The following is a 144,179-nucleotide window of genomic DNA, read 5'->3' on the forward strand; positions in this document are numbered from 1 at the left end:
CCCTCTTTTCCACTTACAGAGCTAGTTTACTGTTTTTCTTTGAAATAAATATTCAAAAACATTTAATCTACTGATGCCTCAATTAATGTAATTTTATTGGTATCTATTTTTATTTTTGAAATTTACCAGTAGCTGCTGCATTTCCCACCCTTGACTTATATGCGAGTCAATAAGTTTTCCCAATTTTTTAGGTGCCTAAAATTAGGTGCCTCGACTTATATGCGGGTCGATTTATACACGACTATATATGGTATATAGAGATTCCACATCTGAAGTGACCAATTTAGAGCCTCTAGGACAGTGGATGCCTTCAAGTTTATCAGCTGTCCTTAACAAAGTGTTGGAGAAAAGAATCCACATATATGGCCAGGGGTTCTAATACTGATGCGGATGCTGAAACTATTAGTCTCCCTGGTGGGGGATGGCCAAGTTTGTGTATTTTTGGTAAAGTGTAAAACACTGGAACACTTGGATATTGGTTAATAAGAAATGATGATATTTTATCAGATATTCAGCCCATAACAAGAGCTTCTTGTACTGTTAATTTTAATAATATGATGTGCTGACAATCATCATTATTATATGAAAAACTCTTATGCCATACAGCCATTCTAACAAGAAGAGAATCAGGTGCAAAGTAACAAAATCGGAACAGGAAAAAAATGTGCTGCACACCTGCTGCCACCAAAATTTAATGCGTGAATACATATTGTGTTCATGTTTCTTGTGTTTTATATTCTTTTGATTATGCTTAGCAGATGGTATGAGGTGTATGTGATATTTAGTTTAAACGTTCTCATGCATTAAATTTTGGTGGCAGTAGGCTTGCTGTGTGTTTTTTCCCTGTTCCGATTTTGTTACGTTTCACCTGATTCTTTTCTTACAGTTACCACAGCAGTTACAGCCACAAGAGGATAAGAATGACTGGTAGGTACCCTGGTTTCCCTTCTTTTTATTTCTCCTTCTCTCTCTGTCTGCCTCCATTCTTTCAGGTATCCTTCATTCCTTCTTATTAAATTCTACATTTGCAAAGCAAGGTGGAAGGTGTTTTGTTCCATCTGTTAAGACAGCAATTTTGGGGTGGCTCTCACCATCTCCTGTCAAAATTTTAAAGGTGGCTGCATATTCAAAAAGGTTAGTGTATAAACCATCCTTTTGATGAGATGGTGGTGTCTGATCCAAGTCATTTTACTTTTACATTTGCCTCTCCTTCAGGATTCTGGTATGATGATTGTGATAGAAATCCCAAAACCTTACTAGGACAAGAATGCCACCTCAAGTATCTAGGACTTTGGCCCCTGAGCATTTACATTAAAATGACCCATTCAGTTACATTTCATACTGGATCATCCTGACAAAATTAATCCCTTTTGGACAAAGGACAATCTGGCTGGACCAGACCACTTATTTGTCATGGAAGTTCAGAGCCATTACCAGTGTTCGATGGAGTTGGGATTGTATTTGATGCATCTCTGACTAGTAACAATAGACTCTGACAGCAGATACAAGGCTTTGCATGCCATTAATTAAAGCAGCTCATCTCTTTTAGAAAAGCAGCTGGCTTAGGTCCATTTCCATTATCCATAAATATTTGCACCTTTGGGACTTCCCCTTGACATCAGTTTTCAGCCTTCAGTGGAAACTGAATCCACAAAAGACTGAGTCTGAATTAATGACCCCTGCAACTTCTTGTTACTGCAAGAAACCCAACACATGGTTTGAGGAAATTGCTAAAGCTTAGGCAATGTGTGTATAGCTCAGTTAGTTTAACTGTATTGTTTTTCATTTGAACATCTGTTTTGTTGTTGCAGGGCTTCCCTGTATTTTGTTTTGCCCTTTTTCTGCCACTTTTTTCTTACCGTAACCCCTTTTCCTTAATTTTATTCTGTTTTGTAATAAAACTTTCTAGAAAGACTTTTTGTTTATTTTGCTTCTCTTATTACAATTTACTTTTCTGGGATATTTCTCTGAATCTCTTCCCAACATGCTAGACATTACAGGTACTACATAGCTGATTTTTAGGTATTTTCAGGGGTTTTTACCCTGTTACTTTATTATTACTCTAATATTGTGCAGTCTAGATTTCTTAGGAGGTTCTGAGTGGTGACTGCTGTTTACCAAGGTATTTTCTAAGGAACTCTTGGTCTAAGGAAGTTTCCCAGCAAGGGAGGACACCATTCTACCACCACCACTCTTCCTACTGTAATACTAAATTGGGTTGGAATCTTAAGAATAATAATTTATAACCAAAGTCATGTGTCACACTCAGGCAGGCTCCAGTGCCGCAACACATGGTCTCTGGCACAAACCACAGCAATGCTAGTTGCTCTTCCTGGCAGCACCTGGGCATGCAAAAGTAAATGCAGATTAGCAAGCAAAACAAAGGATCAGGGCTACAAACCAATGCAAGTTCCACATGTCCAAGGTTTTGGCTGGGAGCTATGGGTATCTACCAGGTTTGAATGACAAGGACTGGTCTCTAGCTTCTAAATAAGAAATCACTAAAAGAGAGAAAGGTTATAAGAACAAAGCACAGGTAGCAAAGACATTTCTGACATGATCAGCAAAAATAGAGACATACAACAGGTTTCTCCCACACCAAACCTGAACGAAAGGCCTGTTTTTATTTCCCTAATTAGCTGAGTCATTCTTCTCAGCCAGCTGTCCTGTCTCAACTGGTTGTACTGATCCTTGTAAACACTTAGCCCAGCACTGAGCCAATAAGCAAGCACTTTTTCAGTGTTCCTGTGCTGTGAAGCATACCTTTGATCTTAGTCACTCCACCAATCCAGGAGGCCGTAGAGGGGTTGAACTCTCTAGCTTTTGTGTCTGCTCATTTGACCCTTGCCAGAAAGAACAACCTTCATCCCCAGATGTCTCTTTTGCTGGCTCAGAGTCCCACTCCAGTTGCTCAGGTGGGTGATCTAATGGTGCAGAGCTCAGTTCTGCCAAGCTTTCATCCTTAGAGGAGGACCCATAAGGCTGACTTACATCACCAAGCAAGAAGCAAAAGTGGCTTGCCATTGCCTTCCTCTGCAGAGCCTTCCTTGGTGGTCTCCTATCCAATTACTCACCCTTCTTAGCTTCCAAGATCTGGGGAGATCAGACTATACCATACCATTCCATACACCCAACAGAACATTATTCTGATAAAACATAAGTTCAAAACTAATGTCCATTGATTCAGTCTTCAGAAGCCATATTGAACTCATGCACAACAATACTAATCTCCTAGCAGCCTATAGTAAACCAATAAATTATAGGGCAACTGCAGGATCAGTACAGGTCGTATGATACATGCTAAGATCCAAATTCCCAAACAAGAAGCTATCCTTTTTTCAAGTTTATTTCCTTTAGATTTTTATTAGAACAATGAATCAGGAATATGGGATGCTTCCAAAAAGACACACATCATATTGTTAGATTTGTGTCCAATAGCACCTTAAAGACCAGCAAGATTTTTGGAATATAAGTCTTTGAGGAGTCACAGCTTCCTTTGTCAGATAAGCTTTCATTCTCTAAATCTTATATCCAGAGGCTATTGGGGGAAAATGGCACCTAGGGACAACCCCTGCCCTGGGCACTCCCCTGGTCCCATGCCCCCATCCCCGCACCTCCCAGTGCTCAAGGGTGGGGCTTGGGGCAGGGTGGCTCAGGCAGGCACTGCAATGACAGGCCAGCTCTTGAGCTGGCCTGCTGCCACAGCGCCTGTCTGAGCCGCCTCGCCCCACTGAGCCGCAGCCCCCCCTGCCTCCCTGCAGGCTGCCTCCTGCAGAAGCTGGCCTGCAGGGAGGTGGGGCAGGGTGCCACAGTGGGTGGCCCATGAGGCAACCTGCTGCCACGGTGCCATCTAGGCTGCTTCCACCTCTGAGTCCCACCCCGAGGGCCTGGGAAGGAAATGAGGTGACTCAGATGGGCACCGCATACCGCCCACGGAGACAGGGGGGTCAAATGACCCCTGGGTCGGCACGGGGGATGAGGGGTGGGGGTGATTTTTCATGTCCCCATCAGTGCGTCCAATATAATTTGACCCGCCCCCGGTGCCCCTGCTTATATCCCAAATATCTTGTTGGTCTCTAAGGTGCTACTGCACTCAAAATCAAGCTCTTCTACTGCAAACCAACATGGCTACCCTCCTGAAACTAACTTCATAGCTTTGGAATCCAAACTGGTTTTTTTACAATTACAGTAGTTATCTAAAATAAGGTGAGAACCTATAGTCCCATTTAATTTAATTTTCTGGAACTCAACAACTGAGCCTCTACACATAACCCTACAGACATTAAAATCAGAATACAGGGGCAGGAGGTGGGGATGAGTGCATTGGCCCTACCTCCACTAACTTGCAGGTGCTGACCAGGAGCATGAAGGATATATTTATATGGAGTGAATTTGCCTAGATACTGTCATCCACATGTGGAAGAAATGTATTCATGCAGGTTGCCTTGTCATGATCAGCAAAGTTTGGAAAATCAGCATTCTCAGTCACAGGACAGAGAATGCTGCTTTTCCATACTTTGCTGATCATGACAAGGCAACCTGCATGAATACATTTCTTGGTTTAATTTTCATGAAGGAGAAGTAAAATCAAACTGGAGATTTTGGGGGCAAAATGGTAAGATGAAAAGTTCAACTATGTTAAATAATTAGCTGGTACTAACATTTAACTCCACACCATTAACCATTGAGGACCAACGTGGTATAGTGGTTAAGAAAGGTAGACCCTAACATGGAGAGCTGGGTTGGTTATCCACTTCTTCACATGACCTTGGGTCAGTCACAGTTCTCTCAGAACTCTCTCAGCTGCACCTACTTGACAAGATGTCTGTTGTCGAGGAGAGGAAGGGAATTTTATTATAAGCTGCTTTGAAACTCCTTAAGGTGGAGAAAATTGGGGTATAAAAACTACTCTTCATTATTAATAGCTTCACTTATTGCTTACTATATATCAGACCTCCATAAAATAATAGGAGCAAGCCATCTGACTCTTCTCTGAACAGATGGAAACCATAGTGAATATTATAAAATTTCCCTTGTTTAAACCGGCCTCTGTCACACCTGTCCTTTGTCTATTGGGAAGCAGGTCCCTCAGCTACCCAGAGAGTAAGGTTGCCATATCCAGGCTGGAAAACTCCTGGTGATTTGGGGATGGAGCCTAGGGAGTATAGAGATTGCAGTGGGGTCCAATACCATACTGTCCATCCTCTAAAGCAGGGGTCTTCAAACTATGGCCCTCCAGATGTTCATGGACTACAATTCCCATCAGCCCCTGCCAGCATGGCCAAGTGGTAGGGCTCATGGGAATTGTAGTCTATGAACATCTGGAGGGCCATAGTTTGAAGACCCCTGCTCTAAAGCATCCAGGGGAACTCATCTCTGCAGTCTGGAGATGAGCTGTAATCCTGGGGGATTCCCAGGTCCCACCTGGAGGCTGGCATCGCTATTTGTCCACGTAGGCCTCTTGATGTAATTTTTTTCAGTGGTCAGAGGAGACTCCTTCCTCCCTTTTTCACCAATGGAAAAGCTGGATGGTTCTCATGTTTTGGTTAGAACTGCAATGTACATTGCTGAACAATTTGAAAGGAATGTATAATCCATAATAAGCGGTGAACATTTACAATCTTACACCTGCTTATATGAAAGCTTCCTGAATACAATCAGTGTTTTAAAATATAAGCATGAGTATATTTTTCATAATTAATACACACTCGAATTTTGTCCACATCTCCACAGAGTGAGAGAGAATGACTACAATTTTGCGAAGTGCTTTTGATGTGCTCTCCTCTGAATAGCCATGAGAAGATATTAGGCTGAGAGATGGGCAAGCGCAGCTGTGAATTCCTTTGTGATCCTGCAGCCAGGGCTGTTCAGCAGATAATCCATTTAAAAATGTACTCTGGCCTAGGTTTGCCAAGTGCCACATTACAGCCTCATCCCTTATGGCATTCTGGCTTGCCTGAATGGAGGCCAGTCAATGACTAATGCGATTACATGTTCAGGATCCCTTTAAGAAGAAAATGGTTTAGAAACCTGCAATTGGATTGAAACCATAATCCCCTGAAAGCAAGGTGGCTTTTCAAATCCTGAGGCTCAGCTAATGTGACTAGGAACCTTTCGTAGGGAAGGCAGCTGCCAGCCCAGTACAAAGCTATTATTCCTTTATTTTCCATTTACAGAATCAGAATATATTTAAGTGCTTATCAGTTTGCCATAAACTAGTCTCGAATACATCTCAGGCATCTTTCAGAGGAAAAAAAGAGAAGAAACTATTTTCATACATCCCTCAAACATACCTGAAAGGGTTGCGCTCCTCAGAATCTCTGTTTCTATAGCATGTTGCATCTGAATTAGAAAGCAGCCAAAGATAGAGGAAACTGATAGTCACAGAAACCTCCTGTCCAACCTTGTGTTTGTGATGCAGCCCCATCTGGATATCTTTTTATTGCAAAACTGTTTGTGGTCTGCAAATGAAGACCAAATACTGCTGAATCTGTTAGCAAAACCTACCCAGTTTAGTCACTAGACAACTTTGCTTAAAAGGGCAGCATGGATATGGCAGCATTGTGAAACTGTTGCCACCAGCAGCAGACTTTTAGGGCATCAACTTTCCATTCCACCTTCTGGCAACATCCCATCACTTGTCCTCCATCCAGATTTCTTTTCACATGAGTCTGGCCACCATTTCTGATTGATGGTTGCCAAAGCAACCCAAATGTTATCTGAACTGTCACAAGAGCACACAGTGTTACAAGAACTGAGAAACTGATATGGGTATGCTTGAATTGCTTTATTTATTTATTTTTAACAAAGGGTTGAAGGAGCAAAGAGGTAAGGATCAAGTGAGCAGTCAGTAGCAGCTTCTGGGCAGCTGCAAGAGCAGGGGGGTAGGTGGACAGGCAGAAGAGAGAGTGATAACGGCTGTTACCACAGTGACTTGGGCTACTGCAATCCCAGATTAAGGGATCTCACCAAGGCTGACCCACATAAGTGGCCAGATTACTCTGGGAAGCATTACTGCTTACCCTTCTTTTTTTCACTGAACTTGCTGGTGACTAAAGAAAAAAACCTGCTGGTGACTAGAAACAAAACATAATGGCATACTCTCATTTTCCCTGACTTCACTTGTATCATGTGTATGAGGAGTTAAAGAAAAAGAGAGAAAAGAAGAGAGAAAAGGAGAGTAAAAGAGTGTCAAGCCACTGGCTGAGTGAGGATTCTGTACCAGGGAACAGTGTTCTGTACCAGGGAACAGTGATGAAGAGTAGGAGAGTGAATGACTTAAAGGAGAAACTGGTGTTTTAAGAGAAAAGGAGGAACAAGTCCATGTCTCAAGAAAGAAAACAGATTTATCTATAATTAGTGTACTAAGATGGGAATAGTACGTTGTCCATTTTGATGATCCAGAAATTGCCAGTAGAAAATTTAGCCAGAGCTTTGAAAAGTCCCAAGAAAATAATAAAAGATAAATGAGCAGAGAAACACAAGGAAATGTCCAGGAGTCAGGAGTCCAAAAGAATGAAAAGCAGGGTTGTCGCCTTTGTACAAATAGAGGGGAAGAGACCATCCCCACCTTTTGACTGCCAGAGCAGTGATACTTTTATTTTATTTTATTCAGCTATTATCCCACACCTTTCCCTGCCAAGCAGAACTCAGAGTTGCTTCCATTGGTTAAAACATACAATATAAAGTCAGCATATCACAGTTCAAAACATGGACTCTTGGTCTAACATTATAAGGTGGTGCCTGCACTATGTTGTCTCATAACATAAATAAATAACTTGTCATAAGTGAAGTAAATGGAAAGATAACCAACAATAGTGAACTTGCAAGGCCAAAAGATAGATGGGAAACCAAGAAAAGGAGAAAATTGGCAAGAAAAAAGGAAAAGGGGGAAGGAAAAAACAACAGTATAATCAAGAAAGGAAAAGAAAAAAGGGGGAGGGGGAAAGGATAAGGAGGCCAACTGATCTATCTAGCCATTGCTGTCCTCAACCAGAGAGATCCAACAGCAACAGCCACACAGACACTCCCCTATCTAGTTGACTGTAGAGATTGAGATGTGATTTGGCAAGTGTCAGTCACACAATACAGTAATGAAGGAGTTAATGTTGTGCATGCTAATTAGTTAGTTAGTCAGAAGTCAGTGATTAGGTAATTGACCCCTATTGGTCCATCAGACCCAACGATTGTTACCACGACTTGCCAGGTAACAATAAGTGATTTCAGCTCAGCAACTTAATGAGGCGCAGAAAGCAGGCATTTCTTCAAAGCAAAAGGATTTTATTGCAGATGGTGGTCACAGCTCTGTCAGAAGGGAATCGTGCCTTGCAACGCAGTGCAAGAACTTTTATTCCCAAACTTCAAAGGGGGCAAAGGGGTGGCAAAGGGGCAAGTCCCTCGCCCCAAAACACCAATCGTAAAACAAACAGTTTACAAAACAGATACAGTTACACTTTTCTGAATGGGAAAACCAACTCTCACTGTCAGGCATCTTCCCGCGGGATTTTGCAATGGTCCTGAAAGGATAGCAAAGAGTGTCTATTGTCCGCGATGGGCTTATCGCCACACCCAGCCATCTCCTATCAGGTGGCTGTGGTTGTCAGGGATGCCCTAAGGCTCCCGCTTCCCATGCTGTAACAAAGAGAAGTTCAAACTGTCCAATGGTCGTTTCTGCACGTCTCCCAACGGCTGGGAGAGCTCTGGGTGCTGGCCCCGCAGGTTTGATTTGTAATTCCAAAGAGGGTCGTTGTCCTTATCAAAGAGTCGGCTGGGCATTGGTCTGGGCCACATTCCAGAGTCACTTCCTTGTTCCTTAATATCAAACCTTAACTGGCTATTGCTTTTACTAACAGGCACCAATTTCAAAAATAACATTTCTAACTTAAACATTAGGAAAACCTTAAAGGATAACACACGTACTTATGCTTATAGACTGCACAAATACTTATTGGCATGGCTTTCCTAAATCTAACAAAAACCTTAAGCTAACTGAAGAACCTAACTAAACTAACATCCTAAGCTGCAGGCACATCCTAGATTTAACTTAAAAGAGGCATTTATTACATCCTGAAAGGACACAAACACAAGGGAAATCATATAGTATTGGTACAAACATGCGTGCCCATTCTTTGGGAACCTTATGAAGGCTTCTGACCCACACAGGTCTCCACATCTGGGCATGGAGCCAGTGTAGCCAGGTAGCCTGACTTCAAGAAAATATTTTCTCAAAATTCGAATCGGTAACAGCGTGAGATACATACGGGTCTGCATGTAGATAATAGGTATATAATCTTTGTTACTCTCTGCACATACTGTCTTGTAGCTTTTTAGCCATGTGATAGCCAAAGCAGAAGCTAGCTGATGAGCTAGCCAGATAGAAAGATACTTACTTTTTTACTCCCAAGTTTACCTTTCCTTTATTTTATAGATAGTAAACTCTATTTTTCGGTAAGCAACTGTCTCTGCCTCTTTATTGCGCAAATTCTGCATATATAAGAAGTGTGATATAATTATCACAACTAAGTTACATCAGATTGTCTGTGAGGGTGACCAACACAGTTTCTATCCCATGGCAAGGTTGAAAGTCAAACTGGAATGAATCTAGGACCAATGTGTCCTCCAGGAAGGCCTGCCACTGTCTGCCCCTACTTTGCCCAGGAACAATAAATTCTAAACTGGACAGTAGTTGGCTAGATCAAAAGGACCTACCTATGCTTTTAACAGTGGCTTCTCTAATACTTATTTTAACATAATATTTGCCAGCCTAAATAAATACCAAAGAAATGATAGTAAAATACATTACTGTGGAATTCCTGGCTCTAGTTGAATTGAAGTGGAGTCTCCCCAGGAGGGCAACAAAAGGTGATTGCATAAAATGCAGGAGAGTATCCTAAATGAACAGAAGTTCTGACAGAGTGGAGCCTTCACCCATACCTGAGGCAGGAAAATTTCAGGAAGGTTAGTAAGTGTTACCAAGCCCATATAACAGCTTGATAGTAATTAGCTTTTGTATTTGGAGGACTTGCATTTGCAGGTGAAATCACATTGAAAGAAGGAGGTGGGCATCCTCTTTCTCTTTTCCTAGCATCCCCTAAATCCTCGCCTTTCCCTATTTTTTTCCTTCCCATAAACCAAACGAATTTTTATCTGCCTTCTTAGCTTGAGATATACAAGTGACACAGGCAAACAACCTTAGCTTCATTAGTAGGTCAGTATCCTGTCAAAGATGTTGGTCCATCATTAGCATAGCCTAAGGAGAGCTCTAGCCTCATTTTCTTCAAAGAGAGTCATTGCTCGCTCCTAAAATGGCTGCCAAAATGTGAGTTTAGTTAAGATGGGTCTAACAACCCTTGGTAACTACAGTGTCATGGTAGGGGGGATGGTGTCTACTGCTAATACAGCTTCAATCAGTGAAAGATCTTGAGCTGCCACTGAATGGCAGCCAAATGGCACCCTTCTTGCTGGACATGCTCCTTTTTCCTTAACAGAAAGTCAGATAAAGCTTTTCCTGGCTTGGAGACTACTGCATGGGAAACTATCATCTGCAGGAATATTCCTGCCATGAAGAGATATACCAAGATGACATCCCACCCAATCTATAAAGAACCTGTATGTTCCAACTTCCCTTTATTGGGAACCTTATTTTGTATTAATTAAAGGGGAAACTACAGGGCTTCTGTTGGTGGGGTAGCCACAACTAGTGGAAAAAGCTAAGCCCTACCTTCAAAATGGCAGTACAAAACTCAGCCTTCCCCCTTTTCAGACTTTTAAAGGTATTTTACCCTTTCCCTGCCAAGGCATTCTGTAGCATTGAAGTGTAGCTCAGTAAATAAAGGGAAAGGGGAAAGGGAAAGGGAGCTTCCGAGGCACAGGGGATTCAGTAATGAAAACCTTTTTAGAGCAAGGATGTTTAAATGCTTTTCAGGTGCTATTTCTATACAGCTTACTGGTGCTGCCATGGCAGGGGAACACTTTCAAATTTGTGTGTGGATGCAGTCTATAAGCCCTCAAGACTATTTCTCTTGGCAACGAGTGGTGGCTTGATGAAGCACATTGGAAGTTGCTACATCTTTGTGAATAAGCTGCTACATACTCACGAGCCACACGGAGCTGCCTCCTAGACAATGCAGTTTCAAGAGACCTCAGTGGTCAACCAGTTTGTAGAGACTTCACTCAGGTCAGGTTAAATATTATGAATTTACAAGAGGGGATACCTCATTTTCCTCTGTAAACCCTTCCGTTGCTATTTTCCAGGCCCAAACAGCCTGGAAAAGATCATGCTCTCTACCCTGCCTTTTACTAACAGAACATAGGGCTTGAAAATTGTTAATACTGTTGCCTAGGAACTGCAGGTAACTTTTAAAGAAACTGCAGGCAATAGTCCCTCTAATCTTGCCCCAGTGCTGCATAGAATGTTGCAGACACTGAGCTAAATTGAGGCCGATTCTGCATGGGCCAAAAACAGCAGTGTGAAAGCGGTGTGAAAACAGTATAAACCCTTTTATACCGTTTTAAACCCTTTTACACCATTTTCACACCGTTTTCACACTGCTGTTTTTGGCCCATGCGGAATCAGCCTCAGAGTCACCTGGGAGAGCTCCCTAAGCTAGGAGGCCCCTTTTCTGCATGGCACCAATATGGTGGCTGCTTGGCCGCACACTTGCGTGACTTACAGGGAACATGGGCTACAGGTGTTCCTTTTATTATTTTGTGGGTTAATCCCACCCACCCACCCCCATGTATGTTTGTTTGGTTTCAGATTTTTCTGCAATCATGGGGATTTTCTCAGGCCTATAGAAAGATCTGTCTTATCTGCCCATGACCCCAGTCTCCGGATTTAAGTATCTATAAATATATTGAGGTTGACAGGTGATTCCTAAGATGTTATCATTTTATAAAGTTGGTGGCTTGAAAACACAGAATTTTTAACTCCAAAGATTACTCATTCATTCAGCTTGACCCTTGAACTACTAGCCTTCAGGAATGAGGTGAAGTCCTTAAACTACTTGGTCATGCTCCTTAAGAAAGATCATCTTCAGAGGCACTTGAGTATTCTTTGAAATGTAATCACAACTGGAATTTTCTGCAGTTCATGGTCATTCAAAGCAAAAACAAGCAAACAAGCAATATCAGATCATTATATAAACAGGAAAGTTTATTAGTCATTACAAATTCCATAGTATTTAACTCAAGAGTATGGTTGTTAGCCAAACTGGAATGTGACCAAAACACTGGAGCTATTTTTATACTCTGCCCACATTACATTCCTCTTGCATGTCATTTGGTTATGGGACTTGTCACTTCTTGTTCAGGATGTCTTGTAGGGTGCTATTCTTTGCTCTAACACCCACGTACTTCCTGCAGCAAAAAAAAATCCTAGATTTTGGCATGGAAAAAAACCACCTTTATCCAATGGTATCCAATTGGTAGGCCTCCCTTTCCTGTTCCCTTTCCCCTCTATTTTCTTCTTATTTCTGATGCTCTATATGTTGGTTTTATATTTGGTATTATTAGTTCATTCCCTCTTTGGTTTAATTATTATTAGTTACTACTGCCCTGCGATATTGTATTGTAATTTTTTTTTATTTTACTGTTGCTGTTTTTTGTTGTAAGCCACACTGAGTCTGCTATGTGGGGAAGAGTGGCCTATAAGCCCAATTAAAAAATGGAATAATTGATAGACATGGCTGTCAGACTGGCACACACGTTTTGCCTTCAACCTGATGAGAGACTGTGTACTAGGAGCACTACACTGGATACTATGGTCATTAATAAATCAAAGATGATTACGCACAGTGAGGTTCCCAGTGACTTCAAAGAGAATTGGGTCGGAGTCTTTGTTTCAGGGCATGTTCAACAATATTACCACCGCCCTGTTTGCAGTGGGGCAGCCTTACCCATCGGTTGTATCCTAGCATCCATGGGGGGATGTTTCGTGGGTTCTCTATTGCACATGCATGCCTCAATTTTTAATATAATTTTTAATATTTAAGTTATCTTATTGATATCTAAATATTTTGAAATTAAAAGGCAAACTATTAAAGAAAAGTTTTGAATAAGGCATTTGTACATTTTGCCTGAAAACTGAATGTCTTTTATGGTGGGGAGTGAGGGGAGGAGTAATGGCGGCATGCAAATCACAAAGCTACAAAAGGGACCGGCATGAGCCATAATTACAACTAAGCTGCCGAGATTCGCTGATCATGTTCCCATTATTGCTGCAATAGCCCAAGTGTCAAGACTGACTGGCTTTTCCTGACTGCTTGTGTATAAAACTATAAGGACACAGACATCCCATATTGTTGATCAAATGCGCAGGCAAATCGGGTGTCTGGATTTATTATTATTATTAATGTTGTTGTTGTTATTAATTTGATTTAATATACTGCCCTATCCCCGAAGGGATAAGAGGCAACATTAAGAAACATCATCTATATAAAAATCACCGAAAGCACTAATATCATATCCACCAGTTAAAAGCAGCAGTGGCGCAACGGCATCCCACGAAACCCTTGCTTGAACCCTCCCAAGAAAAGATAGTGGAGCTCCCCCATATGGAGCAGAGGGGAGGGGCACCCTCAGTGGCTGGTCTCCCCAAAGGCCTGGGTTGTGTTTTCAGTCTTACAGGCCCAGCGGAATTCCCCAAGGTCCCGCAGGGCCCGGACAGCTGGAGGGAGAGTGTTCCACCAGGCCAGCGCCAGAGCCGTAAAGGCCCTGGCCAGAGTGGAGGCCAGCCGCGTCATTGAGGGGCCAGGGACCTCCAGTAGATTGGCCTCTGCCAAATGCAGAGGTCGAGCCGGGACATATGGGGTAATGCGGTCCCGAAGGTACGAGTGTCCCAGGCCGCGTAAGGCCTTAAAGGTCAACACCCACACCTTGAAGATGATTCGGAATTCAACTGGAAGCCAATGCAGGTGGAGCAAAACAGGTTGAATATGTTCTCGAAAGGCACCCCCTGTGAGCAAGCAAGCCGCCGTATACAGGACCGGTACTGGGTTTCAGGTTCAAACGCAAGCGAAGACCCGTGCAGAGCGAGTTACAATAGTCTAGCCTGGAGGTGACCGTTAGCGTGGATCACAGTATTCGTCGGTGTTGGAGCGGAGGGGTAACCGTGGGGCCTGGCGAAGATGGAAAAAACACAACCGAATTAATATAGGTTTTCTGATTGTCCATTGAAAGAGACGAATCCAGGTTGACCCCCAGGCTGTGGACGGAGGAGGTCAGCGCCAAGTTGACCCCCTCCCACACCGACGGCTGGAAATCCCCAACCTCCCCCTCATGGCCAAGCGAAAGGATCTCCGTCTTCGATGGATTGCGTTTTAACCTGCTCTGTTGCAACCAACCAGCGACCGCCTCCAAACAATACTGTAGAGCTGCAGGGGCAACGGCAGCTCCCCCCTCCATCAACAGAATGAGCTGAGAGTCATCAGCATACTGATGACAGATCAGCCCAAAGCTCCGTACCAACTGAGCAAGGGGTCGCATATAGATGTTAAATAACATGAATGCAAAGACTGACTAATCTTATTATTTTTACACTTTTTTAGTGTTATTAACAATTTATTGATCTATCAGTATGGTTATTTTTTTAAAAAAAAATCTAAAAATATGCAGGAGCAGGAATGCTGCAGGCAATACAAATTATACAGCAGGACAAGAAATGGGAATGAGTCAGCAACAGGAAGGAGAGTGAAGGGGAAGCGTGCAAAGCAGCACGAGGGAGTGGAGAGGTGAGACTGGGCAAGCTGGCCATGGGAAGAGGTCCAGGGCAAAGCTGTGCCCACTGGAAAATCTGCCCCACTCTGGCAAATTAAATTCATACTACAAATGGTTTCACTCACCATGGAGACAGTAAAAAGCAAAAGTAAAGCTAGAGGAAATGCATCTGTATAAGATACCTTATTGCAGTGGACATTAACTTCCACCATGCAGCAAACATCTTATGCATGATCTGCCACATACTTTAATGGAAATGAAGAAGCCACATTCTGGTGCTGCTGCCTCCATGCCTCTTCCTGGTAGGAACCCCTGTCCCCACCCATTGGCTGAAGTGTAACAATAGTGTATGGCTAATGCTTTCTACACCAGATGTGAAAGCAAAACTGTTCTCTGGGTTCGTAATACTTTGGAAATACATGTCAGAGAAGAAACTGACATGATATGGAACTGGCCAGATGCAGACTTTTCCCTCCATAATATAAGTTAAACTAGTATAAGGCTACAACACAGCCATTTTTCTACTGTTTTGTCACCTTAATGTCCAACACAGGGGTGTAACGAGGCAGCCCTGGGCAAACTGTAGCCCTGGGCAAAACCTGAGTTGGATGCCCCCCCCCCCCCATGGGCGGCTACTCCACCACGACTAAATTTCTTTTTGCACCAGGACATTGGTGCCTGCAGGGGATGCATTTTTAGACATATCAGCACCAAAATTTCAGCATATCATCAGGAGACTGTACTTATGCTACTCCCCAAGTTTGGCGAGGTTTGGTTCAAGGAGTCCAAAGTTATGGACTCCCAAAGGGGGTGCCCCATCCCCCATTGTTTTAATAGGAGCTAATAGGAAGATGCGGGCTACAGTTTTGAGGGTCCGCTTTAGCCCCCCTGAACCAAACTGCACCAAACTTGGGGGGGGGTGCCATCATCTCCAGATGATACCCTGAAATTTTGGTGCCGATACATCCAAAAATGCACGCCTTACTGAAGCTATCCTAGAAATTTGCCCGCTTAAGAATCTTTGTTCTGCATTGAGTTTTCTGCATTGCTGTCAATGGGGGCTGCAGGCTGTGAGGGGCACATTTCTGAAGGCACAGTCTCAAAGCTTTCAGAGTCTCATCAGGAGACTGCCCTAATGATACCCCCCAAGTTTGGTGCGGATTTGGTTCAGGGGGGCCAAAGTTATGGACCCTCAAAACTGGCCAGCCCCATCTCTAATGTCCAGCTCCCATTGGAAGTAATGGGGGATAAGAGCACCGCCTTTGGGAGTCCATAACTTTGGACTCCCTGGACGGCAAACCTCACCAAACGGTGAGGTTATCATGGGACGATCTCCTGATGATACACTGTAACTTTGGTGCCGCTGGCCTATAAACTGCTTCACCTGCAGGCCAAAATATGGAAAACCACTAAAATACCCAAAAACGAACCCAGCATTTTGATGCCCCCCACAAGGTGATGCCCTGGGCAGCTGCCCACCTTGCCCAATGGGCATTACACCAGTGGTCCAACAGGCATTCTGAGAAGAGTTGAGACCTGAGAGTGTCGAGCATTTAACTCTTTAGCTGCTCTTGTTTGCCTCTATACCACAGTAGCCTTTTATTTCTTCATTCCTGGACTGTACGTAATCCTGAGAGTGATAATACAAGAGGATTCCTTTAAACATGTACCATAAATACATGAAGCTGCCCTACTTTTATGTATTAATTTACAACATTTATCATCTGCCTTTCTTGCTATGTAAGGCAACTGGTCTATTAAGGTCAGTAATGACTACTGAGGCTGGCAGCCCCTCTCTGAAATCTCAGGGAGAGGTAAGAACATAAGAACTAGCCTGCTGGATCAGACCAGAGTCCATCTAGTCCAGCATTCTGCTACTCGCAGTGGCCCACCAGGTGCCTTTGGGAGACTCACATGCGGGATGTTGAAAGCAATGACCTTTTGCTGCTGCTGCTCCTGAGCACCTGATGCCCTAAGGCATTAACGATCTGAGATCAAGGAGGATCAAGATTGGTAGCCATGAATTGACTTCTCCTCCATAAATCTGTCCAAGCCCGCTTTTTTAAAGCTATCCGGGTTGAGTGGCCATCACCACCTCCTGTTGGCGGCATATTCCAAACACCAATCACACGTTAGTGAAGAAGTGTTTCGCGGTGATTAGTCCTAATTCTTCCCCCCAGCATTTTCAATGAATGCTTTAAGTTTCTAGTATTTGTGAGAAAGAGAGAAAAATACTCTGTCAACATTTTCTACCCCATGCATAATTTTGCAGACTTCAATCATATCCCCCCTCAGGCGTCTCCTCTCCAAACTAGGGAGTCCCAGCAGCTGCAGCCTCTCCTCGCAAGGAAGGTGCTCCAATCCTTCAATCATCCTCGTTGCCCTTCTCTGCACTTTTTCTATCTCGCCGATAATATCCTTTTTTTGGGGCGACCAGAATTGAGCACAGTACGCCAAGTGCGCGTCGCGCTGCGGCTTTATATAAGGGGCATGACAATCTTTGCAGTTTTATTCTCAATTCCTTTCCTAATTATCCCCAGCATAGCAGAGTTTGCGCACTTCACCATTGCCATGCATTGAGTTGACATTCCCATGGAACTATCAACTAAGGCGGCCAAATCCCCTTTCCTGGTCTGTGACTGATGGCGCTGACTTGTGGCGTGTTAATATTGAAGTTTGGATTTTTTGCCCCTAAGTGCATCGCTTTACATTTCGCCACATTGAACTACATTTTGCGAGCAGCTTAGCCCACTCACCTAATTTATCAAGGTCAGCTTGAATGTAGCGTCGCAATCCTTTGTGGTTCTTACCACCCTACATAATTTGGTATTATCTGCAAAATTGGCCACCACCCTACCCACCCCTACTTCCGGGTCACTTATGAATAAGTTAAGAAGCACTGGTCCCAAAGCGGATCCTTGGGGGACACCACTCCCTACATCTCTCCATTGTGAGAACTTCCCATTTATACCCACCCTTTGTTTCCAGTTCCTCAACCAGTTTTTAATCCATAGGAGGACTTCCCCTCTTATTCCTTCATTGCTGAGTTTTTTTCTCAACAGTCTCTGGTGAGGAACTTTTGTCAAAAGCCTTTTGGAAATCCAAGTAGACAGTAATCACTGGTTCCCCACTTATCCACATGTCTGTTTACACCCTCAAAGAACTCTGGTAAGTTTGTGGAGCAGGACTTGCCTCTACAAAAGCCATGCTGACTCTTCCTCAGCAGATGTACGCTTTTCTACATGTTTAATAATTTTTATCTTTAATGATAGATTCTACTAATTTACCAGGAACGAATGTCAAAGCTGACTGACCTGTAATTTCGGGGTCCCCCCTAGACCCTTTCTTAAGGATTGGTGTGACATTGGCCATCTTCCAGTCTTCAGGGATGGAGCCTGATTTCAGGGATAAGTTGCATATTAATATGAGAACATCAGCAATTTCATGCTTGAGCTCTTTAAGAACTCTTGGATGAATGCAATCTGGGCCAGGAAATTTGGTAGCATTTAGTTTATCAATGGCTGCCAGAACTTCTTCCTTGTCTACCACTAACTAGCTAGTTCCTCGGATTCACCTCCTAAGAAGCTTGGTTCAGGTGCAGGAATTTTCCTCACCTCCTCTTGGGTGAAAGAACAGATGCAAAGAATTCATTCAGCTTCTCACCGCGATATACCTGTCACCTTTTAGCACACCTTTTGTTCCTTCATCGTCCTAATGGACCTACGGCTTCCCTAGCTGGCTTCCTGCTTTTGATATTGCTTGAAGAACTTGTTTGTTGCTAGTCTTGATGTTCGCAACCATGCGTTCCTCATAATCGCTTTTTTGCCTCCCTTGCCACAGCTAACTTGCTTCTCTTTTGCCACCATTTGTGTTCTCTACCGGTATTCTTCATCCAGTTAAGTTGGACTTCCATTTTCTAAAAGGAGCATCTTTTTTTTCCTAATAATTACCTCAACCTCCCTTGTTGTTAACCATGGTGACTTTCTCTTTTTTTGGACTGAGCGCTGCCTTTCCTAACCTCGCGGAACACATTCCAGCTGAGCTTTTAAGACTGTGTTTTTAAATAACCTCCAAGCACCTTGGACATTTTTTTTGACTCTCTTGATTTTCCCTTTCAGCTTCCTGCGCACTATCCCCCTCATCTTTGAGAAATTTCCCTTTCTGAAGGCAAATGTAACTACATTGGTAGTTGTCGCGATTCGCATGCAGAGATACTGAATCTGTTTCCAGCATTATTGATGCGGCTGTTCCCTATCGACTCAACAACACTGACTTCCCGCGCCAGGATTACCGGGTTACATAGAATTGAATCTAGGATCACATCTCCCCTGGTTGGTTCTACAACCATCTGCTCCTAAACCACAGTCATTTAGCATATCCAGGAATGTTCTCTCCCTTACTATGACCTGAACATGCATTTTTCCAGTTTATGTTGGGGATAGTTAAATAAGCCCATTACCCGCGACATTTTTGCTTTTGTTGGCCTCTCTAATTTCTTTTTCCATCTCAGAATCCTCTTGTTACTTTGGTCGGGGGGGGGCGATAATATATATTCCCCTAATGTTAAACTTTGCTTCACCCCTGGTATTGATATCCACAATTGCTTCTGTAGTGGAATCAACTCCCCCTACATTGTCTATTTTTATGTGACACTATGCTCTCTTTGATGTAGAGGGCCACCCCACCTGCAATGCGCCCTGTCCTATCCTTCCTGTAGGGCCTGGCTTTGGGGATAACAACATCCCACTGGTTCTCCTCATTCCACCATGAAATGCTCTGTGATGCCCACTATATCAATGTCCTCCTTCAAAACTCTGTACTCCAGCTCCCCCATTTTAGGTCGAATATGCTTCTACTATTAGCATAGAAGACACTTATTTATGCTGTCTCTGTCGCCTTAACCTGGGATTTATGTGGAACGCCCTCTGGCACTTTGTAGGCACTATCACTTATCACATTGCTATGCTCCTGCGCTTGGCGTATGTGGTTGATTTAGAAAAACCGCTCTCTGTATTAGCATCCCCATGGACTCTGTATTTCCCGAACCGAAGTCACCTCAGCTCCTGTGGGCTTTCCACCGGGGATCAGTTTAAAAGCTTTGTTCTGCCACCTGCTGCGTTGAGCGCCAGCTGCCTGGTTCCTGCTTTGGTTAAGATGAAACCCGTCCCTTTTGTACAGGCCTGCCTTATCCCAAAAGGTTCCCCAGTTCCTGACGGCTGAAACCTTCTGCCTTACACCACCTTCTCATCAACGTATTGAGACCCTGTATCTCCGCTTGCACAAAAACTCTCCCTGCGCGTGGAACAGGTAACATTTCGGAGATAACCACCGCCAGGGGATAAGGATTTTAACCTTTTTCCTAGCAGCCTAAATTCAGCTTCCAGAACCTCCGTGCTACATTTCCCAGTATCATTACGTGCCGTCGTGGACCACAACCTGCTGACTCCACCCCAGCGCTGTCTAACAGCCTATCTAGGCGAAGCGGTAGACATCCGCGAAAACAGCACCAGGCGAACCAGAAGTCACCATGCGGTCATCATACCTGTCACAAACCCAGCTCTCTATATTCCTAATGATCGAATCACCCACTACTGCGGGAGCCCCCCACCTCTCCCGAGGGGAATCACCGAATCTTGAAGAGGATATCTGACCACCAGCTAAGGAAGGGGTCCCATCTAAAGGAACATCTTCCACCACCTCAGACTGGCACCCTCCGTCACTGAGACTCTCATTCTCCATGACATCTGAAGAGATGTCACCTTGGGAGTGGGACCTGGCTGCTAAGGTCCCCGAAAGCCTGGTTTGTTGCCCTCTCTGCCGCCTCTCTCAGCTTCTCCAGGTCTACCACATTGGCTGAAAGAGAACGCCTATGTTCCTTGATTAACCAGGAACTTCAATGCAGCGAGGGAACACACACGATTTTATTGCTGCTGGTGGCGAATATACCATACAGGCGACTTCGTTGCAAAACGCTGGAAACCACCCCATCCCCCTGCTGACTTACTGTCATTGCATCATAAACGCCGTTTCGCGATAATTTCCGAAATATAAATTTTAAATTCCGGTTGCCCATACTGCCGGTTTCGCATTGCTTCGCCAAAGGCTGAACGCATTTTGGTATTTAGTAAAAAACTTCCACGCGCCGTTAGGCAGCATGGTTCCAGACCGACTAACTGAAGGATTTAAAAAGAAATGGTAGAAGCCTTCGGCGCCAACTGGGGACACTGCAGAAGTTCAGAACTACGCGCTTCGCCGGGATGCGGCGACCCTAAGGACGGGAAGATGTTTTGCGAAATACGCTGCTTTAAAGATGATGACGCGGCCTCTGCTGATACGCTCGACGCTTTCGCAGGCCCTTTCCTTTCCACTTCCAGCTCTCTGCTGGTTCCGGAACTGGCGAGGAAACTTCGCGAAGATTTTGAAATATTTACCGAAAACCGCTGCGATCAAACGGATAGGAAACCTTCTGTTTTTAGTGGCTGACTTTTGCGAGGAAGCCATATAAAATACCAAAACTCAGGCGCGCTGGCTCGCTCCATAAAAACTTCTTTAGAACGCTTGAAAGATCACGCGTATTTTCCGCGCAGGGCACTGAAGGATTTTACGGAATGAGGCGAAAGGAAACACCTTCGGCGAAAGACTTCCTGCGAAAATAAACGCTGGGACGGGAACTTTACTTGTTTTTTTTTGTTGAAAAAGAACCATGTTTAAAGGATAACGGCAGCGAAGAAACGCCATCAGAACTCTCAAACGCTTTCGCAATGCTCGCTCTTTGGTTCCGGATTAAACGAAAATTTCAAATCAAACCCTTTTAAAACTTTGAAACTTCGCTTCGAAAGGAATTTTGCAAAATCGGCTGGAGGCTTTGCCGACAAGCACCACTTAAATCGGCGTTTGGAACCGGAAAACGCCCTGTTGAACTGTTTCAGAGATCGGCGACGAGAAATACTCATGCAGCTTTCATCGGAAACCCTTTTGGACACTATATCCTCCATGCTCCTCACCATATTGGGACAGGACTTTGGCGAATTTGCGAAATCGCTGAGAGAACTGCCATAGAAACTTTAAACGGTACGAATGAGAAACCACGCACTTCGGCGGCTTTACCGACATCAAACATTCAGGACGGGAAGCCTCGACAAAACATAATTTTAAAAGATGTGGCTTTGAGAAAAGCCCTCTGTCAAGCTCCTCAGCCCTTTCTGGCCCACTGCTGTCCTCCACTGCTCCTCTTCTCTGCTGGTTCCAGAGACTTTCATATTATATACAACCTTATATTTTAAACTGGAGATGCTGGGTACTAAACCAAGGATTTTCTGAGTATAGAGTAGATGATCTATCACAGAGTCTCAGCCTTACCCCATGATTATTTAATATTTGGAACTGGTTAAAAAAGAATGGCTGAGAGAACAGGTGAGATTATTGCTTTTGGTGTTCTACAAAAGAAGAAGAAGAAATTATCTCAGGCAGTGGTATGAAGTACATTGCAATGCCTGGCATTCATTAATATTTCCATGAGGTTGTAAATATGTGGGAGGAGATTTGCAATACATTTCCATGACTCCTGCTCCCTAAATGCTTCATATAGAAACAATTCCCTAACTGATGCTTAAATACAGGACATTCAATAGCCGAGCCTTGTTTTGAGTGATTCCCTTCATGAGTGGGTGTGGTAAAATTTCATTGAAGGATAGGATAATGACCAGAACTCCTTGTGCCAGTGAGATGCAAATCTATGAGGGAGTCAGGCAGCAATGTGACCATGAGGAAAGAAGAAGTCAAGCTCAGAATCTTATGCTCTCAAATATTGCTTTAAAAATGTAAAAAATCATAAACAAAAAATACAACACAGCACATTGACATTTAGCACATATATTGTGTTTTAACTTCAGTGTCACAGAGACTCCTGAGCTACCCTGGTTTTAATTACATGAGTCTGCATGATCTTCATCAAAAACAAAAACACCACACTGCAATGTTCAAACAAGCCAGCCTATCATTTCCCACATGTCATTCCAAATGTAGTTGTTGATGTGGCAGTACAGTGCTTGAGAGACAGCAATATTTGGCAGGTCAACAATTATCCAGAAGCAGCCTAAAGTTATTGTGCTTTATCAGACTCTCACCAAAGGGCAGCGCATGCTAAAAATATGTTCCATGCACACCCCTAGGTTCTACTAGGAGTGCTTGTGCCTGATGTGATTATGGACATAAAATGCTGCCCAACCCTAGAATGTTTTTTCATTGCTGCTTATAATTGTGTGTGTATGTGTGTGTGCACACGCACGTGTGTGTGTGTGTGTGTGTGAGAGAGAGAGAGAGAGACTAGGGGAAGATGTTTCAGAGGGGGAGGGGTGACATGTAAGGGAAGGAGAGGGAGGGAGGGGGGGTGGCATGCAAGGGAGGGGAGGGAGGGGGCCCGGCATCTGGACATAGCCAACCCACCCTAGCAGAGGAAGGGGGAGGGGTTGAATGCAAGATTTTATTTAGGATACATTGAGGTGTTGAAAGAAAATATCTCCAGGAGAATACTGATTATTCTGATAAAATAATGCAATAAATGATGTCCCAAGTTTTCCAACTCATTCTGTAATTCTAATATTCCTCTATGTCTTACAGGAAGATTGTTTTTTTCTTTTAGTTTGACAATTTCATTACTTGTTAATATAACAGAAGCATCAAGTTGTGTTCTTTTTAAACAAAAATTAAAAAAATTTAACAACTAAAAAGTTACAGAAAAGAAAAATGAAAAACAAAACAATCAAACAATTAAAAGAACCATTGCAAACAAAAAACAATGATAATAAATGCACAACTTTATATAAATTAAAATAATCTGAATCAGTATTCAGTAAAAAAATGGATCTGCATTCAGAATCTTAATAATAAAGGAAGCTAACCGAATGAGAATAATTTTAACAGTCGTTTTAGACATTTTAGACATTCTTCAGACAGTTAGGGAGTCCACTTAATTCTGTCAATAAATATCCTAAGACATAATTACTCAAGGATGGAATGCGTGGTAGTGACACACTTCCAACCAATCACTGCACAGGACTCAGTTCCAGTCAAGCCATATGTGGAAGTGAGTCCTGCACAACAATTGGCTCCACCACATTCCTCACAGTCCAGACAGTCCCTCACCCACCCGCTCCCTGCCCCCCACCCCCCACCAAGGACCTGGAGGGGCAGTGGCAGCAAGGCGCCCTCCCACCTGGCCTGGCAGTCACCCAGCCAATCCCCTGCTGCCCTCCCCTGACCCAGGAGGAATCAGAGCCTGGGGGTGCAGTGGTGGTAAGGCGCCCTTCCGTCTGCCCTGGCAGCAGCCTTGCAAATCCTCTGTCCACCTCTGACCAAAAATAAGCAGGGACCACCAGTGGTGTATGGGGCTGGAATGGTGCCCAGGGAAAAATGGGTCCTAATTCCTGCCCCCCATGGGGTCCCCCCCCCTCCTGCTTACCTTAGTTCAACCAGCTGCAAAGAGCAGTCGGCTGAAAAATCATCCTGGCTGGTTAGGGTTGTCAACTCCATGTTTGGAAATTCCTGAATATTTTGTGGTGGAATCTGAGAAGGGAAGGATTTGGGCTAGGAAGACGCCTCAGCTAAATATAATGTCACAAAATCCACTCTCCATAGCAGCCATTTTCTCCATGTAGAGTCCCACATGTATTTTTTCTTTTTTTAAAAAAACTATGTTGTGCACAACTGAACCAAAAAGATATTTCTAATAAATGGCCAGTTCAAAATATTTTTCCAGTTCTTGAACAGCAGTGGCCAAGATAATGAAGACTGAAAAGAGATCAACAAATATACTCTCAGTAAATAGAATGGCAACAAAGAAAGCAGCAAAATCAATTTAATTGTAGAAATGATACAGAAAGAATCAGCAAAAGCCGAGTATTTATGGCTACACTGGAAAATCTTTACTGATGCTTGTTTTGGAGTCTAACATACACAAGCTTAAAATATCACAATAGAAATAATATCATCTTCAGAAGAAACACCTTCAATATGAACCATTTATTAGGTGTGATGAACAATAGTGGAAAAGCTGGGTGGAAAAGTGATCTACCATAAACATTTTCTACCACTGCCACATGATGATACAAGTGAACCTTATAAACAAACAAAAATAGTACTGCTCATAGAAGCATAAGAAATACACTTATAAACTGGATAAAATCCCCAGAATATATGAAGGACATTCGAGGCAAAAGTTGAAGGTATATTCAGGATAAATGGATGGCTTAAGTAAAAACATCCAAGTTTTTACATTCTATAATGACTTTGAATCACATATATTTAAAGCAGGGGTAGGGAACCTGCAGCTCTCCAGATGTTCAGGAACTACAATTCCCATCAGCCTCTGTCAGCCTGGCCAATTGGCCATGCTGGTAGGGGCTGATGGGAATTGTAGTTCCTGAACATCTGGAGAGCCGCAGGTTCCCTACCCCTGATTTAAAGGAATGAACTGAGTTTTAATGAATTATAGAAAGAAGTGGAGAACTTTCGATATATCAGTGCCAAAGGTATTCTTATCTACCCTATGTTTGATTTACAGGCCAATCCAGATGCAGGGGTGGGAGGAGCTCTGTGGTGGCAGAGGATGGCATGATGAAGGGTGTGCCACACTGCTTCCAAAGGGGCTTCAGGCTACACATAAAGGAACACAAGAAAAAAACCCTCTGCGACCTGAATAGCCCCATAGGCTACACAGGCTTATGGAGTCTTTGCAGCAGCCTCCCCAAGCAAGCAGACCCGAAGCATATAATGAGCTGCAGTCAGAACTACAGCTGTGGATGCAACACATGAGTTTCTCGGCAACTCCTGCATGTCACTGTTCTGAGTGTTTGGACCTTGCTTTGACCTTGGACCTGTTTCCCATGACCTCGCTTCTCGGCTACTCCCTCCTGATTTGTCTACTGTGTGTTATTTGACTTTCCGGACTGTTGGACTCTTGTTTTCTGTACTCTCCCACTGGCTTGCTATGTTTGCTAGACCTGAAGTGCTAGACCTGACCTGGTGTTAGGTTGACTCCCACCTCAGAAGCCTTCTCAGTGCTGGTACTGTCATAGCAGCACACCTGCCCCACCCTGCCAGCATAGGGGCCATGGAAGGGGTGTTCCGAGGCTGGAAGCCCAGTGGAAGCTGACTAAAGTTGAGAATGCTCTCCCAAGAACACCTCTGGCCCACTTTGCGATATGTGCATGAATGCTGGTGTAACTCCTGGACAGTGGCAACTTCCAGGTTTGGCAACTGTGGAGCTGTGTAGTGCCCATATGCCTGCACTCTCCCTAACAGTGTACGTGCCTTTCTGCTGATGGTATGGGCAAATCTGCTGGCAAAGCCCTCTGCACTCTCACAGGACATTTCACCTCCCACATCTGGGTTGAGCCCTAAGAAAGGTACAAAAGTTAGGAAGCCCCTTAGTCAAGTTAAAGAATGACAGACTCATGGATGTTTCTAAAGTTATGATTCTTAGAGTATAAAAGGCTACAATTTTTTTTAAAAAAATTAAAAGTCTGTCTATAATTAGGAAGCATTCATTTTTTATTTGGGTGCTGTGTGGTTTCCGGGCTGTATGGTCGTGTTCTAGCAGCATTCTCTCCTGACGTTTCGCCTGCATCTGTGGCTGGCATATTCAGAGGATCTGAAGAAGAAGAAGAAGAAGAAGAAGAAGAAGAAGAAGAAGAAGAAGAAGAAGAAGAAGAAGAAGAAGAAGAAGAAGAAGAAGAAGAAGAAGAAGAAGAAGAAGAGGAGGAGGAGGGAGGAGGAGGAGGAGGAGGAGGAGGAGGAGGGAGTTTGGATTTAGATTCCCCTTTTCTCTCCTATGGGAGCGCTCGAAGGAGCTTACAATCTCCTTTCCCTTCCCCCCTCACAACAAACACCCTGTGAGGTGGGTGGGGCTGAGAGAGCTCTGAGAAGCTGTGACTAACCCAAGGTCACCCAGCTGGCATGTGTAGGAGTGCACAGACTAATCTGAATTCCCCAGATAAGCCTCCACAGCTCAAGAGGCAGAGCGGGGAATCAAACTCGGTTCTTCCAGATTAGAATGCACCTGCTCTTAACCACTATGCCACTGCTGCTCCCATTTGAAATTATATTTTTGAAATTTATCATTTGAAATGATAAAACAGTGTGCTCTTATTTTTCGCTTGTCAAAGCCAAACATACTCTTTCGGAAATTACAACGTTAAAAAAAATAAAATCAGATTATCTAACAAAACTTAATTTATGATTTTATGTTTACTATTTATTTATTATTAAAAATCATGCTTGTATTCTTTTGCTAACATTTGGAATTAACAACAAGCTCTTTGGTGCCAGTGACATCTGTGCTTGGAATTAGAATGCCAAAACTTGATGCATAACCTCTGAGTATCAAATGTGATGCGTCTTCACCGTTTCCAGTTGATGAGTCTGTAACCCCTGTCATTTTTACAATTGCATTTTATTTATATTAAAAGATTTAGAAAAGGTCACACAGCATAGACAGTTAGTAAAGTTGCTTAAATATGACCAACTGCTGCCGCCCCACCACTCAGTCTGTCTAGGCTGCAGCAGCCGAGAGATTGCCCAAAGCTTGATTGATGGAACTGCTAATTTATTAAATTATTAAATGTAATTTCAAATAATTTGATTGCTTCCAATTTAAAATTTTTGTGCAGGAAACAAACATTGCTCACTGAAGTCTGAGGTAAGGCAAAACATTAATTCAATTAAAATGTATATTTATATTGCAGATTTTGTTAAAGCTTTAAATATTGATCTCTTCCATGTATGTTTATTGCAAAAGCACTTGCAATGTTCATGGTTGCCTTTGTGATTTAGTTTGCTTTATGTGATGAAACTAATACAAGGTTCTGGTCATTCAGTTAACATTTTATTATACTCTATAGCAATAAAAATATGTTCCAAACATTATGTGTGCGTGTATGTATGTATGTATGTATGTATGTATGTATGTATGTATGTATGTATGTATGTATGTATACATACATACATCTATGCTCTATCTATACTGCTCCTCCTCCCCCAACTTTCTATACATACTCTATCACATACATACATAATGTTTGGAACATATTGTATACTCTTTTCTTATGATTGGGGGATGGTAACCATAGTGAGGCAAATGAAAATGATCTACTTTAAGAAGTCCAGTTAACTGAAATGTTTTGTGGCAACCATCACTCAAGGTTTCCGATCCCAGAATATCATCTAGATAACTCTAGAAACTAACCTAGGCAACTAAGAAGTTTGTAAGCCTTCAATAATTATTGTTCAATTAATGAGGAACAGCACTCCTAGACCCCATTCAATATTCTGATCTCTGCACCATCCTGGGTCCCTTTTAATATCTGCAAGATGAAAGGCACACTGGTAAAACTAAGCAGAGAGATTTGAGCTTCTTCTTGCTATGTTTCTGATACAGTGGCAGAGTGCCAAGGGGCGGGGGTGTGTGCATCGTGCACATACCTGATGGAAAATGCCCTAAGGCCCTCCAGCTTTCCCTAAGCCCCCCCTGCAGCCCCCATAGCACCCCACAGCATACACACACACACTGCCCCCTTCCCACACTTACCTACGTTCCTTTTTTCTTTTTTTAGTACTTTTTGAGGCTGAAAAAAGCAGCCTATTACAGTTCAGGCTAAAAACTGCCTGAGGATCTACAGTTCCCAGAAGGAGACCTTGGGGCTCCTGAGGTCTCCTGGGGAGGTATGGTCGATCAGGCAGTTTCCTGCAGGCTGTGAAGAAATTACTTTTCAACCTCAAAACAAAATAAAAGCAAAAGCATGGAAATAGTGTGAGAAAGAAGTGACCAGATGTGTGCCCGTGGGGAGATGAACGGGGTGGGGAGGCTACTTGAGGGGAGCATGGAGGTGGAAAAAAAACACATGCACCGAGCAGTTTGGCTCAGCTATGCCTCTGGTCTGATAACAATACAGGAACACAGCTGAGAAACTACTGTGAGTTCTATTGACACAATGCTTTATAAACAACACTCCATTACAGTGCTATACCCTCTGCAGCTTTATTTACTGAGAACATTTATATCCCGTTCCCATATCTATTTTTGTTTTCTTTCCCATCAATTGCAAGCAACAGCAATTTGCAAGAGAAAACTTCTTATGTGAGACAAGCTTTTAAAATTGCAGTCCCACAATTTGATGCAGGAAGAAAGCTTTCAGCTGGAAATCATTATTCTGAATTTTTAATATCAGTCTCTCCACTCTGCTCAGTGAAGATATCATCTCAACAAATGACATTTTGCTCAGCCACATCAGGAAGCTTTGAGAAGAGGCCCCAGAGTACCCTTGCACAAGCAGAAGGAATTGTCCTCTCCCAGAAAAGCTGTTTACATTTTCCACTGTATTGTTTGATAAAGGTAGAACTTTCCAGTGTGATCATGCAGTGCAAAGTATAAAGTGTAAAAAACAAACAAACACAAGAATACCCCATAGGGGAAAGAGGAGATACTCCATCAAAATTGTGGTGTATCTTTAAGGCCAGCTCTGCCAGCAGAAGGAAACTAAACTGGCAGTGGAAGCTGACTAAGGTCAGCCCCACCCCTGAAAACCCCACCACCACCATGCTTCTGCCAAACCAATGTGGCCCAGAAGTGCCAATGTGGATCTGGGCACAGGGTCCTGCAGTGGTCGGGCACCGGCGGTCCTGCAGTGGCCAGGCACCAGCTTGCCCCTCCCATGAGGTAGAAGAATTGCAGGAGGAGGATAAATCTGCCAGGAGTAGGCTCTAATGCCAGCTCAGAGGTTCACCTCTGGACTGGAGGCCCTTGCATCCCCAAAAAAAAAAAATGTTTTGCTTGCATAGAGGATCATTAAAGTTCTTTTGTAAATTTAAGCATGAGAGCTGCTATGGAACCACAGCAAATGTATGAACCGTGTGCAAACATTTGCAGAAATAACTAATGTCTCTTTTACTTCTGCTTATGCTTCTTTGGGACCAGCCCAATCTTGTCTTCCCACCCCCGTTTGCACAATGTATAGGCCCGTGATGGCCGAGACCACATGTACGGGTGCCAGAGGCTGACACTCTGAGCATCGTGCCATCATCTCCCTCCCCTTCCCTGACCAACTGACAGGGAAGGGAGGGAGGCATCCTGACCCTGAGCATCCCTTTACCTTGTCAGAATTAAGGCCATTCTGACGGAAGATGCAACAGAGGTCCATTTCAAAATATTCTCAATACTTTTATTTTTCTGTTGCATTTTGTGGGAAGTCAAATGCTGTGATGACATGTGAAGAGGAAAAAACTGCAGATCGGGTGGCTGCTCCACAAATTTGCTTTTCTAGAAGTTATCCCACTTGCTGCACAGCATTCTTACTTAGGATTACACCTTCCCTTGACTGCCTTTTACTTCTATTTTGTGGTGAATTTGGAGTTGTGGGTTTCAGAAAGTGAAAGTTTACTTCCCCTCCCCACACTCCTCCCCTTCCACCACCCAGCCCCAGGGTAGTGGAGTGTCATTATTTCCAGGAGATTATTAGCATTAAACTTCAGACCTAGTTTTGGGGAAGCAGTGTAGGTAACCCTGTTAAGCACTGTTAAACCCCACTGATTTTCATGGGAAGAACTAAAGTGTGATCCTTTACCTGGGGTAAGCTGGAGTTTGCTGACAATGGGGCTTGCTAGGTAAACTCCTCCTAGGGTTGTGATTCACCATTTGAAACATTACCGCGGTTGCTTCAAAACAAAGCCACCGACTACCACCAAGCTTACTCCTGGCTAACGCGCACCTTAGAGGCCAACCGTTTTTTCTAAACTAAAACCTCAGTATTCAGGTTAAATTGCCGTGTTGGTGCTTTGCGATAAATAAGTGAGTTTTGGGTTGCAGTTTGGTTCACCATCACTGGCATAGGCTCTTCTTTCCAGTTGTGAACTGACATGTGAAAGCTATTTTTGAAATCTTATCACAGAACCTGTTGTTCAGAAAGTCACACGTCTAGTGTCAACTTACAGAAAAGGCAAAGAATCACATTAATTTAACAAGACTTCCCCGGGCTCTTATTGTGTCATTCAAAGCCACTTGTTCTTTAATAAATAGCATTTGCTTTAGTGAGCCCTTGAGAATAAAGTGAAGTGGATCTGTGATGCAACTGCAGAGCTTTCCTACATGTGTAGGAAATGCTAATAGCAGAAAGACTGATTTTGCACATGGATATGATCCCTCTATTTAAACCAGCCTTTTCTGCTGCTGGAGTGTGGAGCTCCTATACCCGTGGTGGCGAACCTTTGGCACTCCAGATGTTATGGACTACAATTCCCATCAGCCCCTGCCAGCATGGCCAATTGGCCATGCTGGCAGGGGAACCGAATGGAGTATCAGTCCTGTATCATCTGGAATATAAGAGTTCGCCACCACTGTCCTATACAGATAACAGTAACTCCATGTATGATGTTAAAGTCAAAATCCAGCATATGGTAAAATAAATTTTAGTGCCACTTACTTCTTTACTTATTCAGAATTTTTTACCTCACATTTTGTCACAAAACCAGGATGAGGTAGAGACCTGTGTTTGTATACAACTTATTTCAACAGGAATGAGCACAGGAAGCTTACCGTAGATCCACAAATTCTCTCTGCACTCAAAAGTGCTCTAGTCACACATAGCTGGTCCTGAAATAAGAAAGATGTTTCCTCAATAATACACATGTATTATTTATTTATTTATTTATTTATTTATTTCTATCTAATGTCAAGGCATATTACACAAAGTGAGTCAATACAATTTACAAGTTACCCAAGTAACTTCATAACGCATTTTGTATAGTGGTACCCTACTGTCTGTGTTGAAAAGTGCTCTCGAATAATTTAGTTTCACATAGTTTGCAGAAAGAGACAGTTGATTTTGTACATTTGCAGGTTGGTACCTGAAGAAGTCCCTGCTTGGATGAGTGAAACTGTTACGATGAAGCGTAGGGGGAGAGATGGTCTCACAGATATGAGGGCCCAAGGCTTTGTTTGTAATGTTCAATACTTTAAATAGGCCATAAGTGATGGGCCCACAGTAGAGTGTCTTCATAATGGGAGTAACATGCATGTTCCACCTAGCTCCCCAAAATAACCAAGCTGTTGGCATTCTGCACCAACTGGAGACGAAGGCACATCCCATTACAGTTGTCTCATCTCAGAGGCAGAGCAAGGGGAAACTCTGCCTGGGATGCCGCCCGTCCCTGCCACACCCCCTTTGTGGCCTGACCACGCCTTTGTCCCGGCTCTGCCCGGGGCGTCACACCCCACCCTGCCCTGTTGGCACTACACCTCTGTCTCAGTGTCACCATGGTATATATCCAGAAGGTCAGATTGGCCAGATCAAAGTAAGGGGACATCTTTTGAGTTAGGCTAAGTTGTGAGAAAGGTTTTTTTTTTTGCAACTCTGTTAACTTGCTTCTCCAGCAATAATATTGGATCTAGTATAATCTTGAGGCCCTGAACTGACTCAGCAAGGGTCTACTAAACCTCACTGAAAGTAGGGAGCATAATGTCCTTCAAGACCTTTGCCTTCCTATTGTGCACTACAGCATAGGATGCAGAAAATCCCAGCCTCACGTTCCACTATCTCCAGATTAATTTTAAAAAATCTTAGCAAGACCTCTGGACTAGGACTTGGCAAGACATCTGGACTAGGACCATGCAGTATTTGGCTAGATCTTTTTTCCCCTAAAGAAATGGCAGATACAAAATAAAAGTAAATATTTAATGGATAATGCAAAAAGTAGTACATAAATGTTAGGAGCCAAGTGCATTACTATATCTACAAGGGCAATTGACTTTGCATCTGTTTATATGTTGTTCAAACTATCTACATTAATAGCGTGATTCACTGAGTATTTCTTCAAAGCCTTAGTACTAATGCCTCATTGATTGTATATTAATTGGAACTATTTACACTTGCCAGAACAATAACAGTTGAAAGGTTTGGCTTTTATGTTCACAGAAATTCAAGGACTGATAAAAAGGTTTAAAAAGGAATAATTTACTTTTTGTGACATTTAAGCAGAATTCTGTATATTAATTGACTGACTTGGGTTAATTTATTTTGCTACAGTAAGATGTTTTTATTTCAGGCAATTATGATAGGGATAAATTTAATTGCAGGCTGCAACATGGTGACTCTTGAACTTAGAAAACAACCTGTTTAGCAAACACTTAAAATCTGACTCACTGTCATTATGAACAAAGAATGCTGCCTTTGATGTTGAATCACAAAGGGATTAACTGTGTAATTAACTGTGTAATTAACATACAACTCACATTGTGGAGGAGAAGGAAGGGATTATTTTACAAGAACTAGTTATATGTCCTCTAATATATAAGCTATGACTGAGTAGGTGGTTCAGTCCCTAGTCAACCTTCCTGTTTTTACTAGTTGGCTTTGCTTTGCTTTGTCTTTCCATTTTTACCATTCTTCATTTCCCTGCTCTTTCTTTTCTTTTACCCCCAGTGTCCCTTTGCTCCTATTCAGCTGTTGCCACTGTAAGATAAATCATGGAAATGAGTATTGTTGGAAGAAACAGTGAATATATCTATCTACTGGCTACTGCAAGTCAAAAAGACATTCACGTGAACATACAAAGCTGCCTCACACCAATTCAGAATATTGGTCAATTTAGCTTGGAGTCAGACAAGATGATATGGAACTACAGACTATTTTGTCTTCAAAAAGTTAAATTACAGTCACATGGATTTAGGACCTGTGGTTTAGGACTCATGGGAAGAGAAAAGGGGGTTTTATGCTTCCATTGCTACAAGGTTATGGTAATGAAACACCTCAGCCCATGCCTGATTAACTCCTCAATGGTAACAAATTGTTTGCCATCTTTCATTTCTTTAAAAGCACAGGTAAACCAGTTTTGGGTAGCAAAAATGTGCAGGGAGATAGGATATCTAACTTATTCATGTGACCCTGATTCAAACTGAGACCTCTCAATGACTATAATTTTGCTTTGAGAGATACTGGAAAAATCCAGTCACAGGTCTCTCATTGTCTTGTCTGTTTTCAACCCCAGTGTGGTTTATTCTAACTTACAAGGTCTGTCCAGGGTCTCAGCAGCATGAAGGTCATCCCCCATACCTACCACCTGAAATCACAGCAAATACCACATATTAATTTATCTGGTAGGAGATGGCAAACAGAAGCATTACCATGTAAAACATTTTACCTCAGTGAACAAACCAGTCAAAATGATGTATTTGTACTAAACTGATTCAGAATAATTTTTGCATTCTGGATTATTCTGATTGGTTATTGATCAAGTTTCCTATTCTCAAATGTACTGACTACATTATACCATGCCAAATTTGAGTACTCTGGTTATTTTCCCAAGTTCAGACATCAGTACATTTACAATGTAAATGTAGTGAAAAATGGGGAAATACAATAAACATAAAATCCGTTTTCATTTTTTGTCAGTATTAAGTCAATTTTAACCAAAATGACCATTAAATTAGAAAATAAAAGAGCATTAACTAAAATCATGCATGAACTCTGGACTACCACAATTGCCATCTGCAGAAAGAAACTGACTCATTAATTTAATGCATATGTTTGAACCAGATCCAAAATTTAATAATTGTGCTGATATGATACATTGGATTGTAACTTGACATACCTCATGAATCACATGATGCAGAATCATAAATAGAAACATCTAACTCTGCTCCCCATCTCTTTCCTTTTTTATAATCTATAACTTTATTGACTGATTCTTAAACAGATCAGGAGCAGCAGTGGCGTAGGAGGTTAAGAGCTCATGTATCTAATCTGGAGGAACCAGGTTTGATTCCCAGCTCTGCTGCCTGAGCTGTGGAGGCTTATCTGGGGAATTCAGATTAGCCTGTACACTCCCACACATGCCAGCTGGGTGACCTTGGGCTAGTCACAGCTTCTTGGAACTCTCTCAGCCCCACCTACCTCACAGGGTGTTTGTTGTGATGGGGGAAGGGCAAGGAGATTGTAACCCCCTTTGAGTCTCCTGCAGGAGAGAAAGGGGGGATATAAATCCAAACTCTTCTTCTTCATCATCATCATATGTCAAGTCTAGGCCCACCGGTACTCAACTGCTGCTGGGCACAACCTGAAGACAGTAATCTTCCTGTGAAACAGTTATTTTTTTTAAGAATCTGGATGCACCCTTTCTCAGAGGATCCAAGACAGACTCTTATCATTTTTTCCTTTATCAAAATATTAAGTTCCATCCCCTCTGTCCAAAGTTCTCCAAGGAAGCCCCTTCCTGTTCCCACAGGTTTTTGATAATAAAGCTAATTTAATATTCACATATTTGGGCAATGATAAAATAATTAGTCTATGTAAGTAAGAAAAAGTATGTTTTGACAGTTTCCTCTTAAGATATTTGAATTGTGAACAGACATCTAAATTTCAGCAGCCAAAAGATACATTTCTGAGCCAACTTCCTTTGGGCATGCGATTATGAAACAATATTTTCCCCACCAAACATGAGGTCCTTGTACGTGCCCTCTGGAAGTTGCCTAATCTTCCCTTCAGTCATTTTGTCCTCTTCCATTTTTGTCATACCACATTAGCAATGTAACGTTAGGGTACAGACTCAAGCCAGGTCAACTGTACAATTTCATCTTGAATTTCATCTTGAATTAGAGATGCAAACTAAGGTGAAAATAGACTGTGTCTGCAGGTAGGAGCAAGTGAATTTGATAAGGGTTGTTGGTTTTGCGAGAGGAAATTGACCAGGGACTGCCACAGTAGGGATCATGTGATTTTCCCACTCTATTTAGGCTAGAAAATGTGGTTCTTTGGGAGATGGGGAGGGTTATGTGTTTCTGTTCCTTCATACATATTGTTTCATAATCGCACCTACTCCAGTAGGACATTTTTGGCTTCTATTTTGCGCTAACACCTGGCCCTTATTCAGGCCCTGTGTATTTGCCCAACCTCCCTTCAGCCATTTTCTCCTCCCCATCCTCCACTTTCAAAAGGAATTTTTAATCATTATCATATTGAGCTAGTGATGTAACTTAAGGCAAAGATACCAACTAGCACAGTTGACTGAATCAGCGTTGTCAATTTTACATAGAACTACCAATGTAACATTAGGACAGAGAGCGATTTTGAAGCTGGGGGTGAACAGTAGGCATAATTGCTGCATGTAATCAGAAACTGCTGAAGTAATGCTCGAGCATTACTGCAAATCAAATTTGGCCGAAAAGTGTGGTTCTTTATATGTGTGTGGGAGGGTGGGCTATTGTTTCTGTTCCTTCTGGTAATGGTGCCTGCTCCAGGAGTTGTTTGGGCTTCCATTTTAGGTTGGCAGTTCTCAGTAGTAGAGGTTGAGGCATTTTTGAATTGCTATTTCAAAATGTAATTGTGCAATGACATTAACATGCCTGTGCAATGATATTAGAGCATCTGCGCAAAAGAAAAAGCACCTGATGACATCCTACCGTCACAAGGAATGATACATATTTAGCAGCAGCATGTGGAATAAAAGCAACTGAAGAGGCAAGGGTGGGGGAGGGAATTCCAAAACAATGGTAGGGGGCAAGGAGGTATGTGGAAAACATGTCTTATGTCACAAAGTTTGTCAACTGAGAAAATCTGTGGTCATCTGCGCAAGCAGAAAAGACCCTAGTTTAACTGACAAATTGAGTTAGCAAGGAATCATAAGGGATTGGCATCAACCAATGGATGGTTTCAGGCACAGTCTTGGAGATCTATATTAGCCACAAGAACTGAGAGTTAGCACATCTCAGAATCAGGGTCACACTTATTTAGTTTTAGAAAATTATTTTTGGTCAATGCAGTCTAATCACAGTGCAATCCTATGCAAAGCTACTGCATCCTAATCATATTGTTTTCAGTAGGATTAGATTGATGTACCTCTGCAAAGGACTGCACTGTTAATTTAGTGCTACATTTTGAGCGTTATAGCTGTAACTAGAAAACATATTTTAGTTCACATCTAGAAATGCAGAATGTGAACTTGGTAAACACATTTTGCAAACATCCACAAGACACAAGAATACATGCTGGAGTGCCAAAACTCACTTTAGCTCCCAGCTGACCAAGCTTAGATTTGTTTCTTCACAATGTGCACAACAAACCTGACTGTATGCCCTACAATGCACCCCAAGCAATTTGAACAATCCAGGATATTCTCTCCGCTGATGTTACACATTACCCAAGCAGATGAACTTCCCTGACTAGTAAGTCATCTTCAGCAACCATTGTCACTGTGATGAAGATGTGAAGCAGAATTGAGCCTGGAGAACTGGCCTGACATGCATTACATCAGTACTGGATGCTTATGTTGCTTAAATTAATTCTTTGAATGCATAATAATAGTTGCTAAACACGGAGGTCGGCCGATGTTTAGAATCTTCAAAAGTAGCATCTCACTGAATACCCATTACTGGGAACAACAACATGGGATATTTTGGCTGTGCCTGTGAGTGCTCTTGGGCATCTTGTTGACAATTGTGGGAAACAGGATGCTGAATGGAAGGACTATTGATCTGGTCCTGCAGGGCTCTTCCCATATAGCCCCCTAATCTCAAGAGACATTCCTGAGTAAATATGTATAGCATTGAGCCTTGGTCTCACAATTAATTTTTCACGTGGTGGCACATAACAATTTCTTGTGAGCAAAACTTGCATACTTGCTGCATAGCTATCATAGGCAGTGAGTGACACATGTGTGACACATGTGTATACATAACTAGGTGCTAAGAGATTTGTAAATGATTTGTTCTATTTTATGAAAAAGCATTGTGACAGGATGCTATTAAGGCACTACATAAAGACTTCTTATTCATCACAACTATTTTGGCTTCTGTCTTCAACTGAGGAAAATGAAAAGGTCTATGTCACAGAAGGAAGTTTGTTAAAACATGAATCATACTGGAAAACCATTACATATGAATTACACCGAGATCAAAATATGTGTTGGATAGATAAAAACAAGAATTAATTTGAATGATTCTATGAAATCTTCAATCCAAAATACTGGTGAGCAGTGAAGTCAACATGTGGCATTTCAAATGTTCATGGATTGAAGTAGGAAATGTATAAGCATTTCTTTTGGCCTCTCATTGTAATCCATGAGAGTAAAATACACTTAGCCTTGGATTGCTCATAGTAGTTGATATTCTTGAATTCCATGTGCTATGGATGCTCCCTTAACACAGAGCCATATTATAGTGCCACACACAGTGCTTTCCTAAACACTGAATTCACTGAGCTAAGAAGGGTGTAACTCTGCTTAGGATGGCTATTAGTAAATATAGGGAATGAGGTGATGCAAACTGAGATAGTTCAGTGTCCTCAAGACATGTTTTTAATTTATGTGGTCCTACCCCATGAGTCCCCAATATATTGCCTGGGTACCCTTTTCTAGTGCCCAAGTGTTTTTAAGGAGTGGGTGGGGCACTTTAGGCTTTTGCCTAGCAAAGCTTCTGATTGGCTTAGGAGGTTTTAAAAAAGATATTGCCTTAGCAATAGCTGCCACTACAGCACGAAGATCTTCACTGTGTGATTGAAGTTAAGCTGTGGCAATAATTTTGTGGCTGGCTCCGCCTTCTGTGGCAGTGATTTTGCAGCAGCCATTTTGCTGCTGTGCCCACCATGCTGTGTCAGAATTCCAAACTTGCCTGAAGGCTCAAAATGGCTAGGGACCCCTGGCCTACTCAAACCAGAAGTAGTGGACAAATACAAAAATTCAGAACCTCCACAGTCATTACAGGGATGGAGTATAGTCACTTGCTGAACACAACAATACAACAGCATATATCACTTCTATCCAGGATGAGACTTATCTGAATTTTTAATTTGTCTCTCCCTGAACTGTCATTTTATTTTCATTTGGTATTGGGTTAAGCAAGGTCTAATGAAAATAGTACATATTGTGCACCAAATACAGAGATGACACTGCAGAGACTGTTTTATTTGCATTGAAGCATTCCTGTTACATTCAAGTTTTTTCATGACTTGAAAGTCAGTTTTCAATCCAGCACACTCCCTGGAAACTGATGCTTGTCTGATGTTAACACATCCTGAGAGCCAAGCGAAATGTGATGGTGTCACTGATTCCATTTTAGAAGAAGTTGTGGTGCTTTAAAAAATGTGTGAAGTCTCAATCCATGTAGGGCTTGTGCCACAGCAGTCTCAGGAGTTCTTGTTTGCCTCCTGCATGCCTTTTCAAGTGTAGAAGCAGCCTGCGATGGCTGTTCTGGCATTTGAAAAGGCAGAGGGACGACACTTCCTGGTTCCACCATGCTGTGCACCTTATCTGGATAGGAGTCTCACAGCATTTTTTCAAAAAAGACAATTACTTCAAAAATGGTGTTGGCAGCCAAAAGATGGACCTGAAAACACTGTCAAGTTGAGCTGTGGTTAAAGGGATACCAAGACCTCATTGTTAAAGAGGATCAGTGCATCTTTCTCATTAGTTAGCAGCCTTGGTTCAGTCCTTCATTGTTAATACATCATAGTAGTGTATAGAATAACAGTTATAATCCTATTTCAAATTTCTTACCGAGTGTGGCAACTGGGAGTACCAAGTGAAACTTCAAAAATCCATTCCACATGAAATCTGTTATTGTGTCAGTCTCCTGTATTTTATCTGTTATGGTTTCTCGTCTTTTTAAAGCCAGCCATTCCAAAAACGAATGCTCACTCATCTAATCCAACAATCTCCATGAAAATTCTCCCCCAGCACAAGACCATGACAGAGGGTATACAACACTGATGTGAAACGCTGATGCTTCAAACAGTAAGGATTTATTTACCATTTATATATTGCTTAATTTTTAAATGTTCCCCAGCTACTGAAAAATGAGCAAAGAATTGCTTGGTGTATTTCAAGTTTGTCTGTGACTGTGGAATATATATTTTCCATTGCTGGTCTTACTATTAATTGTCCGTACACAAGACTGACGCCAGAGAACATTAGCATGTTTTACAATCAGCAGGAGAGCTGATAATTAGAGCCTGAATGTATTTACCTTTAAATGTTCTTTTATAGTTTGATAGTTCAAAACTTTGTTTTATTAAACACAAGTTGCATCCCTACTGCGCAAAAGTAAACTTGGTAATAACTTCCCTGTTGTTTCAAAAGGGTGTTAGACCCAATGGCTACTGGTTACCAAGGGGCAGAGAGGCAGGAGTCTCAGGTACCACTCCCACAGGTCATGTGGGGGGAACATTTGGCCACCTGCTCCCTCCCTCTTTTCCCCCAGGAGTGAGGAGCTGGGGCCACTGCCACTCAGCCCCAGCTGGAGGGCGGAAGCGATGGAATACCCTGCGTGACTGGACAGCCCACCCCCTTGTGAAGCAGCTAGCCTGAGCCTGGTGCCTGCCTGCCCTGACAAACCTCACTGCAGGTCCAGCAGGAAAACAGGTCTTCCCTGAGCTCCCACTGCACAGACAGGCAAGCAAGGGGGTGCCCTGCTGACTGAGATAAAGCCAGGAAAGTGATGGGGGCTGGGGACTTGGGGTACCTACAGGGAGCAACAAAGTGGCCAGCCCAAGCCCATTATTGCCTACCCTGAGAAGTCACACTGCAGCTGCAAGGTCAGCATGGAGGAGGCCTTCTGGCCCAGGGCACCTTGCACTGCCTGAACTGCCCACCAAGGGTCCAGAGTTGAGAGACTCCCATGAGCACCAGTGCTGCAAAGACAGTGAGTCAGCAAAGAAGTCCCATGAAAATCATAAGGCAAGTCCTAATCGCCAGATGGATGAAGTCTTTCTGGCAGCTCAAACACTCTGCATCCTTTCTCTGATGCAAGGCAAAGCCCCCTCCTTTAATCTGGCACCCACCCCCGAATCAGTGCCCCTTCCTTAGAGCCTTCCTTTAAAAAGACAGCAGTGAACCAGAGGCGTAGCTAACCTGGGAAATGAAGGGGCTCTTGCCCCAGACGCCACTCAAATTGGTAATGTGGAAGGCATGATCCACTGCTCACCCACTCCTCCCTCTCCCCACAGGAAGTCTCTAGGCTCTATCATGCTGCACCTTTGCCTCCCACTGTCACTAATACTGCTGCTGCTACTACCACCCATCCACCTCTCCCCTGGGCTCAGAGGTACAGCAAGCCACGATCTCAGCAGACACAGCTGTGGGTAGGGCTGGAAAGCGATGTAGGGTGGCAGGCCAGGAAGGTGATTGGAGTGCAGCCATGATGTTGTGCAAGAGAGGGAGGATTCACTCCTCGGTGTACCAGGACAGGTGCATGACTCGGGTTGGGTGCCTGGGACTCCTATGCCTCCACCAGTGTCCACCTGCCACCCGCCTGCCTCTGCTGCTGCCATTGCCAAGCACCCACTTTCTCAGACTTCTGCCACCCACAGCTGCCACTTCCTTAAATTGGCACCTTCAAATCAGGTCAGAGGGTACAGCAGCAATCCAGACTGCAGCAAGCTGGGCTCAGTGGCCAGGCGGAGGTACACAAGCCATCCTCTTTCACACTGACTTCCTCCCAGCTCCACCCATCTGTCCGCCTGTCCATCCACCTGCCTAATTTCTCCAAATCCTCCGAAGTCCCAAATAAACATGCAAAAGACTGAGACATGCAAAATAAACATGCAAAAGACTGCTCTTTCAGGGGAGGGAGGGACCCCTTGCAATTAATAGGACTTATTGCTTAATAATGCCACAGTAGGCTTCAGATGGAAAAACTGCAAAGTGCCTTTATTGGCTTCACCCCTTGTCCACAGGAGCTGATGGCTATAATCTGCCCAAAGCAATCAGCAGCCAAACATATCAACCCTTGATCTATTCATGAGCTCAGGTAGCAGTGGGGAAGGGCTTGATTGCATTGCATTGGTTTGCAAAGGGTTTTTCATCTTTCTCACCTCTCACTTTTTTCATCTGTCTCTCCTTTCTCTTTTTTCATCTTAGTAATGTCTGCACTGCAATGTTCATTTAGATGCATCCAATGACTCCTATATAGCTACAATATCAGCATGAGAAAGATTGTGTAAGTATTTGCAAATGCATTAATGCCTAATGATCCAAATCCTGATCAATTTAGTTTTGTTTAGTTCTGTTGAAAACAATGGGACAAAATTAATTGCCTCTAGCTGGAGGCCAGAGATTGGAACAGCTATTTTCCTGGGCCCAAGTAGAGGCTACTAAGTTTGTAGCTTGCTCACTTAAAAAGAAAAGAAAGAAAGAAAAGAGAAAAGAAAAGAAAAGAAAGAAAAGAAAGAAAAGGAAAAGAAGAGAAGAAGAGAAGAGAGAAGAGAGAAGAGAAGAAGAGCCACATGCTGCATGTGAGGCAGAGGGGACTTTTACAAGCAAGTAGTGTATCTTGGCTTCTTGGCTTCTACCCTCACTCCCAGGAGCTGCTGGCTATAGTCAGCCTGAAGCAATCAGTGATCAATCACATTCTCCCCAGTTCCATCCATGAGCTCAGGTAGCATGGGGAAGGGTTGGTATTGCATTGCATCCCCTTGCAAAGGGTTTTCCATCTTTCTGTTCTTCTTCGTCTCTTTTCATCGGTCGTTTCTCTCTTTTCATCTATCCCTCTTTCTCTCTTTTCTTCATTCTCTCCTTCTTACTAGGTGATTACCTCAGGACTCTTCTCAGCGCACTGGGCTTACAGAGGGCTCTTCTTGCATTTCTGTTTACATACAAGGAGATATCCCACTGCCCACAACTCTTTGCTGACATTCAGGGGCATACCACCCATAGGGACAGGGGAGGCCAAATTGCCCTGGGCGTACCGGCGGGGGGTGGGTCTTCCACAAAACTGCCCCCCCTTCTCCTCCCGTGCACTGACCCAGCTCAGAAGAGCTGGGTCGGCGCAGGGGAGGCACTTAAAACAGAGCTGGCCTACTGCATGATCATCAGAAGCAGAGTGGGGTACTGGCATATCTAGGGGGTGGGAGGGTGTCTCAAGCGCCAGCCACCACTTCTGGGGGGCACATTTGCAGACTCCCCCAACTGCACCCTGGTTCAGAATTGCACACGGAGTTCGGGACTGGGATGCAGATGAAGGCCAGCGAGCCGGGTTTACCCTGCCCACAATCTCCTTATGGAGATTGAGAGCGGTGTTACCCAGTTTAACAGTATACAAACTTATTTTTATAGAGCAATGGGGAATTACTCGGCTTAGCAATACAAGAGGTAGGCTGGGAGAGGATCTTTTTAGACAACTATACCAGAAACTACTTGAAACATATCCGCAGAGAATTCACAAAAGACCAAATTGCAGTTTAAATATTTTTATATAAGTTTTGGTTGCAAACAATCACACAGTGAGATGTGAAGGCACATACACACAGTTCCTAACTATATAAACAGGGAGGAAAAGATAGGTTGGATGATAGAATGGGGACTTATACGTTACCTAAAATCTGCAGAGGAGTTCCAGAAGAAGGCAAGGGTTTCTATACGAAGGATGATATCGTGTCTCACACCAACGTGACCAAGAGAGGTTCAGGTTAGAAATGAGCACTGAGGCTCTGGTGAGCAGAACTTGTATACCCCTTTGTGCAGGTAAGGTGGGAAATTCAAACTTAGGTTTCGTTTCTTTGCAACTGCTTGGGGTTTCCTTGCTGGACCTGTGGGGTTGAGCTAATTAACAGCTCTATCTATTATCTCTACTTCCCAGGACAATGGGGCCAATTGGTCCTAGATTACATCAGTGATACCTTGAATGGTTTATGCAGAGGTACTTCCTAAAGTCTCTGCCTTAAGTATTCAAATTTGGCTGAGGCTTGAGTGAATCAGGAAGGGATCTTGTTGTTAGGGAGATCGTATCTGAGAGGTGGGGGAAATGCAGGGAAGAGACAGTTGTTTGGAGAAATGTTTTCTCAAGAGCACAGTATCAGGGGCTTCCAGGATTCATTGTATCAGAACAGCTTAACGAGGTGTGGTATTCAGGAGTTTCACAGATTCCATTATGTTAACAGAGTACTCTGGCAGGGTGGGATAATCAAAGATTCATGTCCCTGTTACGAGGCATCCAGGTTGTATCACTGGAGTAACTAACAGATCTAATCTCTGCAAACAGACTATTCTGCCTTAGGCTTGCTTTCAGCTTGAACACTCTGCTATCCACCCATACAAACATTTTGTAGCACACAGTATGAGAAATCATAAAGCAGGGTCTAAAGGGCAGGGTTACAGCGGGGTCAGCCTGGGCTCACCCCGCCCATCTCCACACAGAGGTTAATTCAATATGGAGCTGGGGGGGGGGGCAGAGCTAACAGTATAAACAGCCAGCCCTGCTGTCCCCCCCTCCAGGGGAGTTTTAAGCTGTTGGACGCCATCTGTTGCTTTTGTAATGAAACATTATAATTTGAGCGCTGTTTTTTTAATAAGGACCAGTACTAAACATACGGAGTTTATTTATCTATCTACCTGTGTTGTATATCTATGTTGTGAACCGCCCCAAGCCCTCCAGGGGAGGGTGGTATACAAGTTTAATAATAAACAAACAAACAAAGCTAGAGGGATGAGAACAGCTGGCTTCAGTCTGAGCCCAGCTGAGTCCAGGCTTGGGCAACCCACATACAATCTGCACAATGAGACAGGGGTGGCTGGCCCCATTCACAATCTCCATGTAGAGACTGTGACCAGGGTTTGCCAGCCTTCAACTGCACCTCATATTCAGTAAGGGATGGGGTATAGCATCTGGATTAGCCCCAGGCACCATTGTAAGTAGATATGTTTCTGGAGTGGGGGAGATAGCATGGAGCCAGAAAGAGACCATGCTTGACCTGTTCCTTTGCAAAAGCCATATTTTTTTCCCTTTAATTACTCATTACATTATATTACTACAACTGCTGGTTGGTCATTCCATTGCTAAATTAATGACCCAGAATGGTCAGCTGATATTTCCTAAATGGGTGTTAATTGTTAGATGGTCACGTGATGATTCTATACAAGGGCCAACTAGAGCTTTGACAAGCGCTCCACCTCAGAGTATGCTGATACCGACCCTGCACCAAATCTTTAATTCCTGCCCCCCAAAAGGCAGTATCCTCTATCTGCCCAGTCAAAAAACTTACCAGGCTCATTGAAGGACAAAATACAGTCAGGTGTCATATGCTTACCCATCCCTAGATCCACCCACAATCCCAGGTATTTTTTTAAAATAAGTGGACAAGTTTGCAATTAGCACCCCAGCATTTTCATTCTATGATGCATAAGACATCTGGAGAAATAGGATTGGTCACACTAGGGTTGTAATCCCTCCCTCCAGATAATGGCAGGGGAGGGGTTAAGATTACCAGCTCTGGATTTTAGGTGGTGGAGTCCAGGGGTGGGGGTGGGGGATGACATTTCAGTGCTTGGTGCGAGTGCCATTTTCCCTAGGTATGCCTCTGCTGGTTACTAAAGGAAACCTCCATATTCAGAGGCAGCAAGTTTCTGAATATCAATGCTATTATTGGTAACATCAGAGAGAACTCCTATTTGTTGACCTTCCAGGGGCCACTGTATAAAACAGGATATTGGAGTAGATTGACTACTGGTCGGATTTTACATTCCTATATATGGACATCCCTGCACGGACAATCAGACCCGAATCATCTTTTCTCTCTCTTCTCCCTTTGGTTTTTGATAACCTGATGAAGAATTCTGGAGAACTCCTAAGTCTACATGCCGTTTTGCAATGTTTCACAAAGATACTATGACCAGGCTTCAGGTTCAATCCAGGTTTGGAATACTTTCCCAAGACATGCTTCCTTGTTTTCCTAGTAGTCTAAGCTGAACTGTTCCATTCGTGTGGCCTACTCTAAGACTTCTTCCAGTCCTACGCGCCACTCCTTCGCTTTCCACGCTTCAGTCTTTTCAAACTTCCATCTTCAAACTCCTGTCCTGCCTTGCAACAACGATTGGGCCTATTTCCTCCAGTCTGCACCCACTAGGACTGTTAGGGGTGCAAAAGAAAGCAAAAACAGGCGCAAAAAGGGAAGGGAGAAGGGGGAGGCCAGAGAATGAATCATCAACAGCAGGGGTGTCAAATTCAATTGCACAGGGGGCCAAAACTCAAAGCACACTTTAGGTTGGGGGCCGAACAGGATAACCATTTATTGCCAGGCATGCAAACCCCCTCTGCCCATGGAGAAGGCAGCTTTGTTGGGCAGAGGGAACAGCAGCGGTGGCCTACCTGGTGCTGCCGGCAGCACCGGGCATGCAAACCCCCTCTGCCCCATGGAGAAGGCAGCCGCCTGGTCTGTTGGGCAGAGGGGATGGCAGCGGCGGCCTACCTGGTGCTGCCTCTCTCGGGTTGCACAAGCTGGCGACACCATGCTTGCAAAACCTCTATGCCCCATGGAAAAGGCCACTTCCTGCTCCATTGGGCAGAGAGGGGACTTGCCTGCCTGCGGTTTTGTACCTTGCGATCCGGGAACACCGGCCATGCAAACCCCCTTTGCCCAACAGAGAAGGCAGCTGCCTGCTCCATTGGGCGGGGGGGGGGCAGCGGTGCCAGGCATGCAAACCCTCTGCCCCAAATAGAGGGCAGCTGTTCCACCTGCTCTGTTCGGCAGAGGGGACGGCAGCACCAGGTATGTAAAACCCCTCTGCCACATGGGGAAGGCAGCCGCCTGATCTGTTGAGCAGAGGGGGCGGCGGCGGCCTGCATGGTGCTGCCACTCTCGCACCGCGCAAGCTGGCGACACCATGCTTGCAAACCCTCTCTTCCCCACAGAAAAGGCCGCTTCCTGCTCCATTGGGCAGAGAGGGGACTTGCCTGCGGCTGCTGCTCTTGCGCTGTGTGAGCTGGGAACACCGGCCATGCAAACCCCCTTTGCTCCACAGAGAGGGCAGCTGTTCCACCTGCTCCGTTGGGCAGAGGGGATGGCAGCACTAGCAATGCAAACCCTCTCTGCCTCATGGAGAAGGCAGCTGAGCCGCCTGCTCCATTGGGCAGAGAGGGGACAGCACCAGCAGCGCTGCTGCTTTTGCACCGCATAAGTTGGCAATACCGGGCTTGCAAACCCTCTCTTCCCCAAGGAGAAGGCAGCTGCTTGCTTCATTGGGCAGAGAGGGGGCCGGGGCAGCCTTCAGTGCTGCCAGCTTTTGTGCTACGTGAGCCGGTTGCACCGGGCATTCAAATCCTCTCTGCTCCACAGAGAAGGCAGCCGCCTGCTCCGTTGGGCAGAGAGGGGACAGCGGCAGCAGCCTGACTGGTGCTGCCAGCAGCACTAGGCATGCAAACCCCCTCTGCCCTATGGAGAGCAGCAGCTTCTGTTCATCCCACACAGCAGCCTACCCTGCAGGACTCCCCTGGCGCAAAGCTGAATCTGGACTTCCCATCTGCCCCGTCCACTCGGCTGCCTTACCCAAAGCATGACCCAGAGATGGGGCAGCTCTTGCAAAAAAAACTCATGCAAAACACCAGGCAAAAAAACACACACCAACTTCTGCCCGCAAGGAGATGCCACGGGACTTGGAGGCGGGGAGTTTGCAAGTTTGGGTGGAGTGAAAGAGGAGGGCTTGCCTTTCTTTTGGCTTGGCGTTCTGCAACTCATGGCCCCCTTTTTTGCATGGATTACAGGGCTGGGGGGCGTGTGTTTGCAATGGGTCAACTCTCTTGCAAGGAGAGGAGATTATTTTTCTTCTCCTTTTGGGTCTGCAACTTTGGGGAGGGGTGAGCATTACTTACAAAGGATTGCAAAGTTTGCATTCAAATACAGTTCCCTGGGAGGGAATCGCTCAGTGGCTGGCCTTTGGTAAAGCGGGCAGAACGAAAGGGAAACTGGAGGCAGCTGATGCTCAAGTTGCAGCCCCAGAGGCTGAGTTGGAGCTGCTCCTCGAATGCCAAGGAACCCCTCTAATAAATACACTGAGTGTCCCCAGAATCCTGTGATTCTCTCTGCAGTCCCCAGAGCAGGTTTGCTGCCAGAGAAGGCCCAAAGGGCAGCAGATGGGACCCAGGGGAGAGGCAGCCGGCAGCCAGGCCCAAAATGGAACCAGAGCAGCCCCGGAGAGGGGAAGCCTGCCTGCCCACTCCCCCCCCACCCCCATGCCTGGCCTGCCTGCCTAGTACTTACCAGTTGCCTCCTCCTTCATCCCTCACTGCCGGCTCAACAGGGACATTGAGGTGACACCCCTCCCCCCAGAGTCTGTGGCCGACTTCTGTTGCCTCACAAGGCGAGGAAGAGCAGCGTGGCGGCAGCGCGCGCATCTGGCTGTGTCTAGCCCTGCAGAAAGGAGGCGTGGGAAGAAGCAGCTGCCTGACAATAACAACTCTCTCAAGTCCTTCCATTTCCTAGCCAGATGGCTGGCGAAGGTAAAGAGACCCGGTAGCCACAGCGGCGTTTCCCGGGTAAGGATTTCCTAGCTGACTTCCCCAGCCGGTTTGCCACCATCGTGGCTCCTCCTCCTCGCTGACTGTGCCGCTTCTTCCCCTTCTCTCTTTCTCTCCCCGTCCGCCCCGCCCGCCCGAAGGCTCTGCCGCAGCTGCAGGGAGCCAAACCCCGCCCTCCATCCCCGCGTGCCGCCGGCTGGCTGGCGAGGGAGAGCCTGGGCGCTCCCCGGGCAAGCCTATTGTCTGCGCGGAGGCGCCGGCGAGAAGCGCGCGAGGAGCGGAGGCGCAAAGGGAGAACGAGTGGTCGCGCGCGCGCAGGGGCTAAGGCGCGCGGCGTCCGGGCGCGATGTGGGGCGCCAGCCGCCGGTCTGGAGCTGCTGAGAGATTGAGGCAGGAGCCGGCCTGGGCTCGGGGCAGCTGCAATTGCTGAAAGGCCGACCTGGTACCCCAAACTTTGCCCGTTTGCGCTTTGTTTTGCGTGCTTGTTTTTGAATCGTACTGTCTCCTCTTCCTCACATGGAGACGTTAAGCGCTGTGAGGGCGAAAGTCGGGGCGAGGAGCCCTGGCAGCTACGAGGTGGCGGGACCCGGCGAGCCCAAGCCTGCCTCTTCTTCGAGCCCCGCCGGCCGAGGGTCTCCTGCTACTGCAGCGCCGGAGTCCCACGCGTACAGACTGGAGGATCTGGAGACCTTGGCCACTGTGGGTGAGTGAAGCCGGGCCGCAGCCAATGAAAAACAAAGGGCGCTGGGAGAGCCCGCACGCTTGCGCCCCCTTCCCCTGGGCCACCCAGGCGGGGTCGGGAGGCGTTTTTCGTGGCGGGGGGCGCTCTTTCTTGTCGCCCCCCCTTTCCTGCAGTGGGAGGCGATCAGTGCTTGTTAGTTCTGAATGCCTTAGCTTCTCCTTGCCTTGTAGATCAGGTAGTGAAATGCAGTCCTGCAGTGACCCTTCTTTTGCAAAGGATTATCAGAGAGTCAAGGCAACAAGGAGAGCTGTTGCTACCGTTTTAGTTCCCCTGAGCACAACCCCAGAGGACGGAGCCAGCTGCCAACACTATGCCATCTCTGTGACAGTGGCAGGTGGCTACCTTTGGCTTCTTGGTCTTCGCCAGCCGTTCATGTCGTCTGCTAAAGGGCCAATTTGTCAACTGACTTCTGGGCTCCCCCTCTTTTCTTAGCACTGTGTGGTACTTGGCATTTCCTTCCTGTTTGTTCATCTGGAGAGCTTCTATGGTGCTTTATCGGAGACAGCACAAGGAGCTTTTTCCATATGTCTATTGAAAAGCTGGCAGGTGCCACCCTGGGACTTGAGATCTGCCAAACCCAACATGATGAAGTCTGATAAGGTGTGAGGCTCTGTATGTATGAACACACAAGTGAATGGATTTTGCAGGCATCTGTCTCTGTATTGGCATAAAGCTAGACTAGTTTTGTCAACAGTGTGTGGTCCTGTTTATCTTGGAATACTAAAACTATACTGAGTTAGCAACCCACAAGCCCTTTGAACAGAAGTATTTGCATACAAAGTGCTTTGAGTCCAACAACTTCAGTGGCTGTTCAGCTCATTTAAGTGTATAGTATGCAGTTTAAACCGCACATGAGCTGCATTATGCTTCAAAGAATTTTGGTGCTTGTTTTCATAAAGGCACTGTGTGAAGTAATTATTTTAAGGTAGTATAATTTCATGCCTCTTCAGGTTAAAATGAGCATTTGACTGAATGTGTGACTCTTTTATAGCTTATTTACAAATTCTATCCAAGTGCAGCGAATGTTAAACATGGTCCTCATCTTTAGATTTATTCCTGTGTTCATCTTGTAGGTTTTCATTATATGTTAAACATGCTAACCATTGTTTACACAATGAGCATGATTGTGATCTGTATTCCTATGACTCTTCATGTATTCTGGAGAGTTTTAAGTATTCTGAGACAAGGGAGCCCTCCAGTTGCACAGAGACCTCTGTTTCAAATTTATCATCTTCAAGAATGTTTGCTTCTGATCAACATAGATGATTGATGTTAGTAGGATACTAGAAAAGAGTAGAAGAGGAAGGAGATTGTACAGAGAGACGCAGAGGATGTGATCACAGTGTCTTGTTTGTCATGAGGCATTGTGGTCATATCCTCTGCTTCTCTCTGTACCACCTTCTTCCTCTTCCACTCCAAGTGTTCAGTTTTCTAAAGTACAGTAATCTGTAAAGGAAGAGAACACATGATGATAACAAGCTTGGGTCAGTAGAACTCAGGAAACAGCTTTTGGAAAACTGGGCTGTGCGTATTGATTGTAATATTTGCAAGGTTCTCAAAAGCATAAGATGGACCTGTTTGAAGAGGTTTGGATCATAAATGGGGAAGTGCAAGCTCTCTTTCCTGCCTTTTCCAAGTAGAAGAAGCATTATTAGCTACTATAAACCAGTTGGTTCATCTATCACCAGATCTTCATGAAGTCTTTGCTTTTGTCTGTGCTTCTTCTGTGTATAGTACTGCAAATACAGCTTGTCTTTTCAGGTCTGGTGATGACCTAAATAAAAATTGCAGTATTTAAGATCACATTTTAAAGATTTCTTCCATTGATCTTTGAAAAAGTCCTATATCATCTATCTGTCACTTTTATAAGTGACACTCTGTAAGGTGTTTAAGTATTATGTTCCTATGGGGTAAGTGTTGATTTAAAAGGTAGTGTTAAAAGTTTGTCAGTTTGTAGTTCTTTGTTAATCTTGGTTTCATAAACTTATATACAAATGTTCTGTTTATAAACAATGAAAGACATAGATTTATGTGCCAAGGCCTTAAATTTGTCCTGTATTCTTTATTTTGCATACATTTAAAGATTTGTTTGGCACAGTTCAAGATTCTGGTTTTGACTTTCAAAATCCCATATGGGTTGGGACCACTACACCTGAAGAGACAGCATACTGCTTTATGCTAACCAGTACGGCAAGTGGAAATCTGGGAGTCAGTTTTCTTGGTTTTGACATAAAACTCAGGAACTCTCTCACCTTCTGTTGTCATCTTCTTCCAAAACTTTTGTTGTTGTTTTATTTGGTATCTCTCAGTGATCCCTCTGCCTTACCCAATGTTTTAATAATTGTTTTCATGTTTTTCTATGTATTTTAGCTCTTGGTTTAAATGATATGTGCTTCTGGTTGGTTTTCTTGTGAGTTTACTTTGAATATTCAAACTTGTTAGGTGCCTTGGTGGCCCTTGCAAGGGCAGAAATGTGGGGTGTAGTTTGTAAAATAAAACAAATTTCTGCATAATTCCACTTGGGAATATATTAATTGAATTTATTATATTTCTAGTAGCTGTTATGGAGATTCAAGCAATTTGATTTTTGCAGGTACCCAGTAAATAAGAGGAATGATTCTCAGAGACAGGCTTTTAAACCCCCTTTGACTTCACTGGAATTCAGACGGCCTGTGTTCAGGATTGCAACATTAATAAATAATATCTGCATACTTATGTTATGCATACTTATGAATAACCAGGAAAATTAAACTTTTTCTCAAATGGTTCTTCCTAAACAAGAAATCCTTTAAAAGTCTTAATCTGATGCTTGTTCTGTCTTCAGAAAGTTTGTTTTAAGAAATTTGTTTTAATGAATGTTGTGGAAATTCAAAATCTTGTCTGAATTCTTTACTATGAAGGTGGAAGGAGACAGAAAATAATTGAATGTTTGCAACTTCTAATTTTCTTATCAGTTTTCAATGTCATATTCCAGCTAAATGTTGTTGGCCTTCCCAAATATCCCCTCATGAAATGTGAGAACTGAAGCTGGAGTAAAATCATCATACACAAGCCTGAGCAAATTCTTAGTGATGAAACATCAGGTGTATGTTGGAACCTCACCTTTTTTTCCCCTTAACTTAGCCCAGGGGTAGGGAACCTGCGGCTCTCCAGATGTTCAGGAACTACAATTCCCATCAGCCCCTACCAGCACGGCCAATTGGCCATGCTGACAGAGGCTGATGGGAATTGTAGTTCCTGAACATCTGGAGAGCCGCAAGTTCCCTACCCCTGACTTAGCCAATCATTATTTTTGTTCATCAGGGATTCATCTTCTCCTTCCCCTTGAGACTTCTGGCACATTCTAAGAGCTCAGGGAATGAGTGAGCTCAATCTTGCTTTCTACCAGGCAGACAAAGAGAAACTCATGTTTGTTGTCTGTCTGTTCGTTTGTTAAACTTCCTCCAAACCTGATATGGTTAGATGGAAGATAGTATCTTTCCTCTTGAGTTTTCAGGGAATTCTGGATCCTCTGGCAGATATGGTCTTGTCTCACCTTGCATTAGTATGGACTTTGCAGAAGAAAAAGCTGTATTATCTCTCTCTTTGCCCATTGTTTTCTAAAAGTGAGAGAAGGTGCTCCCCACCCATAGATTTTCTATTGTCCTGAAGAATTTGTGGGATAGAAAAACTACTGAGCATCTGGTGAAGGGAAGGTTGCCACAAACAGTTTTAGTTGTGAATTTTTGGCCTACAAGCACTGTCTAAATAGCGAAGTTCTAACATACCTGAAAGACAGGAGGGCAGGGTAATGAGGGCAGTACTAGAGAAAACACTTTTATCCCATGCTCATTAATCTGAAGGCCAGAGAAATTACATTATTGCCTTGGGCAGCTGGCATAATTCAGGACAGATTGAATTTTTTTCTTAATTGTGCCTTAACTTGTTGGTTGAGAAAGCGCAGCATCCCCCACCTGTAGGTTGACTGAGATCTGTTGCACCATCCTCTGTTTCATCACTGTCAAAAGAAATGTCACCTGACACATCTGAGACAAATGCCTTCTTTTCTCTTGCTTTAGCCAAATTGCTTGCTAGTGCAGGTGAGAAATGCTGAAGAAGGTGAAATACCAAGTTTTAACTTTAGTGACTCTGTTTCTGTAATTAAGAGTCATTTTGTGAATTCGGAAATCAACATTTGTAAACATTTAATTTAATTTATCTTTTGATCATACTAGTAATTAATGTAGCAGAAGGATGACGAGAGCAAAAAATAATTTTTGTGGCCAGGGAACAAAAACTGAAGCTAGCACATTTGTCACCTTGCATTGCATGTTCACCCTTTTACTAACAGCAATTTTATTGTTGAAAGGATTTCTTCTCTGACTCTTATGTGAGTGTTTTGGAGTCTTGTGGTATCTGAAGGTTGATCTTCTAAAGTCCTGTTAAGTGTTTTTAGAGAGGTTATGGCACTCCCTGTGAGAATTTCTAAGGAAAGAATTTACCCTGTATAAAAAATGTGTGTTCTATGAAATCATAGAAAATATTTTGTATTTCATACTTCATAAGTATTTACTCTTGTCTGATATCTTTAATTAGTACAAAACCAAAATATAAAAAAAAATGACAAGAACCACAGATTCCACAACAAGACTTTGGACAATCAGCTCACCCTCCATCCTCTTCAGATGCATGCAACAGATTCATCAGTATATGTATACTCTATGACAAAACCGCAGTACCATTAGGGACAGTGAAATCATCACCCAGAACTTGAACATAACAAGGGAGACGTCTCGGTGACAAAATTGGCTCAAACTTCAAGGCTACAAACTGCCTTCAGATTTATTTATTTTCAGTAAACTATCGTCTATTTAACCAGAACAGTGAAAGAAACTATATCCAGCCATCACTCATTAAAATCAAATGTCCAGTGAGAGCACATGCTCCCTACTCACGCATTATGTTATGTACTTTTGTGTTCTCATTTGTAGTGCATTGTTGCTCTTTCTTTGGTCTTTCTTTTTTTCAATTTGTACTGGTGTACTGAGGACCTGCTCCTTCTTTTTCCCCTTGATATTTTGATTGCTGAAGGCAATATATATTGGATGATATGTTTCAGAATGATAAATAATAATTTGCAGTTACATTAAAAAGCCTGGAGGACTCAAGAGGTCATGTGTTCCTTCCCTTCCTTCTTACCCTCACATTCCATAATCTAAAGACTTCTGCTTTTAGTTTTCTTTTTAAAAAACCCTCTATGATTATTTCCAGTGCAAACTGTGTTTTCATGCTGGTTTGCAAAAAACAGAGCAAACCTTTATTTGAGTTTAGATGTAACAACAAATAGCAGTTCCTTCAAAAGTTTTTATATGGCTGTGTATGAACGGTTGCAGAGGGAAGTATCATTCACATAATGACAAACTGATTTGTTATTGCCTCTGAACCTTTTAAATGTCTTGTACAATTCTCCGGAAAATCAAAAGAAAATCTTTCTGCATTCTGAAATAATGGTGGCTACTTAAAAGTGGCCAAGGAGTAGTTTTACCCAACTGTAGATAAAGTGTATGGTTAGTAGAATGGGATCAGAATAGAAAAATGCTCACTTTAGCTCTGTGAAATACATTTTTGTGCAGTCACTTTCTATGCAGCTCAGAATCAAATATTCATGTATCCATTCTGACAAACTATAAATAGCTGTTGTAACATTACAGAAAAAAATGCTGAAAACACATGAGGGTGAAATCATGTAGAGATGTAATACTCATTCCATGGCTCACCATCAAACAAAAAAGCCATATGATGGCCCAGTGTACTATCTCTCCAAAAATATGTGTGTTATAAGATATGACTATTAATATTAACTATGTAACTAACCTTTTAAATTATCAGTGTATCTCTGCTCATGGAGGATTGTTTCTCCCCATCACTACTGAACTTTAGCCAGCCCTTTTTTTAACCTGGAATGAGTGGAAGGTCTCACCTTGCTGTCTGCCTTCTCTCTCCTCAATTTGACATGCAGCAGGCAAAAAATTGGGGTTGCCAAGAAACCTAGATAAGGGGTAACCAACCCTGGAGGAAGAAGGATGAAGCAGCTGCCCCATTGCAGCCAGTTTACTCTTCACCTGAGGATCTGCTGTGATAGTTTTACTCTCTCTTCTCTGCAGTCAGTTTCTCTTCTTCCAGCATTCACTTTGGTGCTGAGATGAGAATGCAGAAGCTATGAGGAATGGTGGTGGTGGTGGTTATCAGATATAACCAAGAGGCATGAGATCTGTAGCTCAGTGAGGCTCATAGTTCACCTGTCACCTAGTCACTCTGAAGACGGCTGTTTTAAGGTGTGAGCCATCTGATAACCACCAGCACTACTGGGCAATGCATCTGGGTACATTGGGTTGGTTCCACACAGTAGAAAGTTGCTCAGAAAAGCAGCAGATGGAATGTCAAAGAGCCACACATGGCTGCTGAGCTACTGAGCAAGTATGACTGCCTTAAAGCCTTTACTGGAAGAAACCGACGTATGCTGTAATCCAATTTTATTGCATTGTTCATTATATGTATTAAACTGGGTTTTTTTGCATTGTTTTTAACTTTGTAATCTGCTGGTTGTTGCGGGTTTTCCAGTCTGTGTGGCCGTGGTCTGGTAGATCTTGTTCCTAACGTTTCACCTGCATCTGTGACACAGTGTGTAACAGACTTCCCTCTGTGATACACCTTTGAAGATGCCAGCCACAAATGCAGGCAAAATGTTAGGAACAAGATCTACTAGACCATGGCTGCATAGCCCGGAAAACCCACCACAACCAGTTGAATCCGGCCGTGAATTTGACAATACTTTGTAATCTGCCTTGATTACAACAAAAATTTATATAATTTTATCATAAAATTAGATGTTTACATGATATCAAGAATGAAAGGCTTGTGTTTAGGATGGGTTTATACATTTTAATATTTCAGACAGGACAATTTTATGAGATTTAAGAACAATAGGATAAAGCCAAGGATTTGCTGGACTGGGGCAAGGATCAGCAGCCCTCCAGATTTTGTTTCCCCACTTCTCCACATGTAGTCTGCTGGGTGAACTTGATCTAATCCCAGTTCTCTCAGAACCCTTTCATCCCCACCCTAGTTGTTTGCCACTATCCCCTGATATTCTGAGATGCATTCCTTGAAACAAACAGGCTCTGTTTAACCATAATGGTTAATAGCTGTTGATAGGTATGCCCAACATTAATTGCCTAACAATTTAAAAAAAATAAATCTAACATAGTTGCCATGATCGAACATTTACTAATTAATTTCACATGATTTTGTCACATTCCCAAACTAATTATTATAGAATACATCCTGAAATTTGTGTAAATTTTCTAGATGTAAATTATGCATTTTAGCATAACATGTATTTATGGCTAGTTGTCAGTCAAGATTTGATGGGTCATAGGACATAAACCTTGCACACCTGTCTGCAATTAGAAAGGAAGGGTGGATGAGCATTTTGCCTTCTGGTCAAAGGCAAGAGGGGAAAACAACACCGTGATGAAAAATTGGTATATCTTCCACCTTACCTGGAAGATACACTTGGGGCTAGTTCACTTCATGTTTTGAAAGCTGTGGCTTTGGAGGAATTCTACTGCCTTCTGTAATATTCTTGATACCCATTTTCATCAAGAATGCTTTCCTATTTAGATATCTATCTATCTATATAAAGCAAACCGTGAGTTTGTTCTTGATGGTCTAGCACACTACTACCACACAACACAAGACTCTCATACACATTCAGCTCATCCTCACACTCCTCATTCTGCCCTTCCTCATATCAAACCACCACTTAACTACTTCCTCACCCATATTCCACACCCATATTGAACAGCCTTGAATGTAAAAGACAGCTGAAGGGAGGGAGAGGGAAGGGACAGAGGGGAGGCATGCAAGGGAAGAGACGTGAGGGAGGGGAGAGAGGGAGGGGTGACATGCAAGGGAGGAGAGGGAGGGGCCCCAGCATCTGAATATGACCCACCCAACCTAGCGGAGGGAGAGGGAAGGGAGGAAGGGGGAGGGGTGGCATGCAAGGGAAGAGAGGGAGGAAGAGGGAAGGGACGGAAGGGGAGGCATGCAAGAGAAGTGAGGGAGGGGAGAGTGTCAGGGGTGGCATGCAAGAGAGGTGTGGGGTGGGGCCCAGCAACTAGATATGACCCACCTACCCTAGTGGAGGGAGAGGGGAGGGAGGGAGGGGGAGGGATGGCATGCAAGGGAAGAGAAGTGAAGGAGGGGAGAGAGTGAGGGGTGGCATGCAAGGGATGGGAGGGAGGGGCCAGCCAACCTAGATTCCCTGAATACTGCGGTTACAGTTCAGAAAACCAGGCATGCGTTACTCAGGAGTAAGCTCGGTAAAGCAACCGTGACATACTTTGAATGGCTGTTTCACACCCCTCAGAGGGTTTATTCAGAAGCGACACCCATTGCCACCAACCAAACTTACTCCCAGGTAAAGGATCGTGACCAGCCAGCCTAGATGTGTGGGAGGGGTGCCTTTCCATCCCCCCCCAAGGAATGCGGTCACACACATCAATGACATCACACAGTATCAGGCTGCGCGTTTCCATGAGCACGTACTGCTGGCCTCTGCAATTGATTTGCTGCTACTGTTCCTTTCCCATTTCACCGCAATAACCCACAGCAACGCGTGGCCAGGTACCGCTAGTTGATATGTATTATTGTATGAACGACAAGTTATCAGACTTAATCGTGTATATTTGTAGCATTCATTTATCCGTACAAGACGGGATTCAGTTGGAATTGAGCTTTGTTGCCTGCTGCTGATATTATTTTTTCCATTCTCTCCTAAAACTTCTTTCAAATATAAGTTCAATTTGATGTGTTTTTCATACAGATTGCAAATACCTGAAATGTTCTGTTGACTTTCAGTTAGAAATTGCTGTAAAGTAAATTACATATTGGGCAATAGAGTACATAATATTGTGCATAATTTCTACACTATAGTACAGCTTTGAAGTGTACTTATTTTTGTTATTTTCAGTAAGCTTGTAATTCTAATAGTATTTTGTAATTCTAATAGATTTTGATTAGATTATTTGTGGAATTTGGTGGCAGTACTTGGCATAAGAGGCCCCAAAATAAACACCATTTACTTCTCTTTCATATTTGTAAACTTAATTTGCTCTTTTGTAAACTGACAAACAGATTGAATTCTAAAGATGGCTTCACTTGTTAGATTTGCACACACGTGTCTGTACACAGATAAAAGTGGTGGCTTGGCGGCTTACTGTCTGCATCTCTGTGGAACCAAACACTACCAAACCAGCTTAGCAACATTTTATCTAAGGTCACATCCATACAAGAAACAAACTGTGGCTAGTGTTGCATGGTGGTGATTTCAGTTATGCTGCTACAAAGTTCACACAGTACTTGCTCTCTACAGTGTCTTCAGTCCATTTTTTTAAAAAATACTGGAAGTTTCATGTAGGTCATGGTAGGTCTTCAATCTCTTGCAAAAAGAAGAAAATTTATTTGGGGCAATCATGCAAACAAGTCTGTGAAATTAAGTAACCTATCTGTGCGTACACACTGAAGTATGTCGTTTGCTGCATACCAGTAGCCTAAATTGTGTGTGAGGGAAAGAGAAATCATAACATTTGGTTGCTGGAAGGCAATTCTAACCAATGTGGAGTAGGTGGTTGGCTATTTACAAATCTGATTTAAATCAAAACTTTGTTCTGGGGCCCCATGATTTCCCATCAAATGTATATTAATGTTCTAGCACTACTATCAGTCATATGTGTGGCTCTAGAGGCCTATGCAACACCCCTAAAAATAACATGGGACTATTACTCATAGGAACTGGCTGTTGCTATTTAGTATGGAGTTGTTTTTGTGGAATTTAGATTGTGGAAAGCTGTTTCTGTTTTGGCTTTGAATAACAGAAAAGCATTCTTCGTTTCTTTGTCAATCTAGCAACCATTTCTAGTAAGTGTAAGTCTTATTACTAAACTTGCTTTCAAACCATAAAATATGTCAGACTGGCATATTTTCACATAGCTTAATCTTAATAGGTTCAAGTTCCCTAACAAACTATTGTGGAGAAAATCCTAATGGCCCAATCCGAGGAAGGGGACAGTGGGGAAAGGAGCTGTGGAGGTGATGGGGCCCTATACTGGTGGATTTGCCTTCACTTACCCCCGCAGAGAGGCAAATCCACTGGCAGGTGGCCACCATGGCCCTTCACATAGGTCAGGTGCAGTGTTGAGCACTGTGTCAATTCTCCTGTTCCTCTGCTGGCTTTGCTGGCATAGCATGGGGTGTTCTGGAGGCATGGCTGGGGATGGAGCTGACTTTTGTTGGCTTCTAACCTGGTTTTGCCTCTTGAGATGCCAGCATCCTTTTCAACCATTGAGTTCATTGGAGGACTTTTCAGCGGGGGGGGGGGGGGGGGTGTTTGGTATTTTGCCTCACCATGCTATCAAAAAAACCCTCTGGAGACAGTGGGGCAGCGCCACTTCAGCACTGTCCTTGGCTGCCCCAGGGCTCTGGACTGGGCTGTAAATCTTTCTTCTGTGTAACTGAACAGTTTTAAACTTTGCTTAGCACTGTATAACATGGCATATACAATGTGTCTCTTGCTTTCCTAACACAAGAGGAACACTGCTTTGTTCCATATAAGAACTGAAATGGTTCTGCTGTGATGGGCTAGAGTGAGTGAATTTAAGGGATAGAATGGAAGTGAGTATTTCTGATTTGCTGCAGTGTCTTTGAGAGAACTTAACTAAGCAATGGTGCTGCTTTGCTCAGCTCATGTCGCAACTCCTTTAGATGTGAAGCAGAACAAGTGATGGGTTTTACTTGGAAAAGAGGCGATAGGGATATATTTATCTGTATTTTAATGCATCATGGTAAAGATGTGATGCCTAGATTACAAACATGAAAGGAGTGTTTTTAATGAAGACTTAACCTATTCTTATGATGTTTCATGAATGAGACTCAAGACACTTTTCATTCCATTGAATAGAACAGGACAATTCTTTTTCTGCTTGAGTGGCTAATTGGTTCTTGTTGTGGCGAATTTTTGATTAAATATAATAGTCCCTGTTGTAATTTGGAAGACTCTTTAAATAATGTGGGATTGCTGTTTGTGAGATAGTAAAACTTGTTTTCCCAGGTTTAAATTATGGAGGAAGAATGGAGATTAAATAGCTTTTTGCCTTACCTGTGTGATCTAGTGAAACATGCCCTAGCCATCTTTTTCCTTCCTTTGCACTCTGATGTCTTTATGTGGATAACAGTGGAATCTAGATGGAGTGAATATGGTATGCCTTGGTATAAAGGAGTCAGCCTTACTTTGGAGGGAGTTGTGCATTCAGCGCTGAAGGCTGAAAAACACATTTTTTCTTCGTTACTTCCTAAACGGTAGTGTGAATGAGCTTTGCACATTTCATTTCTGACACCAAGATGGCGCCGATGAGGGCTGCCTCGGTGGAATGCTCTCAAATGGCTTCTACATTTTCTACTATTTCCTGCAATTTACAACGAATTTCATACTCCAGAGACCTTCTGCTAAGAATTAGGGAACGTTTCCTTAAGGAGTGGCTCTCTGCAACTTTACCCCTATCTGTCTTTACAACCAAGGAGGAAATTTCAGCACAGGAGGCAGCCATTTCCCGGCAACAACAGATCTTTACAACCACGGAGGAAATTTCAGCACAAGAGGCAGCCATTTCCCGGCAACAACAGATCAGCAAAAACAAGCACAGGCGGCAGAGACGAAGAGGTAAAAGGGCGGGAATTTTAAATAGACTAAGGAATAAGGGAATTTAAAAAACCCCGCTCCCTTCAATCTTTCTTACTAATTTATGCTCACCGGCCAACAAGATAGCGGAAATACTTCTTTTAAACAGCTGCAATTCTGATTTTTACAAGCGCATCTGCCCTATGCTTTACTGAAACCTGGCTAAATGAGAGCATTGATGATAATAGCATGTGCATACCGAGGTTTCAGATATTTCGTTCAGACAGGATTGCAGAATTATCAGGGAAGAAAAAAGGATTATGTATATACATCAACAAAAGCTGGTGTCAGGACATAACAATAATTCAAAAATTCTGTGATGAAAACTTGGAGTCCTTACTTATTAATTGCAAACCCTTTTATTCCCCTCTCGAGAGATAGAATTCAGTTCTGTTTCTTTTTTTTTGGTTTCACTGTTCATCCACAAGCTGTCTGTAAAAGCGCATTAAGAACTCCTTAGCCGATCAGGGATTATGGAGGCTGAAGCCAACAATACCCTGATTCACTGGTTATTATTTTGGGAGATTTTAAACAAAGCGAACTTCTTAAGCGGAAGATCCTTACCAAAAAAATATTCTTTCAGCACAAGTCAACTCGGTCCCACCAGAGGCAAGAATCATCTTAGACCACTGCTATACAACACTGGAAAAGATGCTTATCGGTCTTTACCACGAAAGCAGCTGTGAAGGCCATTCTGATCATTGCATGATTCAATTCCTTGGTACCTGCTTCTACAAACAAAGATTTAAAGCCAGCCACAAACCAATAACTAAATCCCAGTGAGAACTTGGACTGAAGAGGGCAAAGTTAAAGCTGCAGAAGCTTCTGCCTTTGACTGTACAGACTGGAATATTTTTTAAAGACACCTCTGCAGATTTGGATGAACTCACAGATACTGTAACATCATATGTCAGCTTCTGTAGAAGATCTTTGTATACCAACCAGGAACTTATGTATATATAGTAACAATAAACCTTGGTTCACAGCTAAACTTAAGCAGTTACGTCGTTCCAAAGAAGAGGCCTACAGAAAGGGTGCAGTGATAGAATGCTGTATAATCAGGCCAGAAATGTATTAACAAAGGAGATCAGAGCAGCAAAAGAAACTCACTCTGAAAAAAGCTAAAAAAAAATCAGTTTTTTCACCAAAGCGAAACAGCAAAAATATCTAAACTCTCAAAAAAATATCACCCGGGTTACAGCAAACCACCTTCCCAAGCTGAAGAGGAAATCAGCAATTGTGCAGACGACCTGAATGTGTGTTCTACTGTAGGTTTGAAAACAATCTACAGTCACCTTTCTCTCCCACAACCTCTATCTCAGACACACCAACAATAGCCAAACTTCCCACCACAAACTGAACTCCATTTCATTGGGTTTACAACCCCTGGTGATCTCTGTAGAAAAGGAAGTGCACCAAGATCTATTTCAAAGACAGAAGCCTGGGAAAAGCACCAGGCCCAGACAAGATAACACCTTCTTGCTTAAAAGTCTGTCAAAGCTCCGTCCAATTGGGCCCTCATTTTCACCCAAATCTTCAACAAATCACTAGAGATGTGCTATGTTCCTTCCTGCTTCAAACACTCCACTATCGTCCCCAGTGCCGAAGAAGCCTTCCATCAAGGAACTGGAATCGACTACAGACCAGTTGCTCTAACATCTGTAGTTATGGAAAACTTTTGAAAGGCTAGTGATGTACCATTTGAAAACCATCATCACGGATCCACTGTTGGACCCCTTTGCAATTTGCATACCGAAAGCAAAATAACAGATCGGATTTTCTAGATCATGCTGTTACATATGGCTTTGCACTATATCCTACAGCATCTTGAATCAGCCAAAGACCTATGGCAAGGGTCCCTCTTTGTTGACTTCTTAGAATTCAGCATTCAATACTATCAGACCGACATTCTTCCAACCAAACTAAATCAGCTAGGCAGTACCTGAGCATATTTGTAAGTGGGATCACAAGCTTCCTAACAGGATAGGAAACAGCAGGTGAAGCTAGGAAAAATTACATCAGACACCTGTAAATGAGCACAGGGGCCCCCCATATTGTGTGTGTACTTCTCACCACTTCTCTTCTCTCTGTATACCAATGACTGCATCTCAAACGATCCATCTGTTAAAATACTTGAAATTTGCAGATGATATTAACAGTGATTGGTCTCATTCTGAGACAGCTGCATGAAACCGTGATACAGACGGGAGGTTGAACAACTAGCCCTCGTGGGTGCCACTCTGGAACAATCTAGAACTGAACACACTTAAAACTCAGAAAGCTGGTGGTAGATTTCAGGAGAGAAACCCTCCCATCCTACCTCCCTCTCACAATACTCTAGACAACACAGTATCAACAGTAGAGACCTTTAAATTTCTAGGGTCTCCATCATATCTCATGACCTAAAATGGTCACCTAATATCAAAAAATGTCATCAAAAGCACAACAAAGAATGTTTCTTTCAAGCCAACTCAGGAAGCTCAAACTGCCCAAGGAGCTGCTGGATATTAAATTCTCTATTAGAGAGGAATTCATTGAGTCTGTCATCTGCACCTCTATAACTGTGTGGTTTGGTTCTGCAACCCAACAAGATCGATTAACAGACTTCAGAGAATAATCAGAACTGGGTAGCAGAAAAAACAATTGCTGCTAACCTGCCTTCCATTGAGGACCTTGTATACTGCACCGGGTCAAAAAAAAAGCTGTGAAAATATTTACTGACCCCTCGCATCCTGGACATAAACTGTTTCCCCAACTCTTACCCTCTAAACGCCGCTACAGAGCACTTGCACACCAAGACAACTCAGACATAAGAACAGTTTTTTCCTCAATGCCATCACTCTTGTTAAACAAATAATTCCCCGATAATGTTAAACTATTTATTATATACTTATTATATAATTACTGCAACTACTTTTTTTTTCTATCATTCCTATTACCCATCTCCCTCCCACTCCTATGACTGTATGACTATAGCCTGTGCTGACATTTTATTACATTTTATTTTATTTTATTTTATGATTTTACATTTTATGTTTTCATTACTACTGATTGTTTCCTGATTGCTTACTAGACCTATATGACAATCATTAAGTGCTGTACCTTATGATTAAGTGCTGTACCTTATGATTCTTGACAAATGTATTTTTCTTTTATGTACACTGAGAGCATATGCACCGGAGACAAATTCCTTGTGTGTCCAATCACACTTGGCCAATAAAGATTCTATTCTATTCTATTCTATTCTATTCTATTCTATTCTATTCATATCTGCTTTCAAAACCAGGAAGTGAAAATGACAGGTCTCCTTCTTAGTACGAAGTGAAACTTATAAAATGAATCAAGTTCTGTGAAATGTGTAGCCTCCAAATGAACCAGAATACCCAACTCAGTATGACATTAAAGTTTTCCTGTGTCTGTCTAGAGAAGGTAGCTCAGTTGTCATGGTCTTCTTTTGCAGCTGTTTTGGTTTTGTGTTAGGATTTATTTTATGAATAGGATTTAATAAATGCTGCTTTGCTAGAGCTAGTATGTAGAATAAAATAGCACAGAGTCTTCAAACATCAAAAGCAACAAGAGGTTTATAAAATAATGTAAACATAAGAAAGGTAGGATTTGTTAGTTGTTGCTGGTGAAGTAACTGTAACATTCATACAAATATAACCTATAGAATAAAGTGAACAGATAAAATGGTGGCAGTGAGGAACCATGTTCTCTCGCTGAGGTTGAGGACATCTTTACTGGTGGGTTATTCCTGCTCATTCCTCTGGACGGCAGAAGTAATTCTAAATTTCCTGTGGTTGACCTTCTATTGGCCCTAGGAACTCAGTTTACTTCCTGTCTCACATGGGAGAGCAGCTTAGAGAGAGACTCTGCCTTCTCTTCTGAATCCTTAACCTTTATATCCTTTTTTTCCTTCTGTTGCCTTGTTGCCATTTCTCTCCTCTGTTCAAGCCTGCCTCTTGCTTTCAGCCTTGCCTTCCTTATTTCCTTCTTATTTCTGCTTCTGCCTCCTCTGCTCCCCTCAGAAGTAATGGTGGATTCAGTGGACACAGTTAATCTGCGCGCTGAAAAGTTCAAACTTTCATCGGAAAGGGACAAGGACTTTGACCTTCTGCTGCCTCAACAGCCAGCAGCAATCTCTAGCCCTTCCAACATGGTTGCCAGCAGAGTGGGCATGGAAAACACTAAGGGACATAAGTTCAAGCTGCAAAAACGAAAGTGGTTCTACGTACTCTCTAAAAGGTCCAAAAAAGTCAGCTAAGCTGAAGAATGCTCAGGAGACAGCCAATTTGACCTTACTAGGTAATGATGGCCAGGACTGCCCTCCAGCCACCATTCCCACTGAGCAAAGGCTTTGATTCTCAGGCTCAGGTCTGTGGTTCCTGCACTAAAGACTCCAGAAACAATGTATGACCTACCCTGTTTACTTTCGATCCCATGGGAGTGTATCCATCTTACACGGCAGATGGGCAGCCATTTTTCCCTGGGATTTTTCAGCCATGATCTCTCATTCTGTAAGGGAGAAGATGCAGTGTTCTATGTGGGATGGGTTCCTTCACTTCCAGCAAAGTGGTTCCCTGCTCCTCCCACAGCATGTCTCCAATCCACTCAGTGTTATCTGAACAGGAGGAAGCTTCCCCATATTCAGATCTTGCTCCCTGTCCATGGCTTACAAAGGCATCCTTGAAGGCCATGAACATTAAGCTCAGTGCAGGAGCAAGCAAGGTCACCCAGCCTCTGGCTTCTCAATCTGATGGCAAAAAGGAAGGGGGGGGGAAGAGGAAGAGTTCTCCTCTGAGGAGGAAGAGGAGAACAAGGCTGATGCTTCCCCTCCTCACATCTTCATTGCTGATGACTTTTTATTTCTTCTTTCCAAGGCCATCATGGCTCTTGATCTCTCCAAGCAATCAGACTCAACCGGGGAAGAAAGGGAATCCAAACCAAAGGATCCAAATGATTTTTTCTTTAGGACCACCAGCTCCAAAAAGGTCCCTCTCTTCCCAGAATTTTTTTTGAAACCATGGTCAGGATGGAATGGGAGAGACCCATGGCAATCAAGCAGCTCCCTGCAATTGCCAAAAACTTTATATCCTAGGCCATGATGATGTTGAAATCTCCCTTAATCAATGCCCCAGTAGCTGCTCTTCAGTCTTCAGATCTCCTATCTGTTTATTGGAAAGGTAACGTTAAGGACCAATTAGACAGGAAGGGGGAGTGCACTGCCAAGAAAGCTCACGAAGCCTCTGCCCTGCCTTTCAGATCCACCTCAATGTCAGCTATTATCTCCAGGTACTTCATTGTCCCGCAGGATGACACCTTCGTTTCAGCATCACAGGACCAAGGACCAAGATGATTCGTTGCCAAGGAAAGGATGAGTTAGACCAGTGATTCTCAACCTTCCTAATGCCACAACCCTTTAATACAGTTCCTCATGTTGTGGTGACCCCCAACCCTAACATTTATCCATTTTAAAGATGGAGAACACTGATGCAGAGCGTCTTGGGCGACCCCTGTGAAAGGGTCGTTCGACCCCCAAAGGGGTCGCGACCTACAGGTTGAGAACCACTGAGTTAGACTGGTCCATCCACAGCTGCATAGACAATTATATCTCCTCTCTGAAATTCCAAAGAAGATGTACTTCCATCTTTCCAAGTTCATTAATGCCTGTGGTCATTCCCTAGGCCACATTCTACCTTTATGCTGTCTCTATGTTTGCATGGTTACGTGGAATTCTAACTAGGTACTGTTTTTATGTTTCTGTTCAATGAGCTCCCTTGCTCAAAAAGTTTTAAACTGAGTTCCTGGGCCCAATAGAGGGCCAACCACAGGAAGTTTAGAATTAATCCTGCTTCCCAGAGGAATGGGCAGGAATAACCCATCTGTGAAAATGCACTCCTAACCTCAGAGAAGAGGGAACCTTCACAGTGAATATCAAGTTTCTGTTTTTATTGGTATCCCAAGAATGTGATAGTCTTAAACTGAGGCAGTAGCTTTAGGGAAAATATGAATACCATGCAAGAAATGCATAAATATGGTTAAGAGCAGAGGAATCTGATCTAGAGATCTGGGTTTAATTCTCCACCCCTCCACATGAAACCTGCTGCGTGACCTTGGGCCATTCACAGTTTTCTCAGAACTCTCTCAGTTCCACCTACCTCACAAGTTGCCTATTGTGGGTGAGGAACATAATAATGATTGTTAGTCACTTTAACACTAAGGTAGAGAAAAGTTGGATATAAAACCTACTCTTCATTTAACTGCCAGTTAGTCAAAAATGATAGTGTAGCAAGGTACTAAAATGATGATTTTTTAAAATGAAGAAGAAGAAGAGTTTGGATTTATATCCCCCTTTCTTTCCTGTAGGAGATTCAAAGGGGCTTACAATCTCCCTTCCCCCCTCACAGCAAACATCCTGTGAGGTAGGTGGGGCTGAAAGAGCTCTGAAAAACTGTGACTAGTCCAAGATCACCCAGCTGGCATGTGTTGGAGTGCACAAGTTAATCTGATTCACCAGATAAGCCTCCACAGCTCAAGTGGCAGAGCGGGGAATCAAACCTGGTTCCCCAGATTAGAGTGCACCTGCTCTTAACCACTACACCACACTGGCTCTCAGATTAATGAGTAGGTTCATTATGCACATGAGCATATAATAGTACTGTGTAAAGAAGACAACCAAGGAAAAAAAAAGAGAATCAAACCACTGATGATGATTGCTTGTCATAGGCCTGAGTGTGCAAATGGCATGCTATAGGTAATTTCCAAGACTGTACAACATAGTAGCATCTGCATCATTTTTTCCAGATGGAAGTTTACCCATAGTTGGATATTAAACAAACATACAGGGGAAAAAAGTTTTAGAATATTAATTTTCAAACAGAACATTATTTTCCTTCCATAGTGTTATTTATGTGTGTTCTAGTAGCCATAAGCATAGTGAATATATCTACTTACATTTCAGTAGAAATACAAAGTTACTGTGATTGATAATGAAAGGATAAAACTATCTCGGTAACACCAGTTTGCTGTCACCTAGTTAATGACAAAGCTTCGAAATTATGAAATGTTTAGAGAGCTTTCATATATAAAGCATTCTGACCCAGTTCCAGTGATTAAAGTTGTAACAACCTGATTAGTTCATCATGATATGTGTTTGAAAATCACACTCCTACGAACACATTGAGTAACTCCGCGGTTCATTTCTGCTAATCTGCCTTGTACTGGTAAATATGAAGTGATGCGATCACAATGTTTATGTGCATCCTCCCTACTTCCTCAGGAATAAGTTAGGATCCTTGTGTTAAATCAAGGGCTGAAAGTGTTTTCCACCTTTAATGATGAGATGAAACTGAGAACTAATCTCTTGATTAGGTTTCGGCAGCATGGATGATATTAAGACCAGGGCCATCCTAAATCAGAATGAGCCTGGAATGTTAATTAAAGAAGTTCTATAAGATTGATGGACAGGAGGTTTGAAATTAAATTTACATTGGGGAGAAATGATTCAGAAAATCTAGCTGGTTCACTGGTAGACTCAGAGTGTTGAGCATTTGCATGTGGAGTATTTGCGTGTTCTTTGTGTCTTCTCAAGGCTGTACTGTTGTTATCCAGATTTGAGCTGCTGAGCCTTCAGGAAAGGCATTATCTACTGCTATGCATACTTGATTTGGGAGTGGAAAAGCATGTGTTTGGCAAACTCCTCTTTGAATCAAAGTCCCTGAATCAAGGTAAGTCTATATCTTAGTCTAGACTGTCTTTGATAGCCATTTTGGTCTGGACTGTCTAAGGTACTAAACATGTAGGGCATCTTAGAAAATAGCCGCCTTGTGGGCCTGCATGCCAACACTTATAAAGTCTCCATAAGTCTGCTGTAACTTGATAGGGAAAAATGCATTTAATATTTTCATGAAACCATTGGAAGTGGTTGTGTGGGGTTTTGTTATTGCTTCCTACTCTGCTCAGTTTTTCCTTTTTAATTATCTCAAGTGGTGGATGTCCTGAAAAGTTATCTAGAGAAAATAATGGGCCAAATTGTTCCAATGTTCAGACAGGATAAGATAGAGATGGAGGTGATCCAATTGACCTGAAAAGCAGGTAGCTGGCAAAAATATCTACTAATTTTTTTGGTGCTTCTTATTTATTTAAATGCTTACATATTTATATGACCCCCCCCCCCCAAAAAAAAATCTGGATGTAGCTAAACAAATACAATATTTTCAAAGTTTTGAGTTGCTCGATCCGGTCTCTGAAGAGGCAGCTTATATAGTTTTTGTGATTACACCACCTTGTTGACCATATGTGAGTAAAACAATATAATTTAATACCTACAGTACAGTGGTGGGATTCAGCAGGTTCGCACTACTTTGGCAGATCCGGTTGTTAAAATGGTGCTTATAAACAACCAGTTGTTAAATTATTTGAACCCCACCACCAGAACCAGTTGTTAAATTATTTGAATCCCACCACTGCTACAGTACCTTACTTATGTAAATATTATTAGCTGTAATAAATTGGAACATCTTTCTAAATTCAGTTGTAGACAAACACAAAGCTATAAATTTTAATAGAAAAAATTCATTATGTTCTGAAAAATTTGTTACATGGGTACAGGTTTTTACAATTGTATTTATATTTCAGTCATTTTCTGAATAAATATCAAAAGTCAAAAGCTGTAAACAAAACCTTTTAAAACCTTCTTAAAAAGTAACAGCAACGTAATTCTAAAAAAAATGAAAGCCTACTCACAATTTACTAACTTGCAGGAGAATTAATCCAAGAAATTTTTTTAGTCTGTCTTGCTTCTGGGGACAACCAGTGATATGAAATTATCTTGACTTTTTACTTCTTTCATCATTGATAAATCTGTGTATTTATTTTTGGATTTTTTTAAAAGTATGTGAAAGCTCCAGATTGGGGATCAATCTATTATGATGCTTTCTGGAACCAGAAGGATCCAAACGATTTTCTTGTTGATATGGTTGGTGTTCCTGTGAACACCCTGGTTGGTCTCTGGAATGAGGAAATGACCTGGGCAGATGACGTGATTGCTCCCAGGTATCCTCTCTCTGTTTACTGATGGGCTGTGGGCAATGGAAAGACAAAGGAGAAAGCTAGAGTGTCAGTGAGGGAAGACTCAGATTGAATCTGATAGAACATGGATAAAAGCTCATTTAAAGTACATTTTGTGACAGATGCAAAGAAACAATATTTTTTCAACACCATTGTGTCTTCACAGCGGAGACAAGCAGAATTGCTCCTGGTGGTTAGAGGCCTGTTGGGATCTGGCCTGCAGGAGGAGGTGAACTGCCTGCGGGCTCTCTGTTACCATTTTGCTCAGCACTTTGCAGATTATTGGTTACTTAAAACTTCTGTGGGTAGGGGCTGGCTGACTCGGTTAAAGAAGTAGTTAATGCTTCCATAAAAATGGGAGATGGTCACCCCAGCCTTGATCAGGGTATGGTGCATCTAAGGCAGTAAAAAGTTTAAGGTTTTGGTAGTAAAATAAAGAGTAGATCTCTCCATTTCCCCCAAAATACCAATTTAAAAAAAAATCTGGAAAAACCTGAAGTTTTATTCTCAGATCTTCAAGGTCAGATTACCTGGTGGTGGGATTTCATCTGTGACACAGAAGAGCAGCCTTCCCCTGATGTTTTTTTTCTTTTGTGCAGGTGCTCTACTGTTACTGTTATAGTTACATTGAAATGGCAATTCAAAAACTGTCTCATCCTTCATCATTGAGAACTAACTACCCACATAAAATGGAAGCCAAAAAATCATACTAGAGCAGCTGCTGTTACCTGAAGGAACAGAAACACATATCCTGCCCCATCCCAAAACACATTTTTCAGCCAAATTAGTGCTGTTGTAATGCACTGCAGCAGTCCCTTCTCAATTTCACTCACTCCTAACTGCAAACACAGTACATCTTTACCTTAATGTTACATCACTAGGTTGATATGAAATTGACAAAGCAGATTCAGTTGCTCCTGATTTTTTGTATCTGAGCCTCAACATTTACATTGCAAACTCTATGTGAAATTATCAAAGCTGATCTAATTGCCCCTGCTTCTTATCTCTGTCTCAGTGTTACACTGCCAGTTCAGAGAAGAGAAAAAAACTCCTTTTGAAAATAGAGGTTGAGGGGATGGAGAAAGTGACTGAAAGGGAAGTTGGGCATCTTCATGAGGGCATGGACAGGGACAGGTGTTTGGTGGAGCAGAGAAATGAAGACTTTTTCAACATGATCACAGGCGCAAGAAAATCTGGCTCGATTTTTTTTTAAAAAAATGCAGTAAATTAAAAAAATGCAGTAAAAGTGCTGTGGAAAACAATGGAGGAAAAATGAAGGGAAAACATTTTTAGAACCAAATGGAGGAATCAAATGTGTGGTATTTAAAGGAAAAGAATGCAGTATTTGGTGGCAAGATTGCCTGTAAAAATCATCTATATATATAAAAAGCTAACAGTGTTTTTGTTGATGATAGTATAACTCAGTAACTGCTGGGCCAATTCCTCTGAAAATTCCCAGCCACTATAGTCAGCCAGGTGAGAGTGTTTTTAGATGTTCACATACCTGAAATTTCACACCTGACCCAGGTAAAACGCCTTTTTCCTGGCGCTCCATGGTGAAGGACATGCAGCTGCCTGTGTGTAACTGTCACCCTTAGAATGTTCGTGCTGCTTAGAATGTTCACTCAGATGGCCAGATATGAGCAGTGAAAACAGTACATAAGCAGTAACTTGAGTGGAAGTGAAACACATACACATACACACAAGGGAGAGGGGAGGGAGGGGGAGGGAGGGAGGGGTGGCATGCAAGGGAAGAGAGGGAGGGAGAGGAAAGGGATGGAGGGGGAGGCATGCAAGGGAAGAGAAGTGAGAGAGGGGAGAGAGTGAGGGGTGGCATGCAAGGGAGGGGAGGCAGGGGGCCCAGCATCTTGATATGACCCACCTACCCTAGTGGAGGGAGAGGGGAGGGAGGGAGGGGGAGGGATGGCATGCAAGGGAAGAGAAGTGAGGGTGGGAAGAGAGTGAGGAGCGACATGCAAGGGACGGGAGGGAGGGGCCAGCCAACCTAGATTCCCTGAATACTGCGGTTACAGTTCAGAAAACCAGGCACGCATTACTCAGGAGTAAGCTCGGTACAGCAACCATGACATACTTTGAATGGCTGCATCGTGCCCCTTAGAGGATTTCCTCAAAAGCGACACCCATTGCCACCAACCAAACTTACTCCCAGGTAAAAGATCGTGACCAGCCAGCCTAGATGTGTGGGAGGGGTGCCTTTCCATTCCCCCACCCCCCAAGGAATGCGGTCACACACATCAATGACATCGCACAGTATCAGGCTGCGTGTTTGCATGAGCATGTACTGCTGGCCTCTGTAATTGATTTGCTGCTACTGTTCCTTTCCCATTTCACCACAATAAGCCACAGCAACGCGTTGCCGGGCCCTGCTAGTTTTTAAATATTCAGATTAATACAAAACATATTGCATAATATGACAAAGAAGATTGTGATGTGCTTTCCTCATGCTATAGTTTTAGTTACACATTACATTTGTCTACCTGTTAGTCCCTGCCAACCCCTCCTGTGGCCACCAGCCCCCCAACTAGGCCAAGACCCCAGGCTCACCTGAGCAGTGTGGAGTGTGGTGGTGGGAGAGGAAGAGTGATGAGCTGCCGGTCAAAGACAGGGCCTGTCCACAAGAGGGAAGGGCAGGCAGCCCCAGGACAAGCAGTGATGACAATGGCTGTTTGAATGTGATGTGGTCAGGTGGACGACTGCCACCCTGCCTGGAAGTGCATCTGAGTGAGGCCACAGATGAGGAGGACCAGCAGCTCCTGCCCACAGGTTGCCAGACCTCAGCATCTGGGAACAGCCCCAAAGCAGGGCTAGAAGGTGCTGTTGAGGGAAGCAAGGAGGGGGCTGGAGAGATGTATGGTACAACCAGTCAGAGTCCTGAAAAAAGGGTCCTGAGCCAGCCTTGTGCTGCTGGTTGTGGGAACAGGTTTGGAAGGGTGGAGCAGCCCCTATAAATGGAGCAGGAAGGGACCTGGCCAATGGGGGGGGGGGGGAAGGAAAGAGCAGAATTTATTTCAGACTGGGGAACCTGCCTGGGTGAGAGTGACTACTACTGGCAGCCACCTCTGTGTCCCATTTTCAGGCCAACCCCTCCAACTTGACCTGGCATCTCACGATGAGTACAAGAGCAGCAGAAGGATGGCGGTGGCAGGCGTATCACAACATGGAAGTTACCCTGAATGATTTCTTTGTGAAGTGGACTGATAACCCCACTTGCAATACAAGGCACTCAACCACACCTTTGCATAGCAAGTTCCACCCAAACACTTAATGATTGGTTCCCCACTCTGGGATATGGACAATATACCACAGTAAACTTTCCCTTCCTACTAGACACAGTGTGAAACAGACTTTTCTCTGTGATACACCTCTGAAGATGCCAGCCACAGATGCAGGCGAAACATTAGGAACAAGATCCACCAGACCACAGCCACACAGCCTGGAAAACCCATCAGAACCAGTTGAATCCGGCCATGAAAGCCTTCAACAATACATTTGTAGAATGTGTTGAACTGTATATGTTGGACTGTATGTGTTGAACTGTACAATATCATTTCTGTAGTTTGCACACCCTTTCCTTAGAATCATAATAGCTTTGTAGTTATGAGACCCGGTGTTGTGTGTTGTACTGGGACCTGGAAAGCCCAGGTCCAATACTCCATTTGCACCATGAAAGCTTGCTGGTTGACCTTAGGCCAGACACACCCTCATTTATAACTCCGGCCACTATTTGGATGGGAGAATTGCAGGGAATTCTCGGTCCATGATGCAGAAGCGGGCAACGGTAAACCACCTCTAAAAATCTCTTGTCTTGAAAACCCTGCAGCGTTGCCATATGTCATCTGTGACTTGACAGCAAAAAAACCCAACAAAAACGTTCTGCTTATTTATAGTGTGGAAGAAAACTTCCTGCTCTCACTTCAGAGGGGATGAACAGTGACAAGGTCTCCCTAAACACTCAATTTTTACCTGAAGTTGAAATTTGCGTTCCTGTTCTGTTTATGAGCTTCATGTCTTTGGATAAAGTTGAGACCTGAAAGGTAATGGGCAGCCCAATCTGGAGAGAATGTGTGTGTGAATTCCCCTCTGGAGCCAGAACAGCCCTACACTGGCAGGGGTGCCTGCCCTACTGGAGCAACGGACAAGTGCACCGTGTGTGTGTGTGTGTGTTACTTATCATGTCTTCACGGCACCCAACCCTGGAGCCACCTTTCCTGCTGAAGCCCACCAGTGTAGAACATTGTGTTTCAAGGATGGGCCAGGAGTTGGATCTCACCTTATTCAGCTTCGACTGCCTGCTGATCCCTTGTGCACCGGTGGGGCTGGCTTGGAGAAATTCCATGCTATCCCCTATAGAAAATTCTTGGGTCCTTTTAACTTCTCTTGTTTTTGTTTTTTTGGTGGAGGTGGGCAGCACTGAAGTGGTATGGTCCTCGTCCGCCAACCTACTGTGGATTGGGTTGTTAGATAGCATAATGTTTCGCTCTACAGCCTTGTGAAACAGCACCATATCTTTATTTTTCATAAAAGGATACCCTAAATAAATTGCAGCTTTCTCTTTAAAGCCAGCATGTGTGTGGTGGGGGAGAGGTTGCTTTGCATCTTTCATGTAAATCCATAAGTGGCCAGAGAAGTTGTGTTTTGTAAGAGTTCCCTTGATTTCACTTTTGGAAACTGAATTCCAAGCAATGACCAGATTTGAGTAATATTAACGTGTTATTAGTACCAAATTTGCTAAGTAAAAACTGTCTTCAGTAAGGTATTGTTTTCAGTGTCCATCAATTGAAATCAATGTCCATCCTCTTCAAATAATTTTTTTTTAAATTTAAAGTGTCTCAATTGCATGATGATTTTTTAAATATCTGAAAAGTTACAATTATCTTACCTTTATACAGAGGTGGGATTCAGCCGGTTCCAGACGGTTGGTTGTTAAAATTTTCTCAGTTCACAGAACCTGTTGTTAATGATTAACTCCATAAGGGACAAGGGGGCAATCTCTGTCCCTGGGTGCAACACAACTCATCAAGTAGGGGATGCAAAATCACCCCCAGGGCCCCCCTGCCCTCCATAGCACCCCCCACTCCCACCCCCACCCTGCGGCGCCCACCCCCACACTGGTTTCGTTTCAGAGCGAGATAGGAATTTGCAGGCGATCCCTAGCAGGGTCTCTTTTCTGCAGCCCCCTGCCGGGCTGTCTCTCTTCAGCCTCGTCCACCCCCCGCCCACAGCTAAGCTGAGCAAAGCAGAGGGGAGACGTAGCTGGCTGCCAGGGGAGAGGAGTCCAGGTACGCACTTGGGGTTAGAGAGAGAAAAAAACAGGCAGAGGGGCAGACTGGAAACTGCTGGAAAGGGTAAGCAGAGCAGCAGCCAGAGGTTCCTACCCCAGAGGGAGGAGGTGGAGGAGGATGGGCGTGGGTGGCCTCTGAGTTAAGCAGCACCTAGAACAGGGGTGAGGGAACTCTTTCCCCCTCAAAGAGCCATTTGGCTCCCTTCCCTCCCCCTCTCCCCATTACCTGCAGGGCAGGCGTAGATGAGCTTCGGCTCGACCATTACAGCCCGGCCCGCCTTGAGCAAAATGAAGCCTCCAGCCTCCCCTTGCAGGTAACCCAGTGACTGACCCTACCAGGGCCCCGGCGGCTTGAGACAAATCTTTAGCCTGCAAAAGGAGCAGAGTGAAGTGACAATGACTCATTGTGGCGACTTCCTTGGCAATCTTCCATGCCTGCAAGGATATTATTCTGTTACAGTGATAAGAGTCAAAATGTGTATTAAATTGAAGCCATACAAGGATATTATTCTGTTACAGTGATAGGTCAAAATGTATTAAGTTTAGACTTTTTTTAATGAATTTAAGATGGATGTTTTTAGTTCATCTGTGTTTTAAATAATTATTTAATGTGATGATTTTTTATTGTTTATTATATACTGGAAACTTCTCTGAGCCACAGAGGCTGAAGGGTGGCATGTAAACTGTATAAAATAAATGCATTAAATAAAGTAGACTGGAATTTGCGTAGGCATTACTACCAGGAAAGCCAGTATGATGAAGTGGTTAGGATCTGGGGAGACCCAAGTCTGAATTCCCACTCTGATATGGAAACTGGGCCAGGCACTGTCAGAGAAGAGAGGGATAATAAAGTAAGCTACTTTGGGTATCCCAGATCCTAACTCAAAGAAACTTACACACTGCATATCACACCTCTATAAGCTCTTTGAAAAAATTTAGTGTTTATGGCTATCTTAAATTATTCATGTTTCTGCTTGTTCCTTGATTGTATGCCAAGCAAAAGATTGTCTTGTAGTCTTTTACAAGCTTGGACCACAAGAGAATCATGTTTTTTACGCAATGTGAAATTTGTGATGAGGTATGCCTTGAAGAGTGTCAGTTGATGGGCAGAGTTAAGGTAGAACTAGGAGGAAAAGCAGTTAGAGCCTGGGACTGGGAAGAAGTTAAGACTAAGAGCATTGTCAGTATTAAAATTCAATGTGTGCAACTACTGTGAAAAACATGACTTGAGATTTGTCCCTGTCCTCCCTCCCTCCCTGGCTCTGTGCTGTGTTTCCAATGTTGGGGGGGAGGCAATTGGGGGTGTTGGATATAATGAATTCCATAAAGCGTTTTCCACGGCAGTAATAAAACATTTTGAAAGCATTTTGAAAATGTTGTCAACAAATTTTATTTTTTCTGTGGCGCACGGCCCCATTGCTGTGAATTTCAGATTTGTGAGTTGGGGCATGTTCTATAATGTGTGATTGTGGCTTTTGATATGACCTGGGGCAAAGAGAAGCATTGTTTTGTCAGGGTGGTAGAGGGCAGCCACCCATGGGGGTAGGGGCCTTAAGAAACTCAGATTTTGTCCCGGGCTCCATTTTCCCTAGAAATACATCTCTGTTAAAAGAAAATATGACCTTCTACTTTCAGTTTTGTAGAGGCTAAGTTCTGCCTCATGAGGGAGGGCACTGGGCTTGAAAACTGGTGAAAGTACCAACAACAGTAATGGAGGGGAGGTACAGAAAAATCCAGAGGCGGAGTGAGGGGGAACTGCACCTGGGGCGCGCAGACCCTGCGCCCCTGCCGCAGCACTGCCCACCCTGCTCTGGAATGCCCCACCCCCAGAACGCCCAGGCCACGCCCCCACCGTGTCACTCCCCTCCTGGTCCCGTTGGCCCCACCACCATCGGAACCTGTTGTTAAAATTTTTGAATCCCACCACTGCCTTTATATCATGGCTTGGTGTGGTAAAAACTTGCTGTATGTGTCTCTTCTTTGAGCTGCAGGGATCTTTCAGCCAGTTTAACATGTGCATGCTTTAAACTGTTTTTTTTTTTTTTTTGGAGAACTGTGAGTCCAGTGTTGTTGTTGTTGTTGTTGTTGTTTTGCCAAATGTTAATTTTTGTAAGTGCAAGATGCAGATGAAGATTGAACAGAATGTAGTGAAGATAATTCTGAGCACTTTAGTGTAAATAGTGCTGACTGTTTATGTATCTAAAATGTTTGAACAGTGATGGGGGTTAGATATCATTGAACTGCATGAGAGCTGTCAAAGTTCGGCAGTTTAAAATGTTATTAAGCATTACATTGAAATTACATTTGTTACATAAATTAGTTCCTGTGTCTTCCTCCCCCTTTCCAAGTGTTATTATAGCAAGATATATTTAAATCTTTTTTACATAGCTAAGCTTGTGAATAATACTTCTAAAGCAGGAAATTGCTCCAGTATAATACAAAGTGTCTTTTTATTGCTCTCTAACTCCAATGGGAAACCTTTGCACTGTGCAAAAGTTGTTAGCTTTTTTTTTTTTTACAAAGACTCAGTTTAGATTATTAACTCAGATATTCTTGTTGTGTAAAAGTAGCATTAACATTGCTTTTAAGGTAAAGGCTTGCCTATTAATTACATGGGTTCATTTCATTTGCAGTTAATCAAATTTTCAATAATTATATTGTGGAACATCTGTGGAGTGAGCAGCTGTATGTAAGATCCTAGCTATTGTGACATTATCCAACCATTTGTTGAGTGGGCTTATGACCCAGATGGTCCAGTCTAGCCCAATATCTTCAGAACTTGGAAGATAAACAGGGATAATCCTGATTAGTATTTAGGTGGGAGATCATGAATGAATACCAGGGTTGCTATACAGAGAGGCAGCAATGTCAGACCACCTCTATTAGTCTCTTGTCTTGCAAACCTTATGGGTTGCCCCAAGTCAGCTGCAAATTTACAACACCAAATACATGTATGTGGACCATGATAGATCAGCACCACCCCATTTTACTCCATTTTGTATATTTTTTGGCATGAGGACACTTTCCTGGGAATAAGTGTTGTGTGCCTTGAGAATTAAGGGAAATGTACTAGAAAACTTCTGGGTGTGTATTTGTGACAAAGTACAATCCTTTGGACACTTTCCTGGGAATAAGCCCCTCTGTCTCTACTTCTGAGTAGATCTTTAGGATTGTGAGAATTAAAATAGTGTATAGTTATTATAGATGGTATGTTTCTTGGAGATGTAGGAACCCCAAATTCAAAAGTCTGGTTCTGTGAAGCACACCTTGGTCATAGTTTGCTTGGTCGACAAAGGGGGGGATTATCACTTGGTTTCATGATTGGTTTGTAATCTTTTTAGTGTATTGTTTGTGTTTGCTGTATAGTATTTTCACATTGTTGTTACCTTCTTTGGATCATGGGAAGTTTGAAGGAAAAGTGGATATATGCATTTAATTAAACATATCTTTGCCTAACATGCCTATCTTTAGATTAGTAAATTAGAGAAGTTCTTGGGACTAGGAAGGATTTGTGAGGGGCATCTCATTTCCCCCTTCCGCTGTTTCTACTTTCCCTTCCTTGACAATTTCCATAGTCTCTTCACTTTTCTTGATTCCTTTTATCCTTTTTACCCACCAGCCAACCCCCTCTTCATATTCAGCTATCTCTCCTTTCTCTTCAGGAGCCTCTCCGTGGGAATACTCTGGTCAAGTTGCATGGTACCAGCTAAGCCAGGTCCAGTTACAAAGTGAGGAACCTGCAATGACTTGTGAAAAATATGAATCCCTCACTTTCCCCTATACCTGCTTCCCTCTCTATTTCTTCTTTACCATCATCTGGCAGTCCCAAATATAGGTTTAATAGTAGATGGGGAAGAGAAGGAAGCAGGGAAAAGGTCCTCACCTTTCCCTGCTCATCTTCCCACTTACTATTTAATTTTAATGTGGATTCAGCACTTACTAGTCAATCTATCTTTTATCTCTCCTCCCCATCTTCAGTTATAGCCTACCTTTCTCCACGATTGGGACTCGCATACATCATTCTTATTTGTACCACAGGGTCTGGGTTTGCCAGGAAAATCATGCTGTAACCTGATGGTTGTTGCCAGACCTGGTCAGAATGACTTTTTGTTCAGATGTTTAAAAAGCCATGGAAAGGGCCCTAACTGCTCTTGTGGCTTTTACTGACAAAAACAAAATTTTGAAGGCAGGCAATATTGTTGTGGTTGTCTAGCAGCATGGAGAGAGAAAAGTAGACATTTAAGAGAACATACTTGTTTCTTAGAAAGACATAGATCTTTTTCAAGAATAGATGTAATCTGGGTTTCCAGGGACTTGTCTAAAATATCTAAAGTAGACATTTTACCAAAGGCTTTTTCAGATCATAATCCTGAAACTCTAGTAATACCTTTTAGGTGGAGAATAAATAAGACTTTACTTCAAAAGAACACAATTGTTCAGGATTGTAAGAAAAAAGAATTTGTTAACTCAATTTGAACAAGGAAAAAGACTTGAGAATGGTTTGGGATGCAAATAAAGTTTTTATGTGAGGGTATTGATACAACATAATTGTGAACTTTAAAAAAGACAAGAGAAAATGCAGAATATTTTTGAGAAAAATAGTAAAAAGAGGACAGGCTTTAAAAATCCCAAAGACAAAGCTATTTTGCAACAAATTTTTAAAAATACAGTACATAACAGCCAAAGATATGGAAATGAAACTGAAATATGCAAAGGAAAAGAATTTTGAATTTGCAAACAAACTGAGAAAATGGATAGCATGGAAAGTGAGAAAAGAGAGAAAAGAAAATGATATTGAAATTGCAAGAAGGGGATAATAACTGACCATATGTCAAGCTGTGACAGGCATCTCCATCCCTGCTGCAGCCATGCCTGGGCACTGCTCTAAAGAGGCTTCCTGGTTGCATGGGAAGACTGAAGAACGCAAACAGCTCCCCCCACAAAGCCTCTATGTGCCTCAATAGACTTATGCCACCCAAAAAGCAGGCTTAAGTCCGAAGTATGGGCCACCATGAGGTGTCATCCATCATCCACTTCTCAACTCTCTACTGTGGTGTCATTGTGAAAACCTCCCTTTCACAGTTTAGAGGAGAGCTTCTTGAAGCAATGTGGGTTATCTCCCAATCATTTTTTATCCACAATTATTGCCTGATTGTAGTCACAAAGATTCTTTGCATTACACAAAGGCTTTAAGACTCCATCAATCCCACACCAAAAGCCTTTGTTATGTGCATTGATTATAAGTTGGTATATACTATTACCATATTCTTGCTAATATAAACACCATTTAGAATACTGGAAAAACCTGAAATTTTGTTCCCTATGATTGCTTATTGATATATTTGACAAAGGGTTATATATTTTGTTATATATTTTTGACATAAGGCTGATGTTTTGTCTATAGTGTACATATTGAATATGTTGGTATATATCATTACCATATTTTTGCTAATTCAAGCTCTGTACAGAATACTTGTTATAAGCAGGTTGTGTTGATAAAAACAGTTTTGGGTTTTGTGAAATAAAATGCTTATGCTAGCATATACATTTGTGCTTATTGTATTCTAATAGATACTTAGCCTCAACACAGATTCTTGTTTTGGATTATGCATTCTCTGTTAAATGTTGTCAGCAAGCATATAATTAAAACTGGAGTTTCACAAGGTAAGTGACCACTATTATCAGCCTCTGTTTTTATAATAGCCACTTTGTTATAGACAAATTTAATAACATGTATATATTTTTCTTGGATTAAACTACTTTTCATGGTAATTAGGAAAACTGTTTAAGAGAATTGGATTAATAACACAGGGACTTGTTTGTGAGCTTCTTTTCTGCATTAATGTCAACTCAGACACTAATAGGCATGTGGCTGGGGGAGGGGAGCACTCCATAATCAGCTAAAGTTCTTAATTTGCTATCAGAATGCTCTGCAGTTGTCTCTGTGCATGAACAACAGTTATAGTAAGCAACACTGTTTTATTCAGTCATCTACTGTAGAAGAAGAGAAGAGTTTGGATTTACACCCCACCTTTCTCTCCTGTAAGGAGACAAGGCAGCTTACAAACTCTTTTTCCTGCCTCTCCCCAGAACAGATACTATAATGATTTTAAAGTTGGACTTGAATTGATTGTAAGTTTTTGTGTCTTTAAACTGAGTTCTGAATAGGAGAGGGAGAGAGGGTGTGCCCATAAAATGGCAGGAGAGCTGTGATTGGGTTTTGGGGGAATAGAAGAATATAAAGGGTATGGAGACAGAGTGTGTCAAGTTTAATAGATGGAGATCTCTATGTGAGATTGAGAGTCTGCGCTGAACTCAGAGAGTAGATTCCTGTGTGGAAAAGAGTTCTGTGTGGAAACGGGTTCTGACAGAGATGGCGAGATCTGTGTGAGGGCATGAGATCTGTGTCATATCTGTGGGAGAAGAATTCTGGATGTGTAGTTTTTACAGAGAGAGAACTCAGCGTTAGAGTGTTGAACCTCTCTGAGAAAAAATTTGTCAGAAAAGAACAGAAGCTGTATGATGGTGACAGAGATTCATTATAAGAGTGAAAAGGGTCAGAATGAATTTATTCTGACTGGAAGCTATATGAAGCAGTTGGTGCCTCAGTTATATTTTATTTTAACTTTTGAAAATAATTTGTTTGGAACCTTGAAATTACCTAGCAGTTATAAATAAAATCTTATTTTGGTTCAATGAAATATTGGAACTCCACCTGATTTTCCTTAGTACCACGAATGTCATCTGTTTGTCTTACCTCTTGCACACACTTCCAAGAAAAGAATAGAGTAAAAGAGGAAATAAAAGAGGTTTTGGAATTTTATTCCTGGGGCAGCATACCAAATAAAGAAAGAGACAGAGAAAACAGTGAAATATAGTAGGGGTAGCAGCACATTTGGCAGCCTACAAAAATAAAGATACAGACAGAGAAAAAGGAACATCAGAGATACCTTGTGTGGTAGGTGAGGCTGAGAACGTTCTGAAAAACGGTGACTAGCCCAAGGTACCCAGCAGGCTTCATGTGTAGGATCATGAAAACAAATCCAGGTCAACAGATAAAAGTCCACTGCTCATGTGTAGGCGTGGGGAATCTCCAGATTAGTGTTTACCTACACTTAATCACTACATCACGCTGGCTGTATAGCAGTAATAATAGGTTTGTTATTATGATTGTGACCTTGTTTAGTCTTCCATTTCCACTGCAGAACATTGCTTAGCATTCTTTAATGGTTCTAGGCTACTCTGATTTTCCCTGGAGCATTGAAAGCAAGATGTTTGCCACATGTCTGGAATAACCTGTCCATGTTGTTTCTAGAGCTTTATAAATAACAAAGTCATTTTGATTAGAGAGTATTTGTGCTTTGCTGTTAGGATATCACAAGTACATGCTTCATTCCGTCAAGAGTTAACTACTGAAGTCACATGCCTAGAATCACATGTGTTTCTGGAAAGATCTCTCTCCTTTCTTCTTCCAGCAAAAGAGGAGAGGCAGATACACAGGCACAGATAGAGTCCTCCCTTCCACCTCCCTCCCCTCCCTTGCATGCCACCCCTCCCTCCCCTCCCTTGCATGCCACCCCTCTCCTCCCCTCCCTTGCATGCCACCCCTTCCCTCCCTTGCATGCCACTCCTTCCCTCCCCTTCCCTTGCATGCCATCCCTCCCCTCCCCTCCCTTGCATGCCACCCCTTCCCTACCCTCCCTTGCATGCCACCCCTTCCCTCCCCTTCCCTTGCATGCCACCCCTCCCTCCCCTTCCCTTGCATGCCACCCCTCTCCTCCCTCCCCTCCCCTCCCTCCGTTAGGGTGGGTGGGCCATGTCCAGATGCCGGGCCCTTCCACCTCCCTCCCCTCCCTTGCATGCCACCCCTCCCTCCCCTTCCCTTGCATGCCACCCCTTCCCTCCCTCCCCTCCAGGGAGGGCTCAGACATATTTAAATTCTCCCATTGTGTCCCCTCACCCTTTCATAGATAGGGCTGTTTAGTGATAGAGTCCAGATTTTAATCCTTCTGTAGCGCCAGATTCCAGATTTTAAACCTTCCCGAGCCTTCTGCAATTCAGTCCTCTAGGAAATGAGGGCAAGAACTTGATTCTGGCTATGCAGTAGCAAGCCAAATGCACTCTGCATGGGCTCAGAGGATCTTGCACAAGCAAGGTGCAGCAAGAGATTTTGAAATTAATGAGGAGAGGCAGATGCCATGCTAAGTGGAACCAGACATTTTTTTCCTGCTCCTGTCCCCCCTCCCAAAGCCCCACCTACCCGCAGGTCAGATTTTCTACGGCAAACAGACGGCACTGATACCTAGACTGAACACTTGATAGATACTGATAGAGTTTGCTGGTCCTATATTTAGTGTAACTTTATTTTATCTAGTAAAGTTCTACAAAACAATTCGCATGTCTGCGTTATTATTTACCCTGCTAATTCATTGCAATACATCATTTGTTCTTTCAACCTTAGATGTTTGTGTAAATTAGCAGCAAATATTAAAATTCATGCTATGTTATTTTAGTGATTGAAACTCCAGATGTTCTTTATAGTTCTTATCATATAGTATGGTCCTAAACCGAGTTATTTCAGTCTAAGCCCATTGATTTCAATAGACTTAGACTGGAGTAAATCTTAAATGGAGTAATCTAAGATTACACAGATAGTCAGCTCCATAGTTTCTGACATTCATCAAAGTCCTACATTTCACTAGAGTCTACTTCCCACAAAACCCAATGGTCATCATTTTGCATGGAATATAACATGAAAAAAAAAGGTCTAAAGCCATTACAGAAGATCTTATGGGTGTCAAAATTGAACCATTTATTTATTATGTACCACCTCTCCTTAGACCTGTCTGAGGTAACAAACTAAAACATGATAGAATCATAAAAACAGCATAAAATAATTAAAATTAACAGCATACTACCTCTGCAGCATTATGAGTATGTTATCTTTTTTAAAAAGGAGGATGGGGGGAGAACACTACTACTAAATGCTTAGTTTCTCGATGACCAGGAGACAAATATCTTGGATGGACTTGTATCATACAAGTTACAGTTGGGTCTTGTTGTAAGTTACCATGAAAGCAAAGTTGTTTACTGATATATTTATGCAATGACAGTAGTGTTAAGGGATTTAATCTCTGTTAAATTCCCTAGGATAGCAGGTGACACAGGTGAATAGATTAAAAAGCTTCTTTTGAACACTGTTTTAATTTTTATGTTTAAAGCACTCCAGTTCAGACAATGTGTAATAAGTAATTATTATTAAAATCAATTTTATTTAGAAGATCTTGTTTTATTACTTCATTTATTAAAAGCTTTTCTCTTGCTTAATTTTTTGACTAGTGAGAAAAATACCCCTTTTTTCTCACAAAGACAAAAATGAAGCTGTGTTAAATGATCACACAGACATAGTGATGACTTTTTTGTTTTGGGGATTGTTTGTATTTTGATTGTTCGCTTATTTTAACTTCTTAAGAAATGTATGGAGTACTCTTTTATCAAGCATTACACTTCATTGGGACCTTTGAAAATAATAGCTAAACATTTGTTTTTAGAATGCATGTAAGTACATATAATTTACTCAGAGATGTTTTCCCAAACTTCAACAAGGTTTTATCTTTATGCTGAAAAACCTGAATCAGTGTACATTCAAGTTGCATCTATAAGCTAGAGGTCATCCACTGATCTGAAAATACAGGAAAGTTTATACAATTTCACATATATGTGTGTCCCTTTGTACAGCATATTTGGTTAACTGCCAGTGGTTCTGTATTTTTGCAAATAATGTATAGGTGGAGTAGAAGATAAATGATTTTGTTAAAACCTTAAGTTTGCCTCAGAGAAGTTTTTCTCTTTATTTATGTGATTTGTTTTATGTTGGAGAACAGGACTTGGATATGCTCCACATTATAACAATCAGTTAAATCTTCTACTTGATATTGTTCTTTAAAAAATCTATTGATTTCCTTCCTCATATCTCTATGAAAATGAAGCCATGCTTTGTATTGGGATAAGCATAGAATCAGGAAATTTCCTAAGGACGCAGACAGTAGTAAAATACTTCGTTTCTGTCTTCTCTGCTGTCACAGTGATGATTGCATCATTGGCAGGATATTGTAATACATGAAATACTTTTGGTAGATGGTTGTTGGTTATGATTTATATCCTTTTTCTTTTAGGAAGTTGTGTCTTTAAAAAAATTATTTAAGTAGTTACATTTAAGTAGTTACATTTAAGCTTTCGATCCCTTCCAGTCCGGCTTCCGTGCTGGGCATGGGACGGAGACTGTTCTTGTCGCTGTCACAGACACGCTCCGTATGCAGCTTGACCGAGGCGGATCGGCGGTGCTGGTATTGCTTTAGAATCTGTACGCAGCATTTTGATGTAATGCCGATCACATTCTGCTTTGACTAGCATGCAGCGCCTGGCCGCCTCCGGGGTGCGGGGCACTGTCCTTCAATGGATTGTCTCGTTTCTCCGGGGCCAGAGTCAGCAAGTGTGGTGCGGGGACCAAGCCTCTCAGAGGTCCCTACTTCATTGTGGGGTGCCTCAGGGAGCGCTATTGTCCCCGCTGTTATTTAACTTTATCTATATCGCGACCCCTTGCTCAGCGTGGTCTGCGGGCTTTTGGGCTGATCAAATAAAATGCAGTTATGCTGATGATACTCAGCTCATTCTGTTGATGGAGGAGGGAACGGTGATGGCCCTGCAGCTCTACAGCACTGTTTGGAAGCATTTAGCTGGTTGGTTACAACAGAGCAGGTTAAAACTTAATCCAAAACCGAAGATGGAGATCGCTTTGGCTCGAGTGGTGGTGGGAGATTGGGAATTTTCAGCCAGCCCGCGTGTGGGAGGGGGCCTCATTGTCACCGGCCTCCTCCGTTCGCAGCCATAAAGGGGTCCACCTAGATTCGTCTCTCTCAATGGAGACCCAGGTGGCCCATATAACCCGGGTTGCATTTTACCATCTTCATCAGGCCCGGCGGCTGGCTCCCTTCCTCTCCCACACAGACCTGGCCACAGTGATTCATGCAACGGTCACCTCCAGGCTGGACTATTTGCTTAACTTCTAAGCTCTCACAGCGGGCCTAGCGAGGTTGATCGAGGAAGTTGCAGCTTCAGTCCAAAATGCGGCTGACCCAGCTTGCTCACGGGGGGCACCTTCCGTGACCATGATTGACCTATATTGTTGTCACCTGCACTGGCAATCCCGGTTGAATTCCGAATCATCTTTCAAGGTATAGGTGCTTGGCACCTTCAAAGGCCTTACAGCGGTCCGGGACCCTCATTACCTTTGGGACGCGCATTACCCCATACGTCCCCTACTAGGCAGCTCCCTGCACGCTCTCAGCAGAGGGCAGCGCTGACAGTCCCTGGCCCCTCCGCCCATGCCCAGTCACGGCTGCTTGCTTGCTTGGCCTCCCACCGGGCCCAGGACACTGCGCAGCCCTGGCCTTGCCTGCCTCAGATGGAGACACTCTTCCCTCCAGCCCGGTCCGAGACCCTCGTGCCGGGACCTTGAGTGAGTTCCGCGCGGGGGCCTGTAAGACGGAGTTGCTCCGCCGGGCTTTTGGGGTGTCCAGCCGCTGAAAGTGCCCCCCTCCTTTTCATCTTATAGGTAGGGTCCTTTCCATCTGTAGGACCCACTCTTTTTCTTTCCCCCTCGGGAGGGTCTAAGAGGGACTTTGCGGGCATTGTTGTATCATGTATTAATTTGCTGCATTTTAAATATGTTATTTAGTGATTAATTTATATATTGTTTTTATGCTTATTGTATTTGAATTTTGTGTTGTCCGCTGCCCAGAGCCCTTCGGGGGTTGGGCGGGATATAAATTTGAAAAATAAATAAAAATAAATAAATAAAAAGTAGCTGTAACATACTTTGAGGACCAAAACTGACAGTCAGCAAAGAAAATGGGATCCTTCAACTCTCTTATCAATGTATACAAATCTGTACATAATTAAAATTTAGTCTTGTATCTCCATGTTCATGTATTTATGTCACTAAATAACCTTTCCTTTTTAAACCATCCATTGATGTATCACTAGGACAAATAATGCAGTGCATTCTAAATGCTTGTCTGAATTTTTAAAAGGTGGAGGCAAGATAACCTTGGGATGCTCTGTAAAGCCCAAATCGGTTTCCATACCTCCTTATATCTACAGCATAGCTTGGGTATTAGTTCTATAAGATATTCTAACTCTCGGGAATATAACTGAGAGTTATATTGGGAAGAATGGAATATAACTTCAGTGTATCTTCCTAAATTACCTCTTTTTTGCCATTTTAAGTCAATGGTATATTTTAAATTACACTCCGTTAAATTTTGTTTTATTTTTGCTACCATTTTGCTACCATTACAAAATTCATGATTAAGTATTATCAACATTGGTTTAAAGCTCTTTTTTGTAAATATGAAATGGAAGACGCTATACAAATTGCTTAAAATATAAGTTGAAGACTTACTGGTGCAAAGAACATCAATTAAAACATGCAAAACCACTCTGGCTTCATTCAGAGGTCATGATAAATTTCTGGTCAGTAGTAATAGGCACTAATCCCACTTATTCTTGTGCTTGCATACTGTATTTTCCCTATATGCAAAGAGCTTCCTGATTTGTGGAAGCTTCAATTAAACAATAATTTATTGTGATGTATATATCCTAATTGATTTCCTCCATAGTATTCCGAACTGAAATTAAATCATGTGATTTTTGTGATACTTTTAAGTGGGTCAGTATGTAATATACAAATCACCATGGATAAATGTTTCATCTTGTGCTCAGCAATAACAAAGAATAGATCCTAAAATCAGTAGTAATAGGCACTAATCCCACTTATTCTTGTGCATGCATACTGTATTTTCCCTATATGCAAAGAGCTTCCTGATTTGTGGAAGCTTCAATTAAACAATAATTTATTGTGATGTATATATCCTAATTGATTTCCTCCATAGTATTCCGAACTGAAATTAAATCATGTGATTTTTGTGATACTTTTAAATGGGTCAGTATGTAATATACAAATCACCATGGATAAATGTTTCATCTTGTGCTCAGCAATAACAAAGAATAGATGAAAGAGATAAGCAGGAATAGAAAAATAAAATTCTGAAGAAGCTTAGTTCTGCCCCAGCAGTTGCCTCTATTACCCTTATATACCTGAGCCCAATGGCCACCATTCCTCCATGAATACTGTTATGCATCTCAGTCAGTGGTGGGATTCAGCAGGTTTGCACCACTTCGGCAGAGCCGTTTGTTAAACTGGTGCTTGTAAACAATCAGTTGTTAAATTATTTGAATCCCACCACCAGAACCGGTTGTTAAATTATTTGAATCCACCACTGATCTCAGCCAATTTCTTCAAAGCTGTGACACCATCAAAGAAATCTTTCGTTCTCTCCTCACTCCTTCAGTATAAAAAAGAGAGCTTTGATAGAATTGCTTCTTATGCACAAGTAGAGTTGCCATTTCCTGATTGGGAAATACATGGAGATTTTGGAGGTAGGGTGATAGGAGGGTGGGTTTTGGGGAGAGGAGGTACTGCAGTGGAATATAATACCTGAGAATCCACTTTCCAAAACAGTCATTTTCTCCAGATGACTGATCTCTGTTGCCTGGAGGTCAGTTGTAATAGCATGGCATTTCTTGCTACCACCTGGAAGCTGGCTACTCTGTGCACAACTGCTTAGTCTTGTGCACAAACAAACAATACAGTAAAATATTAATGCACAAGTGAGACTCTTGCTTGTTTAAACATATGGTATCTGTTAAAAATAGCCCGGTGCATAATGGCCGAGCTGTCCAAGAATGCATAAGTCTTGTTTTTTGGGTTAATACATCATTTTTCTGTATTTCTTTTGTATTAGAACTACAAAAAGTCCTTCTAATTTGACACCTTTTTTTTTCATTTTTAGGGACAGGTACTTTTGGACGAGTTCATCTGGTGAAAGAAAAATCAGCCAAATGTTACTACGCGTTGAAAGTAATGAGCATCCCAGATGTCATTCGACTAAAACAAGAACAGCATGTGCACAATGAAAAATCAGTCTTGAAAGAATTGAATCATCCATTTCTGATCAGACTGTAAGCCTTTTTTTTCTCTTCTCTGTTTTTGTGGCATGCTTTTCTAATTTTATCTAAATAAATGCAGATTTGCGGGGGGTGACTAATGTTATACATTCCCTTTTTCTGTGGAGAATACTGTTGAGGGCAGTGTTCACATTTGTTTAATAGCTTGTTTTTAAACTATTGCAAAAAAAGGCTAATTTTAGGATTCAAAAGTATCTTTAGCTTAGGACAAGAGTTGAGCCTCCTATAAATTAACCCATCTTCCCAAAAATAAAACAAAACTCAGTTCTCCTGTGGTATGGCTTCTGTGTCATGTCTGTAATTTTCCCTGCACCTTCGGTTCCATTAAATTTGGCCTTCCTAGGTGGACCTCTGCCATTTGCTGCTTTTCATATAAATCCCATTGTTGTTTGTATATTTCCCCTTTTGATGTCTGTTTAAAGCCTTCCTGATGAATCTCTCCAGGTTTCCGCTAAACACATTCTTCCTTGTCCTCAGCAGGTGAACATTGTGTACAAGGAGGTTCTCAAAAAGTCTAGCCCATAGTCCCAAAATCCAAATCCTTCCTACTTGCATGACCAACACAGCCAGTGGTTCACCTCCATTATCTTATGTTCCCAATATACTGCCCTTCCTCTGACCTGTGTCCCAGTTTCCTTCAGCTTTCCTTTGAGAGCTTCATAGTCAGCCTTAAAGCTTTTAATGGTGTTCAAGGCCATGTCCTTGGTTCCCACAAATCTGTACATTTGATCAAGTTTTGGGATCCAGTCTACAATATCTTTAATTTTTGCCCTTGCAAGTAACACACATCTCAAGTCAGGGGGTCAATATAGGACAGATGACATTCCATATCCCTCAGCAGGGAGTCAACTATGACCAACACTTTCCTTTTCCTTCCAGTGTCATTTGTTCATATCCCCCTGTCCTCCTCCCTCTCTAGCATTCCTTTCCTCCAGGCTCCAAACCTTCTCCTCTAAGAGTTCTGTCAACTTGTACTTTTGACAAGCACATCAGACATCTTTAATAATACTTATTGTAGTAACTGCTGGTGAGCACATTGAAAAGGATCCAGCCACTCTGTTCAGCAAAGTTTGAAGCCTTCTTCCAGCATAAGAGAGTGTGGTGTAGTCTGGAGGACTGGGTTTGATTCCTGACTCCTCCACATGAGTGACAGACTGTTATCTGGTAAATTGGTTTCCTTGCTCCTACACATGAAGTTTGCTGGGTGCTCTTGGGCTAGTTACAGTTCTTTGAAACTCTTTCAACCCCATCTACCTCACAGGTGTTTATTGTGGGGAGAGGAAGGGAAAGGAGTTTGTAAGCCACCTTGAGTCTTCCTATAGGAGAGAAAGGTGGTGTATAAATCCAAACTCTTTTCCTTTTTTCTTGGAAGAAGTGTTAACAACTTTTTAATGGCCATCTATACCTATTCCTGAGACTGAAGTGACATGAAAAATGGTTCCTTTATGTGCTCTACTATTGTTTTGAATATTTTGTGGTGGAGTAATAAACACCACCGGAAATGTGAAATACTGACAAGGTAAAAATAGAGTGTGAGTACAGATTGCAAGAGTGATTTCAACATAATAAGATTGCATTCGATATGGCGAAGGGAAAGTCTTGAACAAAGGAAAAGCAGACATACAAAAAATAACAGTTTCTATCTGATTGTAAAACAATCTTCTCCCCAGTTAGTATGAATACAAAATTAGTAGAACAAATATGCGTGCTGTGTGTTTAAGCAGTCTGTTAATCTCTTAGTTTTGTCATAGAAACTTATTTTTAGAATGAAAGGATGAGATTGTTCTTCAAAGGTACAGTGGCAAAACAGAAGTAGATGGAGTGTAGTAGTGGGATTGCAAAGATACTCACTGGATCTGTGGGTACAGGCAAGCTTTTTTAAAAAAATAAAACCTGCCGTTGCTGACCTCAGTTCAGATTGTGACCATGTCTCTGGGGTTGAAGGCTGTTTTTCCAGTGCATATTGCCTCCAGAGATTTATTTGTTTTGAGAGGAAAATGCTCAAGTTCCATAGAGGAGCAAACTTGCAGGAGAAAGGGTTAACCCCTCCTCTTTCTTCTCAGACTCCCTAAACACTAACAAAGTTTATTTCAGCTTAAACTTTTGTGAATCAAGCCTTGCTTCCTAAGCACAGGAGTGAATATTCTTTCAGAGATCTTTATAACCAAGATCTTGATTGGGAAAGTGGGTTGTGACAGAGAGTGACTTGATTTAAATCCTGTTTTATGTCACTCAGGTGTGAGAGTCTGCTTAAGGGACCGAAACACATGCAGTTGTGAAACATAATAATAAGAAACACCAGAGGTTCCAGACTCTTGAGATATAGGTACGGAAGGATCTAATCAAAATCCACTGTGGGTAATCCACTAACTTTTTTTTTAAGAAAGGGTGAACATACAGTCTAATCAAGGCAGGTGCACTATGAAGTGTGAAACAGTTACCAAACATCTCCGAAACGATGGCACACTGTATCCTGTTTCTAAATTAAGGGATTTCTTTTCTGTTTTTAACCTTTTTTAAAAAAAATAGTAAGGCAGTTTCATGGAACTCCTTGCAACTTGCCTACTTTAGCCGTTACTTTATGAATGAGAAACTGTCCTTTTGAGTTCTACTTAAAGCAGTGATACTCAGTGGTATCACATGTGGGTCTTTCACATGCCACCTGTAACTTTTCTGAGCACCATTCCCCAATGTGGCACCCAATTATGACTCAAGCAAGGCCCTTGTGTGATGGGGATTGTGGTTGGCTGTTGGTTCTGACCTTGAAAAAGCTACTGCTGGAGGAATTGAAAAACTGTGATATCCCCTCCTCCCCCCAATGTACAAGTCTCATGTCAGGAAAGGAGGTACAATCTTGAGGCTGATTATAATTGTGAATCTCCACCTCCACAGCCCAGTGAGTTGGATATCACTGTTTTAGAGTCAAAAGTAACTTTTAAAAGAAAGATATTCCCCTTTCGGAAAGCAGAGTCAATCTCTAGTATACCTCAGGATCCATTTTACACCCTGCTTCATTTTGCTTTTGTTGGTTCAGATGATGCTTCTTCAGATGATTGGCTCCATGGTACATAATTATAGGGTAGGATGACTTCTCCAGGAAGTGCCTTTATAATGTGTTGTAAATGAAAATTTACTCATGTTTCTTCTGTAGAATATCATATATATCAAGAGTAAATAACCTCAAATGATCCTGATGGTAGTGATAGACATTACCCCCAGGATGTGGGGAGATTGTTCCCTTCCATTAAAAACGTGCAGAAATTATCAAAATAACAAGCAAATCTGTGAGGATTACAAATGTACAATCCAGATATTTAAAGTTGTTTGGACATAATGGGTCTTGCATTAGTACAAAATTTGGGCTACATCATCTTTTTGTCTCCTCACATCCTACTTCCTGAAGTTTCATGAAATTGAAATTCTACAGGTACAGTATCCCACTTCCTATACAGCCCCCCCCCTCAATCTAAAAAAAAAGGGGGGGATAATATGTGTGTGAGTTTGGCTGCCTTCGCTCTTGATCAGTCAGGGAGTTACACCAGTCTTCTCATGGTGCTCTGCTCTACTCAGAAGCTTTGAGTTCTTGGTAGTACTTCTTGCTTTTCTCTAGAGATTAATCTGAATTGACACAAAGTGCAGGTCCAGAGGTTATCCAGTTGTTCTTCTAGCTGACATTTGCCTTGACTAGCCTACTTCACCAGACGGATGTGCATGGATGTTTGCCCCAGTTCTCTTGCTCCATTTGTATTGGTTTTTGTGAGTTCCTCTTCGCTTTCTAGCTGTGACATTTCTGTCCTTTGGCCATCTAATGAACAAATCTTGGTGTGATGCTTTTGTTGTAGTAAGTGGGGAAATTATCCTGAGAGACCATTAGGTTTGGGAACAGAAATTTTACAGCATATTCAGTCTGTAAATGAATTCTCAGATCTTTTATAATTTGCTAATGAAATGCTCTGTTTATTCTTTATTACAGATATTGGACTTACCATGATGAACGCTTTCTATATATGTTGATGGAGTATGTACCTGGGGGAGAACTGTTTAGTTATCTGCGCAACATGGGACGCTTCAATAATAGTACTGGACTGTTTTATGCTGCAGAAATTATTTGTGCAATAGAATATATCCACTCAAAAGAAATTGTTTACAGAGACTTAAAGCCTGAAAATATTTTATTAGACAAAGAGGGACATATCAAGCTTACAGACTTTGGATTTGCTAAGAAACTGGTTGATAGGTAAGATTCAGTTATTTACTTTTGGTAGTGAAGAAGGTTGAGCGGGGGGAAGGACACGAGGGGAAACTATATTGAGCTAGTGGTACTAACCATGAAATTGATTCTCCTTCAGTTTACTTATTAACTGGTTATAGTTGTGTCTCTTGTAAACTCTTGAAGACTTTGGAAGAGACTCAGTTACAATATGAAAACTTTTAGAAACCAAAGCATTCTTTACAGAGTAGAAAATGTTCTCAATTTTTTCATCCAAATTAAAGACGGGTAGATGTTTAATGATAAATATATCAATAAGCTTTCTTTTTTCATTATATCCTTCATCTGGAGAAATCTCACCTATATAAAAATTACTGTTGTCATGGCCCAGGATGGTCTGAAGCCAACTGAAAGAGTCCTGTTCTAACCATGCACGAGTGAAGTCAAAAGTGTCTTCTTTGTGCCAGCCTTTGTGAGCCAGTGCTAGGTTGGTTCAGAGTAGGCCTGTGATCTCCAGCAAACATCACACCACGAGCAGAGCTCAGAAGGATCTCTGCTTGAGTTCATGCAAAAACTTTGGTAAATATTAATCAATGTATCCTGGATTAGATGGACAATGGGCTTTGCATCATACCCCACACTTTTAGGTGAAAGTGAACATATATTGATACTCAGTTGCCATCTCATGCAGATACAGTGAAGGATATTGATATAAACTGGCATCTTTCTTCACCTTGAAAAAAATTATGGTTGCCTGAAATGCATATCTGTTAACAGAATTAGCATTTATTGTGGACTTACTAGCATGACCCAGGATAAAAAGCTGAAATACAGTTACACGTACACACTTGTTTTTACCATGCATTTGTGAAAAAGCACTGCTGTTTACAAAATATGTGTGTGTGCACCTGTGCATGCATGTGCTGACTGTATAGATTAAATACATATATAATACCTTCTTATAAGAAAGACTCAGTATCTTTATACATATGCAGTGGTCCACAGTGTGCTGGCCCACTCACCACTGGTGAACGCTTCTCAAGAGCTGTCCCTGGTCCTGCACTGTCTTCAGTGAGACTTGGAAAGCTGCAGGATGTATTACCAGTTCTCAAACTTCCCAGACTCCAGTCCAGCTATTTAATTAGCTATTTAGAAAATATATATTCTGTTTTTCCAGAGAACTTTTTTGAAGAAGCTTATGAAGTAAAAGTAAAACAGTAAGATCTGTACTTGTTTTACAGCTAGGGAGAATGGGTCAGACTTACTCAGTAGTTATGATCATCCTATTGGGAAACACGAACTGCTGATAATCACAGTTTGTGATTATTAGTACTACGTACTAAAATCACAGTTTGTGATTATTTGTAGTAAATATTTGTGATCTGTCCAGATGCATCTTCCACAGTTCAAAAATATTAAATGAGTAATATGATTAGATTAATATAATTACTTTATCTTGCCAAAGTTGCAATCTGCGAAAAGATGAACATTTTTCAGAGTGGTCTGCTGTGTGCATTCTGTTTATATCTTTGAAGTTGCCTTTGCTGTTGCAGAGACTTTTAATATTTTAATAGTTTGTGACTTCTGTACAGCAATTAACACAAATCTGGATTTCAGCTTTTAAATTATTACTAGCAAGAAAAAATTGCTAATCCCTAGTTTAATAAAAACACATTACTAGTGATTACAACAAGATTACTATTAAAGGATAAAATTATGATGAAAAAATGAAGTCAGTTTTGCTTTTACCTTCCATAAACAGAGCCCAAAATTTTTGTTTGTTGTATAAGTAGTCCATTTGTCCAAGAACATGAACTTTAAAAAGTGCTAATAATCACTTGTGTGCAGTACCAATAAGGTGGAAAAACTTCATTACATTTTTTCAACTTCAACTGACCTTTATTAGGCATATCAGTAAAAATAAAACAAAATACAGGACAGTGCGGTTGTGACTTCATTACATATAATGTGCGCGCCGCGCTTGCGCGCACACACACACACACACACACAGAGCCATCAAGTTACAGCAGACTTATGGCAACTCCACAGGATTTTCAGGACATGAGGTGAAAAGATGTAGTTTGCCATTGCCTGCCTCTTTTTGCAATATTGGACTTCCTTGGTGATCTCCCAGCCAAGGCTGACCCTGCTTAACTTCTGAGATTTGATGAGATTTGGCCAGCCAGCTGTTACCATATTTCTGAATTGCATCAAAACATCCTTGGAGAACAAGCTTTATTTGTGGGGGGGAAATGAAGAATACTGGTCTAGCAGTAAATTATGAGGACTGTGGATGTGATGCAGCTACAGTTAGACATTTTAAAATCCTGTTGTTTTCTGTAAGAATTAAATGAGTTTTCACTGTGTCTGTTTTGGAGCTTAGATATCCCATGATCTCTTCCTATATCTTTTGTTTCTCTTTTTTCTGTCTTCCATCCCCTTTGCTTTCCTCAGGTTATTCATGACACGAGTTGACAGCGTAGGCGCAACTGAGCATACACAGAGTGCGGCAATAACCATTGGAGCCAGGGAGTTCACGCAAAGAAAGGATGTATTGGCATTGATACAATATATACAGTTTAAACGGACAGAGCCTTCGGCTTAGGTCCTGTCCCCAGCAAGGAACATGCTTAACTGAGTTAGCTTACTTATATACACTATAATACATTAATTAGCCTATGGCTAGTACAGTCAAAGGTCACATGACTCATATATATAGCTGATGCAATCATGCTTAGTCATTCCCTTTGGCTGACTGCCAACAGGTTACTGTAGTTAGTCCTTCAGCAGGCAATTAAGGCAATCAAGGGTTTTGCCATGCAGCTGTTATACCTTTAGCTCCTGACAATTCATAGATGCACTTGCAGTAAGATTGCTGGTCATAGGTATAGAGTTTGGACTCAAGGGAGTGATCTAGAAACAAGCTGTATATATGATTGTTTAATTTATTTCTTTGGCAGATACTTATTTCACCTTTCTGCTGTTACAAGACCCTCTAGGTAACAACAGGCTTAAACTGGAGTAACTCTGTTCTGGATCGCACTGTAAAAATGCATCAAAATACAACAGTTTAGCATTACACATACATACACAGAGCAAGGGAAAAAATGTTTCACTGCTTTCTCCCTAGTCCACAGTGGTTTTTCTTCCTTTGTGCCAGCACAATATTCAGATGTGTCTGGCAGATTCCTCCATTCCCTCTTCTCTTGACTTTGACATTTGGAAGATGAAGTGAAGGGATTCTCAGATTAGCCTGGATCCAGGCAGCTTTCTCCTCTCCCTGTGATAAAAGGTCGAGTTCTGGAAAAGTGAGAATACCCATAGTAGGGAAGAAGGAAGACTCTAGAAGGGAGTCTTTGAAGCCTGACCAATGTCTTTCATTACCTGTAGTTCAGTGTGTCCATTGCCTTCTTGTTTGGCAAATCATAGTAGAATAAGATATTACACACATGTTTCCAAGGAAAGTAATAGAATGCTGTTGAGACTAGTCACAGAAACACTATTTATTAAACTAATTTTCTACAATACACTTTCCAGGCTTGATGAAACTGGATATTTGCTTCAATACAAGCAAGTGGATAGAAGTAGCAAGTCTATATTTCAGTACTGTGCAATAGAAAGAACCTATTGACAGCTAGTATATAAAAATAAAGTACAACCATTTTTATAAGGTTAGGGCTTCTGGATTGTCTATTTGAATGTATGCTTAGCCTTTATGGAAAGCTGTTTGAATAGAGCTATTGACATTGTAGCTCTTGGGCATACCCCCTCTATTGTTTGTCACTGCAGGTTCCTCTGCTTTCTGTGAGAGCTGAAAGGAATAAAACAGGATCATAGATGACTAGAGAGCAGTTGGTGATTGACTCATGCTGAGAAGGACAGATTGTTGCAATGAGTGAATTTTTAAGGCTATAAATGCCACAGTATTGACAGCAGCTGATAAGTCTTTTTTTGTGTCTGCTGCTACTATGTCTGCAAAATCCCCTTCAGCAGAGTTATGCCACTTGAGGGTATCTTGGCAAATTTGGGCTGTCCTCACCTGAACTATCGTCTGCCCAGTATGATATTTAACCAGCTCTTCTACAGTCTAAATTTATATTTGGCTATTTTGGAGCCCCTTCTTGAAGTATTAGTAGACAGATATTGTATAAAAAGAGGACTCTCATACACTTTCTCAATACACCTTCCTTGCTCATCGTTGTTTATCCAATACTACCAGCACCTCTTTTCACTGGGGAAAGTTAAAGTCCTTTGGCTGTGTGCAGAAGTTATAGCTCCTTGAGATGTAAATAGTGATGTGAAAGATGTGTTAAGCAATACTAATTTGTGATCATTTTCTCGTGAAGTGTGACCCTCTCTTCTTTATATTGTCTGCCTCCAGCCATAGGTTCAAACCTCTTCAGTTTGAATGCATTTGTATGTTGGTGTCTCCTTTTCAGTTAGTAGTGGTCTCTTTCCCAGAATGACAGAACAGGGATTATTGGGGGGTGGGGAGTGTTTTTGATTGGAAAGATTTTGGTTGAAAGGTAGGTGTACCTTTAAACCCACATCCATTTTGGCTGCTTAACCTGAAGTATAAGAAAATTGTTTGTACAATGTATAAACGTATTTCTCATGTGATTCATGGCTTTAAGGCTTTGTGCTTTCCAGTATCTGGCCATGATAATAGGCTAGATACTAGCGAGCTAACTGAATCGGTACAAACATGAGAGGATATTGATTGGCAGGTGTTGTGACGTGGGGATTTCTTATCACTTGATGAAGATAGATTGCAAAGAGCACTTTGTGCCAGCATTTATATTGCTGCAGCGTGTGAGACTGAAGCATCAATACTGAGCATGTGCCCTGGGCCAGATGATTAATGAGGGAGGATTTGCTTTTGTAAATCTCAAGGGGAAGGGAAAAGCCACAGATGTACAATCCTGAATATGGGTCATAATAAATTTTCTTAATAATAAAGCTGCCATCATCCAGTGGAGCAGAGGTACAGCATAGTGTTGCCTCCAATAGAGTTCTTCTGCCGTAGGGCTGGGCCAGTCTGGAAATCGTCCCCATTTCTGTATGCTGCCATGCCTGCTTAGCTTCCTGAATGTAAACTTGAAGCACTGCTCCCAGGCTGAATGGTAGTCATAAGGATTGTGGATCAAGCAGTGTAAGAAAAGTCATACTCTAGAGAAGAGGCTCTTTCAGATACTGCAATAGGATCCCTGCTAAAATAAAAAAAGAACCTTAGCTGATCTCATGCAGTGAATCTCATCTAATCTTGTTTACCCTGACTGGCAGTTGGTTGGTCTAGTTGGGAGTTGAGCCTAAGTTAGCTCTGTTTTAATTTGAAGTTGAAGACTTCAGGCTATGTCTTTGGTCAAATAAGATCTTGAGCAATATAGGCCCACAACCTCACTATCCAAAGCATGGTTGTTTCCTTCTTGCCCAGCAACACTCTGGTGTATATATTGTAGACATTATAATGGAACAGTCTGTTTCACTCTGTTATTTGTGTGTGTTGGTTTAGTCTCATAGGGTAGAGACCCTGCTCCTTAGTTCTGCTTGCTAGTTAGAATTATAGAGTGCATGAACTCCCTTCTCCTGAAGCCAATAGCTGCCATCTATGTATCTTCTTTCTAATAAATAAGCACTCTTTTGAACATATCCACCTGAATGTTTACCCTATTCTTGATTTGCAAGCAAAAGGGAACACCACTGGAGTCAGAAATTGTCCTGTTACTTTTTTTGGGGTCTCCAGCACTGTATAAGATTCCAAATTATTCAATAATGGAGTGTTTCCAACTACTCCAGCTCCCTGCATAGGATAGACAAACTCCCAGCATAATTTCCTATGGAAGCAGCTGTCCTGGCAAGCACAAAGAAGGTTTGCAATAAATACAACACTGTACACAATCCCAGGCAACATCTAACCTTTGTAGCGTGTTCCAGGTAAACTCCTTTTGTAAAAGCCTAGAGGCTGAAGAAAAACAATGCAAAACTAGAAAAAAACATGAGCATTCTGTTTATGGGTCCTGTGTTCAGCCAGCAGCTTTCCTAGAACAGCGATCATTTTCACAGACGCCCCCCTTCCCACCAGCCCAGTTTAGACAGAGTGAATTTGTGGTCCCTCTGTCAGTCTTCTGTCATCACTCTTTTTACAGAACCCAATTGAATGTGGCTTTGGTGACCATGAATAGCACTTTGTTCCAGGCAAAATGGACTCACATAGCCACAAAACTTTGAGGAAACAAGGTGACAAACTTGGTTTGCTATCACATAGCCACTACAACAGCTAAATATGACCATAATTTTTGAAAGAGCACATGCCCTTCTTCAGAGCCACACAATTGTAGTCATCTGAACAACCCTCAGAAGTGTTTGCATGAAATTCCCACTTATACTCTGTAACAGTGTTCCAGGGTAATCATCTTCTGATTAAATTGGCTTCAGTCTAATCTGGGATAAACTCAAGCAGAGAAGTACAGTGCATCATTCAGTAGGACCAAAGATCCTTTTCCTGTTCCCTGCCTTTTATTTATGTACAGCTGGCCAGCAAATACATGAGTTGTGAATTCTTGGGTGTCTCTTTCTTGAAACTATTGGGTTGGATCCAACAAGCTTTCTCATTCATTTTTATCAATTTCCCCTCCTTACTAGAGATGCTATCCAAAATGCCTTTAGCCTGTGCAGCTCTTATGGTTTCCAGTATAGTCTTTTCATAGTCAAAGAGGAAATCTCATATTCTGTTTAAGAAAAGCTGGTTGGATCCAGTATAGCATTTTAAGGAAGTAAAATGTTCTGCTCTGACTGCTTGTTCAAGTCCATAGAATGCACTTGATATTATGTTTTTAATATCCAATAAGGTTTTTTTTAATCTTCGTATGTTTTAGCATAATTATTATCTAATTCATATGACCAGATTAACGTGTCATGTCTCCAAGTGAAATGATATCAAGTGATTACTACGTGGCTGTTGTAATCAGTAGAGCAGCCCTTGATGGAGTAGATTTAAACATCATTATGATAAAACTTTTTTAAAAAAACACATAGATGTGCAGGAACATTAATGTGCTAAAAGTCTTCTATCTGGCATGTTAATGTGCACATCTTAATGGGGGTGACATCAGTCTGACTATGCAGGAGCTTACAAAGAATTGACATGATGGTTTTAAAAGTAGATTTAATATTATCCATAACTGCTGCTAGATGGTGCTAGTGTGCACTGTTTCAACTGCAGAAAAAAACCCCCACATGCATTTTCTCAAGAATTTATAAGGTTTCATAAGCTGATAATTTACAATAGCCAGCCCTTTCACCTTTTTAACATATGTGGATTTCTGTTTCAGAAAAAAAATTCCCCTTCAGAAATTGTGACCTAATGTAACCACCGTGTTGTTCTGTTAACCATTACTTCGTAAGGTTGACTTTGTAAACATGTGTAGCTTCTTCCTGTTACTAAAAACAGAAGAAAACTAGGTTCAGATTAGCTTTTTTTTTCAGATGGTAATTGTAGAAACATCCTGAATTGTAAGACTGCATCAGTTTATGTGCAACACATGTTGTCTCTGACCTGTTGATATATGCCAACATGTTCTAATACAGGTCTTGGGAATAACATTACATTCTGCAGTTTTTGTTAATATTTCAGTTGCAATAGTGTTCTTAAATATTGAGAATTTTGTATATTTCAAAAGTGGAGTTTGTTACAAGTTGTTTAACTTCAGGAAAGTATCATTCTTCACAGGGAGATATGGGACTTTTGTTCTCAGCTTTTAAAAAAAGATATTGTAATATGTACACAGAACAGGTATATCTATCCCTTTGAACACACATAAAGCTGCCTTTCACTGAATCTGACCCTTGGTCTGTCAAGGTCAGTATTGTCTACTTCAGGGGTCTGCAACCTGTGGCTCTGCAGATGTTCATGGACGACAACTCCTATCAGTCCCTATTAGCATGGCCAATTGGCCGTGCTTGCAGGGGCTGATGGGAATTGTAGCCCATGAACATCTGGAGAGCCACAGCTTGAAGACCCCTGGTCTACTTAGACTGGCAGCAGCTCTCCAGGGCTTTAGAGGTATTTCACATCATCTACTGCTTAGCCCTTTTAATTTGAGATGCTGAGTGTTGAACTTGGGACTTCTGCTTGCCACACAGATGCTCTACCACTGAACTACAGCCCCTCCCCTCCACCTAACCATTCAATTGTATTCTCATCCAGTCGAAGTTATTTTCATTGCATGTAATTGTGCTTGTTTTTTGGGGTGGAGGGGGCAATAATGCTAATTAATTGTTCATTTAGCATGTGATGCTTGAAAGTATGTTCTAGTTAATTATAGCTTGCATTTTAATTTACCATATTTTATCGTTGCACTGAGTTAATGTCTCAAATTTTTTAGCAAGCACAAAAAATCTGGGTTGTCAGACCTTAACAGATTTTCTTAGGATCTGAGAGCCATCCCAAATATTCAGAAGCCAAGCATGTTGGTAACAAATGTAGTATTTACATCATCATATGAGACACCTCGAGCTAGTCTCTGAAGAAGGGGCCTGAATATTTACTGGAAACTGGTTTGAAGTGACAATGGGAGTTTTGATTCTCAAACCTTATACCCTGGAAATATTGTTGGTTGCACCTAGTTTATCTACTGCTGACCAACATGGCTACTCTCTGAAATTGATTTAAAGTGTTATATAAACTCATCCTGAATGACAAGCTAATTTACCTTGGTAAACAAAATGGTAACAAACTCATCCATTATAAAACTAGGATCTTGGACTGTACTGGAAAACAGAAATTTTCATCATTACTCCTCATAACTCTGCCTTTGACTAACATTTCAATGAGCATCACAGGCAGAATATGTAACTTGGGACCATTCAGATTATATATGTTATTAAATGTTTGCTGTATTTCCTGTCTACATTGTGGAACATGGAGGAAATTTTCATATTCTTTAAAAAGTCTGCTTAATTAAACAGACTACATTTTGGGAGCCCATTAATAGGCTTTAATCCCATTCACTAAACACTGCACAGAAAATCAGTCTATCTTTGCTCCTATGTGTCTAAGGAAGTAATCTTTATCTCATGAAAGCTGGTGGTGAAATAAATGCTGTTAATCTTCAAGGTGCTACACCGGACTTCATTTTTCCCCTCACTCCTGTCTATCACTGCCCTTCTTCACTCTATGTCAGTGCTTTTTCACTCTTCTGAGTGGTTCTGATTCTCTTGGAGCTGTTCACCAATCTCATCTCACCTGCTCCTTCTCACCCATTTACCTTAGTCAGAAACTTAAGAAGTTATAATGGAGGACTCGAGTGCCTGGCTATCACCAGACAACCATCTTCCTTTATGTACCTCACCAAAACCAAAGCAGCCAGAGTCTTGGCCTCCTGTGTCCAGAAGTGAATATGTGAGAGAGATAGAGATGCAAGCATGAGAAGCACAGTGTTGCCAGATGGAAACAAGCTAGACATTTTGCTACAACAAGATGATTGGAAGCAGCTGAATAAGTTTGCCCAGCTGAGAGGTGCAGTTGGGCTGTGCCAAGGCTGAGGGGAGGACAGTTTTGCTCATATTGCTCTGTTTGCCTGCTCCTGTTTGTGGTCCTCCCTATTCCTTTTACAGCAGCAAGAGATCCATAGTTTGTAGGTTCAGTTGCCAGAAGAAAACTTATGGTCACCATTGTGATCAGCAATGATGTAGCGCCAATGGGGCCTGGTGGGGCGCAACGCCCCAAGTGGGGTGCAACGCCCCTGGTGGAGCAGCAGAGGGGGCATGGCTGGGCTGTGGAGGGGGTGTAATGGGCATTCTGGGGCACGGTGGGGTGGATGGTGCTTCAGCAGGGGCGCAAGGTGTGTGCAAGCACCGGTGCAGTTCCCCCTCACTCCACTTCTGGGGACCAGGCACCTGGAGTTTGTAAAGAGTTAAGTTCTTCATTACTTAGATTTCAGCAGAATAGAAAGCTCTTTGGGTGTTTCTCCACTCTCCACGATCCCCCCTATGCCACGCGCTGCTCTCAGCACACAGCATCCCTGGCGTGCGGCCTAGTGTCCCCACGACATCAAAAGGCACTGTTTGCAAGAGCGCCAGGGATGCCACGCGCTGAGGGGGCGCCACAGCGGCAGCATTGGGGCTGCTGCGCTGTCGCCGCCCCTGTCGTGGGGAGTGCCGGGGGACCCTGCGCTACTTGAGGAGAGTAGTGCGGGACTTAAGGTAAGTGGGGAAAGGCCTTTCAGTCATCTAGTTATAAATGGCTCAAATGAAATGTTGTACAATATTACCTGCCATTTGCATACTCACAGGGTTGAAATCAGTGCAGTCGTTATTGAGATGAATTGAAATTTCCTTTCCTTTTTGTCTGTGGCCTTAGGAGATATTTTTTTCTATTTCCTACTTCATGCAAGCCCTTTAAAGATGATGCTAGTGTTAGCCTATAAATACTTGTCATGAACAGTATTTCAAATTTACATGAATGCAGATGGTTTTCTTATATGAAGGAAAACATTAACTAACTGCATTTACTGAGAATTGCCATCTTTATAAGATATCCAAGTAATTCCTGTATTAATGTGTAGGTGTAGTTTTTTTAAAATCTTGCATTGTCCAGTGCTGTTTTTGGTGGTTGCCCTTTGCTTTATGTCTTGAAATTCACTCCTTATAAATGTGAACAGTGTTTAAATGTAAGTTTCATTTTCTTTTCTTAGGACATGGACATTGTGTGGTACCCCAGAATATCTTGCCCCAGAAGTCATACAGAGTAAAGGTCACGGAAGAGCAGTAGACTGGTGGGCTCTGGGCATTCTAATATTTGAAATGTTATCTGGGTAAGTTCAAGAGAAGGGACAGGGAACACATAAGTACAAATACAGTCATTTTTTTCATGTTTTGGATAATAATGGGGAAAAAAATCCAATTTTGTAGCTAATTGCCTCAAAGTTCCTTTATACTACATATTGAAGGAAGAGAGTGAAAGTTAATGTTTTATAAAATTATCATAGCATATAATCAGCTGAATGGCTGCCCTTTAAAAATTAGAAGAGTTTATTTTTTTTTTTTAAAAAAACCCTAATTTTCATGTATGGAAATGGTGCCCTTTAAATGTTCAGCGGCAGAGGTGTTGCTGACTTATGACTGGTTCCGTCATAACTGGAGGCTCTCCCGAAAAGGCCACAATGTGTGGATGAACTTATGACCTGGGTATTTTTTCTGCAAAATGATTGCCCTCTCTCCAAAGAGGGTATGATTCCATAGGAAACACTGATATTTCCCATGACCCTGTCCATGTGACTGAGTCATTTCATAGGTTCATGGATAAATGGTTGTCATGTCTGGAGAACTTTTAAAAAGCACCGGTATTCATTGAAATCCTGAGTTAATTCCATCTTCAAAAGACACCTATTTCTTTGGCTGAAGACTTTTGGGCCAGTGCTGCTGAAGAAATCTTTAAATTGTGCCATGCTTACTTGTTATTTTTTAAAGTTTATTTAAGCTTAACTCACAAGCTTACACTCACAAAACAAGAATGTTTGTTTTTTAAAGGAGAGAGGGAGATACAGTGGATCTGTGGGTGCTGGACTACCAATGCTGGGGAAGTACTCCATGGGTACAACTTTAGAGCTCAGCTGTGGAACCCAAACCAGACTATCGTTTCATGTGAAGGGAGTCCCCATAATATCCTCAAATCCAGACTCTAATACTACCTAACTGTATCACTGATACAGATACATTTTGTGGTGTGTTTAAATGAAGCTAAATTAAATTTTATATTTGACAGTACAAGTCAGTATGAATCACATTACTCACTATACACAAGCACATGTCCTACAAACAAACATGTATCGATAAACACAAAATTTTACGTCTTGTAGTATATGTTTGCATACCACTTATGTGCATTCATTAAGCAATGGCAGTTGTATTTCTTGCTATTAATGCAAAAGTTCGGTTGGAAACAAACCAATTTGCTTTAGTAAACTTTCAAATATATATGAAGATTTCTTGCCATACCTAATCATACAGCTGGAAGACATTTACTTCAGTGGACTTGGAAGAGAGTAACTGTGCTTAGGATAATATGGGCAGAATCATAGAATTGGAAAGGGTTTATGGGGCATGTTGTCCAGTTGCCTGCTCAGTGCAGAACCCAAACACGAGAGCATTTCTAGCATGTGGGTGTCTGGCCTTGGCTTGAAATCCTCCAGTGAAGAGCTGCTTTAGGAGATTGATTATATTGTTGCTGTGTATTTTTTTTATTCATTACAAGTTGTGAAATCTGTATTGTACACTACCTTCTAAATTTTATTTTCACTTTTTTGACTTGATTACCCTGCTGCAAAGCAACCTTAGCTGATCCAATCTTCCCTGCCTTATTGCTCGCCCGTCGTTGCCGTGCTTATTTCCTTGCAACGCTTTTTGCCACTTTTTTTTTTTGCTCCCCATCCTTCGTCTTGCGTTTTCTGGATTTCAGAGTGTCCGTTTCTCTATCAGTAGATTTTCACCACTAATTTTATTTTAAAAATGCCCTTCAGAGCATTTTGCTATGCAATGGTGGAACTTTTGGAACTACTACCCCCACCACCACTTCCTTGTTTCCATGGCCTGCAGCTTTTTGTTTTGTTTTTTGATTTCTTTACAGTGTTACTTCACTTTCAGGGTCCATTGCTTCATTGATAGACCTTTAGACTTTAAAAAAAATTTAAAAGCCCTTCTTATTGATCTGAAATGGTGGAACTAGATTGGGAAAAGGTAGGGAGGAGCAAGAAAACCCAAACAAGATCATCTCCTTCGCTTTCCCTGCAAATCTGTGGCACAGTGAGTTTAGGAATGAAGAAAACTTGCCTTGCTGACCTGAAGGGAATGTCCGCTCACTTTGGAGCAGACCACAAGTGCATAAATGACCTTTCTGTTCCATAAGCCTCATTTGGGAAAATGTTTTAATCCAGTAGATGGCAGCATTCTCAGAATAATGTAAACCATTCCAACTTGCTTTGTTGCTAGCAGACATTAAGTGAATTGTACAAATAAATGTTTGAGTGCAAAAAGTTGGCAAATTGGCAGAAGCCAATTTGGCTGGTATCCTGAGACTAAACATCACCTAAATCGTGATTTTCCATCCAAGTTTTCCACCTTTCCCACTGAACCAGGGAGGTAAAGTAGGGAGAAAAAGGTTCAAAAGTTTGTATCTCTGTATAAACCCACTCAACAGAGGCATGAGTAATTGGATAAGATGCTTTAGTTTTCAAAGAAACAAAACCAGAGCTATTTTCAAACACACACACACCACACAAATATAAACAATCAACAAGGAAATAGGATTTTAGGTTTAAAACTGTAAATGTTAGGGCAGGGAACACTGTAGAATTAACTGACCACACTCAGTTATCCAAATATGGGAGCCCACAAGTTCAGCAGGTTTTCTGGACCTGTGCTGTACACTGATGTTCTTTTATCACTTTCCGTGTTTTATGGACGATCTTACCTGAAACTGATTGAAGATCCATTCAACCAAATTTCAGTCAACCTTGTTTGGTTTAAGCGTTACAGTCTAGTCTATTCTAGGAAATAAATATCTTAATGTTTTCCCATTCAAAGTACACAAGAACTGTCAGGAATCCAACAATGTGACCAGTCCTAAATAACTGTCATGGCAGTCAGTAAAGGAAGTAATTGACCCAGATCTGTAATTGAACATTACATGCAAACTGAATTTTGATCACACAGATACATATAAATAAAAATTATTAAATGTGTCTGTGTGATCAATGTTCAGCTAATTTATACTGATAAATAATAGCAGCAGTCTTGTTGATGTGCCACTGGAAACATTTGGTTATGCAGATATGACAGCTTTCCCCAGATACTGGGAAGTGGCGCATTCCTATATAACCTTCTTGCATAAGTATAACATACATGAACTCCTCCCTATTCAGATCAAATAACATTGTTAACTTGGACAAGCCCTAGTTTTTATTGACTATACAATGTATGGATGGATATATTACAGATTATATTTATATGGCATCCTGCTCCTGACCCTTTCTTTGAACTAGAGGTTTTTCTCTCCAAGTATTAATTCTGCCTTAGTAGGCAAGCCAGGCTGACTGCTGCTGGTGAGGCTGCAGATCTATCCCTGTACCTGGGGTATGGGGATAATTTCTGCCTGTGGCAGTGGTTCTATCCTGATGTGTTGGGCAGCTGTAATGCCTGGTCGGTAGCTGGTCTCAGCAGTACCATTGACTAGAATCAGTAGCTAGAGCATTACAAATGGCAGTGATAATCCATACTGAAAAGGATGCCACTATCTTCATGCTTTCTGCTGCATCTTGTTGGACAAACATGCATCTAAGTTCCTCAGATGCTGAATGCTTTTATACCCTTATTTATACACTTTAATGTACTTTTAAAAAAGTGTCAGTGTGCTTGGCTTCCAGGCATGGTATGTATAGGTATGGGGCCTGTGGGAACACGTCACTGACACCTTGTCTAAGCAATGGGATAACTTGTGTCTGTGAGTCACTCTGTGGTGTCACCCTCAACAAGACCCTGTCTTTTTCCGTCTCAGATATGTGAATGACTGGAAATGCGCAACCAATTTAAACTCACCATATTGCAGTTGCTTGATGGCAGACATGTTCCCTATCCATTTGTGCAAAGGGAATAAATAATGCTGAATTTAATTTTTGTTTCAGGTTGCTTGGCAATATTCAGTCTGTTGTGCTCTGCCATCTGCTTCCTGAAACAGTCCTGTTAACTTGCTTCATGGAAGGGTTGGACCTATGGTTTCTACAAGCTGCTAAGGCTGTGAAAGGCAATCAGAGAACAGTTTGCCTTAGTAAGCACTCTGCATAAAGAGTGCCTCACACAATCTGTAGGCCATCTGTTTATGAAATGCCTTCTTTTGGATCACTATCTAATTATGAATGGCAACTTAGTGTCAGAATATAAATGACACTGATTATAAAATACTTTAATACACAAGATGGCACATTTCAACTCCTGCAGTAATAGAATGCCCAGTGTCATGACACTGTTCCTTTAATAACACCAGTACAAATATTTTAAGATAAAAGCATAAAAGAATTCTAATAAAGTTTTCAGGTGCATCTTAAAAAAATAGTTTTAGGAACTTGGAATGTCACAGAACAGTTGATACTTTGACAAAAGGTGGCATAAGTCCAAGGGCTGGGGCACCATACTCCCAGTCCTAAACACTGAGTGGAGCTGACTATCATATCCTCCACCCCTGAGAACGCTCTGGCTCAGCCATCCACCCCATGTTGTCATCCTACTGGGATGCCAGTGTAGCCTCGCCACAGCCTGGAATTTCGAATTTTGCGATGGTGGGGCTGAGGGAAGGGTGGCCACCAGCACATCTGTCTCTTCCACTGGGGTCAGTGCCCGCAGAGATGGGGATGGAAGTCAACAAGAGAGATGGTTTAGCAAACAGCTAAGTGAAGTAAGCCAGATGAGCAGAGCCAATAGAAAATATTTGGATAAATTATTTTGGTGAGGTACTGAAGACCTAGATAACTGCTTTACAAAGCAGTTTTTATATCTGTTGGAAAATTATATTACAAAGGTTATACCTCTGTTTTTGCGGAACAGGTGAAACTTCAAATCTTTTGGGTGGTGTAGAGCTGCATGAAAAAGCCTAATATTTGAAGAGTAGATATAAAATATGTTGTAATGTTGCTTGTATCATACTTCTCAGATTCTTTTTAAACTAACAGCTGCATTTTTTGATGTGTTTTCTCTTCTGAGCAGATTTCCTCCATTCTTCGATGATAACCCATTTGGGATATATCAGAAGATACTTGCTGGCAAAATAGATTTCCCAAGACATTTGGATTTATATGTAAAGTAAGTGTGTTGGCTTGAATAAAAATCTTACTAGAAGGGATAGATGGAAATTCTGTCTAAGCTTTAGTTCACTTGGATTAAAGAGCTTCTTCAAGCTTGGACAACAAGCTCGGGTATTTTTTAGTTCTTTAATCCTTTGTTTCAAGAGGATCCTTGAGCTTGTGCCATGAGAGTTTGTTCAAGATCTGCTAAGACAAAATTTCAGTAGACTAGCTGAGACCACATTAAAAATAACTTTTCATCAAGAAAGCCTCCCTACAATATTGAAAGCAAAAACACAATTAAAACTTGTTTCAACTAGGCTCTTTATTAAGCTGCTTTTTTTAAAAAAAGGGGGAGTGGCAAAGATAACTTTCAATTGTTTGCTACTGAAAAATGATATATCTAGTGTTATAAAATAAATAGTAGAAACTGTTTTTAACTGTAAGATTGCTTTCCATGGCTGCCTTCAGACATTACAGTAACCTAGTCTGTTTAAATTGCATTTGTGCAAATCTTGTTATAGAATACAACATGAGAACCACACAATCTGTTCCTCCTTGCTCATCACTAAGAATTATCTCTATCTATATAAATTTTGCAAAATAAAATAAATAATAAATAGTTGTTTCATTGACTTCCTGAATTTCTTTTTTACATTTTAAAAAAAATCATCACTAGTGGGAGATGGGGCAGGCATTGGAGAAAAGGCAGTAGGAAGCAGAGTCCTGAGAAAGCACCCCTAGCAAGTTGCATGCAGCCGCAACTTCATGTTTTTCTGTTGCTTTGTATGTCCTTACGTGTATGCAGAAAATGAGAGTTGAATTCAGTCACCTTTGTCTCTCAGTTCCCCTCCTTAATCCAACACCTGCCATGCATCCCTTTTGTCAGCAAAGGTCTCCTGATCTGCAGCATAGCTTTTTTGGTGATCAAATCAGCCAATGGAAAAGCTGATTAAATCCATCCTTTAGGAAGATGGTGCTACTGAACAAACTGACTTCTGCTATGTAATGTTATGATAAATTACAGTTACTATAACCAAAGTTAATAAGCCCAATGCAAACTGTGGTTTAGCATTCTAGTTTTAGCATTTGTCTACAATCCATATTTTGGGTAGTGGGCATTTAGAACCATACCAAGGTAAACCACACCAGGTAAAAAGCTATACACTTTGTTCCAGGAGCGTAACGAGGCAGCCCTGGGCAAACTGTAGCCCTGGGCAAAACCTGAGTTGGATGCCCCCCCCCCCATGGGCGGCCACTCCACTACAACCAAATTTATTTTGCACCAGGACATTGAATTGCCTGCCAGAACACAGTTTTTTTTAGGCTAAGCTGACACCACATTGTTTTAAGCGTTAATCATCAGAGAGACTGTCCTTATGCTACCCCCCAAGTTTGGGTGGAGTTTGGTTCAGGGGAGTCCAAAGTTATGGACTCCCAAAGGGGGTGCCCCTATCCCCCATTGTTTCCAATGGGAGCTAATAGGAGATGGGGGCTACAGTTTTGAGGGTCCATAACTTTGGCCCCCCTGAACCAAACCTCACCAAACTTGGGGGTAGCATAAGGACAGTCTCCCTGATGACTACAGGCTAAAAATTTAGTGCCAGCTATGCCTAAAAACTAAGCCCTGCAGGCCAAAAATGGAAAACCACTAAAAATACCCAAAAACGAACTCAGCATTTTGATGCCCCCCACAAGGTGATGCCCTGGGCAGCTGCCCACCTTTCCCAATGGGCATTACGCCAGTGCTTTGTTCTAGTATTACAGTTTCTATCCAGCCAAAATCAGGTGACTACATTAAATATACTAGGTATGAAATGCAACTAATATTTTCCATTTTTATAGGGACCTTATTAAAAAGCTGCTTGTGGTTGACAGAACAAGGCGGTTAGGGAACATGAAGGTAAGTTTTAAATATTGCAAACAAAAATTGACCTTTTCATACAAACCATTATGAACATGTATGGTTTTCTTTCAGTCTGGCAAATGATTTTAAGACCAAAATCTAATACATTAGGATCTGTGAAATACATGCATATTTGCTGTTACATATCATTCTAATAATGGGACATAATAAATGACTTTTGCATGTGATTAAAGTTTAGCAATTCCATATTTTCAGTGTGTAGAATTAAATTAGTCTGGTGTATTCAAATTGTAGCAGTGTGGCTACCTTGAGTAATATTTTGAAATTTTCGGAGCACCTTTATTTGACTACAAAAATAAAATTCCAGTTTGAATTATTTCTTGCTTTTCTATATTTATATCTATGAAATATCAGAATTTAGAGAAATTTTGAGAGGACCGGGATTTATTAGTGGAATATATTAAAGAAAAAGAGGATTACAAATACCTAACATTAGGTGTTCAGTATTAGTTCAAAAAGAGTATAAAGAAGTAGCTCAGGATACTAAGATAATTAACTTCTTTGCGATTTTGATCTTGTGTTATTTAAAGGTTGTTGTAATAATGTGAAGAGATTTATAATAGGTCTTTCATTAGAGGTAGAAGGATCAGAATAAATTATGATGATTGATTGAATTTTGATAAGCATTAATTATAATAGTGATATGGGATTAGAATCTCCTAGATGGAAGTTTTTAAAGAAAGAACTGTATTGCGAAATGTGATATTGAATGAGATTTATGTTGTTGTTTGTATCATATTATTGTTTTAATGTATGACTGATGAAATGAATAAAACTTGTTTAGAAAAAACAGATTGAGTTATCAAGGACTATGGAAGGATAGTTTTTGCTGTAATAATATAAATTGGAACGTCTTGGTATGTAAATAAATACATTTTTCCCCTGGAAAGAATGGAGCAGATGATGTGAAGAGGCACCGATGGTTCAGGTCTATAGACTGGGATGCTGTACCCCAAAGAAAATTAAAGGTGAACTGCATTTTTTTATTTGAGTTTTTTGCTATAGTTTATATAAATTTATACAGCATTTCATTCTTATGCTGTATAAAAGGCTTGCAAAAATACTGAAGTTATAGGCAAATTCAGTCCAGTTGCTTACATTAAAACTCAGTAACATCCTCAATGAATTGTTGCAGAATCCATTTTATTTATGTTAGTGTTTGTCAGGAACTGTGGGACAGAACAAATTCAGATTCAGAAATCACCTGTACACCAGAACATCTAAAGCCAAACGATAGCAACTTGACCTAATGTTATGCCCTGTGCTATAGAAAAATCTTTGGGGTTAGTATCTCAACCAGGTTTTAAGTACGCTTTCTCAATCTTTTTTTTAATTCAGCCTCCTATAGTGCCGAAGGTATCAAATGATGGTGATACATCTAATTTTGAAGCTTATCCTGAAGATGACTGGAACAAAACACCTCCTGTACCTGCTAGAGACTTAGAAATTTTCAAGAACTTTTAAGTGTGGAGAGCAGAAAGCTTATTTAAGGTATTATATATTTGGTTTTTTAAAAAAAAATATTCAAACTTGCATTATAATCTTGGTGTAAAATGTCCTTTGTTGTCACTTAAAGGATAATCATGATGAGCTGATAATGAATTATGAGTGTCGGACTAGTATATCAGAAACTGTGTTCGAATCCTCACTCATGTTATGCAAGCTTGCTGAGTAGTAGTAAAAGGGGAAAGATTTATATGATCGGAAGAAAAACCAAAGCTTGTTGGGTGATCTCTCAGCCTAGAGATCACCACAAGGTTGTTGTAATGATAAAGGACGGAAAGAAGAATGATGCAAGTTTGAGTCCCCATTAAAAGGAAAGGCAGAGTACAAATGAAGTAAATAAATACAATTCAAAAGATGATGCTTCACATAGATGAGGTATCTTCCAATCAGACACTCTTGTTAGAGTGTTGCTTCACAAAAAAATGAAACAAAATCCAGCAGTGTTCTTTTGCTTATGCAGAATTATGAAAACTTGCATAACTTCTTGATCAGTTAGAATTATGAATGACAATTGGAGCTGTCTATTATAGCACTGCATGAACATCTGTGCAAGCTATTGAAAAAGAACTTATGAAACAGCTCTAGCAATTATTTACTTTTTTTAATTGAGTCATTTGACTACAATAAAAGAGCCTGCTAACAGTTTGCACTCCCTGGTCATCAGTTTGAATTTCAGTGGCTTATTAATGCTCATCTGCACTACAAAATGAGTGTGACAGCCTCAACCAAAGAAGACATCTTTCCTCACTAACTCTCCCCACTCCATCCCCATTTACTTGCTGCTGTCTTGATGGATGCATAGGTGGAATAAAAGAGGCCTTGCACTGTTCATCAGTGACTAAGGCAACCAGCACATACTGGGCGCTGTAGTTCCCAGGGCAGCTGAAATCCTCATGCCAGGTATTCTGGGAACTACTGGGAGGGGAAAGAAGGAAGGAAGACTCTTCTTCCTCAGACAGCTTGTGGCCCACTGGATAGCCCATCACTTGTTACTGCAGCAGTTTGGACTGGCCAGTATGTTGGGTTGAGGACACTTTTCAAGGCAGGGGCTTTCAACCACCTTAGGTGCTTATAATCAGGTTTAGGTTGATACACGCCATGTGCTAATATCACTCAGTTTACATTCTCAATTTTCACAAAGCCTGAGAAGACTTAACCCTTTACAACACAGCGTTTTTAAACATTTACTGTGATGTTTTATACAATCATATTGTCCCATCCCCCTACCACTACCTTTATAAGATAGACATAAGCAAGATAGACATTTTAAAATAATTTTCTTGCATTTTTTGACTAGAATGAAGAAAAGAAGTGTAAGCTTACTGGCAATTGTTTAAGTATTAATATATCACATTTCCATATATTGCTTATTGCCTTCCTTAAAAATGAAAGATATACACAGCCATCCAGTGGGCTAAATTGGTTGGCATTTATACTGAAGTATGTATTTGTGAATTCTCTAATTTTGTGGGTTGTATGTATTCCTATTCCTACTGCATTTTTAAAAAGTTGCAATCGAACTTGAGGCTTAGGCCGTTTCCGCACGAAGGCGGAAGCGGCCGGGTCGGCGTTTACGACGCCAACCCGACGACGCTGGGACCGTCCGCATGGACGGTCCTGGAAACAGCCGGGCAGCCGGCGCCACAGAGCGCCGACGCCTGGCCAACCTGGCATGTCCCCGGGCCTCCGGCGCGTCGCCGAGGCCTGGGGACACGTCCCCCTGGCCCTGCGCGCCTGCTCCAGCGGCGCAGGGCAGGGGGGCGTGTCCCCAGGCCTCGGCGACGCGCTGGAGGCCCCGGGGACAAGGTAAGTGCCGGGTGGGGGAGGCATCGCGAAGCTGCTGCCGTTCGCTCGGCAGCGGCTCAAGGCGGCGTTTCCCCAAAAAGAGCGCTTCCAAGGGCTCTGGGGAAACGCCGGCTTCGCGACGGGTGGGCGGCACGAGGGCGGCGCGGCTGCGAAGCAGCTTCGCCCCTGTGCGAATGGCGGCCTGGAGACGGCGTTTTTACCGTCTCCAGGCCGCCATTAATTGCCCGTGCAGAAACGGCCTTAGTGAGTGAGGCAGAGTCTAAATGAAACAAATAAGTAGTGGAAGTGGGAAGTGCTGTGAAGTTCTAGCCAACCTGTGGGAACCCCACAGGGTTTTCAAGGCAAAAGACAGACAGAAGTGATTTGCCATTTCCTGCTTCTGTGTAGCAACCCTGAATTTCCCTGCTGGTTTCCCATCCAAATACTAAACAGGGCTGACCCTGATTAGCTTCATAGATCTGATGAGATCAGGTTAGCCTGGCCCTGGGCCATCTAAGTCAGGGCAAAATAAATGGCAACTGGACTTAAGCATCTACTACATGTAAATTTGGTAATCTGTAACTTAAACTAGTGTGTTTGTTTGCTAGAAACTGGACGAAGATCATCATAGCTGGAAACTCACCAAGAAGAACTGAAAATATTAATGAAGAATTTATTTGAAATGGGTGAATGTTACTACATTAATCACGGCCTTTAAAGGAATAATTTTGAGAATTGGAAGACTTGATGATTATCATACTAGTTGTTTGAATTTAGCATTAGTTCAGAAAACTAAAATACTGAAACACCAACCCTGACATAGCCTCATTGAAAATTGCTATAGTTTTTTTTAAATTAAAGTTTATTTTTACTTTGTTTCTTTCTATGTCCAAATCTTTTTGCATAGTTATATCATAGACTAACTTTATAAGTTTTACTAAAGTTGTCATTTGAAGCACAAATTATTATATTTGTATATAAAGAAATCAAACAGCTAAAGCACAGAAGCTGTGCAGAAATGTAAATTTTTGTACTTTACAGAGTCTATGGTTTTTATTCTTAAATGTTTTTCAAGATGCTCTCTAGAAATGAAAAAAAACTTAAAATGATAAATAGGTTTTTCAGCATCTTATATACATTTTATAATTCTTTGTAAAAAGAAATGTACAAGTAAGTTTTGAAAAAAATGTAAAAAATTTCCAGTGCTTCACAGTTGCAGCCATAATACTTGAAAGTAGAAAGATAAAAGGGCCTTGTTTCATTTTTTGGTTTTAAATTGCATCACAATGTTCTCTTCAAAGTTCAGTTACAATGATGTGATGGCACATCATTATTCTTCGTCACTTCAGATTATGCAAAACGAGTTTGTCTTTTTTGTAAGTATATGAAATCATGGCAAGTCATCTGTTGCAGAACATTTTGCTGATAATGTGGACATCTCTTTTCTGACTTTAGTAGTGCAGTCCTAAGCAGGGTTACACCTTTCTCAATCCATTGCAGTCAATCGACTCAAAAAGGTGTAGCATTGTTTAGGATTGCCTAAGAGTCATTCAGGAGCCGTGTGGCATAGCGGTTAAGTGCTTGCACTGCCACTCACACGGTCAGGAGTTCCAGCCCTCTGTGGGTCAGATATCCTGGCAGCTGGCTCATGGTCAACTCAGCCATCCATCCATTTCTTGGTCGGTAAATGAGTACCTTGCTCATAGCTAGGGGGTAATGAATAGCCGGGGAAAGCAATGGCAAACTACCCCACAAAAATGGCTTGCCCAGGGTTGGAACAACTGAAGGGGAAACTTTACCTTTTAAGAGTCATTCAATCTTAAATTTGAAATCACATATGAATGTTTATTATTCAGTGACTGCAGCATCAAGAGATGTTGGTTGGAAAAAGTCTTTACTGATCACCACAATGTTAATGTTATTTGACATCATCTTAGGCTCAGTAGAGTTTAGTCTTTTGAGCCATCAAATGATGTGTATGCATATGTAACTCCAAAACAGGATCTTCTGTACATCTACTGATCTCCTGTCCCATAAATTTGCATCATGTATTTTTTGAATAAACTAGGCAATATAAAATGTGAAGAGTGGTAATAGGCATTTACCATATCCTGGAGTTACCTTGACATTTTTTAATAAACTGGGCCATTCAAATACAGAACTGATTTTTAGATGTTTCAGTATTTAAATTTGCTAGGTTTAACTTTAAATTGGCATGTGTTGAAGAATAGCATTCCAATTTATCTAAATTTAGAGTGTTTCTGTTTTTTGTTTGAAGCTCTCTCAAATAAAAGGATATAAAATCTGGTACCCATCCAGCTTTTTTTTAATTTAAAAAGACTTCTTTTCATATTGTAAATTTATAATGTTAAGAGCCTCACAGATACTTGATTTATGAAGTTAAAAGCTTGTCCGAGTTTCTTGTATCTTCGTAGATGAAGAAGAAAAAGAAGAGATAGTTTTTATACCTCACTTTTCTCTACCTTTAAGGAATCTCAGAGTGGCTTACAGTCACCTTTCTTTCCCTTCCCAACAACAGACAGCTTGTGAGGTAGGTGGGGCTGCAAGAGTTCTGAGAGAACTGTGCCTAGTCCAAGGTCATCCAGCAGGCTTTATTAAAGGAGTGGGGAAACAAACCCCTTCACCAGATTAAGGTTTGCTGCTCATGTGGAAAAATGGGGAATCAATCACAGTTCTCATCTAAGATAGAGGACATCTTGTTGGGTGATTCCTACCATTCAATCAGGGAAGTAGGAAATTAATTTTCTTGCTTCCTTTTTCCTGTGGGAATCACCCTAGTCTAAGTACATTTCTTGCCTCCAGAGTAGCTTAGTTTAGCTGTCCTATGATTAGATTTAGATACAGATTTCTACTACTTTCAATTCATTCTTTCTTCCTTATCTTTACTCCTTTTGCTTAATCTTCATCTTACTCCACTCTATCTCTCCCAAACTATTTTTTCCCTCCCCTCACTGTCTATCAAACCAGGGGAGGGGGAAACCTGCACATCACTGATAATAGCTTCTCTTTGGCTTGGAAAACATGCTGTTACTGCTCAAGCCATGAGCAACAACAAAAGTAGGAGCTTTCTTTCCATTGGCGAGGAGGAAGTCCAGACACAGTATGAGGGAGAGAGCATGTTGGTACCAGGCATAATGCAGACACGTTGGCCACAACCATTGCACAAGCTGCTACAATTCACACCAAAAATTGGTGTGCGAAAGAGGAGCCCGGCAACAGCCATAGTTCTCAGGAAAGCCCAGGTGGTCATTTTGCCTGCAGAACTCAGCTTCATGCCAAAACTGAGAGCCTTCACACAGGTCAGCTGGGAATGAGAAATGGCAGGGAGAACCGGATTACCCAAGCTCCTGCCCTCAACCATCATAATCAGGCTTACAGAGCCTCCCAAATTCTGGAGAATTATGAAGTGTTTCCAGGACTCATTATGTTTATGAGGAAATCTATAAAGGAGGAAATCCAGTCCTTCTGTGAACAGCAAGGATTATTACCAGTCACCCCCCTCTTCCTCGAGAACCTTGACTCAAGCCAATCCCAACACAGTCATTCCCTCTACCAGTAAATTCCCTGTTTCCCCAAAAATAAGACATCCCCTGAGAATAAGACGTAGTAGAGGTTTTGCTGAAGTGCTAAATATAAAGCATCCCCCGAAAGTAAGACGTAGCAAAGTTTTTGTTTGGAAGAATGTCCATTGAACAAAACACCAGAGCATGCAGTTGTGGAGCAGAAAAATAAGACATCCCCTGAAAATAAGACATAGCGCATCTTTGGGAGCAAAAATTAATATAAGACACTGTCTTATTTTCAGGGAAACCCGGTAGCTAGCTAAGATGGCACAAAAATGCCCTCATAACTGGCCCTTCTCACTTTGTGGATGATGTTTCTGATTGTAAAAAGGAGGGAGGGAGGGAGGGAGGGAGGGAGGGAGGAAGGGAGGGAGGGAGGGAGGGAGGGAGGGAGGGAGGGAAGGAAGGAAGGAAGGAAGGAAGGAAGGAAGGAAGGAAGGAAGGAAGGAAGGAAGGAAGGAAGGAAGGAAGGAAGGAAGGAAGGAAGGAGAATTAATGACAGTCAATGAGGAAGAGGACATGGAACTGCCTGAACCTGCTACCAAGATCTTCAAGGCTGATGACTATTCAAATCAACTTTCTAAAACACTGGCAATACTGGAGCTGCAAGAGAAGCTAGGGGAAAGTGGGGAAGATCAGAACCCGAACCCCACCAAGAAAATATGCCTCCGTGGGGGGGGGGGGGGATTTTTTCCCAGATCAGATAAATCTGAAAAAAAATTTCCCATGCCATATTCTTGAAGAACAAATTAAGGCAGAAAGAGTGAAGCCCATGGCTAATAAACAGTTGCCAGCATTTGCTACAAAACTCTACGCAGTAAGGTTAAGGGCATGGTTTGCAGACTATCACTCCCAGGCCATTGTGACTACTTACCTTTTCCAAGGGGATAGGTTATTTGGGAAAGCATTAGACAAAGTATTGTCGAAGGCTTTCACGGCCGGAATCACTTGGGTGCTGTGTGGTTTCTGGGCTGTATGGCCGTGTTCTAGCAGCATTCTCTCCTGACGTTTCGCCTGCATCTGTGGCTGGCATCTTCAGAGGATCTGAAGATGATCCTCTGAAGATGCCAGCCACAGATGCAGGCGAAACGTCAGGAGAGAATGCTGCTAGAACACGGCCATACAGCCCAGAAACCACACAGCACCCATTAGACAAAGTACTTGTAGAAATTAGGGATAAAAAGAAAGACTTTCCCAGAACCCTTCGAAATGACAAGAGACAGATTCTCAACTTGGTTCTTCCAAAGTACACCTGTTTGCACAGCAGAGAATCAGCAACTACCTCAATTCCTCACCAGGTTCTACCATCCTGATGCAGAGGGTATGGATGTCCTGATGTCTCCATGGCCCAAAGATCTTTTCTTTGCCTTCCCACCTCTACCCATCATCCTGCGTCTATCAATCATACCAAGGTCATCAGGGAAATAAGATGACAGAAGGCATGCACGATTATGGTGGACATTTTATGGCCGAGGAGACTTTAGTTCATTGACCTGTTGCAGCTATCCACAGTACCCTATTGGCATCTCCCCTTATTAGGGGATATGTTAATTCAAAGTCTGATGATGTACTCTCATCCAGATTGGCCAGAGTTGACCATTTGGAGTTTGAATGCAGCAAATCCCTAAAATTGAGATATAGTCAAGAGGTCATACAAACTATTTTTAGTCTCCCACAAACCTTCGATGGTGAGAATACATAATTACATGTGGAAATCGTTTATTGGTATTGCAGAAAACAGATCAATAGTGCAAATGCCAAGATACAAGATGTTCTGCAATTTTTCCATGAGGGCAGAACAAGAGGTCTGAAAGGCAACGCACTTAAAAAACAGACATCCACCTTAGCTCTGGACTTGTCAGAATTTGACATCCACCTCTTGCAACACCCATACATTCTACATTTCCTCAAGGGGACCACTAACAAGGACACACACACACATACACCAATGATCCACCATATGCTGTTTTAGAAACTGAACTTGGTTCTCAATGCCCTTACCAAACCACCTTTTGAATTGGTCACTGAGATTCTGCTAAAGTTTCTTAGAATGAAAATGTTTTTTTCTCATAGTAACATCAGCAAGAAGAATCTCAGAATTAGGGGCTCCAACCATGAGAAAAGGCCTCTTTATTTACCACCAAAACAAAGTTACTCTGTCACTAGACCCTACCTTTTCCCCTAAAGTCAATCCTATCTTTTGCAGGAACCAAGAGACAAATTGGGCCAACATTCTGCCCAGTTCCCAACATCCACAGGAAATGATTTGGCACAGACTTGAAATCCAACGAGCATTAAAAAGTTTCCTTACCAGAACAAAAAGTATAAGGAAGTCAAAATCAATTTCCATCTTTATATTATGTCCCAAGTTCAGCCAAAAAATGTTCAAACCTACCATTAGGACCATAGCGTAGACTTATAAATGCATGGGAAGTGCATCACAGGACACTCCTTCAGAAGTGCAGCTGCTAACAAAGCCTTCAAGAGCCAAGCCTCATTCTCCCCATTCATAAAACACTATAAAATCCTTACTTATCAATCTTCAGATGCTGCATTTAGCACAAGGGTTTTACAGGCAGTAACAGAGATTCAAGATGGCTGACCCACCCTCATGAGTACACAGCTCGGGGAGATTATTATTATTATTATTATTATTATTATTATTATTATTATTATTATTATTATTTATTAAACTTGCTATACCGCCCTATCCCCGGAGGGCTCAGGGCGGTGAACAACATAAAGTCATACAAAAAACATAAAAATCTTAAAACAGGTACATTCTACAATAGGGCCCGCGAGACCCATATACCACCCTCTTCCAAAAATGAGGAGGGGTCCCAATGATGTTAGGGGACCCTACTAGCGGGGGGGGGCGGGGCATTATCGGCGGCTGGACTCTCCAAAGGCCCGGTGGAATAATTCGGTTTTACAGGCCCTGCGGAACTCTCCAAGGTCCCGCAGGGCCCGAATAGCTGGTGGTAATGTGTTCCACCAGGCCGGTGCCAGGGCTGTGAAGGCCCTGGCCCGTGTGGAGGCCAGCCGCGTCATCAAGGGGCCAGGGATCTCCAGTAGATTCGCCTCTGCTGATCGCAGAGGACGAGCCGGGACATATGGGGTAATGCGGTCCCGAAGGTACGAGGCCTCGGAAAGATGTCTTCCGCGTCAGATGAGAACATCCCATTGGGCACTTATCACAAAAAATCCTTTGCATCAGAGAATAGGAGGACATCTTTGCCCTCCCATTGTCATTGTCTTATCTGTGATCTGTACCTGTTTCTTAGTAACTCTCCTTCCGTCTTAAGTTCACTTAAGGTTACAAGTTTTTCAAAAGTTCAGGTTGTAAGTTATTAGCAATAATTGTTATAGTTAGTTACACTGTTGGGGAGTCGCCGAAACTGAGACTAGGATGACTCCAACAGGAAGAAGGAAGCAAGACAATTCATTTCTTGCCTCTCTGGATGTTGGGAATCACCCAGCAAGATGGCTTCCTATTCTCTGATGAGAAGAACCCTTCACAGTAAGTATCCAGTGGGCCATTCTCCAGATTAAAGTCCACTGCTCCTAAGCACAACACCATGCGGATCGGTAGAACCTGAGTGGTGGTGGTGGAAAGTGCTGTAACCTCACAGCTGATTTATGGCAATCTCATGGGGTTTTCAAGGCAAGAGATGTTCAGAAGCCTGAGGTTTCTCCAGTATTTCAGCTTTCATTTTTGGTGGCAAGAACATCTTTCAAAGCCACATTGTATATAGGCCTTATCAGTCAGAAGTGGTCTCCGGATGGATCTTCCAATTAGCAGTTTCAATTAGCAGTGAATAGAATACTTAACTTTCAGTGCTCCTATTTTGCCTTCCCAGGATCCACATGAGTTCTGATCCTCTATTGTCTGTTTTGTTATATGCTATTTGCATTCAGTACATACTGTACTTATCTGGGAACAAGGGACAGTGTTACTGATTCTGTGTAAGTCACACAACATTTGTGTGAATTACACAGTTCTTTTCAGTGTGAAACTGCCCAAGTTTGCATTCCTGGTTGCAGCTTTTGACTTGCGAGAAATGAAGGTTCTTTCTAACAGAATACCTTGTACTTCCTGTTCATACCTGCTCTCTCACTGTTAAAATACTGGAAATGCCATAAGCAAGATAATGGATACAGTAAATTGGTACTAAACTCTTATACTTCAATAATACTGTACTGTACTTAAAAATAGTGCTATCAATAACTGTTGTAGGTAACACTTTAGAGCATGGAATATTAAGGATGGAAGTAATTTCAGTTCAAAGTATGTTGAGTTTCAAGAATTCCAGTTTTGCTTTGGTTGACTAATGATGAGTTAAGAAGATCATCCTTCTTTGCCTTCATTGTTCCATTTAACCTTTGTATTACTATTGGGAATCGTTGATACCTCAGCAATAGCTGTTAGAAGTAGGAAACAGACCATATAATAAATTCAAGCATTTACTTGGTTGCCAAGCCACTGAAACTGTACAGCTTCTCATTTCAGTTATATTTCAACTCTTAAGTATCCAGTTGTTGAAAAGGTTAGTAGCTGTAAAACAAATGGACCAGAGTTGTGGCTTTCATGTGGTCTACATAACTTATGTACCATGCATTAAATCCTTTAAAAATTATTCAGTTGAATGAGTGAAGGAAATTTCTCTTAACATAATGCAATGTAATGAACACATCACTTCACAAGATATTATTGATGCTAAACAGCACTAAGTATAAACTGAAGCCTCTCCTACAGTTAATTTTGTAATGTGGCTCTATGCTGGTCTAAAGGTCACTCAGTGAAGTGAGTTACCAAGTAATGCTACAGTCAGCATTAATCATGGTACTCAGTCAATCTGGGCAAGCACCAGTTAACATAAGAACTGGGCCAGTCTCAGGATGGCTTGTAAGTATCAGGGTATAATATTTAATAGTGGTCAGACCCACTATTTTTGTGAGCAATAGATATGTTTATGTCTCAAACTGATATGAACAAAATTACATTGAAAAAAACCTTATTGCAGCACTATGCCATTTCTACAATAGTTCACAGATTATTTTAAATGCATTTTTTCTGTGCTTTTTTTTACAGATTATTTTTAGAATATTATAGCTTCCTGGTATGAACTTCCTAACTCAAGCTTTGGAAAAATACCTGCTTAATAACTAATCTTTTGGGCTTTGAATATTATTTTTCCCTACTACAGGTATAAATATTCATGTTTCTGTGTTTGGTATTGGAGAGATAGTGTATGATTTCTTTTTAAATTCTTTAGGTACGTTTAACACAGCAAATAAGGACTTTTTCAGAGATAAATGACCCAAGCTCATAATGCCTAGATTGACATCATGAGGCATTCCTCTCCCCACCATATGAGCATTCTATTTGTACTATTTTATCTTGGAATATGGGTGAAGGATGTCAGTGAAAGGTTACACACAAAATTGATCACCCAGTAATATATGACCCAGACCTATCAATCAGTTGCCATTAAACAATTATCAAATAAGCAGTTGGGACATGGACAGCATACTCATCACAAAATCAATTTACATTTGTCCTGGTGTTTTAACAGTCCCAACTGGGGGGGGGGGGCACATAGAATTGCTGTCAACAGGCATGGACCTGCATTGACATATTTGCCCACTTGAGAAACTTACTCCTGTGGAGGGGCATGTTTGCTGATGGGTGACCTCTGCAGCTTGCTGAGATGCTCAGACAAGATGCATAGCACTACATCAGTGATTCTGTGCCTCCGCTGGTCCTGCCAGCATAGCAGGGGTGTCTGGTGACGTAGTTAGGTGTAGACTTGATCAGTGGCATGGGGGGGACAAATGGCACCCAGGGCAAAATGGTGTCCTGACCTCTCCGCGGGCGCCCCCTGCCCCTCCCCACTTACCTTAGTTCAGCCAGCTACAAAGAACAGCTGGCTGAAAAAGCAGCCTGGCTGGGCCTGCCAGGCTGCTCCGGACTTCTGCCGGGTCTGGGGGAACAGGGGGAGATGTGAAGGCGATTTTCCTCCCCACATGATGCCAGTGGCACGCACACGGGGTGCCCCCCCGCCCCATGGTAGCTGCACAACTGGACTTGATATTAGTCAGCTTCAACCCTGGCGATGCCTCCAGATAACAGCATCCTGCGGCTTGGATGGAATAAGTTGCTTTGGGTGGTGTAGGTCCATAGAGCCCGGGGTGGCACTGCAGCAGCACCAGCTCCAGCCGCCAAGGGCTCTAGATTGCACTGCCCACATTAAATCATTATTGTTTTGATTATTTTGAGCTAATAAAATATGCTACTGAATTTACAAACATAATGCTCATGAAAGCATGTCTACAAATATTTAAAAGAAAACAACATAGTTCATGATTTTTATACACCCCTTGTTTTTACTAGAACTGATCCTTATTACTAGATTACCATTTCTATAACAGGAGGATACATTAAAGAACTTCTAACACTACTTTTTTTTTGTAACTGTCAAACTTTTGTACTGGATCAATAGACAAAACCAAGCTAACTCTGTTCGCTCTTTCTAAAGGCCCCATTATAACTTGGATAATTAGCATAATTGTAACTATGATGCACTGTAAATTGAGAACATACCATAGATTGTCTTCTAGACTTCCTTGACTGAAAGGAAAGTTTCACTGAATTTTAACCAAAAGTGGTCTGTTATAGAAGAGTCATTTTAACTGTGTTTAACTGGATTAGCAAGTCTTGGAAAGAAAATAAGTAGTGGTAAAGAATCAAGCAATCTTCTTGCCATACAGGCGAGTTGCGCTTCCTACGTTACAGATTTTTCTCTGATTTCAAGAACTGTAGAATGATTCCTTTGTACTGTACTGTGTACAGATTTCCTGATTTGCACTTTTCTATGACAAATATGACAGCTTTATAAATATCCTGCTGTACAGTAAGGGATATTTGCATCTGTACAAAACCAAATTTGTTACATTGAAATCTGTAAGTCATCCTTGGAAGTCGAGAAGTTGCTTGCTAGTTTTAATGTGTATAAATACTGTACAAATATATGTCAGTCCTCACTGCACAATGAAAATCACTGTGATCTGTAAATAAAACATGGTCCAAAACTGTATATGTTGTTTAATTCATAAAACAACTGTGGCCTCTACAATAATTCAGTTTGGCTTTATAATTGCAAAGTTTGTGGACAGAAAGAGTTCTGAGAAAACTATGACTGACCCAAGATCACCCAATATACTTCATATGGAGGAGGGGGAGAATCAAACCCAGTTCTCCAGATTAGAGTTCACTGGTCCTAGCCACTTCGGCACCAAAAAAAAAACAGCCTTCAAAATTTTGTATCTGTTTAGTAGGTTGCCATTCCTGTTAAAAAAATAAGCTTTATTCTTGTTGAATGCGAGGGAAGATGGCTCCAAGAGCTGTGTGTCAGCCTTGTGATGGCACTACTCTGTACAAGTTTAAAGACAATGGGGTGGCCTCACCTCCTCCAGGCTGGAACATGATAAAAAGATGGGCCCAGCTAGGAGAGGGGACGAAGGGCTGCAAGGAAAGGAGACTGTTGAGGGCAGATCAGAGAAAGACATATCGACAGGCAACTTGTTCAAGGAAAGGGGGAGATGACTCCCAATGGAGGAAGGAGCTCTGGAACTGAAGTTAAAAGAGTAGAAAGCATCACCAGGCAGCACCTCTCCCTAGGTGAGGCAGGGCCAGCAAGCAAGCTCCAAAGCTAAAGAAAGGACTGAGGATCCTCTGATTCTTTTTCTTAAATTGAAACTATTATTATTAATCTCACATTACCAAAGGTCTTGTGCATAAAACCAATACATCACAGTAGATCAAACAGACAAATGAATATGAAAGAACAAAAAAGCAAAATACCAAATCAAGAAAATAGGTATATCATAAAGTCTACAGCACATAAGAAACAGATATAATAATGAGTCTACAATTTCTCATAAAATCCCAAAATAGTACTCATTTTAACAGCATTTTAAGGAGATCACTATTTTCAGATACTTTACGACTCTCTAAGAACACTGTACTCCATAGCTGTGTGTAAAAAGAAAACAAGGAAAGGAATCTTGGCAGCTAATGATGTGGGCAGGAAAACACCCTGTGATGTGTGTCCCTGCCCCTGAGGCACTGTTGAACACAAGTGTGACATAGAGTTTTGGTCCAATGTTACCTGATTAACTCCTGGGGTTTCTTGATTGATAGTCTGAGTGGACTGCAAAAGGTGAGATGTCTTCCAGGTCACTATCCTTCTGTACTTAATGTGATTTATTTGGTAACAGTCCAGTTGTCCCTGCTGCCGGTCTACAATTCTGTGCCAAAGATATAGGCCTGATTTACACATGCATGAGAATCAGAGGGTAGAATGAACTGTACCATTACAGGTGGCAGATTCTAGCTTAGTAGCCTCCCTCACAAAAAAGACCATGCTGCTAGAAAGCAAGCACAACAAAGATACAACTCTTCCCCTTCTTTGTTGACCGCTTCTTTTCTGTTGCAGGGATTTTTAAACACTTAGGTGAGGATTCTGCAATGAGATCCTTTGCTTGCAATGCACAGTGATGTCGTCCTTTCCACTACTTCCTCATTCTCCATCTTGTTGCCATCCTATTCTCCTGCATGTGAAATGGAACTTTATTTGCAGTCACAGATGAAAAAAAATGTAATGGAAAGTTGGTTCTGGCATCAAAATTTGGTGCCAATCACTCGGCACCAGGTGGACGCCACTGTTTTTCATTTACCTTGCTCATTGAGTGAAGCAACAAAACACCATTTTGGGGGGGAAGAGCGGCGCTGCCTTGATTTGGAGGTGGCAGCCTAGGGAAGTTTCTCCCCCAAATAATGTTTTTATTGAGCTGACACCAGTGAAGTCAGCCAGTGCAGAATTCGCCTCAAAGTGCACATTTTTTTACTGTAAAATGCTCAACTAATTTCCTTCATTCATCAAAAAGCAAAGAGGAAAAATATCAACTACCGATGTTTTTCCTTACGTTGTTTCAATTAAAATTGTAGGAAAATGTAGTCCATTAATAACATATTTAAAATTTCTTGGCACACTTTAAAATGACTGAAAAGACAAAAGCTTCAAAAGTCAGGGGAAACAATCAATGATTCTCAAACCATGTGTTAGCCAAATTTTTATTTCTCCATACTAACAATAACAGTATAATAGTAATACTCTTGAAAAACACGTGGTAAGGCCTCATAACCAAATTTCCCTGTGTTGCTCTTATCCCAATTACATTTTTTTCTCATTGTGTGGTTAACTTTAGAGAGAACAGCACTTCATTGTTCTTCATTAGCTTTGGAAATGTTTGCTACACTGATGCCCCTTAGGCTACATTCAGTGACATCCAGTGGGGCTCAGTTTTCATTATTTGATCAGGAAATTCTCCATCTGTGCCTTGCCTTTTCAAGACAGTTCTGACAAGTTAGTGGCAGCAACTTCAGAATGAAGTAATGTTTCCATTATGTGCACCATATTAAAATGCTGTGAAGCAGAAATGGACCATTGCATACCAAAAATAAAGCTGTCATGTTAGCTGGGCTATTCCAACAATAGACTGCCTATCACCACAGGTTTAAATTGAAACTATTAATGTTATTCATATTTATACCACTCAGGACATATTTAGTTATCACATTGTTTTCCCAACCACCTTTCCTCCAAGAAGCTGAAGGTAATATATCTGACATTTTATCCTTACAGTCTCGCTGTGTGGGGCCCAAGCATTATTCCTGTGACCCTGGAACAAATCTTTAAATCCGCTCACATTCCATGATCCTGTTTATACAACCTCATGATCTGTTAATAAAATAATTCTATTTCTGACATGCTAAAATTAGATATTACAGTAATGCACTTGCGGTTTTGATTGACATTCACTTCAATTCTCTGGTTAACCTAGGCCCTGTTTTTATGAAGTAGACAGTGACTGTTCTAGATCAATCCACTGACTGTCATAGTTCAGCAGTCAAAGACTAACATTAGTGCAAGTGATGTTTCAATTTTGGGGCGGGAGGGACAGTTCAAAAAAAAATGAAGATGTCTCATTAAAGTGAAATTTTTTACTCCATCTCCTTTGCCTTGGAACATGAGCTGAAGCAGCCTAGAAAACTCAGATTCAAACTCATGAACCTCACAGGTTCAAAGTCAGACAATAATTCTCCCTTCACTCTTCTACCCCCCCCCACACACACATCTGCTGCCAGTGGTGGAGCAGCAAGGGGACAGGGGGTGTTGCGCACTGGGCGCACGCCTCGGCGGCGTAAAATCACCCCCTGCCCCTCCCCCTTTTCCTTGTGACCCCCACGGGACCCCCCGTGCAGCCCCCCACCCCCTTCCCACATTTACCTAAGTTCCTTTTCTTTTTCTAGCACTTTTTCAGGCTGAAGAAGCAGCCTATTTACAGTTCAGGCTCAAAAACAGCCTGAGGAACTACAGGGCTCACAAGGTCTCCTGGGAAGTATAGTTTTGAGGAGACCAGGATTGTGGAGAGAGGAGAAGGTGGCCCTGTCAAACAGCTCTTTGGTGATGTCTCTGGTCACTCTACATTTTAGGAGTTCTGGATGCCAGGTCTAATCTCATATAAAATAATAGTCCCATAAAACTAAAAGGGACCAGAAATGCTGACTAACAGTTGAGCAGTATAGCAGCTGAAAGGCCATCAATGTCTTTTTAAAGTTTAAAAGCAAGGGAAGGAGAATTGGCCAGTCTTACCAGACTGGCATTGGTCCTGTTGGGAAGTATTACAGGCCTTTCTCCTGGTAACAGTTCCTGCTGCTTGAACTGGAGGCTGCAGAGCCTACTCCAACAGACATAAAATAGCAGGTTGGTCTTAGACTCTCACAAGTCTTGGCTGCCTAGGGACTTTCCATTATATTGTTGTTACAGGGGCCATCTCCTCCCCCTGCCACCAGAGGGTGTTTTGTTAAAAATGGCAATGGGATATTATTTTAAAATGATAACAGTACATATAACAGCTTATCCTAACATCCATCTTTCTCTCTCTTTCTTTGGCATTTCTGTTGTGGTGATATGAGTAAATAACTGGCTCCTAGAATCCAGATCTGATGGACTATCAGCTGTTAGCTGTATCAGCTGTTTGTCTGCCTTTGTGATCCCTCTAAAACTTAAAGGCCTATTGTTTTCTGTAGGAGTAGGCCTGGCCTCTAAAGGCCAAGTTGTCTCACAGAAGACACTGACAATTTAAAATGTAAGGGACCAGATGCCAACTAAAAGTTGTTGCCAAATACTACCTCCTCTTTAACTCTTCAGCCTTTCCTCCACCAGCTTCCTTTTTTCCCCTCAGCTGCTGTCTCTGGTGAGGAAAAAGGAGGAGAAATTTTTAAAAAATGTTTCTGAAATTCTGGAATATGAAACAAACACCCCCCCCCCAAAAAAGGAAAAATAAAACAGAATCCCAAGTTAGTGAAGACATTTCTGGAAATTTAAGATTATTGATCCAGTGTCCTTCCCAAAATCCAGATCTGAAATCAGTTTTTTTTTCAAGTGCACACCTCTACACTTGATTTGAGATATATATCTCAACATGTGAAGATAGCATACGGCATTTCTGATGTTAGAGCACTTGGAATCAATGTCTTGATAACACAGACTATATTTGCCAATTTATCTATAAATAGCTTGATTTGTCTGAGTTCAGAGGACAGCTGGGGAGAGCTCACCCATCTTATTGCATTTAGTCTAACTTGAGTATTTTTTTTTCTTATAAAAGTAATTAAAACTTAAAGCAGAATAATAGTAATAATTACTGTTTGACTAATGCTTGCCATAAGTACCTGTGCAGCATTATGTTTCCAATTTGCCTTTAGATCACTGAATGAGGGAATAAGTATAGTATGACAGAAGAAGAAGAGAACCAAGTTCTCATTCTTTTATAGCATTGTGGCCTCCAGAAATGCTCTTGTAATTGACTGAATATAGCAAAAAGGAGGGTAATATAATTTGTGGGGCCCTGGTCACTCTGGGGGCTAATGGAGGTAAGTGAGTTATGTAATTTGTTTTTATAGGTCCTACATTTATGTTGGGTGTGTATGTGAAGAACTCTGGGATTTTTGGATTGCTGTCAACAGACAAGCCCAACTGCCAGTGATGTTTAAACACAACTGTGATGTTCCTTTTGGTATTCATCTACATTTTTGTCAAACTTTCAATTTATGTTAAATTTGTAGATTTATTCATATTGTGCAAAAGTGCTGAACATTTTTGATATGCATGGTACATCATTTAATATAATTCTGATACACTGACAGTGCTGATTTATTGATGCACCATTAATGCTGAAAATATGAACCTTTTACAGGATAAATTTCAATGTGAGGTAACAGATATATAACACAGAATTATTTTGTATAAGGAACAAGTAAAAGCAAAATGGAATTTGGTGGTCAGAGGTAGTGAAAAAGTCATCACGCTGAGGGGCTTTCTGGAAGCTGGAATTAATTAAGTAATGGTTAAATCACAAAAGATATATTGTGTTCCAGTAATGGATATTTGCATTTTTTCAGACGCAGCCAGGTCTGGTAGAGTAGTTGTTTCTGTTGGATGGATTGCATATACATTGTATGTTATAACAAGGCAGATATATTTGCAGAAACCTGCTTTTAAGTGGTTATCATCCCAGAAACTGTTTACTGGTCACCTTTTTCAGAACTATGAGTGACCTCTTACACTTTGTCCAGTTTTAAAATGGCACCTAGAATCATTTCTATAAGATCTAAACTACACGGACACAAGACATGACCTAATGTGTGAAAACAGTATGCTCCCCACTCCTGAGAAAATGATTCATGCAGTGTTAATGCTTCCAAGTTGTTGTAACTCCAGGCAATGACTTTGATTTGTTTCCATTTTTTTCAGAGTGAAGCTAAAATGTGCTTTAATTAGAACTGTACTGAAAGTACAAAAGAAAATAAAAGAAACCTTCTGTTTAGCTTTTCTTGCAGCCATTGTTCTCCCAGGCCTCTGATGACTTAGTGCCCAGCTGGTCTTGCTGAGGAAGAGGATCTGAGACTATCTCTTTCTAGGCCTGTTATCAAACAGTGAGAAAATGGGGTAGAATGCATTCCTGGTGAGGTTATACTGGTTACCTCCCTGCAGGCCAGCTCCTGCCCTCCAAGAAGGCCTGCAAGAAGGCTGGGGGCTCAGCGGCACAAGCATTCACCATGGCAGCAGGCTGACTTCTGCCCTCCCCAGTTTCCCGGGGGGGGGGGGCAGCAGCCAGCCTGCAGCTACGGCAAATAGCTCTGCTGGCGAGGAGCGCCCAGGCATGGGGTGGATCCACTGGGCACCAGCTGGGTAGTTGCGCCATGGAAAAGGATGGGTGCAGGGACCCAGCCAGTGCCCAGCACCCCCCCCCCCACACACACACACAACAACATGCACCCGGGGACATGGGTTACCCCTTGTATGCCACTGGCACTGGGCCCAGGAAAGAACCCTATGGTTCTTCACTACTCACTTCTCTCCAGGATGAAAATGAGCTATTTGATGAGCACTCTTTGTGTTTGGCCAGTCAACTAATTACAAATCCATCTAACAGTTGTGTAGTTTAGTCCACATCTTTCCAGCTTACTTGCAAGAATATCATATGGTACCTTGTCAAAAGCCTTACTAAAATCAAGGTATGCTGCATCCACAGCATTCATCTACTCTATCAAAAAGAAAAGAAGTTAAGATTAGCCTAGCATGATCACATTATGTGATCACATTATTCCAGTGATTATTCTTTTATTCATTATTCTTTTCAGTGATCACATTATTCCCTTCCAAGTGCTTACAGACTATCTCCTTACTTATCTTCTCCAGAACCTTTTCTGGTATTGATGTCAGGCTGACTGGTAGTTGTTTGTGTCCTATTTTCCCCCCTTTTTGAAGATGGGGACAACATTAGCTCTCCTCCAGTCCGCTGAGGCTTCTCCTGTTTTCCAGGAGTTCTCAAAGATTATAGCAAGCAGTTCTGAGATTACTTCTACCAGTTCTTTTAATACCCTGGGATGTAGTTCATCATGCCCTGGAGATTTGAATCAATTTAAAGTATTCAGGTATTCCCGTGCTAGCTCTTTATCTATTCTGTGCAGAATTTCCCCTACTGCATCTTCTGATCCATTTCTTTTGGGGGAAAAACTGAGGCAAAGAAGGTGTTAAGTAGTTCTGCTTTTTCTTTTCCCCCTGTTAGAATTTCACCTCCTTCTCCTCTCAGTGACCTATTATATCCTTTTTCTTCCTGCTGCTATGAACATAACCAAAAAAAGCCCTTTTGATTGTTTTTAACATCTCTCACAAGTCTGAGCTCATTGTGAGCTTTCGTTTTTCTGATCTTCTCCCTACATGTCTTGGCTACTTGTTTGATTTCCTCTTTAGTTATTTCCCCCCTTTTCCATTTCTTATACATGTCCCTTTTGTATTTTAGCTCACTTGAGAGTTCTTTAAACATCCATCCTGGTTTCTTTAGTCACCTCCCATTTTTTCTCCTCATTGGAACTGTTTGAAATTGTGCCTTTAAGATCTCACTTTTAAGAAACTCCCATCCCTCTTGTACTTCCTTCTCTTTTTGGATTCTTAACCATGGAATCACACCCAGTAGTTTTTTAATTTAATGAAATTAGCTTCTTAAAGTCTAGAACTTGTGTCCAACTAGCAGACTTAGCATTCCCTTTTCATTGTATAATGAACTCTAGGAGAATATGGTCACTCCCACCTGAAGACCTTACCAACTCCATTGATCAGATTATCATTGTTGGTTAGGAGCAGATCTAAAATAGCCATTCTCCTTGTTGCCTTGTCCACCTTCTGGACCATGAAATTGTCTGCAAAACAAGTGAGGAAATTGGTAGACCTGGTAGTCAGGGCAGAGTTTGACTCCCAGCAAATATCTGGATAATTGAAATCTCCTATTACTACTATTTCTTTTCCTCATGAAAGTTTGGTTAACTGCTCCAGGAAGGCATCATCCAACTCTTCAGTCTGGCTTGGGGGTCTGTAATATATTCCCCAGAATGAGATCACTGTTATTTTTCTCCCTTTTAATTTTTACCCAGATGCTCTCAACCTGGTTCCCAGGATTTAAATCATGGACCTGCTCACAGGTGTAATCATCCCTGACATATAGTTCTACTCTTCCACCTTTCCTAGTTGATCTATTTCTCTGGAATAGGTTGTACCCCTCAATTATTACATTCCAGTCATGAGATTCATCCCACCAGGTTTCAGTGATGCCTATTATGTCATATTTATTATGCCATGTTAGGAGTTTTAGTTCATCCTGTTTATTACCCATGCTTTGTGCATTAGTGTAGAGTCATCTAAAGCTTTGGTTCATACCATGTGGGTGCCTATTTAAGGTTTTATCCCCCTCACTGCTGGGTTTTTGAACTATTCACTCAGTTCTCTCTATAACCTTCAGCTTATTCTCTCTAGAATTAGGTGAACTCCTTTCCACTTGAACATTGTTTCCCTTCCCCTACTTCACTCAGTTTAAAGCCCTCCTGATAAGATTTGTCAATCTCCTAGCAAAAATGCTCTTCCCTACAGCCATAAGGGGTAACCCATCCCCTGCAGGGAGGCTGGGGGCCGGCAGGGCTCAGCGGCCCAGACCCTCTTCATGAAACTGCAAATCATAGTCCAAGAAGCCAAAACGTTCCTGACAGCACCACTTGCAAAGCCAGTTATTCACCTCCATTATTCTTCTTTCCCACTTGGGCCACTTGTAGGTCATGGGCCCAAGCGGGAAAGAAGAATAAGAAGAAGCAGAGATGAAATGACAGTGTGTACATCCAGATCCTTCAACTTCCTTCTGAGACTCTCAAAATCCTTTCTGATTTTCCAAAAGCTATGTCTAGCAGTGTCATTTGTTCCAACACAGATTAAAAAGAAGGAATAATTGTTAGTGAGCTTGATAAGTCTTCTCAGCCTCTCCATGACATCATGGATTTTTGCCCCAGGGAGACAGCACACCTCTCGATACATCTTGTCAGACCTGCAAATTGCTGCTTCTTTCCCCCTTATCAGGGAGTCCTCTACCACCACCACACGTCTCCTCCGTGGTTTGGCGGGTGACATTTCATGGGTTGAACCTGTCACTTGTGCATTCTCTGAGACTTGAGTCCATTCCTCCTGTGCCTGTTCTTTATCCTCAACAAGAAGGGACAGAACCTAAAAAACCTGTAGTTTCAAATTCACAGAATGCTCCCTGATCCTTCTGCTTCTCTGAGTTACATTTTGCCAATTGCCCACCTCCTCTGTTTGAGAGCTGCCATCCTCCTCAGAGATGTCCCCGGTGTGTTCTCTGCCCAGTACCATCTGCTCCATTCTGTCCTGGAAAGTCTCATTCCTTCTAATGTGCTAAAGTGTATATACTTGTGTTTCATCCCTAAGTATTTTGTGCCATTGTCTGGCTCAGATTAGTTATGTAATCAGCACTGTTTGTAGATTCATCCTTGAAGATAGATTGTGCTGAAGCTGTAAATGTGAGAAAAAGCATTATCATTAGGATTTACTGACTGACTGATTGATTGATCAATTGATTTAAAAATATTTTTGCCCTACCTTATCACATCCAATTTAAGGCAGCTAAAACTGCAAGGACACAAGAATCATAAGTTTCAGGCAATAAATTAATATTAATACCTGGTCCATGCAGGTCAGAGTCCAAAACCAAATGCGCACCATTAAAAATAATGCACACAGACAGAACAGTTTACCAAATGCCATCCATAACAAATCCTTCTTAAATGCTGCAAAGAAGGTTTCCATTGCCTGCTGGAGCTAATATGCCATGATCAGTGACCAGCAGGAACAGGTAATACACTAGTTTGTTCCCTAGAAGGCTCCCATTGACCACTGGATGTCTGATGCTTATTCTTCCAGATTTGAATATCATTTACCTGTGTCTTGTAGATCACTACTTAAGTAGGGATTTCCTTTCTACTCTAATCCCAGGACCAATATGTGCATTGATCTGTACCATAAACTGCTTGTATACTCAAGTTTGGAATAACTGATTAGCTTTTCTCTGAAATCTTGGGGAAATTTTCTTTTATGAGGGTATCCATCTGATCCTCTCAAGCTGACTGCATGTAAAATTCAGTGTGTCAGATCTTTTCCTTCATCCAAAAGCTTTGTCTTTTCCAATATTAGCTGGACAGACCTTGCCCAACCATATACCCTAAATATTTAATCTCATCAGTATCTACTCAACTTTTCTCAAAGTAGATTCACAGTCTATCCATTTGAATAATTCATAGCATTGGATGATTTAGGTCTTACCATCTGTTCTGTTGTTGATATACACTGAGGTAAAACCCTAGCTGGGGGCAGAGGAATTTTAACAGGCCACTAAAATGAAGCTGCAGCACCAGGCAGATCAAAAATAGAACATGAAGAAAATAGTTGTTTACCAGCATTATTCCCCTCCTTTTTCTAAAAAAGTCAGAAACTAACCTTTAACCTCTTCCCTGGCCTGCTGCTAATGGGGGTACCCCAATACATGTCAAGTATTTTTCTCATACAGACGTAAGTACATTGAGACAACAAAAGAAAATTTTGCAGAGACTAATGGAGTCTAACTTGATTTTTGTAAGAACAATCATATATGTGACTTATTGACCAACACTGAATATACCATGAACTCACTAGGCTCTGAAAATTTTTGAAGTCAGAGAATATCCCAGGGTGGGCTACACATGTTGAGTTTTAAATATTAAGTTAATGGCTATCGTTGTGGAGGTTAGGGAAGCAATTGTAGAAGTGTTGACTAGTACTTACGAATGTACTTACATCTGTATGAGAGAAATACTTGAAGGTGTTCTGGGGGGTTACTGAGATGCAGACCCATACATGTATATATTGTAGATTATATAAAATCTTTATTAAAAACTCATAAATTTACATAAATGCATAGATTATAAACACATAAATTATACAGTCTATGACTGCTAGCCTTATTGTGTGCAAATAATTGTTTGCTTGGTAACTTCAGTTGCACAGCCCCTTTCTATTGTATATACTATGGCTACTGGGGATACAGCAGTCTTCAGAAGCCCAAGATCTTATGAGGAAATCCTATAAGAATTCTAGAGTTGCCAGCTCCATGTTGAGAAATACTTGGAGATTTTGAGGGATGGAGCCTCATGAAGGCGGGGATAAGGGAGGCCAGAGACTTCAGTGTGGTATAATGCCACAGAGTCGACATTACAAAGTGGCAATTTCCCCCGGGGTGAATTGATCTCTGTTACCTGGAGATGATTTGTAGTAGTGGGAGCTCTCCAGCCACTCTAAGTTCTGGGCTGGGAAACACCTACAGATTTTGGGGGTGGATACTAGGTGGGGTTTGGGGAGGGGAGAGACCTCAGAGGGTATGACATCATAGTGTCCATCTTCCAAAGCAGCCATTTTCTTCAGGGCAACTGATCTTGGTCATTTGAAGATCAACTATAATAGTGAGAAATCTCCAGGTGCCACCTAGAAGTATCTGGCTTCTTTCTTTTATCCTTTCATGATTTCAGCTTAACTCTGTCTTTAAGGTTAATTCTATTTTTGAATATGTCTTCTTTTATAGTTTCTTCTTTTGCCCTGAATAAATGTCAGTTCATTCAGAATTATTGGACTAGTAGTTCATCCAGAACTATTCAGAGTTTCTGCCCTGTATCAATGTACGGCTAAACACACCAGGTTCTATGGTACTTAGACAATGTTTGGTAGGAGAATTAGAGTTAAAGCAGGCATGATATTTGTAAAAAAGAGAAATAACTCTGCTTCCCTAGTGCTATTGTAAATTGTAATAGCCCGCTTTGAACATGTATTAAGAAAACAATGGTGATTCTTAAAAGCTTACCTGACAGTGCCTCACAATTTCCATTTTTCCTTTTGTCTGCTTTTTCCAAAGGGACCATCAGGAAGTTAAGAATTTGCTATGAGTCATAATATGGCTGTTGTTTCACATGAGCTCACAAAGCTGAAAAAGCTTTCCCAGTATTTTCCATGCCCAGCTTCTGTATGTTAAGGAAAACACTGCTCCAATTTAGGAGGCTAAAAATAATGGCATATTGTCAATTATGCTTTTAGCTTAATGTTTCCAAAACATTATCTTCTGATAACATATTTTTTTCACTAGCATTAGATGTATCAGAAGTTATAGGTTCCAAATAAGTTTTGAGTAAAACTTTGTACTGTATATTGTGGAAAACTGCTGATTGTAACACTTATTTCCAAGACTTGAAAACTGGACGCCAATTCAGAACATTTATCATTTTAGTGCCCATCCCAATTATTCCCACTGGATTCAGTTCAGCTGTAATGCTTGTACTTGGAAACTTTTTAATGTTTCATTTTGAAACTTAAACATGAGTGCAAATGAAGTGGTACAGCCCTGTGCCAGATGAATGTACACAACTGAATCCAACTTTCTGACGTTCCTCCTTCCTCTTACTCTTTCAAAGCCTTTCTATAATTGTGGAAACTGGCCTAACTAAAAATAAGGAATCATTGCACAGTTTCCCAGATCTTGCTTTTGTACGACAGTTTAATAGTCGCTTCAGCCATAACACAAAACTGTGATTTATTTTAACTACAGTTTGAGATTTCTTGCAGATTTCTAGTTTTTGCCTTGACAAATGCTGGTTTATTACACCACCACCACGGTTGCCCTTTTCTCAGCACTACAGGGGCAGCAGTAAGGAACAAGCCAGAATGTCTGAGTTTGTATGCCATTCATAAAGGCCATTTACACACTTGTGTTCTCCTTCACATTGAGTGTACATCCCCTTTGGGTTGGAGACATGGTTACACACACATTTCTTTTTCTTCGGAACTCATCATGCTCTCAGATCAAAGAATTTCCATGGTTTCTCAAATCTGTTCAAGTGCAACTTTTTCTCTTCCTTCATAGGGAATGAAAAGAAGATCCATGTGTGTTAGGCTTTCTTTGGATTTTCTTACTTCTCCCCACTTTCCCCACCCACACAACAGCAGTCCCTCCCACTCTTTGGGCCATCGTTTCAGAATAATCAAAAGGGCTTTTTAAATTTGTTTCAACATTCAAGGTCTATTGCTGCATCTATAGACCTATTGAAATTGACATGAAATTGACTAGGTTTAGCAAAGAATGCTGGACCAAAGAGATGTCAACTAAGATAAATATATAAAAAATTTTAAAGGGGCATGCAGCCTCCCCAAATAAAGGTTGCACAGAAACAAGAAGGAAGTGGCAGGAGGGCAAAATGGAAGATTAGTTTGGCTAATCTTGGCTTGCAGGAGGAGAATCCCTGTGCAAACAACCACGGGAAAACCCCACTGTGAAGTAAACAACCATGGGGTAGTAGTACATGCATAAATGGACAACATCAATTGGCTAATAAAACATCTTCAAATGGTCGGTTTCACATCCTGGTTTGTTATATTGCCATTAAGTTACATCTGATTTATGGCAATCCTTTTTGGGGTTTTCAAGGCAAGAGATATTCAGAGGTCGTTTGCCATTGCCTGCCTCTCCAAACCCTGCTATTCTTTAGTGGTCTCCCATCCAGATACTCACCAGGGTTGATCCTGCTCAGCTCGGCAAGATTAGGCTAGCCTGGGCTATCCAGGTCAGGGCACTTATTTATAATGGTTATAATAATCATGCTTTCTCCTATTCAGGGTTGTTATTCAGATTACTGAGTAGATTACAAACTTACAAACTTACTAGAGTTCTTTGAGGGTGTAAACAGACATGTAGATAAGGGGGAACCAGTGGACATTGTCTACTTGGATTTCCAAAAGGCTTTTGACAAAGTTCCTCACCAGAGACTGTTGAGAAAACTCAGCAATGAAGGAATAAGAGGGGAAGTCCTCCTATGGATTAAAAACTGGTTGAGAAACAAGAAACAAAGAGTGGGTGTAAATGGGAAATTCTCACAATGGAGAGATGTCGGGAGTGGTGTCCCCCAAGGATCCGTTTTGGGACCAGTGCTCTTTAACCTATTCATAAATGACGGGGAAGTAGGGGTGGGTAGCATGGTGGCCAAGTTTGCAGATGATACCAAATTATGTAGGGTGGTGAGAACCACAAAGGATTGCGAAGAGCTCCAAGCGGACCTTGATAAATTAGGTGAGTGGGCCCAGAAATGGCAAATGCAGTTCAATGTAGCAAAATGTAAAGTGATGCACATAGGGGCAAAAAATCCAAACTTCACATACACGCTACAGGGGTCAGTGCTATCAGTCACAGACCAGGAAAGGGATTTAGGCGTCTTAGTTGATAGTTCCATGGGAATGTCAACTCAATGCATGGCAGCTGTAAAAAAGGCAAACTCTATGCTGGGGATCATTAGAAAAGGAATTGATAATAAAACTGCAAAGATTGTCATGCCCTTATATAAAGCAGTGGTGCGACCGCACTTGGAGTACTGTGTCCAGTTCTGGTCGCCGCATCTCAAAAAGGATATTGAGGAGATAGAAAAAGTGCAGAGAAGGGCAACAAGGATGATTGAGGGACTGGAGCACCTTCCCTATGAGGAGAGGCTGCAGCGTTTGGGACTCTTTAGTTTGGAGAGGAGGCGGCTGAGGGGGGATATGATTGAAGTCTACAAAATTATGCATGGGGTAGAAAATGTTGACAGAGAGAAATTTTTCTCTCTTTCTCACAATACTAGAACCAGGGGGCATTCATTGAAAATGCTGGGGGGAAGAATTAGGACTAATAAAAGGAAACACTTCTTCACACAACGTGTGATTGGTGTTTGGAATATGCTGCCACAGGAGGTGGTGATGGCCACTAACCTGGATAGCTTTAAACGGGGCTTGGACAGATTTATGGAGGAGAAGTCGATTTATGGCTACCAATCTTGATCCTCCTTGATCTGAGGTTGCAAATGCCTTAGCAGACCAGGTGCTCGGGAGCAGCAGCAGCAGAATGCCATTGCGTTCACATCCTACATGTGAGCTCCCAAAGGCACCTGGTGGGCCACTGCGAGTAGCAGAGTGCTGGACTAGATGGACTTTGGTCTGATCCAGCTGGCTTGTTCTTATGTTCTTATGTTCTTATGTTCTAGATTCAACTGAAATGCCTTCCTGTTTCTGTGAACATTTTCAGCAGTGCCAACATGCCATTTCATTTTGTAAGATTTTTAGTGTTAATGAAAATGTCCACTTTCTTTTTTAATTGCCACTTCATTGGTGAAAGAGTACAAGCCAGAGTTAACACTGAGATCCCACTTGATTGAAAAAGGGTAAGTATTCATACAAACTAATTGTCTTTCAGGAGAAATTTTTAGCTTACTTGAATGTATATTTCAGTCTGAACACTGAAACAGAAAATTCCTGCATCGAAGTCTCCAGAGAGCTGTTCCTATATGTTTCCGTTGGAGCTCCTTACAGTGTTATCTTCCCCACCCGCTATTGCAGACCTATACGTACCCCTGTATTCTATTCAGAAACACAGAGATGTTTCAAGATAGTTTGCCTGAAGAATGCAATGCAATAACAGTGATGGTAACACTTCACAGAAGCTTTGAAGATTCAGCAATAATGTAATGCTTAGAAAAGGCACCAACAAAACAAAATGGCACCACATTGCAAGTTGTGAAACCTTTTGTCTGTTTTCACTGAGAATTTTTCTATTGGGTAAGTTACAGTAAATTTGGTTCAATTTATGAAGGGAGTTAACTGTAGTGAAAAAGGGGACATAGATGCAGAGCCGCTGCCACTAAGTGCTGAAGTATTCTTGTAAGGTAAAACACAGATGCAGAGAATGGCTTGAAGAGGATTTTTCCATAGTTGAAAATGGACAGGAAATGAGGGAGGACTGAGTAAAACTTGGCTAGAAATGACTAAGGAATTAATGGAGGAGCAACGAAAGTAATTTTATGATGTTTGCTACATACTGGGCTCTGTTTACTGTGCACCAAGCAAAATTCTGTGCCAGTTATAGGTGAACTCTGCAATGAACAAGAAATATGTAAATGAAATAAGTTTGCATATTTTCCATAATTTCACATATGCTTGACGTACAGAAGGGAAAGCACTGAATGCATGAGAGTCCTGCTCTTGATAACTAGAAATATTGTTGACCATTCTCTCTGGCTCAACATTTTTCTGGACATTATTTACACACAAGGGAATCAATCTTTGCCACTATAATGGGTAGAAACTAAGGTTCCAAGGGCAAATTCTGAATTTTCCATATTTGTGCACATGACTGGTAGTGAATTACTTTACAGACTGACCCAAATAGGGAACTATTCATAGCAACAAAATGGCTGAAAGTGTAGTTTCTCACTCTTCAGGAAAAATGTATTTATGTAAGACATTTTGAGCCCTTCTTTCTCCACAAAAAAAGAGTCAAGGCAAGGAAAATATGATGAATGTTACATGGAACAAGAGCAGTGTGTTAAACTTTTGACATCTCCTAACTTCTCGTTTTTTTTTGTTTTGTTCATAAGATACCATATTTTCCCATCATTTGCACATCAACACAAAACTGTCTGGTATTCTTACATTTAGTAAACATGTTGAGGGGTTCCTCAGATAAGTTCAGATAACTATTGCTTGTTCCACTTGGGTTTTCTGGTGTTGGGTTGTTACCAGTTGGCATTTCTAGTCTCCATTTTCTTCCTTTGTTCATCCTCTGTTCCTCTGTAATCTTCTTTTTGTTGATACCTTGATTGAGAATTCAGATAAGATAGTTTCACATACAAAAAGAATATAATGGTATTTGTGGTATACCATTAGTTCATGTTTCTTTCTTTACACCATATCACTGGAAACTAAGTGATAGATAGGAATAAAATGAAGGATCTCAAACTTCTATGTCTGCTTGGCTGTATGGGTGAATTTGCCTGGGTGCAGTCTGGACTCTAATGTGGACAGTGTCTAATTTAAACCAAGCTGTTCCTATGCAAAGCAGTTGCATACTTTTAGCATGCCAGAGGTCCTTAGCCTTGCTGAGCTGATATGTTAACTCAGCCCAGTTTAAATGAGATGGATGTGCGCGAATGTAACCCAGCAGATCCCTGGCTACATAAATCTTCACTGGAGACTGGAGGGGAATTTAAAATCAATAAAATTATAACATCTTGTGGCTTGCTAAACAGATGTGGAATTGCTTCAACAAAATAACAACATTCATGATAACAAATATTTAATATGAACACAGCAACTTTAAAACAACCAAAAATAAATCATAGTGGCTATGAATATGGCACAACTCAGACATAGAGAATCTTCAGTGCCTTTCAGGGAGGGCATTCAGAACAATACCAACAGTACCCAGTAATAAACAGATACCAATAATAAACAGATACCAACCGTACCCAATAATAAAGGGTGGGTGGGAAAGTCTAAAATATTACTTAGAAGTGGAGGGCTTCTTCTCCATGTGCTCTACTGTGGCAGTTGTGACTGCTGCAGGTCTTTCTCCAACCTGGACCTATAAGGAAATAATCAATTCCCTCTGCCAAGCTCTGGGCCTGCCCTCTCCTGGTGTAGGCCATATTGACTGAGGGGGGTGGGACTCTTGCAGTTATATACAAGCAAACTTACCAACTGCTCATGTTTAGTGAGCTCCTGTTGTCTAGGACCTAAGTCCAAACATTTAAAAAAATGTCATGGGTTGCACAAAGTCATACAAAATATTTTGCCTTGTCAGTATTATATTTACATGAGAACAAAGGGTCCCCCCCCCCAAAGAGAAAGAGGAAGAGATGGAGACTGAAGAAAAGAAACTACATAAGGTAGGTAGCATAGAAGACTAATCAATGAAATGAATGAAATAGCGCTAGAAATGAACACTGGAAATCTGTCTTGACTGCAGGCAACAAAAATAGTAAACCCTGAAGTAAAAAAAATAGACATAACCCAGTAATTAGAGTGTTATCGACTATTCTCTAAAGGTGTTTGGAAAAGAAGAGAAGGGAATCAGCATTTAACTAATTCAGCAGGAAACTGCTACTGTTTGCTGACACTCAAATCAAACTGTCTGATCCTGTTTCTCTTGCAGTGTAGGCTTTGACCTGATATCTAAAGGAGACAATTTAGATCTTATTAAAAGCTGGGTGTTCAGCCCATATTAAAGTTCCTTTCAGTAATACTTTTCTCTACATCTTCTTTGTTACCTTTTTTTCCCTAACGTGGTTATTTTTTTCTCTGGTTATTCCAGTCAGGTTACTTGAAAAGTTCATAGAATCATAGAGTTGGAAGGGACACCAAGGGCCATCTAGTCCAGTGATGGCGAACCTTTTCGAGACCGAGTGCCCAAACTGCCACCCAAAACCCACTTGTTTATCGCCAAGTGCCCACACGGCAATTTAACCTGAATACTGAGATTTTGGTTTAGAAAAAATGGTTGGCTGTGAGGCGTGCGTTACTCGGGAGTAAGCTTGGTAGTAGTCATTGGCTTTGCTTTGAAGCAACCATGCAACTCTTCCAACCGGTGAATCACGACCCTAGGAGGGTTTACTCAGAAGCAAGCCCCATTGCCAGCTTACTCCCAGGTAAAGGATCGCGCTTTAGTTCTTTGCATGAAAATCAGTGGGGTTTAATAGCACTTAACAGGGTTACCTACACTGCTTCCCCAAAACGAGGTCTTAGGTTTAATGCGAATAATCGAGCCCAGCGGCCCAGGCCAGCCTAGATGTGAGGGGGGAATTTCCCCCCTACATGATGAACTCTGTGCGTGCCCACAGAGAGGGCTCTGAGTGCCACCTCTGGCACCCGTGCCATAGGTTCGCCATCACTGATCTAGTCCAAACCCCTGCATGCAGGAACACACTACCAAAGCACTCCTAACTGATGGCCATCCAGCCTCTCTTTTAAAACTTCCAAAGAAGGAGATTCTACCACACTCCGAGATAGTGCATTCCACGGTCGAATGGCCCTTACTGTAAGGAAGTTTTTTCTGATGTTTAGGTGGAATCTCTTTTCCTTCACCTTGAAACCATTACTCCTGGTCCTAGTCTCTGGAGCAACAGAAAACAAGCTTTCTCCCTCACCAACAAGACAACCCTTCAAATATCTGAACATGGCTATCATGTCACCTCTTAGCTTTCTCTTCACCGTATTAAACATACCCAGCTCCCTAAGTCTCTCCTTGTAAGGCATGGATTCCAGACCTTTTACCATTTTGGTTGCCCTCCTCTGGAACTGTTCTAGCTTTTCAATATCCTTCTTGAATTGCAGTGTCCAGAACTGTACACAATATTCCAGGTGAGGTCTAACCAATGCAGAATAGAGAGGTACAACTATATCCCTTGATCTTGACACTATACTCCTATTGATACAGGCCAAAATCGCATTGACTTTCTTGGCTGCTGCATCACACTGCTTCTTCATAGAGACCAAGCAATTAAAGGAGTTTGAACTTTGACTGTATTTATTGGATTTGTTGC

The 144,179-nt window shown here is 41.8% G+C and overlaps 1 protein-coding gene across 1 annotated transcript; it reads left to right on the plus strand.

Annotated features, from left to right (window-relative positions):
• Window positions 1-48,137: 48,137 nt before the first annotated feature.
• On the plus strand, window positions 48,138-115,088 carry PRKX (protein kinase X-linked). The gene is made up of 9 exons (XM_048494841.1): window positions 48,138-48,680; window positions 88,780-88,948; window positions 92,928-93,191; window positions 103,859-103,978; window positions 108,918-109,013; window positions 110,840-110,897; window positions 111,812-111,889; window positions 112,260-112,412; window positions 114,821-115,088. The coding sequence occupies exons 1-8, from the start codon at window positions 48,494-48,496 to the stop codon at window positions 112,383-112,385; spliced, it is 1,098 nt and encodes a 365-aa protein (XP_048350798.1). The 5' UTR covers window positions 48,138-48,493; the 3' UTR covers window positions 112,386-112,412; window positions 114,821-115,088.
• Window positions 115,089-144,179: the final 29,091 nt, after the last annotated feature.

Source organism: Sphaerodactylus townsendi, linkage group LG04 (assembly GCF_021028975.2).
Source record: "Sphaerodactylus townsendi isolate TG3544 linkage group LG04, MPM_Stown_v2.3, whole genome shotgun sequence".
In the NCBI taxonomy this organism is placed as follows: domain Eukaryota; kingdom Metazoa; phylum Chordata; class Lepidosauria; order Squamata; family Sphaerodactylidae; genus Sphaerodactylus; species Sphaerodactylus townsendi.

Bases quoted from the DNA above. Each gene is read 5' to 3' on its own strand.
- PRKX (XM_048494841.1), top strand. From the start codon at position 48,494: ATGGAGACGTTAAGCGCTGTGAGGGCGAAAGTCGGGGCGAGGAGCCCT. The intron at 48,681-88,779 runs GTGAGTGAAGCC...TTTCATTTTTAG, and splicing joins GGAGACCTTGGCCACTGTGG to GGACAGGTACTTTTGGACGA. The intron at 103,979-108,917 runs GTAAGTTCAAGA...TCTTCTGAGCAG, and splicing joins ATATTTGAAATGTTATCTGG to ATTTCCTCCATTCTTCGATG.